The sequence below is a fragment of the Mauremys mutica genome, chromosome 2 (genome assembly GCF_020497125.1).
Source record: "Mauremys mutica isolate MM-2020 ecotype Southern chromosome 2, ASM2049712v1, whole genome shotgun sequence".
Classification (NCBI taxonomy): domain Eukaryota; kingdom Metazoa; phylum Chordata; order Testudines; family Geoemydidae; genus Mauremys; species Mauremys mutica.
Genome location: NC_059073.1, coordinates 150,846,719 through 150,990,897, shown reverse-complemented (window position 1 = coordinate 150,990,897; position 144,179 = coordinate 150,846,719).

Here is a 144,179-nt window from a genome sequence, read left to right as displayed (position 1 = left end):
CCCATATTGTGAAATACTCAGTTAGCAAACTATTGTGCATTTATATAGAACACAGAAAGTGCTCTTGAATACACTAAAGCAGTTTTGTATTCCTTGACTGTTCGTCAGTGAAAATAAGAGAAGATAAGGGATAATATGATGTGTGATGAACTGATTACAAATTCCAAATCTGGCAGTTTAATAGCACAGAACTCCCCCTCTCCACTAGGTCCTTCCTTTAGTGTCTTCTATACTTCCAGCTTCTTTAACTAATCTTCTAAATCTGTGTGTCCATTTCTTGTTTTGTTTTAAAAATAAACAACATTATTCCCCCCCAAACAAACTTTTAAATATATTTTTGTCGTAAAAAAGTGGGGAAAAAAACTAATTAAGACTTTCAAGCAGAAAAGTTGAGTTCCTGAGAGTCGTAGTTGTCAAGAGTAGAGGTTATCAGCAAAGCTAGGAACATTAGCTGTGATAGGAACATTACTAAGGAAATATGGCAGAACAATATAGAAGATATGCAATCTGGACCTAATGCAACAAAGCACATTCTTAATTGAAAGCATATGAGTAATCCCATTGATTTACATGAAGATCAGAAGGGGAATATATAACGATAACATGTGAGATATTTTCCTGTCTAGAAGAGAAATCAAAAGGGTGGAATTCCAGGGTAACACTGGAAAGTGTGGGACATTTCTAAATTATACATTCTCATTAGTGAAGGATAATTTATTTGTAGGATAAGAAAAGAATCTAAAAGACCTGGGTTAGCTTCCATGGCTATGATGCCTATTAGAAGATGTGTAATCATATAATCTAAATTGCAAAAATTATGGATGAGGGAACTAAGAGTGTTGAGACAACAAGCTAGACCAGGGGTCGGCAACCGGTGGCTCGCGGCTCGCCAGGGTAAGCACCCTGGCGGGCCGGCCCGGTTTGTTTATCTGCCGCGTCGACAAGTTCGGCCGATCGCGGCTCCCACTGGCCGCGGTTCGCAGTCCCAGGCCAATGCGGGAGGCAGGAAGCTGCGGCCAGATCATCCCTCGGCTCGCGCCGCTTCCTGCCTCCTGCATTGGCCTGGGACCGCGAACCGCGGCCAGTGGGAGCCACGATCGGCCGAACTTGCCGACGCGGCAGATAAACAAACCGGGCCGGCCCGCCAGGGTGCTTACCCTGGCGAGCCGCGAGCCACCGGTTGCCGACCCCTGAGCTAGACAAAAGACAGTACAGAGAAAATACTGAACTGAACCTTTGTCATTAAAATTTTATATAGTACTTTTTTTGTAACAGCCTTCATTATTGAACTCATTCAATTGACTGACTGTTCCCAAAATTTTGGAGTTTGCGGTAATAAATCCTTTAAAAAATCAGGGCCTTAATTTTTGGCATTGATGAGGACAATCATATTAAGGTTTTGTTGTTCAGTTTTCACAGTCTTTCATATTATTTGTATTTGTATGTACACTTTTGGATCATCTGAACTGATAAGCAGGTGAAACAGTGGAACTTGATTTTTTGGGGGGTGGGTGGGGAGGGTGTCCCCTCTGTCCTCCAATACATGATAAAATGAAATGAACAGAAGAAGTAGACATAAGTTTGGTGCATGTGCTTTGGAGGAATGGGTTTTTGGCCAGAGCTGAGAGACCTGAACCCAGGAAGGATGCCAGACTCTTCTATGCTATCCCCTTCACAGTTTGAATAGACTAATCTCATCTATCAGTTCTCCCTTCAGCACAGGACTCCAATTTCAGGACAGGACAGTAATCAGTGAATATTTATGTTTAACATTCTAATGAGACTACTCCAGGGAAAACTTTGTATGGTGTTTTATTTGTCTCAAGTCAAATTCAACACTAAGATTTTTTTGTTTGTTTGAGTGATTGAATTCAATATATTCTGTATTATTTTATCTCCAAAAAGGCATTAAAACATTATCAGCTATAGTCACGTAAGGGGAGACGTAGTTGACTAACTTCTAAAAGAAAAAGAATTAATTTTCATGCCCAGGGAACACCATACTGATTTTTGCTAAGAACCTATAACTATGTTTAATTATGTTGCCGCTTGTATCTTACTAAACACTTTCAATAAAGAAATAAAAAATATATATTTTAGGAGCAAGGGAAAGTATGCGACTGCAAAGGACAAATGGAGTACATAAAAATCAGCAAGCCGCTCACTTCCCTCCCACATGCAGACATAAATTAGGAGGAGCAGCTCCATTGCAATAAGCAGAGTTACACTGATATAAAATTGACGTAACTGAGATGAGATTCCTGCTTTAGAGCTTGAACCTGAACATCCCCAGCTCCGAGACAGTTTGATCTCTTGTTACAGTTTGGACAAATCTTGTAAATCGGCCCAAACCAGAATTTGGATTGGATCCAGAGTTCAAAAGAATGCAGTAGCGTCGTTCAGACCCATCTCTTCAGGGACAACAACATGTTGGCTGTTGGTCATTAGAAACCAAAACAAATCTGTTTTAAAGGTGACACATATTGAACACTAAATATTCAGATGTTCTTGCAAGTCTGGTAAAGGGTCATAATACTAATCTCCACTGATATCATCATGGGACAAGATGTGTCAACTATAGCAGTTTATCTACTGGGAAAAGTTGTCATTCATCTTTCTTTAAGGGAATTTTTAGTTTGCAGAAAATGACTACTTCTTTGATGTGATACCTCAGAAACTAGGCATTCTAATGAATGGTCTTGCATAGTTAATTTTCTGCTCAAAAGTCTGATAATCCCCTAAGAGACAAGCACTCTGGGAAAAAGGAATATTACACCAAATGCACATTTGATTCTATGCAACAAGATCGACATTCACATGCAGTATTTTTCTTTATGTAGTCTCTTTGCGGCACATATCCTAATTTGTGTATTACTACAATAAAAACTGACAGCAGGTGAAGTGCTGATACCCTCCAAAGTACCAGCCTTAAAACATTTGACCTTTTCTTCACTTTGGACCAAAAGTATTTTTGATATCTCTGCTGTAAGCTAGGGAAAGAGATGTTATTTTTATTCATCTCATATCTCTCCCTTCAGTTAGATGTCAGACTATGCAGATGAGGTCTGGGAAGTCTCACAACAGAAAAAATAAAAAAGGAACTTTTTATAGCCCAGCAGTGTATTCACTTTTTCTCTAATTTACATAGTTGGCTGACTGTTATTTTCAACATAGTCACACACTGTTCAGATAATGAAATGCCCAACTACTGACAGCAACAGCATGAGACTCACTTTTTTCCCTTTGGAAACTGAAATGAATGAACTCCCTCTCCAATTAGTGGGAATCCTTATTTTCAGTATTCACCCTGCCCTATTTAATCATCAGATACCTCGTTCTCACAAAACATTTTCTCATATTAGCCTAGACTTGGATGAACTGGTTCTCTTTCTATTGCCTTTCATGCTGACTAGATATCTTATTCACTTCCTTTCTCTTTTATTTTCTTGAAGTTACAATTCCTTTAAAAGGACATTTTTTTAATTTGAAAGCTTTACACAGCTCTGTCAGTCTATTGGGCTGTATTGCTATTTAATTCCCCTTATCTTCCAGGGAAACATATTGCTGAGTTTTCTTTTTCTTGTTGTCTGTCTCTTATTTACAACTGCACACAATTTCTCTTTTCCTTCCCTGCTTTAGGAACTGTGTTTTGCTTTTGGTAATGCATTCCATTACATTTATTGTATTTGCAACTATTATTGTATTTTAACACTCACCTTTCCTCAAATGAAAGTCCTTGACTTTAGAGAATGATTTAATTCTAGTTTCCTCCTATTAGTGCTAGCCTGTGCAACTTTTACTTATGTTGGTCACTTGCTCTCATGATTACTTGTGTAAATGTTCACCAACCTGAATAAGGACTCTACAATATAGACCATAATATTGCTTGTTGATTCTGGCTTTTCACTCTGCTGCCACTTTGTGCTAATTTCTCATTTGGGTCATTGCTGTAATGTGATCTGTCATTCTTTGGAGTTCAACGTCAATATATGTGCCTCCATTTGATTAGGCTACATACAAGCAAACAGCATGGAGTGGAATCATTATATCAGGATACAAGAAAACCAAACTGACACACAAATAGGCAGTCTTGAGTGCACAGAATATGGACGCTTTGTAATGTGTTAATTCCCAAATCAAATATATCAAGAGGAGGTGGTAAGCATGTGAAGGGTATTAGTCTTAACCGGCTCAGAATCCCCACCACAACAACTAAGGATCCTGTCCTGTACAATTAAAGTCAATGGGAGTTTTGTTATTGACTTCTATAGGGACAGTATCAAGCACCCAGTTTGTTAATCCATACATGTTGAAAGGTACTAACAAAGCCCCACTTTGGAGAGCGCAGGAGGACTATCTTAAAACAAACAAACAAAAATGCCTCAACCTTTTCCTGATCTGTCATTGCATACAGTTTGTTTCCAAATTCCTGTCTATCTTTTCTAGCACCACAGTGCAGCAAAGCACTTAGCCACAGGCTTAACTTTAAGCATGTGCTTAAATATTTCACTGAATTAAAGCCCAAGATGTAGAGCTCATCATAAGTTCTACAAAATTGTAATGTATGGTGAAACAACCTCTACATTAAAATTAACATGCAAGCGTGGGGCTGTACAAAACAAAAGAAGAACTAATAGAAGTTCATGATTAAGAATAACCAATGGAAGCAGATGAATCATCAACAAAGATGCCGGAGATCCTGTTTTTCATGCAAAAGTCTTTAAAAAAAAGAAATATATCCTCAAGAAAAGAAACATTTTTCTACATTTTAGTGCTAAGTGAAATATTAATGTTTCCACCTTTAAGATGTGGATGTATGCAGAGTGACCACCATTTGTCATTCATAATAGTTATGTATACTTCTGGTTCATTAAATTAAAAAAAACAAAAACCTTCATCCTGTAACCAGTCACACCAGTCAAAATATTTATGAATTATATATTGCTGTGGACAAATATTTTTGTTTGTTTATATAATAAAATTTTCATTACAGAAAAATTGCTTGTGCTAGAAATGACAAGCTTCAAGATTTTTTTTATTGAAAGAAGTGAGATAAAAGAGACACACCATCAACTTTGTAGTTCTCTTTAACTGAAAAGGGATATGCCTTTTTTAGACTCTGATCTCGCACTGGGAAACACCTGGGCAGATCCCTGTGGATTCCCAATAGGTCATGGGTCCTTGTATAAATTTCTTAGTAGAGGACTCAAGATTTTAAGTCTCAAAGAGGTCATTATGATAATCTAGTTTGACCTTCTGCATAACCTGAAATCCATGATTTGTAATTCTGTACACAATAAAGGGGAAAAAAAGTCATGGCCAGGCAACCGTCAGTGTTACATCGACTTGGCCTCACTCAGTTCAAAATGAAGATCAAATAAAACAAAGGTTTGTTTTTTTGGTTTTTTGTATGTTTTCCCTCTTTAAGATAAAATGTTCAGCTTCTCGGAATGGTATTATATATTTGCAGTAAACTATACTGATAAATATACAGATCAGCAAAATCTGCTCCATTAAAGATCTATTGAACTGATAAAATGTAAAACGAAAAGTTTCTCCTAATAGATATATTTACTCTGTCACTATCTTAATCCTTTCAGATGCTCAGTCAAGACTGAGATTCCATTTGCATAGCTCCTATAATTAATTACATAAAATATGATCAGTAATGATGCTACTGTGATAGACAGAGCAACTTCCTTCAATATCTTTGGGTATCATATTGTATTAAGTGTATGAATACTTTATGTATCATTGTGGATCAAGGACTGTATGAAGTCCATAGGGGGAGGGTTATCACAGCTCCTCCAGGAAATGCAAACAGTAAGAAATGATTAAGGCAAATTACTCAGGTTAGAACACCTCCAGAGAGTTAACACAACCTGGGGACTCTTGCATATTCTGGTTCAAAATGGATTCTCCAGAGAGCAATAGACAAAGAAAGGACTTTGGGATAAATAGCCTGAGTTTAAAATGACTTGGGCCCTTCTTCCTGGTTCCTAAGCTAAAGACTAATATGAATTTGTAACCACAGGGAAAATCCAGTTGTGGGGTTTGAATAACAGACACCTACCGGAGCCCAAGATTGGAGTTGGGGGTGGCCTCTGGTAAGTTTTATAGCATGTGTGTAAGTTCTTTTTATATGTTTGCTCTGTAATGCTTTTACCTTAAGAAGAAATGTGCTTGCTCAGAGGGAAATGTGTGTTACCTTTTAACTGCAGCAATATAGTGTTCACAGCCCTTGGAGAGAAAGCAAATCACCAGCGTTAGGCTAGAGCCTGAGTATGAGCCCGGGCTTACAGAGAAGACATACCCTTAGGCAGAAACACTAACTGTGATTATCAGTTAGTAAGTGTACATAAGGAAGTTATGAGGCCTTAAAAACCTTGATCAGAAGAGAGTGAAGTGTGAATCTCTGCCCAGGAGAGGTGACAGCTGGGACCTGGACACACTTAAGTGGGTGCCCTCAGGGGACCACAATGGCAGAAATACAGGTCTCACTATCCTGAAGCTGTGACAGTTGCAATGACTCTTCCTCTTAAAATATAGGATTTAAGATCACTATTATTCTTTCATATTTTTCTATTCCTGGCCAGAGAAACAAACACATATATCAAGTACATAAATTAATATATCTGCAGGCTACATGAAGGGAAGTCCACCCTAGTTCAGAGGGCAAGCAGAAGGTCTATATCACACTTAAGTACCACCATAATCCTTTTATATAAGCTCCAGAAGAGGGGTGGAATTCATACATGAAGTATATTTCCATTCACAATAATAAAGAGAATAATCCTTTTATCAGTAGGTGGTACCCAGTAAAGTAACAACAAGTGTTATGATATTTATATAAGGAGTATTAACAAATTTGGTTTGGGTCTGTAGGGTTTTATCTGTGTAACTGACAAAAGGGAGTCATATGTCAATATGCTTGGTACAGATAAGGCTGTGCATGGCTGCTATGCATAGGCATGAGTGTCAGAGAGGGCAAGAAACTTCACTTCTCTACTCTAGAACCCACCTAACTGTCCGATAGAACTCACACATGGCAACTTACCTCTGCCCTTCTCGACCCACACTTCTGCACACACTCTTTTGCCAAAATATCCTTTCCCAACATTATTAGTTGGAATGTTTGGTGCAATAGAGTGTTAGGTAGGGAGAAGGTAACTTGATAGTTGGTGCGAAGGGATGCTAGCACCTCAACATAGGTAGAGTCAAGGTTGCAGTGTATGATCTCTGGTGGGCAACAGTAGTCATAATGGTAAGGATAGTGGAAGGGAAGATATGTACTACCAAGTGGCCAAATTCTTCATTTCCTTGCTTTTGTGTGTTTAAGTCTAATATTATGTCCAGGTAGCAGCATCCCCAATTGCTCCAAAGTTTTTTGTATATTAATTCCATAGGGTTTTTAAAATGTTTAATTAGGTGTGGAAAATTTAAAAAAAGAGGGAGAGGGGGAACAAACCTTTGTATGCAGGTAGAAATGCAATTGCTAATAGAGAATATTTTATCTGCCAGCAGCTGGCACAAAAAAAACCTGTGTTGTAGGATAAAAATCTAACAAATAGTAGCTGTGGATGGAGTAGATTTTATCAGTTTTCCAATTTTTTTTTTAATTTGACAGCATTTTCTAAAAGACATCAGTCAACAATGAAAAGTCAGCTTGCCAAGGACAAATTTTGAAAGATTTCTTATTACATGTGTCATAGGTTTCACTCCCACTCTGAACTTTAGGGTACAGATGTGGGGACCTGCATGAAAACCCCTAAGCTTAATTATCAGTTTAGATTGGTATCTAAACCACCACCAAATCATTTAAACAACCATTTATGAGTCATTTGGAAACTCTGTCTTCCCCCCAAAATATCTCCCTCTCAAGTACTATATCCCTTCCCTGGGTAACCTTGAGAGACTTCTCCACCAATTTCCTGGTGAACACTGATCCAAACCCCTTGGATCTTAAAACAAGGAAAAATCAATCAGGTTCTTAAAAAGAAGACTTTTAATTACAGAAAAAGGGTAAAAGAAATACCTCTGAGAGATTAGCATGCAAACTACTCTCACAGACAACAGATTCAAAACACAGAGGATGTTCCCCTGGGCAAAAACCTGAGTTACACAAAAGAAAACCCAATTTGATTATCCCTCTAATGCAAAAAGACAAGTCACAAAAGAAAATAAACAAACTAATTTATTCCTTCTTTAATACTCACTACCCTGTTTGATTTTTGGGTCTTTTCACTCCGGCACAAAACTGAAACTAACACTGAGACAAAGGAAAACTTCCCTCCTTCCTCTTGAAACATCTTGTCCCCGCATTGGTTCCTCTGGTCAGGTGTCAGCTAGGCTAGGTGAACTTCTTAACCCTTTACAGGTAAAAGAGGCATTCACCCTTAACTGTCTGTTTATGACAACATATTTTTGAGAAGAAAAAATAATAACCACATAGAAATTTTAAGGGCATAAAGACTAATCCTGTGCTAAAAATTTCTCACCAATAGGCCACAAAGCTACAAATACCAACACTGATGCTCTATTTTAAACCCATTTTGTAATACAACCCTAACTATGGTATCATAATGGGCACCTCCTCAAGCTGCAACTAGTTTGGGGAAAGTCAGTGCAAAAAAGACAACATTAAAAAAAGAGTTCAAAGAGAAATAACATATTAAAGGCCAGGAGAAAATGATTTATGAGGAAAGTTTACATTGTCATCAGCTGAACAAAAGCAAAGATCTAATGTCTACAAGTAGTTGTAGGGCTTAAACACTAAGGGTTATATCAATACTGGAGCTGGAGGTGTAATTTCCAACTCGAGTAGATATACCCACACTAGTCTACACTTAAAACGCTACAGATGCACAGTTGCTGTGCTGCTGTCATCATCGTCAATCCCTCAAGGTCGAGGGTGATCTCTATCACAGGCTTTATTTTTCATGGGTCCTTTGGTGACTGAGGAGTCCAATCCTTGAGCCACCAGCTCATTGGCAGACGTAGCAGGTGGTGTTGGAAGACAGGGCTGGGCCACGATTGCTGCATGACAGTTGTCTTTCCTTTCTTTTCTGGCATTGCTGTACCCAGGACAAGTTGATTTTCCTCAAAAGTGGATGTTCCCTCTCTGACAAATCTTCACCAGTTATCCCTATTTTGGGGTGCTGTCTTTGAGTGTGAGCTGTCAATTCCAGATCTCTTGATGTTTATCTTGAGGGTGTCTTTGAAGCATTTCTTTTGGCCTCCCCATTTCCTTTCTCCTTTGGTGAGTTGGATATACAGCAGTTGTTCTGGTAAGTGTATATCAGGCATGTGCACACAGTGCCCACTCCACCTCAGCTGGTGCTGGATAATCAGGGCCTGAACAATCTTCCCACTTTATGTTGAGAATCTTTCAAGGAAAGTTCTGCTGCTAGCATTCCAAGTTTTTCAGGTGTTTTCTATAGGTCACCCAGCACTTCAGTGTAGACCAGGGATCAGCAACCTTTGGCACGCAGCTCGCCAGGGTAAGCACCCTGGAGGGCCGGGCCGGTTTGTTTACCTGCCGCATCCACAGGTTCAGCCGATCGCAGCTCCGACTGGCTGCAGTTTGCCATCCCAGGCCAATGGGGGCTGCGGGAAGCAGCGCAGGCTGAGGGATGTGCTGGCTGCCGCTTCCCACCGCCCCCATTGGTGCTTAGACTGGCGAGCCGCATGCCAAAGGTTGCCGATTCCTGGTGTAGACTCTACCTACAACAATGGGAGAATTTCTCCCATACGCAAAGGCAATCCACCTCTTCTTCTATGAACCTACTACTGTCTACAAAGGGATTTAGCTCAGCTTAACTAGTTGCTCAGAGGTGTGGATTTTTCACAACCCTGAGCAACATAGTTACACTGACCTAATTTCCTAGTGTAGACCAGGCCTATCTCAGATTGAACTGACAGGCTAAAAATCAAAGTGTAGCCAAGGCAAAGTGAGTGGAGGAGGGGCTAACTGCCCTGAGTACATGCCTAAAGTCCTGGGCAGGCACACACTCAGGGCAGCTAGCCCTTCCCACCATCGTAGCAACATTTCCATATGTGTCATGTTAGCTCAATGACACCGAGAATGGCTATGTTAACTCAAACTGGAAATTACACCTCCAGCTCTGGTCTAAAAATACCCTAATAAGGAAATTTGGCCATTGCTTTGGCTAGTCTGTGTATAATAGAAAGAAACTGAGCAAAGGAAAATGCAAACTGTATCATGACATTTTTTTAAAGAGTAAAGTCTATTAATCTGGGTAAATGTCTTCATCGGGAATACCTACAGGAACCTACAGGAAGTGGCAGAAGCCTCACCGTTTGAATCATTTGAAGTTGGAGCATACAAAATACCTAGCAATATCCTGCTGGGAACTATCCTGCATTGGCAAAGAGTTGCACTAGATGACCTGGGAGGTTTCTTCCCCCACCTCTAAACTCTTTGACTCTATGAATAAACATGAAGCTAATCAGAATAGGTATAGTGTTTATCTAAGCAATATCATTTAGCTAACTGGAGCAGAGAAGGGAATAGAGATCTCTTAGGCTGCTGATTAAACAAGATCATGGCTTTGAACTAGGCTTTGGAGTTTTAATTTGCAGACCTTTATATGCATTTATATTGTAATACCCTGCTTATAACCTTAGTTGCTTAAAATAGACACCTTTAGGCTATAATTCATAACTTCTGTTGGGTATGTGATTTGGAAAGACTAAGTCCTTTATTCAGCAAAGCATTTAAGGTTACACTTAACTGCAGGTACATGTTTAAGTGCTTTTTTGAACCAAGGCTTAAAGCAAGAGAAAGAAAAAAAATCACAGATAGAAGAAATAAATAAAATGCAAACTGAGTGGGTGAGGGTTAATTCCTGAGAAGTACCAATTGGGCTATTTTACAGGGTCCCCCCCCCACCCGCTTTATTCATAGCTGGCCAAACTTTTCTTTGCAAAGATATTTCAATCTATGGGTTGAGGTCATTTTACCATTTTCTTCAGCTTTCTCTTTGACCATTCCCAGTTCCTGGTCTGTGATAGGTGACCTAAATCCAACGTTTTGGTTCTGGTCCCTGATTCAGGTACTCAGGCTGTATAGCTACGGCAAGTAATTTTGTCATGGATAGGGTATGTTATCCTTGTTTACATATGAATGCAAGTATCAGCAGCATAGTCATCCCCTAAACATTGGTGTTAAAACAGGTTTCAGGAGCAAATGAGAGCATACTACTTGGGGAGTATGGTGCTCTTCTGGATGAGTACGGGTAGTAACTGGCCCTTGGAAGTTAAGAGATTTCAAGACACTTTTAATTAACTTAACAAAAAAATTAAAATTGCCTTTGGTGGGGGGATGAATAAAATCTTGATGCTCTCAAGAGAACTCTACTGCCTGCATCCACTGAAGCCCCCAAATTAATATACAAAAGTTACAAAACGTGCTTGTGTGGTGTTACTTTTTTTTGTTTAAAAACAAACAGTGACCCAATTGGCTGAGAATTCACATAGTAAAACAAATGATTTACTGGAATGTTATTTAAGTAGCCCATGGTTTTCTATTAACTTATCCACCAATATTGCTATTAACTGATTATAGTGAGGTGGCTGCCCCACTCCATGAGAAAAAGGGCTGGAACAGGCCAGAGAGGCTGTGCAGACCAGCAGCCAATCAGCAAGGGCCTGTGGGCAGTTAATCAGAAAGGCATAGAAGCAGCCAATCAGGGCCAGGCTGATCCCTATATAAAGGCTGCAGCAGAGAGGAGAAGGTAGTCTGTCCCTGACTAGCAAGGAAGGAGGACTGGCTCCTGAGGTAAGGAGGTAGCACCTTGGACAGAGCAGTGCTGGGCAGGCTCTGGGGAGCAGAGGAGAGCTCCAGCCCAATTACCTGCTAGGCTGCGGCCCCTGCTAAAAAGGGTTGAGAAGGTGCAAGGGGCCAAAAGGGAAGTGGCCCAGGGAAGATAATCGGACAAGGGGAGAGAAGGAGGGCAGAGAGAAGCTGCCACTAGGGAGTCCCTGGGTCGGAACCCAGAGTAGCGGGTGGCCCTGGGTCCCCCCTTGCACTGCACCTGGCTGTGGATGAGTGTGGCCGATACAGAATGCAACTTGCCCCTGAGGTGAGAGGCTAGACTTTGGGTTGTGGTTGGCCACTGAGGCAGGTACAAGCCGAAGGACTGCTATTATCCCCCACCCACCCACAGAAGGGGGTAAGAATGGAGTAGTGGGCACTGCTGAAGTGCAGCGTCCTGAAGAGGACGCCGCCGAGAGGGGAGCAACGCGGGTCCCAAACCAGCAGAGCAGACAACAGGTGAGACACCACATGCAGAGGGTGCTCCACAGCTGACGAGCTAATTCCTGGAGCAGCCAGCAGGAGGCACCACTGTGGTGAGTCCATGCTGTTACACTGATCTTTCCAGCTTAACCATGCCACTTGTTTTTTGTCCTGCTGATCCCCACTGTGATGGAGTATACAATCACCACACTGGCCCGCCAGGAAGCCCCACCCCTGCAGAGCATGCTCCCACTGGAGAAGGGGTTGAAAAGGGAGCAACCCAGCTCAAAAGGAAGGTGGCTGGGGAGGAGGATAGACCTACCCTGAAGGCTCCTGCTGAGACTATATACTGTGCCCAGTTGGGGCTGATGGCTTTGTTCCCTTTTCTATTCTCTTTCCCTCATCTGGGAGTGAAAGCCGGGAGAGAGAAGCAGCCGTAGGAAGTGACCCACGAAGGATAACTCCAAGGGTACATTTAGGGGGCAGATACTGTTGATCCTCCCAGGGCCCTGCAGTGGTCAGAGCCCAATGGAGTGGGCATATCCAGGCTCCCTACCACAGCCCCCATTACAGGAGGAACTCAAACCACCTGTATTCCTTACTGCACCTCTGAGTAAAGGAGGAGCAGGACTGAAGACTGACTCCCCAAGGAGGTGATGCAGGGAGAGAAGTAGGTGCAGTAACCACTAGGCCACCTAACCCACCAAGGACTCAATTACACTCACCTCCTCCAAGATCTCCTCTTCCACTTCTCCATTTCCCTTCTCCATCACCCCAAATCTCTCCTCTCCTCTCCTCAATATTCTTGCTTTCTTAAAAAAAAAAGTTCTCATGTAACCTTTATCCAATCACCTAAGTTCTACAAAAGAAATGGAGGGAGAGAGAAAGAAAGGAAATAAAATTAGAACTATAGTTAACAAGTTAGCCAGCAAAGTGCAAGGAAAACTTCCTACAAAACTCAGAGGCTTTCTGTGTGAAAGGGGTCACCAGTACAAAAGTTTGAGAACCACTGCTATATATAGCCTGAGAAAGCCCTAAAGAAAATTAAAAGATCCAGGGAATAGTGATGTTTGAAGACTGGCAAGTCATTTGATGGAAAGTTTTGGGGAAAAATAAATGTTTTGTTTCCTTTACTAGGAATATTTTTTCTTTAGTTGGAAAAGATATTTAATCCAAAAAAAAATCTGCAAAAATTTGTTTAATAAAAGTCATTTTTTCCATTTAACTTACTTTGTCCCAAATTGTAACCAGCTCTACTAAAGAAAGATGGGAACCGTCGCAGTCATCTCAACGGTCAGCCTAACAACTTAAGGTCCTGATTCTGCAAGCTTTCATGCTGCTGCATTGAGTCCCACTGAACACATTTTAGCAGAAACATCCCAACTAATGGGCTTATTCATCATTGTTAATATAGTGGCAGGTAATGGAGTAGTGATATTATCGTTTACTATCTTGTTATAAATACAAAGTTCCTGATGACACTACACAGTGCTTTACACAGGTAGTTATCCATGTATTCTGAAGGTGAATAAACATTATCTCCATTTTAGAGGTGTCATTCAGTCATGGGGAAGTTAAATGATTTGTCTGAGCTCACAGAGTGACTTGGTGGCAGAATCAGGAGAACCTAGTTCCTAGCCCCATACTCAGTCCACTACTTCTCAGACACTGTAAAGATACCCTGCTGATAACATGGTTTTGTACAAGCTCAGCGATATACACAACAATAAACATGCCTCCACCCTCCACTAATGAGTTTGGCTGTGTTGTTCCCAACTAGACTGAGGAAAAATATATGGACTACACAGTGTCTCCAGGTGGTCGAGAAATTCATGTTCTTTCAACCAATAGCAGGAGTCAATTCCATAACTGAAAGCTGTTCACTGAAAATGCCTTACGCCAGTCTCCAACTACACAAATCTAGGAACTGTGAGAAAACACCTTGGATGATTTCAGCTGTTTCACTTGTATATAGGAGTAGCACACAAGGAGATGAAATGAAAGGGATAGAAATACAGGCCACAGAACAGGGATTCAAGAGAGCTGGGTTCTGTTCCCATGTCTGCCACTGGCTCCCTCCGATCTAAGGAACTCACAATTTTCTGCCACAATGTCCTCCTTTGTAAACTAAAGACTAAGAAACCAGCACCTTAAGAACTAAAAAATCAATGTGTAACAGTTAATTATTGTTCAGAAATATTACCTTTCTTGTAGAGAAAGTCAGACACAGAAAAATGGAAAGGAAAGACAGAGCACCAAGAATAGACCTTATGAAGTATAAGTCTTATCTAATTGTTTTCTTACATTTTTCTGTGCTCTAATTCCAAGGTGGTGGTAGCAGTAGGAATAGTGAGATGAAGATGGAGCGCTGGGGGTCAGTTGGTCACTTGAGGTTCAAGTAGAGAAGTGTCTCCTCAGAGTGATCTAACACTCAGATTGAGGGCCTAGCTTTACTTCCTCCAGCTCGTTTGAGCACTAGGTAGAATCAGTAGCAAAAGTCATCTCTTTAGTGTATTCACAGCTGGCATATTTTAAGTACATAAATATTTTAAAATAATCAAGAAATATTCTGGAAACAAATGGCAAATTTTGAAAATTGTCCTGAAGAAATGTGATTGCTGAAATCTAATGATCTTGTATAATGTTACCAAGATTGTTCCAGAACACTTACCATTAGTTTTACTTTCATTTTTTAGTGAGTCATTTAGATAAACCAATTATGTGTCATCAAAAGTCAATTCAGCTTCTAATTTACTTAATGAATAAAGCTTGCCAAGTGAACAATAACTACATCAACTCCACTAAACTGCTTCTTTTGAGTCCTTACAAACTAATGGAATCTAATCAATGAACAATTAAAATACTTCAATTTCAATGACAGATCACAATGGAACCCCACTGCAGTTACGTTCATATTTATTTTTGGCACAGTTAACTATTATCAGCATGAGGTCTCATTATCTCTGATAAAGGGTCATAAGTATCTGCAATTCAAAGAACTGATTTGCATATAAGATTTTTTTTTTTACTTTAATTACAAATCAGTATCCTGGGGTACTATCTATACATGAACATTTTAAATGTATAAAGCAACAAAGAGTCCTGTGGCACCTTATAGACTAACAGATGTATTGTAGCATAAGCTTTCGTGGGTGAATACCCACTTCGTCAGACACATTTTAAATGTATGAATCCCAGGTACAAGTGTGGGGAGAAAGAATTCTTTCTTAAAACCATGGTATTTTTCATGTATATACCCATCTTCTCCAATTGAACTAATAATTTCCCATGTGGAACTGAATCAAATGCTTTACTGAAATCCAGGTAGATTTGATCTACTGCATTTCATTTGTCTAAATAAATCAGTTCTCTTCTCAAAGGAGATCAAGTGGGTCTGTCACGATCTACCATCTGTAAAACCATGTTATATTTTATTCCAACTACCATTCCCCTCTATGTCCTTATCTAGTCTTTGTTTCAAAATTTGTTCTAAGATTTTGCATACACTTGAGGGCCTTAGGTTTCTCAGATCACTTTTTCCCCATTTCTTAAATATAAGCACTATATTTGCAATTCTCCAACCAGAGGGTATGAGCCCCACATTTACAGATTAATTAAAAATCCTTGCTATTGGTCTTGCAATTTCTTGTGCCAATTTCCTTATTGTTCTTGAATGAAAATTATCTGGGCCCCCTGATTTGGTCCTGTTAAGCTGCTTGAGTTTGGCTTCCACCTCCAATGTATAATTTCTATTTCCATATCCTTGTTGCCATTAGCCACTCGGCCACTGCCACCAAGCTTCTCATTATTCTTATTTAAAACTGAGGCAAAGTATTCATTTACGTGATGGGCCACACCTAAATTATCTTGAAATTTCACCCCATCCTCAGTGCTTTTTGGTTATACTACTACTTTCCTTGTTGTTGTTGTTTTTATTTGAAAAACCTTTTACTAGGGTTTTAATTTTCTTTGCAAGAACCAACTCTGCTTTGCTTTCGGCAATGCTCCCTTTTTCCCCTATGCTTTCTGATTTCCAAGAAGTAGCTTGGAAATTCATTGTAGACTGTTTTCTCTTAATAACCTGCTTGAGATACTTGTTCACCCAGTTTGGTCTGAAACTCTTCACTACAAATTTGTTCCCCGTGTTTGTGATACAGGCTTCAGATACTTCAAGTCAAAGTTGCGGAAACTAATTTCAAGCCTCTTCCTCACTTAAATTCTTGAGCTGTTCAGTCCAGCCCACTTCCCTAATCAATTCCTTTAATTTTTTAAAGTCTTCCCTTTTGAAATCAAGAGCCTTAGCTGCCTACCTATTTTTGTTTATTCTTCCATTTAGTCTAAACTGAATTAACTCATGATCACGCAAACCAAGATTATCCTCTACAACCAGTTAGTGGCAAGAACCTCAGAGACTACCACTTATATCAGCAAACCTTTTGTTGCTCAGGTGTGTGAAATGTAGCGTACACAGCACTACTGCTGCTCATTGAGATGGTTATGTCGTCAGGAGAGCTCTCTGCCGTCAATGTAGAACAGTTACACGAGCGCTCTTATAGCGGCTACTGTATCAATTAACTTTTAATATACAATTGGGCTATACACAGCCAGCATTTGAATACCTGTAGTTAAAAGTTACATCCCCATTATGAAATACCATACACAGTAGGTTTATTTCCAAAGTAATGTTTAAATATTGGACTATTCACTAATTTCACCAGGGAAAATACATAGTCACATATTTTGTACAAATCTTTAATTTTGTACATGAAGATTTGTTAGTTAATTACATGAATATTAATAATTAATGAGTTTTCTATTAGAGTGCACAACATTTAAGACCACAAATGATTAGGTCCCCAAGGCTCAAAGTGCTAGTAGACAAGTCTTGCACCCCACCAAGCTTTCTACCCCTCCTGGGGCTCATTAGGCACACATCAGATTATGTAATAGTGATAATACCAGCTTAAAGTCTCTGTCTATACTACAGCTAGATTTTACTTTCCTTCCTTTCTGGAAAATGGTTCTCATCAAGTTCTTGAACATGGCACACAACAAGGAGGTAGCAGAAAATCTAACATTTGAGAAATCTCAGTTATTAGATATTACAGTCCATTCTGACAAGCTTAAAACAGTTAACTCTGGCGCTGTACAGAATATGCTTCACTATCTTCCACTACCAAAATGAAGGAGTTATCTTTGTCATGGCATTAAAGTCAAGTTGCACATATTGAACTAATACTTTGACTAGCCTAATTTTGAATTACATGACATTTCCCACTGTGCTTTGACATTTCATACTGTGGCTTAGATCAGTGGGTTCGCAGGACAAATTTTTTGGTGGCCTCAGTCTGGGCCACCAACTCTTGCTGGTGGCCACTCTCACACTTTTTCCTAAAATACTTTATTAGCTTTAGGAAAAACAAATAAATATGGACATATACACATCCAAATCATTTTAATGTATTGCTAGTTAGTAAGGCTGTTGTGAAAAGTGATATTAACAAAGATACAAGTATCACTTTTCACAGCAGACTTACTCAGCCCTAGCAAGCCTGGGGACAAATTAAGCCCTGGATGTGGCAGTCGGGGGAGGCAGTGGGGGCCAGGGAGGCAGCAGGGAGCTGGAGCCTAAAGCCCCACAGCCAGAGCCTGCGGCCCCGCCACTCCAGGGCTGAAGCCCAAAGCCTGAGCCTCATTACCTCTGGGACAGTGGGGAACTCACTGGCTGCCTACTCCTCCAGTGTTGTGCCCCAGGTGACTCCAGAGGATGGCATGGTCCAACTCCTGCTGGTGGCCCCAGCAACCAACACCAAGGCGGTGCATCCAGGAGCAACAGGGAGGGGGAGGGGCTGCTACTTTATTCCCCTCCCCCAATCACAGTCCAGGAGGCTATGGCTGCAAGAAAAATGCTGGCTCAGATGTTCTGCAAATGGCTTTAACATTTCAAATAAGCACAAGATTTTGTTATTGTGATAGGGTCAACAGGCCCCACACTGAACCAGGTTGGGAAGTAGAGCAATACTGGGCTAGTAAGGCCCTGTCCCTCATGGGTGCAAGGCATTTTCTCAGTGAAGGAACAATTTAAAATGACCCTGGTCACCCAGAAAAAAGGGACGAATGAGCTGCATGTAGCAACAGGAAGCAAAGGTGATACTGACAGCTGTGCAAGAAGTGGCAACAGCTCTGCAAACTCTGCTCTAGTGGCAGGGACATGGGTGCCCTTGCCCTCTTTGGGAGTTGAAAGTCCTGAGAGAGATTGACTAAATGAGCTGGAAACTAAGAAGAGTCTGTTAAATCTGTCACTCTGCCCCAAACCGAGGAGCTTCAGACTGGAGATAATATAATTTCGGGTACCTCAGAAACTGGGCTGGACACTGAGAGGTCACTAGGGCCTGGGTCAGGACTGGAAGAGTAGGTGGGTGTAGGTCTACATATTTTGCCCCCTTGCTCCTTTGCAGTGATGAGCTCTTGGAGAACAATCAGAGCACAAGTGGATGATTGAGGCTGGAGCAGGAGTTCACTCTGGGATGACTAGACTGGCAAAGCCTGCAAGGCCACAAGCTGACAACTAAGCCAGTTGCTCACCACACCATCTCACTACAGTTATATATTTTCATATTGCTGTCCATATTGCACTGCCCAATGAGTAACAGGGGTGGATCTAGACATTTCGCCACCCCAAGCACAGCAGCATGCCGCGGGAGGCGCTCTGCCGGTCACCGGTCCCGCGGCTCCGGTGGACCTCCTGCAGGCACGCCTGTGGGAGGTCCACTGGAGCTGCGGGACCAGCGGACCCTCCGCAGGCAAGCCGCCGAAGGCAGCCTGCCTGCCGCCCTCCCGGCGGCCAGCAGAGCGCCCCCTGCGGCATGCCGCCCCAAGCACGCGCTTGGCGTGCTGAGGCCTGGAGCCGCCCCTGATGAGTAACAGCAATTTCAGTCGTACAGCAACAAGAAGTTGCCTCAAAAATATGAATGGGATTATTTATTGTACACAATCCTTATAGCTTAGTAAACAACACTCCACCTCACAGCCAATTCATATTAGTAATGCTCATAAGCAAGTTTGGTTGGAAAACTTACTTGTATGGCTTAGTGGTTTAGGGAGACTCCTAGAATCCCCTATTCAAATCCTTGCAGGATCCTCATCGCCTTTTATCTTTCCATGGTGCTGCAGACAGTAAACAGTTCAGAGTGTGGATCTTTCACCTGAGGTCTTAAAAGCAGAGTTCAGCTTAGCATGCTGTACACAACAATCTCATGGCACTTTTTGTGTGTGGGTCTTGGTCAAGGAATCCCCAACTCCCTTGTAGTATGTTGATGTTCATTCTAGACATGGGTTTCAGTATTCTCATGTGTACTCCCCTTGTGTGTTTTTGTAAATTTAGACTTAAAACTGCCCAAATACATCATTAACATTCAGGCAACCAAATACAATACAAGCAAACAGACTTTTCCATTACAAACTCCATTTTTACTTTTAATGTACATGCTCAATTTGACATCAGATTTAATATATTAATCTAAACCTTAACATTCAAATTAGCTATACTAATAGACATTGTACGTTGTTAAGAGTCTAATCCAAAATTATCTGCAGCCTGAGCATGAGTGGTTGTACACTGGAAACATTAAAAAGTCATTTATTATGGTGGTGAGCAGTTAGTGTGTTTGGGTAATCTGATGTCTGTATGGAGAAGTACATGACCTGAAGTAACTGTTAGTGGTGCATTTGTTGGTGATTTTCTTTTCTTGTTTCATTGACAGCCAGTTGCAAGTACCATTTCTATTTTAGTAGTGCCTAAAGATGAGGTCCCCATTTTCCTAGGTAATACACCTACATATCAGCTGGATAGTTGCACTCAACCAAACGTATATTAAGTGGTGTATGAATTTCCTTATTTAAAGAACTGTTTGGGTGAGGGTTAGTATTGGTTACTGGATATTAAAAAAGCAGGGACACTTAACACTATTGCATAGGGGAAGCAGACAGGGCCAGGGCCGCCCAGAGGGGGGGCAAAGGGGGCAATTTGCCCCGGGCCCCGGGCTCCGCAGGGGCCCCCAAGAGAACAGCTGAGGCTCCCGCCTCCGCCCCTCTCCTGGAGCCTTAGCACATCAAGCGGCGTCCTCAGACAGCGCAGCAGCATGTCTCCGCCGGGGCCCCTGAGCCCCGCCCCGCTCCGAGCCGCGTGGTGAGGGGGCGGGGCTACGAGCTCCGGTCTGAGCTTAGCTGCCTCCGCTTGGCGTGGAGCTCACAGCCCTGCCCCCTCACCACGCAGCTCGGAGCGGACCGGAGCTCAGGCCCCGCCGGAGACACGTTGCGGCTGTTCAGCGAGGCGCTGAGACTCCAGGTGAGGAGGGAGCTGGGGGTAAGAGGCTGGGGCCGGGGGGTTGGCTAAGGGGCAGGGAGTCCTGGGGACAGTCAGGGCACAGGGAGGGGGCAGAGGTTGGGGGAGCGGTCAGGGGGCAGGGAATGGGGGGGGTTGGATTGTGGGTGTTCTGGGGGGGGTGGATAGGGTCAGGGCTGCCCAGAGGGGGCAGGGCAAGAGGGCGCAGGAGCTTCTTTGCTCCCGGTCTTCGCCAGCGGGGGGTCCTTCCGCTCCAGGGTGGAAGGACCCCCCACTGGCGAATTACCGCCGAAGCGGGACCCGCCACCAACGTGCAGCCCGGTCTTCGGCGGTAATTCGGCGGCGGGGGGCCCTTCTGTTCCGGGACCCGCTGCCGAAGTGCCCCAAAGACCCACGGCGGGGACACACACCCCCCCCGCCGCCGAATTACCGCCGAAGACTGGGCTGCACTTCGGCGGCGGGTCCCGCTTCGGCGGTAATTCGGTGGCGGGTCTTCGGGGCTCTTCGGCGGCGGGTCCCAGAACGGAAGGGCCCCCCGCTGCCGAAGACCCCGGGCCCCTGGAATCCTCTGGGCGGCCCTGGACAGGGCATCAGATATGGCTGTATTAGGCAAAGTCACCCGAGTTAATCATTTCCACCAATGTAAGGTCTAAAATAGAATCTGACCCCTACACAGCACCACCAAGACACATTACAGCACAGCTGTTATGGCAGAAGTTAGCAGATGGCACTGTAATACAGTCTTATGAGTTCCCTCAATTTGAAAGAAAGTTTTTAGTTCTCAAAGAAACAAGTTTATATTGTTTATATTGTTAGTTTTGTTATGTCATTAGAGAAGCTGTGGCAGATGGAGAAAGTAAAACAGGGAGAAAACTGCTATTTGGTAGAAGCTTATGGACTGTGGTGAGGATCTGTTCTTGATTCAAAGGTGGTAGTTCTACTGGCATTTTCTGCCCCTTTTTCAAATGGAAGAGGGATTGCAGACAACGGACAATGACTTGATAATGTTTCAAAGTCAAGCCCATTCACCCTTTGCTTTTGCTCTTGACAAATGTGTCTTTAAAGACTCAACTTGTAGCCTTGCTTTTTTCTCAGCTCCAACTGCCATGAGCATCTCCCACTGATCCTTGGATGATGTTTAAAGAGCTGAGGCCCCAGCACTTGAGCTGGCAGCAATCTGCACTGATGACTTGAAACAACACCAGTCCACATGAAATGACAGAGGGAGTGAGACCTCAGTCTCTAATGCTTCAATGGCCTTAGGCAATTCAGATATCTATTCTTATATAACTAGCTGCTGCTATGTTTCAGGCCCTACAATAGGCTCTGTGGGGACACTGTGGTATCAAGCTTGCTACAAAGCTAAAGATTCCAAAGCGTGTACACTAAGGAATACACTGCACAACTGGTGATCATGTAGGCATGAAAATCTCCGGTGGCACAACAACATTGCATATTCAATTTGTCCATCACTGGCAACCACACCACCAGCTTGCCAGAGAGAGTTCCAAGTGACTCTTGATTTGCAAGGAGGCCACATACCTTTGGGATATGCCATGATGATAATCAGGACAGATCAGCTTCCTAAGAAATAGGCACCGGTAGGTGGGGTGAGTTTTCTGGCACATGTGGATGACAGTGTGTGTATTCTCTGCAATGTCCTCTGTTCCAGGTCTGGTGTATGTAAAACGTTATGCTTAGAATATCCCCAAACAGTCCATCACTGGTCTCTCCTTGCATGCCAACTTGCAAGGCCCCAGCATTTTACTACCAATTGACAAAGAGGGAACATGGATGTCAGCATCAGGACACTCAATTTGTAAAATGAAGTGATGATGACACTGGTAAACCACATGGCAGCACTTGCCAAGGCTGTAGGCATTAGCTATGCACTGATAGATTCATAGCTGGAAACCAGACTACCTCACCAGTATTTTAGTATTGTTTAAGATAGTTGTTAGACTTGTAAGGATGTGTTCAGTGTTTAGACTCTAGAATCATAGAATCATAGAATATCAGGGTTGGAAGGGACCTCAGGAAGTCATCTAGTCCTACCTCCTGCTCAAAGCAGGACCAATTCCCAACTAAATCAAAATCTAAAATCTAAAATCCTTGTAAGTCACTACATGCGTTAATCTTATTTGTAATGTCTGTCTCCCATGCTATAAAGTAAAACAAAAGTTTTGCTTTATAATTGTAAAAAAAAAATGTCTGCTCCTAACTTTTGAAACCAGGGAGGAATGATTCCCCTGCCCATCAAGGACTGTCTAAACTAAATGGGCCATTGTGGAACATCATGATGCAAAGACTGGGTTAATGGTCCTTTCACACCCATGAAAGTATTACATGCAAGAAAGCCTGTCCCATGAGTTTAAGTGCTGGAAGAAAGGTATAAAACATACACAAAAGATTTTTTTTCTCTCTTTGCTGTTTGGACTCTCACAGGGCTGGAGCTAGGAAACAAAAGCAGAACCCCAGGGTCAACCCGGATAGCCCTAAAAGACATTCAGTGCTGACAGATTACTACACCTGTTACCTTTTGGAACCAGCTGTGTATATATATGTTGCCTGTTTTAACCTGTACATAATTCACTTATTTTTCCAAGTTAATATAATCCTTAGTTAGGCCTGGTCTACACTAAGCGTTTAAACCAGTTTTAGGAGCGTAAAACCGATTTAACACCACACCCGTCCACACTGAGAGGCCCTTTATATCGATATAAAGGGCTCTTTAAATCGATTTCTGTACTCCTCCCTAACGAGAGGAGTAGCGCTAGTATCGGAATTACCATATCGGATTAGGGTTAGTGTGGCTGCAGATCGACGGTATCGACCTCCGGGTGATATCCCACAGTGCACCACTGACCGCTCTGGACAGCAATCTGAAATCGGATGCAGTGGCCAGGTAGACAGGAAAAGCCCCGCGAACTTTTGAATATTTCCTGTTTGCCCAGTGTGGAGCTCCGATCAGCACGGGTGGCGATGCAGTTAAAAATCAAAATAAAGAAAGAGCTCCAGCATGGACCATGCGGATGTGATTGCTGTAAGGGCAGGCAAATCTGTTCTATCAGCGCTCCGTTACAGAAGACGAAATTCAAAATCATTTTAAAAAAATCTCCAGACAGACGCCATAGCAGGGACTCAGCACACTGCTGCGTGACAAGCGTAACGGAAAGCCAAAGAATCAAATGGACGCTCATGGACTGGAGGACTCAAGCTATCCCACAGTTCCTACAGTCTCCGAAAAGCATTTGCATTCTTGGCTGAGCTCCAAATGCTTCTAGGGTCAAACACCGTGTCCGCGGTGGGTCAGGGCGTAGCTCGGCAATTTACGCACCCCCCACCCACCCCCAGAAGTGAAAGGGAAAAGAATCCTCTCTTGACTCTTTTACATGTCACCCTATCTTTACTGAATGCTGCAGATAGACGGGATGCTGCAGCACTCAACACCAACATCCTTGCTCCCCCCCCCCGCCATGGGTGGCTGATGGTGCAATATGACTGATATCCATCGTCATCATCAGCCTATTGGCACATGGGGCAGTGCAAAAGGACTGGTAACCATGCCGACTACCATCAGTGAGGTCGATCAAGGGCGCCTGCTCCTAATTTTTCCTGGTAGATGGTGCAGTATGGCTGGTAACCGTCTTCATCATAGCAACAGGGGGCTGAGCTCCATCAGCCCCCACCCTTCATGTGTAAAGAAAAGATTCAATTGCCCCTGGACTAGCAGTGGGATGCTGGACTCCTCTTCTCCACTCTGCTTAATGTCCTGTCTGGACTATCATAGCAGCTGGAGGCTGCCTTCCACTCATTTCTCACTAACAAGTCACTGTGTCTTATTCCTGCATTCTTTATTACTTCATCACACAAGTGGGGGGACAATGCTACGGTAGCCCAGGAAGGCTGGGGGAAGAATGGAATCAACAGGTGGGGTTGTTGCAGGAGCACCCTCTGTGAATAGCATACAGCTCATAATTTCTGCAGGATCTGACACAGAGCAGCTGTGCTCTCTGGTTCTATGATACAGTGGTTCTCTAGTACACTTGCCCATATTCTAGGCAGGACTGATTCTATTTTTAGATACCAAAAAGGAGGGATTGACTCAGGGAGTCATTCCCAATTTTGGCTTTTGCGCCCCTGGCTGATCTCAGCCAGGGGCACTTACGACAGCAGCAAATGGTGCAGTGCAAAAGGACTGGTAACCATGATCATCTTATTACCAATTTATGGTATGGTAGATGGTACAGTATGGCTGGTAACCATCTCTGCTGTCATGCAAAAGCAAAAGCATGCTGCTGTGTAGCGCTGCTCAATCACCTCTGTCAGCGGCATCTACTACACATCCGGTGACAGTCACAAAAGGAAAAACAGGCTCCATGATTGCCATGCTATGGCATCTGCCAAGGCAATCCAGGGAAAAAAGGCGCAAAATGCTTGTCTGCCGTTGCTTTCCCAGAGGAAGGAGTGATTGATGACATTTACCCAGAACCACCCGCGACAATGATTTTTGCCCCATCAGGCACTGGGATCTCAACCCGGAAATTCCAAGGGCCGGGGGAGGCTGCGGGAACTATGGGATAGCTACGGGATAGCTACCCACAGTGCAATGCTCCAGAAATCGACGCTAGCCTCGGACCGTGGATGCACACCACCGATTTAATGTGTTTAGTGTGGCCGCGCACACTCGATTTTATACAATCTGTTTTGCTAAACTGGTTTATGTAAATTCGGAATAATCCCGTAGTGTAGACATACCCTTAGTTTACTACAGGATTGGCTACAAGCATCGTCTTTGATTGAGGTCAAAGGAACAAAGTGACCTCGGGTAAATGACTGGAATCTTTTGTGATCGTTGGTATATGGCAACCAACTGTCACTGAGTCCAGCTTGCCTGGTTGGTAAGATAGACGGGAGTGCTCAAGGGGACTGTCTGTGGCTCTATGGTAAGGTTGTTACAGTGCTTCAGGAATTCAACATTTGTTACTGGGTTGGTGAAATCTATCGAACTTACCACCCATCTGCTTTTTGACAATCTGCCCTCAGGTTGGCACTCACAGTCATGAACCACTCCAGATAGTGATAATAATGTCGTGTTGGTATGTGATGTAATAAAATATAAACTGAGCAGAAGCTTGCATATACACATTCCTGACCTGCATACTAAAAACCTTCATGTGTCTGCCTCAGAAAAAGACAAAAATAAGTAGGGCTAACATGGCAACCTTTCTTAGAAAATCAATTGCCGTGGAAGCCACCAGAAGGGCAGAAGTCTTTAAGTGATAAAATTAATGGAAGATTAAAACTATCTAGCTAGTGCCCAGGATAGTAGTATTCTCTAGAAATGTCCTGTGTATATATATACTGATTCAAACTATATTTTTATTTACAGTTTATAATACCCACTACCTTAGTATAGGGCAAAAATCATTTCCTGGAAATTAATGAGCAGCTGGAGTTAATGGCTCCATACTATTGAGTGCTCCCAGATGATCATTAGCCTCCAGGAAATGCCCTATACCAAAGTTGTCATGGCTTAAGGTATATTTTGATTCAGATTATAAGTGGTGTTTTTTGTGAAAAATTCAAACATTAAGTCAGTACGTATAGCAAATATGATGCATTCAGCATTATCAAAACAACAGTTCCATATAGCTATCAATAATGGTAATCACATTGAAAGTTCAAGTGACAAGAAATGGAAATGAAATTTTTCTGCATTACCAAATACTGCAATATCAGTTATATGGCGAAACCTAACTCCCTATTTTGGTGGATGAACATATGTAAAAAATATTTAAATTCTTTAAAGGTAAAAGAGTTAGGGGACAAATTTCTTTGGTTTCAAAGTCATACACACTACAGAAGTTGGGGGACGGGGGTGGGGAGGTAGGAAGTAGGGTATGGTAACATTGCCTTCAGTGAATATGCAGGCCGGCTTATAAAATATCATCTTTAAGTGATAGAAGAATCACAAGCAACTATGGTCTTGTTACTAAATATATAAAAACAGACAACCTAAACAGGAATGAAGTGAGGGTAAGAATTCTTTCTTGGGTGTCTGGCAAGTTTTTGTAGACATATACATTTTTCTGTCTTGTTTTAATTTAAGCATTCACTTAAACATATTAATAAATATTTTAATACTGAGTTATTTAAAATAAAAAACAAACATCAGTATCTCATTGTAGATCAGTCAATTCTATCTGTTCCCAAAGGTTAGAAGACTCAGTTCTGCAAGGTGCAGAACAATCTGGATCCAATTCAGTAATCCAGCCATGTGAAAAGCAGTCTCGTTAAAGTCAATAAGACCACTTGAATTGTCCGATTAGATTGGAGCTGCAGTGGTCAGCACCTTGCAAGATAGAGCCCACAAAGCACACCAATCTTGAACTAACTTTCATAATATGCATAACTATCATGTTTTAATTGGCTACCATTGAGAACAGACAGAAAAACATGTACTTGGAACAAATTGAAAGTACTTGTGACTGTCACACCTGACCACCACTTGTCAACAAGTTGTTTCAAAAGGAAGAGACTTCTTTCTCTGCTGACACCATTTCAAGTTTGCTAGCAACCTCTCTCAGTCTTCAAGATTCACCTGTGAATTGTAGACTGAACTTTTTTTGCTTCATCTATAGTGTAAGGATTCTGGTTACAACCCCTCACTATTTTTCATTTTAAAACCTTTCAGTTGTTTCCCCTGCTATTTAATATACACTTATAGTAAATCTGAATTCTCTCTACCTCATGCACATGTCACTGTCATATCGAAGCGATGTTTACATGAAGGTTCTCAACAAATTTTCCTCAAAAATGGGGCCTAGATTCTTCACCTCCTTTATCGTAGCTGTGAAAAATCCTGGCAGGGTCTCTTCTGTGGCCACCTTCCAGGAATGCCTCACAGGGTCTTTTATGAGCACTGTTGTGCTGCCCCTCACCAACAAAGGCATTGAGATCAAGCTTCTTCTGAACTCATATGGTAGGGAATGCCACTTCCCTGGGCCCTCTACCAAGAGGTCTCTTTCCTTCCCCCTCCCCCTTGCCCTTTCCCCACCCCCTGAGTGTTGCCCTCTACCTGGGACTGTCAGTAGCAATGAAGAAACTTATTTTATTGCAGGGCAATATTATTTTTCCAGCCAACATGTCCCAGTGTCCAGCAGCAACATGACATAGGATCAAGAAGAGCTAAAGTAGGATAACCAGGTGGGCTTCAGCAGAGTTAAGGTAGCTTGTTACATGAGTGCGACCTCTCAGCTCTGTGGAGTTAACTGTGAATGTTTAGAGCTACAATTGAATGTGGCCACTAGGGGGCACACAGAAAGGAGATAAGAGTCTATCTAAACAGGAAATAGAGACATTCTTGCATTAACCTGAACAAGAATGTCCTGGGACTCTAATCTGTACAATCTGAACAAGCTGTCATCAGCAATGCAAAGAGCTAATTTGTTTACCTAGCCGTCTAGAAGAACAGAGCCTAGTTGTAGTCCTCAGAGAAAAGGTAGCTATAAAAGGGAAAACATGGTGGTTACTCAAAAGGAAGGACCCCAGATTGTTTACCTACTCAGATGAATTTGGTGCCAAGTACAGAGAATCCCTGCTTGGACAGCTGTAGGAAATCCAGACATCAAGAGAAGCATGTGATCTTCCTGCTACACAATGCCTTCATGCTCTGTAAGAAGTCAGTCAAGCATTAGGATTTTTCACTACAGTAAACGCCTCAAATCTTCCCCTCCTTTCGTTTTCAAATTTCAAACAACAAAGCATTGATTAAATTGCTGTATCTCTCTATCTCTGTGGTATTTATGTCACTTATCTCTTTAACATCTGAGTGGCATGTCTACTGGAATTCCATGGTGAACAACACATTGCTTCAGCCATCTTCCAGTGAAATATACAACCATGGCAGCAGGTCTCCAGAGGCAGCCAAGGCACCATGCACTATACGCATCACTAATGCTTTAATCCATTAGTTTGTACAGTAATTTAAGGGTTCATAAATTAATAAAAATTGCCTGTAAAAGGCAACACACTCCAACATCTTTAGTGCTTTAAAGTTGGTGGGGAATGATTGGACACGGCTCCCAAAGGCAAATATTTCACTATCACATCTGCTATCTCATATGCTATGACCTAGACTTTGTGCTGTTTAAGTAAAAACAAGTCCCAGTTCAGGCAGCTTAAATGAGTAGTGATGCCTTGATTTAATGCTACTAATATGCTTTACGCACAGACCAGCAGGATGCCACTGAACCACTCTATAAAAGGCATGAGTTGAGAGGTTTGTGAATATTGAACTGTAGGGCTCTTAAATATTATTCTACAGGGAAAACTCACATCATACGTTTGTTTAGGAAGTGTTGAGAAGGGAAGAACTCCAGAAGTTTTAGGTGGCAGGCATGGAATATGCATTCAAGGAAAGGAGACCAGCTTTTGGGATATAGTTGATAGTTGTGTTTACTAGATGAAAAATAGTACAGTAGAAGAAGATGTTGAACATTTAGAGCTAAGGCCCTGAGCCAAATTTAGGTTCTAGATTTCAAAATTTTCATGAGTGAAGAGATGTGTGGATCCATGGTTTTCTCCAGTTCATTGGGGACACATTAGGTGCCAAATGTAAAATTTGGATCGAGATCTGAATTCTCACCATCTCCACCCCCAGTCCACCATATACACAAAGTTTAAGGGCTGTCAGATCTAGGTCATGGATTCAATCCCTTTTTCTAAAAGGGATAACTATTTCCATTGCACAATATTAGTTCTGGGAAACTAATGGAGCATCAAAGTGAATGTGCATCACTTGGAAGGGATATAATCTCTCAAGCTTTGTGGCATAAGCTAACTTCTAGCTATTGGGTGTCAGGAGACAAGCTTCCCTGGGGCAGATTATCCCATAACCACTTACTTCAAGATTTCTTCCCTACTGATAGCATCTACTTTCAGAAGCAAAATACTGAACTAGATGGGCCTATGACTATCTCTAAGTTTTCCCCTTTAATATGAGTCTGCTTTCAGAGTCAAGTCCAAACATTGCACACTTCTCCCCGTACATTGTAAACAATGGATCCATTTGTCCTGACACAAAATCAGAGCTTACATAGTTTCACCTCATGAAGGAAGTATGGTCCAACACATTCTACTATGTTTTCCAACCTGAGCTGTGCTGGCAGTAACTACCACAGAGTCAAAGCAAATGGTTTATGAAAAATGTGTAGGTTGAATGTCCAATGTCTAGGAATACATGATTCTTGATGTAAGAGAAGTAGTGAACATGGAAGAAAACTGTAGCCCTTTGGTTGGTCCTTAACAACTGGAAGCCTGCAAAGTCAATGTACTATACTGATTAAATTTGTAAAATTTGTTTTTAATTTGGCTTTGCATTCTAATGAGCACCATACTGCTACTTGGCAAAATCTTGATTCCTGGGAAATCAGGACAGATGAAGTCTCTATCAAGATGCACAAGAGACTATTTTTAACCTATAAAATGTCACTTTATTGTCACTAAATATTTTGAGAGACAGATAAATTGGTAGAATTGAGAAGTGAATGTTTAAATGGTTAACACTCTAATGCTAAGGGCCCTGGCTCGAGTGTCATGGCATTTTGGGTTTGCCAAGGATGTATTTTTAAATTGTTCTCATTCCATAGAACAGCTATACAAAGGAACTATATAATGCCACTAAATTGTGTGGCCTAGAGTTGCTACATGAGGCTGAAGGCAATGGAAAATAAGATTCTAGAGCAGGGATCAGCAACCTTTGTCATGCGGCCCGCCAGGGTGAGCACCCTGGCGGGCTGGGCCAGTTTGTTTACCTGCCGCATCCGCAGGTTTGGCCAATCACGGCTCCCACTGGTCGTGGTTCGCCGCTCCAGGCCAAAGGGGGCTGCGAGAAGCGGCAACCAGCACATCCCGCGGCCCACACCACTTTCCGCAGCCAGTGGGAGCCGCGATCGTCCGAGTCTGCAGATGCAGCAGGTAAAGAAACTGCTCTAGAGGCCTGGTTACTGGTAAATACTATGTTTGTGGGTACACACCAGTAATCAGGCCTACAAAGTATGCAGTTGCAGTCTCAAAGTTGTAAAAGCAGCAAAGAGTTCTGTGGCATCTTATAGACTAACAGATGTATTGGAGCATGAGCTTTTGCGGGTGAATACCCACTTCATCGGATGCAGATCCAGACTAACACGGCTACCCCTCTGATACTTGAGTCTCAAAGTTGGTAGTTACATAGATTGTCACCTGTATGGCTAGATATTTTTCTGCATCTGCAAGTAGCAGTACATTCTCCATGCATTTTATAAGGGCAGCTTAGGTAGATAAACTACCTAAATATTGTGCCTCAGAATTCTGTGCTATATGATCTTATGAAATATGGCAGAAGACAGGTTTTTAAAAGCAGGTTAATAATCCATATGCAAACTTGCTTGTAAAACTTTGCCAGAAAATTGGTAGTCCTAAACTCTGGATGGTTTAAATGACTTACACCTCTCCACAAAACAAGTATATCCAGACTAGTTGATGATTAAAATGTCTGAAAGTGTGAGAGAAGAGACCTGGTATCTTCAGTCTTAGTTAGTTGACAATTAAAAAAATCTCTTTAGAATGTATAACACCTAGTGCCAGCTTCACAAGTCAGTTTCTTGCCTGACTAATTTTTTTATAGGACAATATGGTTTTGTATTGGGAGATTTAGTTAACACATTTAAATGAATATCCTGCATTATAAAGTAAAATTAGTATTGCAGTGTTTGGTTTTTCTACAGATCAATTCTGACTTGAAAAAAGCTTCTATTAAACACTCTCAGGGAGTCATTTTATATCTCTATTTCTGCACATGCTTAATCCAATTATTCTGTCATTGTTCCCAAGTCACATTCACTTTCATGTTGCTAGTCACTCACTGTGTCTTCGTGAGACTTAGTACTGTTACAATTCGCTTACCATATCAGTTCATGTAAGTATTTATGCAGAACCAGCAAAATAGCTTAAATTCATTAACTGTGTTGGTTTTGTTTCTTCAGGAGTTAAATAAATAAAAGCAAACACACCTGTAAACATCCACAGATAAGCAACATAAAGGAATGTCTCCAGTGATGTGATGGAGGAATAGGATTCCTTTGCAACTCATTACTAGTGATGGGAAAGCTAAGAGCCTCACAGTTCATTGAAAACAGTTGTGCTTGTGATTTGAAGTGGGGCTTTTGAGAGCTCAAATTCTATTTTACCACCTGTTGCTATTAAATCCTCCTTCCTATTATCAGAGTAATTAATGCCACCTATCATTGTTAACAATTGCATAACCCATTCCCCTTGTTTCATTTTTCTATTAGAAACAGGTTTTTGGAGCTTGACTTTTTTCCCCCTTCACCAGCATTTCCACGTATATAATCATGTGTTATGGAGGTGATATCCATGTGATAAGATCTCATGCACCTTTGACCACTTCATTTGCTCTCTCCACATTAAGCCTCTCCAAGCCTTTAATACCTCACAACACTGCAAGATATCAAAGAAGGGCTTTTGACTGTTGGGAAGAGAAGATTAATCATTTTCTGATAAGACACGGGAGCACGTGCTTCTAGGCCTTCAAAGTCATGAGAATTTATTTAGTGAAAATAGCCTATTTTGCTGTAGGTCTTTTTTCACTGGTTGTGGAGGGTAGGGGCTCCCCTAATGCCCTCCAGACCCCACTTCAAGTTGTTTATAATATCCTTGTGACACCATGGCAATTTTTTGTAATATTTTGTATGAATAGTGTATGGCTCAGTTTCCCCTATATGCTGCATATAGGTGGTGATAAAAAGATTGTTTACTCTGTGCACAGACCCAGACGTACAGGGGTTATGGATGCCCACCAGTATCTCCCTGGACATGGGGTGCAGGCTCCATTCTGAGAAGATAATGGCTACTCCCCTTGCCCTGACATTTGGTACCTAGCTAGTAACAAGCAGGGCCCACCCCACCTCAGGAAGCCAGCCATGTTTGATCAGTTGGAGAACAAAGGGCTGATAACGTTTGTCCAGGGTCAAGAACAAGGACTGAGGAGGGACCAGGTAGGGGGTTGTTAAGAGTGGGCTGCTGGAAACTTGAGACTCTCCTGAACTGGGACAAGAGAGCAGTCAGAAGGCTCTGGGCTAACCAAGATGTATCATGGTGTAACTTTCTGTTCCCTATGCTAAATGAGGACTTTCACTGTTGTGTTCCAGACATCTAATGAACCCTACTGCTTTTACAATACTGGCTGAGTGTCACAGCAGATGCTGAAGGTGGGTGTGCATTGCTCCCTTTGGGCGTACAAGTTTTTCCTCTATGTCCAACTCAGATAGACTCACTGAAAGGCTCTCACAGTGTGAAGCAGGCGTGCTGAAGGCTCTGAGGTTCCGTCTAAGGAGATGGTGAAGTCAAGTGGCTTACCCTAGTGAATGAGTGAGACCTTAATGGGGGTTTGGCACACTGAAAGGGTCCTCCCAGGGATAGTTCTTCCACCAAGTTCATAGTGTATGAGGAGTTCTATAAGAAGGGTCCTTTCCTTTCTTTCCCTTCCCTTATGAAAGAGGAGAATCCAAGTGAAAGCAAAGAAAGGCAAAGGTGGCCTGGCTCTCAGGGAATCTTTCTGGGTTCAGACTTTGGGACTGGCCTATAAGCAAGTCTATTGTCTTATTAGGGTCTACCTCTAGCCATTCTTCTTGCAGCATCCAGAGCAGTGAGTCTTGCAACTATCTCCCTCTTGGCTGATCACTTGCTGTGGCCAGCAGTCTGAGATAGCGCAGCCCTCCTCTTTTTTGCCACCCCTTCCTGTCACAGGTTTTCCCTTTTTAAACTCTCCTCCACACACCCCCTTCCAGGCAGAGAAAGTCTTACAGGTGCTCATAATTAGTGCTGAACAGCCCAGAAGGGTTTGTTAGTCTTCTCTCCACCAGAGTGAGGGCATGCCCCTCCACACAGGTTTTTATGGTTGCCTCAGACCTGTACAATTGACTCATACCTAGGTGCACAAGATACAAAAAAAAGCTACTAATTTTAAACCTTCCAAAGCATTTCTAAATTTTTGTCTTTAATTTACTGTGCATGTCAAGTTCAGCATGTATGTTATGAAAAATACTAATTTGGTATAATGGGGACCATCCACTCATGGATTAGTAGCCATCAAAACTCATTCCAGTAAAATTTCTATCAAGTCACGTGATCACATACTTAAGCTACAACAGTGCCACCTCTCATTGATAGAATCAAAATTTGGCATTCACACATTATAGAATGCATGTCCCTAACTGTGGCAAATAATCATCCTAGTGCACTATTCCTGTAGTGCAGAGTCCCTAAATATATGCTATCACCTCCCTACTCCATGACACACTTTACACTATTCAGTACAAAATTATATTTCTTCCTCTCCTATACATTCTATTGACACTTTTTATTTTAATATTCCAAGGAGCACCTGTCAGTGGAGCTGCTGTGGAGTCCATCCAGAACTTAAAACTGCCCTCATCTCTAGAACCTCTAGGGGACAGCAGCAGTGCTTCTCGCTTCATCTTCCCCAGGGCACAGATACTCTCATAAGCACAGAAGGTGAAATTTGCATCCACATGCACTCAGGAATGCATCTGGTCCAGAGTCTGTATAGCACCATATAAGTGATAGATCACATTTTCTGGTTACCATCACCTTACTTCTTTTGACTTGGTTCTCCAAGTGTTTCCATGCCAATTTCTTTCTGTCTTTGTCCAGTTCTTCCCATCATAATATCATACTAGCAGCAGCATCCAGACAAGCTCTGTCCTTTCTCCAACAAGGGGAAGAAAATCAGGAGGGGCTGCTACACTCTTCTGTTAACTCTTGCCACCAGACAGCAAGTCTGCCCCCCAGTCCTGTTCCCCAAGTACACCAGTAGCAGAGCTTTCACACAATTGTGGTATCACCACTGTCTTTTCCAGTGCCAGAAGTACCATTGCCATGGCAGCCATAGGAACTGCAGAGGGCCACAGCTAGACGGCATCACAGACTGAGCATCATGTGACAGATGTTATCTTAACTCTCCATTTCCTGGTTTTCAGAAGTTTAGATTTTGATTTTTCTGCCCTAAAAGGGGCAGAGTCAAGGATGTGTGGTGTGGAAGGCATTACCCTAGCAGCTGTGCTTTGTTTTGTTGTGCTTGTTTCCTGGTTCTGTGATTTACAGCCTTCTGATACTGATTTCCAAATTTTGGAAAAGTATGAGGACACTAGCGTGTAACCATAACCTCTTTAACACAGACGTCTGGTAGGGAATACTCCTGGAATCATGTATAAGGCTAATCCCTCCCTCGGCAACTGCCTCCAAACAAGAAGATAGTCACATTTTTCCTTCATGAATGGAAGCTCATCTGCCAGCAAAAACAACAGTATTTATAATATTATTTACAGAGACACCATGCCTTATCTGCACCATCAAGACCTTGGTTAGTCTTCTCTTCAACCCCTATTCTTGTACAGCTAGGGTCAGGCTACTTAATACTCCATAAACCAAGAAACAGTCCAGGTGAAGGCAAAAAAGGAGAGGAAGTGGAATAGCAGGCCTGTTTACTTTCAATCTCAGACAGAGGACAATCTATCTAAGAATCAGAGCTTCAAATACCTCCATATGTTCTGTGATGTATGCAAGAGACACACATGTTTTCCAGATGGAACCCAGTGGACTTATTTGAGGAATTAATGGACCTATTGCTATGGTTCTGCAATATCCCATACTCATTGTTCTTGGCAACTTCAGTGTACATGTCTGCAGTGGTCAGAATACATGTAGGACTGGTGATCAGATCTTACTGGAAGCAATGGATTTTTCCACAATCTATGTCTGGACCCACTGAACTAGATACAAGCTGGATACAATCTTCAGCTTAAGAGTGAAACTTGGTCACAATTAACATTCCACTCTTCTTGTCTGACGACTACCTCATCCAGACAGTGATCAGCAGGACCTTTACTCTATCCCATAAGGGAAGCTGAAGAGATGCTTCCAAAAACCTTAGCTTTTCATTATGTTAGGAAGGCAAAGCACCAAACTACTGGGATAAGGTAAAACAAACTAGAAGACAAACTTAATTTCAACCATTGATTATTTGAACTCAAGCCAACCCCTCTACTTACCACAAACATAACCATGGTTCACTATCAAACTAACAGACAGAAAACAACCTGTTGAACAAAACTCATTCCAAATCCACCTGCCAAAGCATGAAGGCTTCCAGCAGGACTAAAGCCACCACAATAAGGGAAACAAAGAACTTCTCCACCATTATAGCCAGCAGAGCTTTTTTCACCTTGTGAGCCACCTAATCAAGTTGGACAGCATGATCCAAGCCCCAGTCACAAATATTGACTGAAGCAAAGCAGCCAAATAGGACAAGAACTTGCCAAGCCAGAAATCTGATCTGGACTGCTTAGCACTGACCTCACTACCCCGATGAAGTCAGCCCTACCTCAGCTCTGGAAGTCAAGCCGCCACTTGCAAAACAGTTCTATGCTCCTTTCAGCAGGTAAAAGTGAATAAACCATGCCCAATGGCAACAACTTAAATAATAAATATAATAATAATTAACTTATCAATGCTTCCTTCAGAGAAGTGAGACTACCTGTTTCCCTGACAGATACAATCATCTGTCCAATCTTCAAAAGGCCAGCACTATGCAAAAAGCTTATCCAGCTATCACTCTGTCTCCATCTTCCCATTCCCAAATGGAAGATTTGTGGAAGTAGTGACAACTAAGCTCCAACACTATCAACATTTTTTGACCTTGGGCTTTTTTTTTTTTTAAGATTTTTTGCCATTGGGCTTTTGATTTGGGGACAGCATAAACCCCTGATGACACAAGAAGTTAACCTCACCATGAAGTGGAGAGAGCCCTGTATCTCCTTGCTTGTAACTCAACAACTTCTGTTTTTCAGACTGAACTCTATGGGGCATGCAAATTGCTATGTCATGTACAGCCCCAGCACAGGGTGACATTAGTCTTGATTCGGACCTCTACCCCTATAAATATCTGCAGCTTTTGACAGTAACCTGCAAAGTGCAGCTGACTTCCTTCTATGATATAACTAGAGTAGGTGCCACACCAGGGGACCTTCAGTCATTCTCCAGAAAGAGCCAATGAGTGGCAATAAATAAGTGCTCCAATTCCCCCAAGTGACTCACCTGTCAGGAAAATCACTGTAGGCTGCACTGCCAGGGATGACATAACACTCAACTCAGTAATAAGGATGTCTCGATACCTACATGAAAATGAGCATCTGGAGGAACAGCTGGTTCAGGCTGTACCCAGGAAAGACCAGGTGATAGTCTCTGGACTGAGGAAATGCTTCTAAGAACTAGTCAGGACAATCTCCTTCTTCCCCCTCACCTTACTGGAAGCAATGGATTTTTCCACAATCTATGTCTGGATCCACTGAACTGTCTCCCCCCCCCCATGTGATGCAAAGTCTTGGGTCCTATTTAACTCTTTATTAGGCCTAGATGATGTAGTGTCAGAGGTAAACATAATGCCTTCTTCCACCTTCAACTTGCTAGAAAGTTCCTAGTCGCCTTCCTCCTACACTAGAACGTGGATACAATGCTGCACACATTTCTCAGCTCCAGAATTGATTATTGTAACTCACTATATATGAAGCTAAAAGGGAAAAAAAAGCAATGAAAAGGCACCATCGTATCAAAAATGAGGCAGCCACCCCCTCAAGGGGACAGGATGCCATAAGCATGACATTCTATGCTTCATTCCCTCTACTGGCTCTCTGCCCATTTTTCTTCCCAGTTCAAGGCACTGGTCATGACCAAAGCTGTGCAAATACTCTCTCAGCTGGTTGAGTGAATCAAAACAAAATTCACTGTGATCTAAAGCAAAAAAAAAAAAACTTGTTCCACCGCTTCTGCAGGGAAAGCCCCAGCAAGCCAGGCTGGTTTGTGTACCTACCGCGTCCGTGGGTTCGGCCAATCGCGGCTCCCAGTGGCCGCGGTTCACTGCTCCAGGCCAATAGGAGCTGTGGGAAGTGGCGCGGGCCAAGGGACATACTGGACTTCTTTGTATGGTTCAGTGTTGCCATTATGCAATATTATTGTTTGTCTCATGATATTTCGAGTCTATGTTCCATGAACTTTTCCTTGGGGCTTTAAGAAGTCTGCATACTCTAAAGAGAATTCTAAAGAGAACCATTTGAAATACAGAAAAACCATGACAGCCATATACATTGTCATTCTCCTAGCTTTATATTTCCTTTTTAACGTCTCTTAAGAATGCTAACTGTGGTATTTTTTTTTAATTGCAACATCACTGAATTTCCTAGTTTTCAGACATTAGGATTTCGCCAACTAGAACATAAAGGTTTTCCCCTTCAATTAGAGAGATACCTATTTATAACTTAACTCTAGCTTAATGAAATATTGTGTCAGGGAAAATATATATAAAAGCACTTTTCCCTCTGCACGAAGTATTTATAACTGAATAGAACAGCACTGCGTTTTCATAGTCCCCTAGTTTTTGTGCATACTTAGCCTGTAGTGTTTTCTTTATGTTAAACCTAAAAATAGTCTTGCTGGTGATTCCCACCCCCAACCCCTTACATTTGCTTGCTTTCTTAGTTAAGGGAACAGTGCTTTTAGGTGAAAGAAACAGCCTCCTATAATTGCTCTTGATACAAAAAAATTTAAATTGTACTTTTAACTTTTTTCAAGTGAGTTAGCTAAGAAAAACAAACATGTTAAGAGGCTTATGGGTTGTTAAAAAAATAAGTGCTTTATTCTCCCCCTTCAAATATTTTATAATATGTGTTTTGCTATGGCTCATCCGTTATAATGAAGATGCATCAGTCATGTTTAATGAAATGCAAAGTCAGTAATGAAACTTGGCAAGATATTTCAGCCAGAAAATTTAAATACAACAGGACCAAATGTGTTTGTGCTGATGTAAATCTCAAGAAACTACATTGGCTTAAAGCAAAAACCAAACCAAAAAAACCCTGCACCCCAATACACACTCAAAGCTTAAGTTCTTACCCCACACACTTTTTTGAACAATCAGTTAAAGGACTTGTGACAGTATAGGTAATAAGCAAGTCAGATACTTACAATGCCTCTATTGTTGCTAGTATGTATACAAACAAGTGCACTTCCAAATTGTGTTTCTGGATATCTTTAGGTCAGGGGCCTCTGGAAGAGTATCTAACATTCTAAGGATATGTGGATATGTCTATACTACCCGCCGGATTGGCGAGCAGCGAACAATCCATTGCGGGTTGATTTATTGTGTCTAGTCCAGACGTGATAAATCGACCCCCGAGCACTCTCCCATCGACTCCTGTACTCCACCAGCACGAGAGGCGCAGGCAGAGTTGATGAGGGAGCATCAGCAGTCTACTCACCACAGTGAAGACACCGCGGTGAGTACATCTAAGTACGTATAACTTAGATCGATCTCTCCTCCCTCGCCTCCCCCGCCCCATTGTAGACCAGGCCTAAGTAGAGTTTATGGATTTCTCACACTGTATAGTAAAGGTAAAAAGGAATAAGTATGTGGAATAGTTGTATAAGATTATAGCTGCAGAAGAGTGTCAACATACTATGTTTTATGTATATACATAGTGTGTGTATATAAACACAAACAATTATACAGCTTATTTTTTATGTTTGCTATGCAACATACCCGACAAAGCCATAAAAGCAAGGTGTTTGCTATTTTACAGTATATACTCTCTACTTCACCAGAGACAGACACCTCACAATTACCAAAATTGAGCAGCACAGACTACATCCCACAACTTTAACTCTGCCCAAAATCCAAATAGATATCTCTCCTTCCTTGAAGTTTGGCACAATTGTAAGCAACTGAAAATAAGGTCTTAATAAAAAGGAAGTGTCAGGCAATGTTAACCAGATGCAGAACTACCTCTTCCACACCCTTTAGTGTAGACACAAGTGTATTTTAACCTATTAGTTTTCTTTTTAATTCTTTGTCTTTCTTTGTCTTATCTCATACCACTGTGCAGGTTGACCTCAATATTGATTTTAAAAACCCATTAAATTATATAGCACTCTCATTTTATGTCATTTTTTTTACTGAATTAAGAGATACTTTCAATTATTTTACACACAATGTTTGTAGGATATGCTCACATGCTTATGTAATGAATCAAAATTTTCAAACTAATTAAGTAAATTCCTAGAAATTCTCTGATTTCAGTCAACCAGTGACAAGCACCAAAATTGCTAGATGACTATATCTCTTCAGCGATAAAATACTTCTGGATGAATAAATGGCAGCTCTGGAAAACAACTCAACAACAACAAAATGCTAAACAAACGAAAAATTTCAGAGTTTAGAGCAAATTGAAAAAGTTGACAAGTGTTGTTTTGAGTCAAATGTCTTTTGTTCGATCCTAAACAAAACCTTTGTTTCCAGGCATTTAAAGCTTTATATTTATGAAAAAGGGCTATTACCAAGATAGGGAAGTCCTTCCAATACACCCACTTGGTTAGGACAGTCAGCTGGGATGTAGAAGACCTGATTTTGAATTTCCATTCTGGAGCAGGGGGTCTTGAACCAAGGTTTCTCCAAATTTCAGGCATGTGTCCTAACCACCAGGCTAGACAGTCACTCTCTTTTTTTCCTTTGGCCCCAATAAATATTTATGTATTTTATAAGAAGTAGCGCACCAACAGGAAAGACACAAACCTACCCCAGAATAGCCAGCATCCTGATGGTTAGGCCAGTCATCTAGGAGACCTGGGTTTCCAATGGATTCTAAACTAGGGCTTCCACATCATAGGCAAATGTCCTAGCTATTGGGTATAAGACACACCCACTCCTTCCAGTTTTGTGAATCGCACCAAGTCTTATGAATCTGGCTCTCCCCTCCGCACCCCAAAAAATCCATGTATAGTTTGGTAAATTCATGTAAAAATTGGTAAATTTGGGTCAAATTCATGTATTTTTCAGCTAATAAGCTATTCATCTGAAAAATGTCACCTAGCTCTAGCATAAAACCATATTTATTACCTCCAAGTGTGGATACACAGACTCTGCAATACAGGTTTATAACTTTTATCAAGTTTTAACATTCTGTATCTCTGAGAATATGTTTTGAATGTTGTGTTTAAGTGTAAGTTAGTGTGATTTGTTTCTGGTCTTGATTGCTTGATGGGAGTCTAATTGCGAGTTGTAGATTTGCTGCAAATTTAAGAACTATTGGCTAGAGCAGGGATCAGCAACCTTTGGCACACAGCCCACCAGGGTAAGCACCCGGCGGGCTAGGCCGGTTTGTTTACCTGCCACGTATACTGGTCCGGCCAATCGCGGCTCCCATTGGCAGTGGTTCACCGTCCAGGCCAATGGGGGCTGTGGGAAGCGGTGGCCAGCACATCTCTCAGCCCGCGCCACTTCCCGCAACCCCCATTGGCCAGGAGCGGCGAACCGTGGCCAGTGGGAAAAGTTGCCGGTCCCTGGGCTAGAGCGTAAACCACCACGAGTATCTTCTCAGAGAATAGGATATCTTCCCCATTGTACAAGACACTAGCCTAGTACAGACATGATCTTTAACTCAAGAAAAAAACTTCTCAGGATATTTATGTTTTAGAAAGAGACCTGGTTGTGTGAAAGAGTAAGAATATTCTTTATTCAGGATATTCCAGAGAGGAGTGGTACTTACGGTGTTATCAGAGCAATAAACTAAGTTATATAACTGAGCCCAAATCAAAAGCAGAATTCTTTACCATTCCTTTTTGCAAAGAAAAAGGCCTTTAGTTTTAAAGCTGCACAAAAGGTTTCTAGGAATATCCTTATTGAATCTCATTGCTTTAAACTGAGAACATTTATGTTTGGAAAATGTCTCAAAAGATATTTGTTACTTCTAATCTGTAACTTTTTTCTTGAAGAGGAAACCATTTGTTTTCCCTCAAAAGTTTAAAAATGGCATAAACTTCTTCTTGCAGGTGTTTTAGAGTGTCCTTCCTACATTAACTGCCTGCTGCTATTAATTCTTGATGCATATGAGATAGATGTTTGATGTACAAATAGGGAATCAAATGACATGCTAATAAGTAGTCACTGAGTATCAATATTTATATTAATTGGGGAGTTAGTTATCTGGCAAGGCTTAAGCAACTGCTTACCAAACCCAGAAAAAGACATGGACCATTTCTCCAAGGTGTGACAATCAGGGGAGAACAGAGGTTTAAACCCGCAAAATGAACAGCCAAACCAACTGACTGCATTCCGCCTCATTGTACTGTAAAAGTATACTGAGTAAGATCTTATATGAAAGCTTGTAATGTGCTAAGCATACAAGTCATTATGAGGTATGTATACAGACTGTGGTTATGAATGTATCTATTTGTGTGTCTAGAACACTGTGCTTATAATTTGTGTGCAGCTTCAGCTCCACCTCACACCAGGGGCTCCTTAATATCTACACTTGATCCAGGGGTTTCTTCTGGATTTTTCCCACTCTTTTCCAGGTAGCATGCATCTGTCAGAACTTTTACCACCCAGAATCTCCCTCATTCCAGAGGATCTCTGACCCACATCACATAGCAGCCCTTCATAGTTCCCCTGCTCACAGCAGCACTCTGGACCACAGCATTGCCTAACTGTACCACTGTCTCATCTCACCCAGCAGGCCTCCCTACTCCCAGTGGAGTCCTGGCCCACAGCCTTTCTTACCTGTACCAGACTGTCACCATACCTAGCAGATTCTGGGCTGCAGCATGGTCTAGCTGTGCCTCAGTTTCCCTACTGCGCGGTGTAGCTGAATACTGCAGCACTAATTATGAGTAGAGATTTCTAGACACACAAATACATAAATGCATAACCACAGTCTGTACACATCTCCCATGGTAATCATTAAGTTTAGAAGATTACAAGCTTTCAGAAGAGAACTTACTCAATATACTTTTATAGCATGATAATACAGTATGCATTATCAGTTGACTCAGCTGCTCAATTTTGGGGGTTTAAACCTTCTGTTCTTCCCTTGGGGTGGCTGGATCCTGATTGTCACACAAATATTGTCGAGTAAGTAGACCATAAATACTTTGATATCCACTTAAGATAAAGAATCATTCAAAGAAAGAATAATCCAGAAGGCTATTTTTAGAACTCAAAGACTTTTCTTTGGGGACTCATTTTAAACAGAATATCCACTCCTATTAAACCTTGACTGAACTAATAGGGATAGCTCAGAAATTGCAGTGAATAAAAGAAAAAGTTTATCAAGGTTCCCTTCCCACTCTGAACTCTGAGGTACAGATGTGGGGACCTGCATGAAAGACCCCCACCCCCCCAAAAAAAGCTTATTTCTACCAGCTTAGGTTAAAAACTTTCCCTTTGCACAAATTCTTTCCTTGTCCTTGGACGGTATTGCTGCCACCACCGAGTGATTTAGACAAAAAATCAGGAAAAGAGTCACTTGGAGTCACTAGTTCCCCAAAATATTCCCTGAAGCCCCTTCACCCCCTTTCCTGGCGAGGCTTGAGAATACTGTGAGTTCCAACCAGACCCTTTGTCTCTAGGACACTGAAAATCAATCAGGTTCTTAAAGGAAGAAGTTTATTTAAAGAAAAGTAAAAGAATCACACCTGCAAAAATCAGGATGGAAGGTAGCTTTACATGGTAATTAAAAGATTTAAAACACAGAGGATTCCCCTCTAGGCTCAGCTGCAAAGATACAAAAAACAGGAATAATACTCCCCCATAGCCTAGGGAAAAATCACAAGCGAAAACAAAAGATAATCTAATGCATTTTCTTGCCCTTATCTACAATTTTTGTAATCTTAGATGGTTCATTTCAGGTATGTTTTCAGGAGATGTTTTTTCATGCCTGGTCTCTCTGTCCATCCAGAGAGGGAACAAACAAAGAGATCACAAACAAAACCTCCCCAACCTCTCCGAGATTTTTCAGTATCTTCTTTCCTCATTGGTCCTTTTGGTCAGGTGCCAACTAGGTTATTTGAACTTCTTAACCCCTTACAGGTAAAGATTCAGTACAGCTGCTCAGGAGGGATTTTATGCTACCCGTAGCTGCATGTTTATGACACACACCCCAAATCACAGACACTGCTGGACAGCCTGTTCCGCACCGGCTGTGATTTCTTCCTGGAGCTCTAGGAGAAAACAGAGTTAATAAGACACATGCACCTCTAGATATACTACTGATTATATAAAAACTAACAATATTTCTCACATTACAAGGGCAATTTTAACTCATCGATTCTGGGAAACTTTCACAGGAGAGTGCATCAGCCACTTTGTTAGAAGCTCCTGAAATGTGTTGTATTTCAACATTAAAATCTTGGAGAGCTAAACTCCACTGAAGAAGTTTTTTGTTATTTTCCTTGATGATATGAAGCCACTTCAGTGCAGCATATTCGGTTTGCAGGTGGAAACGACGTACCCAAATGTGGCTTTCCCTCTCAGACAGTTTTTTGCTGAGAAACATCACAGGATGGAATTCTTGATCCGGTTCTTCCTGCATTAAGACTGCTCCCACACCACGATCGGATGGATCTGTGGTTACTAGGAAAGGTTTGTTAAAGTCTTGTGCCCTTAGCACAGGGTCAGACATGAGTGTTGCTTTAAGCTGGTTAAAGGCCTTCTGACACTCTTCAGTTCACTGAACTGCATTTGGCTGTTCTTTTTGGTCAGGTTGTCAGTGAGGCAGCGATTTGGCTGTAGTACGGTACAAATCGCCTGTAATATTTGGCCAAGCCTAAGAAAGATTGGACCTATTTCTTTGACTTTGGGACAGGCCACTTTTGGATAGCCTCCACCTTGGCCTGTAGGGGGTTGATAGTTCCTTGACCCTCCTGGTGTTCAAGATACATTACTCTGTTTAGGCCTATTTGACACTTTTTAGCCTTAACAGTTAGTCCTGCCTCCCTTATGCACTCGAAGAATTTTCGTAGATGCTCCAGATGTTATGCCCATGAATCAGAAAATATGGCCCCATCATCAAGATAGGTGACTGCAGATTATCCCAATCCTGCTAGGAGACTATCTACAAGTTTCTGGAACATGGGGGGTGCATTTTGCCACCCGAAAGGGAGCACATTAAATTCATACAGCCCCTTATAGGTGATGAAGGCTGACCTTTCCTTAGTGGATTCATCTAGCAGTACTTGCCAGTATCCCTTGGTTAAGTCTAAGGTAGAGATGAACTAGGCACGTCCCAATTTCTCCAATAGCTCATCTGTGCTTGGCATTGGATAGTTGTCTGGGTGAGTTACAGCATTTAGCTTATTTCCCCATCTGGTTTGGGAACTAGAACTGCTGGAGATGCCCAGGCACTTTCAGAGGGGCAGATTACACCCATCTGTAGCATGTACTGAATCTCCCATTCTATAGCAGTTTTGGCTTGGGGAGCCACCCAGTAAGGTTGGGCTCTAATTGAGTGAGCATTACCTGTGTCAATGGAGTGGTATGCTCGTTTGGTCCATCCTGGGGTGGCTGAGAACATTGGCGCGAAGCTAGTGCACAGCTCCTTAATCTGTTGTCGCTGCATATGTCTGAGGGTCATGGAGAGGTTCACCTCTTCCACGCCACCATCACTTTTTTTTTATAGTACACACTTTTAGGCCACTCAGCATCATCTCCTCCCTGGGCTAAAACTGACAAATTCTCTGGAATAAAAGGGCTTTAGAAAATTAACATGGTACACTGAGACACCCTCACACATTTGCTCAGAAATTTACTCTTGGATTCTTATTCTTATGCACACTTGTTTATGTTCTCTCTTAGAGCTTGGCTACACTTACAGTTTGCAGCGCTGGTAGTTTGCAGCGCTGGTCATCCAGCTGTGTAGGAGCAGCGCTGGTGTGTGGCCACACTCACAGCTACCAGCGCTGGTGTGTGGCCACATTTGCAGCATTTCCAGCGCTGTTGGGAGTGATGCATTATGGGCAGCTATCCCAGCATTCAAGTGGCCGCAACGTGCTTTTCAAAAGAGGGGGGTGGAGTGGGGTCTAGTGTGACAGGGAGCGGGGGGAAAGAGAGAGTGGATTTTTGGAGCCAACACTGTGTGTTAGCTTCCTGACTTGAAAAATCAGAACATTTTTCCGACCCCTTAGTCTTAACTCTTAATTGCAAACAGCATGCAGGCAACACGACTCCCCGGTGTTTCCCTGCCTGCCTCTCATTTGATTGTTTACAGCCAGGTACAGATGATCACAGCAAACAGGAGCTTTGTTTGTTTTTTAGATAGCAGCAGCGGCAACGGAGGAGCTCCACAGAGCTCGTTCACAACAGGGAGGAGGATCTCATTTGATTGTTCACAGATTGATCACAGCAAACAGGAGCTGATAAGCAGCTCCGGTAGAAACGGAGCGAAACGGAGCTCCTCCGGAGGTTCACAACAAAACAAAGAGAGGCTGCATAACAAAACAAAGGGAGTAATTTAGTTAAAAGCATTCTGGGATATCTCCTTATTCCCTGGAGGCCAATAAAAGCGCTGGTGTGTGTCCACACTTGATGAGCAGCGCTGGATCACCAGCGCTGCAATCGCTACACCCCAACCCGGCCAGGTGTACAGCCAGCGCTGCAGCCAGGGAGTTGCAGCGCTGGATGTGCCTTGCAGGTGTGGACGGTTACTAATTGCAGCGCTGGAAAGCCTCTACCAGCGCTGCAACTTGCAAGTGTAGCCAAGCCCTTACACTTATATTCCCAGCTCAGGCTGTTCATCTCATCACACCTTCAAGTTGACACCTCTACAAGCAAGCAAACAGCAGTGGCAACAAAATTAATAAAAAGAACAAAGAAGTCACAATATAACATCAAGAAGCAGCAATCTGCCAACCCAAGCACAATTTCTGCAACGTGACATCACCAAGACTTAAACACTGTAGATGATATGCAAAAGCATTGCCGGATAGTGGATTTAAAAATTTTGTTGAAATTATTTTAATGGGATATTGAAATGTTGTTTTAATATAAAAAGGTACTAACAGAAACTGTTAAATACCAGTTGGTTTAGATTAGGGCTGTCAAGCAATTAAAAATGTATCTCAATTAATCACGCTGTTAAACAATAATATACTACCATTTATTTAAATATTTTTGGATGTTTTCTACATTTCCAAATATATTGATTTCAATTACAACACAGAATACAAAGTGTATAGTGTTCATTTTATATTAATTATTGTATTACAAATATTTTGTAAAAAACAAAATAGATAGTATTTTTCAATTCACCTAATACAAGTACTGTAGTGCAATCTCTTTATCGTGAAAGTTAAACATACAAATGTAGAATTATGTACAAAAAAACCTGCATTCTAAAACAATGTAAAACTTTAGAGCCTGCAAGTCCACTCAGTTCTACTTCAGCCAATCGCTCAGACAGACAGGTCTGGTTATAATTTGCCGGAGATAATGTTGCCCATTTCTTGTTTACAAAGTCAACTGAAAGTGAGAACAGGAGTTCACATGGCACTGTCATAGCCAGCATCACAAGATATTTACGTGCCAGATGCACTAAAGATTCATATATCCCTTCATGCTTCAACACCATTCCAGAGGACATGTATCCATGCTGATGATGGGTTCTGCTCAATAATAATCCAAAGCAGAGTGGACCAATGCATGTTCATTTTCATCATCTGAGTCAGATGCCATCAACAGAAGGTTGATTTTCTTTTTTGATAGTTCAGGTTCTGTAGTTTCTGCATCTGAGTGTACTCTTTTAAGACTTCTGAAAAAATGCTCCACACCTCATCCCACTCAGATTTTGGATGGCACTTCAGATTCTTAAACCTTGGGTTGAGTGCTGTAGCTATTTTTAGCAATCTCACATTGGTACCTGCTTTGCATTTTGTCAAATCTGCTGTTAAAATGTTCTTAAAATGATCATGTGCTGGGTCATCATCTGGGACTGCTATAACATGAAATATATGGCAGAATGCAGGTAAAACAGAACAGGAGACATACAATTCTCCCCTAAGGAGTTCAGTCACAAATTTAATTAATGTATTATTTTTTTAACAAGCATCATCATCAGGGAAGCATGTCCTCTGGAATGGTGGCTGAAGCATGAAGAACCATACAAATATTTAGTATACCTTGCAACGACAGCTACAAAAGTGCCATGTGAATTCCTGTTCTCACTTTCAGGTGACATTGTAAATAGAAAACGGACAGCATTATCTCCTGTAAATGTAAACAAACTTGTTTGTCTTAGCGGTTGGCTAAACAAGAAGGAGGACTGAGTGGACTTGTAGGCTCTAAAGTTTTACATTATTCTGTTTTTGAGTCAAGTTATATAACAAAAAAAATCTATACTTGTAAATTGCACTTTCACGATAAAGAGATTGCACTACAGTACTTTTATTAGGTGAGTTGAAAAATACTAGCTTTTATCGCTATTGCAGCACAAATATTTGTAATAAAATAATACTGTAAAGTGAGCACTGTACACTTTGTATTCTATGTTGTAATAGAAATCAATATATTTGAAAATGTAGAAAAACATCAAAAATATTTAATAAATTTCAATTGGTATTTTATTGTTTAACAGTGTGATTAATCATGATTAATTTTTTAATCACAATTAATTTTTTTTTAGTTAATCACGTAAGTTAACTGTGATTAATTGACAGGCCTAGTTTAGACATTGTATTCTAGGGAGAAGACAAGCTAACACTGGTAAACAGAGAAAGTTAGTGGGATTGAATGCAAGATTAATCATTTTCTAATCTGAAGACTAGATTCTTTGAATGGCTTATTTTAAGTAATCTATTTAAATACTCTCAATTTTTATATGACTTAGTTAAGATCACTTACCTATCTCCATTTATAAATTGAGTTCCCATGATAACCCAAACAGGATTTGCCAACACTTAAAAGAAATTCCATAGTCCTTCTATAAGCCATTTTTGTTACTTGTTATTACAATAAGACAAGACTCACTACTGATCTTTGGATTAATATATTTTAGTTGTATTTTACCTAGGTAAATCTCCCTAGTGGACCTAATCCTAAAGTGTAGTCACTGTTAAAAGCTCTCCACAGAGAAACAAACAGAGGTGACTGTGACCGAAGGGCAATTTTTACTATTTGTTTGTGTTCTGTTTTGGCTTTCTTTTTTTTCTTTTAGTAATAAAATACTACTAATAAATTGTAAGTACTTAGCCTGCCTTTAATTATGGTGTTGCCAAAGGTATGGTAAAGAACCTCATGCAATTACAATAATGGGAGAGGCTTATGCATGGAGTGGTGTAGGCGTGTGCTGTTGGGGTCGCTCCTCTCTGGGGTGGCTGGGAGCCAGGCCGCCTCACTACCCAAGTCCGGTGAGTTGGCGAATTAGCTCGGTGGGGCAGGGGTCAAGGGCTCGGGTCAAGGGCTCAGGCCCTCTGGCAGGGGCTGAGCAAATCGTTCAGTAACAAGCCCAGGCCCTGGGTCAGGGCGGGGCAGCAAACAAACAGTTCAAGAGCAAAGCCCAGGCTCCTGGTCCTGAGTGTCGGGGAGAGGGGGAGACTGCCACACGTGAGTGGGGTGGCAGGGGGGGACGCAGGCCCACCCACTCCTCTGCGTCTCAGCCCGGGGCCCTGACAGCGGCAGGCAACCTGCTGCTGTGTCAGTGGGGATCCTGGCCGCAACACATTGACATCAGCTCTGGGTGTGCCAAAGCCAGACTAGAGTCGGCTGCCCCCGGGCTACTTCCGACCTCCCCCTCTAGCAGTACCTGCGTCTGGTCGGCATCTTCCACGGCATCGAGCACCATGGGCTCCTCGGGGTACTCCGTGAACGGTAAGCTGGGCAGCTCCTCTGGGTCTCTTCTCACCGGTAAGCTTACTGGCTTCTCCGGCGTCTGGTCGGCGTCTGGCCTCAACAGGTATGGCCAGTCCTTGGGGCAGTCACAGGCAGCAGGAGTCTCCCCAGCAGGAGCTAGGGCACCAGTGTCCGGCCTCTCCGGCGGCCAGGCCGCTTCTGAGCCCTGAGGTTGGGCTTTTATAAATAAATAAATAAATAATTGGAGATATACCAATCTCCTAGACCTGGAAGGGACCTCGAAAGGTCATCAAGTCCAGCCCCCTGCCTTCACTAGCAGGACCAATTTTTTTGCCCCAGATCCCTAAGTGGCCTCCTCAAGGATTGAACTGACAATCCTGGGTTTAGCAGGCCGATGCTCAAACCACTGAGCTATCCCTCCCCCACACTTCCTGTCCTGTACCTTGACCTCTGGGGGGGCGGGCGAAGGCTCCAGTGGCTCTGTCCACTTTGGCATCTGGAGGGGCTCGTCCCTCTCTGGGGCAGCTGGGAGCCAGGCCTCCTCACTACAAGTGGCATTAACAGAGAGAAGATTTCATCTGCCACTTCGTTTCTAGTAGATTATACATTTTTAGTAATTTGGGGAACTAAATTACTTGGTGCTCAACACCCCTAAGAATCTCTTCAGTCTTACTAGTTACATTTGTTGATCTTTGACCCCGACCTGATATTGGGAGGTCCCTACTTAAGGTCAAACTATAAACTAAGATGCATAAGCAAGTGATAATAAAAACAAAGATATAATGAAAGTAGGGGGATAATAAGATTTGAAATTGGCTTTGGAATAAACTTGAGGCCTAACACGATCTAACAGTTAGTATAACTTAGCCCAAGTGTTTGACCTAGGGTTATAAGATTTAGCAATATACATTTTAGGATAAATATACACTTCAAAATAACAGTTTGAAAATGAATTAGTGGATTTTTAAAGGGTTTTTTCTATATGTAACCATGGAGCAACTGGATTTATGCATTGAAAGCACTGCATAATGTATCAATTCAAGAGGATTATGCTAGCAGTCAGAATCCTAATTATGGTCCCTTAGAACTAGAACCAGGGGCAAGAGGCCAAAAACTAATCAACTATGGTCCTGGCAGTGTGTGGATATAAGGAAAAGGGGTTTTAAAAGATTGTCAGACCAATTCCTAGCCTTTGAAGGAGACAGAGGACTGCATCCAGACTGGTAGCTCAGGGAAGCCAGACTTTAGTCCAGTTTTGCTCCGGAGCGCAAGTCAGTGTGTTTCAATGGGATACATGCTGACCCACTGGAGGAACCTTTTGTCACTGTTAGGGCCCTGGGCTGAGAACAGGTGAAGTAGGGGATCCCAGATTGACCTACCCCCAACCTCACCCCTGAGGTGATAGCTGACTCCCCTTGGCTGGAAGGCCTGTGCTGTGTTTTGTCTGGGGAGCCCCAGATTGTGTGTTTGCTGGCTGCCTTAGCCAGGGAGACTTAGGCTAAAGCCTGCTCCCTGCTCTGCCCCACCCAGAGGGCCAGAGCCTTAGACTGGTGATTTCTATCCATCCTAGCTGGGAGGCTCAGGGTAAAACGCTGCTCAGTTCTCAACCCCACCCGGAGCCAGAGCTCTAGATTGCTAACAATTGTTTTGCCCCAACCAGGAGGCTCTGAGCTATAGCCTGCTTGTCGCTTGCCCCACCACCAGCATCTCCCAGGGGGCCTGAGCCTGACTATTGTTGCCTGGCTTTGAGATGGAGTGGCCTTCCTCCCCACTTGAGGAGCACTTGAGAGCAAGGGACAACTACAGGCATATATAGTACCAATCTATAAAAGAGAGAATAAAGACAACCCAGAGAACTACAGCTGGTAAACTTAACTTCAGTCCCCAGAAAGATTATGGAGCAAATAACCAGGCAATCAATTTGAAGACACCTAGAAGATAATAAGGTGATAAGTAACAGTCAGCATGGATTCGTCAAGAACTAATCATGTCAATGTCAAACCAAACTAATAGCTTTCTTTCACAGGGTAACAAGGCTTGTGAATAGAGGGGGGAAGTGGTAGATGTGGTATATATTTACTTTAGTAAGGCTTCTGATAATATCTCACATGACTTTCTCATAAACAAAGTAGGGAAATACAACCTAGATGGAGCTACTTAAGATGAATGCATAACTGACTGGAAAACCAATCCCAGAAAGTAGGTATCAGCAGTTCACCGTCAAGCTGGAAGGGCATATCTAGTGAGATCACGCAGGGATCAGTTCTGGGTCAAGTTCTCTTCAGTATCTTCATTAATAATTTAGATAATGGCATAGAAAGTACACTTGTAAAGTTTGTGAATGATAGCAATCTGGGACGGGTTGCAAGTGCTTTGGAAGAATGGATTAAAATTCAAAAAGATCTGGAAAAACTGAAGAAATGGTCTGAAGTAAACAGGATGAAATTCAGTGAGGATAAATGCAAAGTACTCCCCTTAGGAAGGACCAATCAGTTGCACACATACAAAATGGGAAAGGACTGCCAAGGAAATAGTACTGGGGAAAGGGATCTAGTGGACCACAAACTAAATATGATTCAACAGTGTAAAACTGTTGCAAAAACAGAAAACATCATTCTGAGCTCTATTAGCAGGAGGGTTGTAAGCAAGACGAGAAGTAATTTTTCCATTCTACTCCACACTGATTAGGCCTCAACTGGAGTATTGTGTCCAGTTCTGGGAACCACATTTCAGGAAAGATGTGGAAAAATTGGATAAAGTCCAGAGAAGAGCAACGTGAATGATTAAAGGTCTAGAAAACATGCCCTATGAGGGAAGTTTGAAAAAAATGTTATTTTAGTCTGGAGATGAGAAGACATAACAGTTTTCAAATACATAAAAGATTATTATAAGGAGAAGAGAAGGAAAAAAATTCTCTTTAAATTCTGAGATTGGACAAGAAACAATGAGCTTAAATTGCAGCAAGGGCAGTTTAGGTTAGACATTAGGAAAATCTTCCTGAGTGTCAGGGTGGCTAAGCAATGGAATAAATTACCTAGGGAGGTTGTGGAATCTCTGTGATTGGAGATTTTTAAGAGCAGGTTAGACAAACACCTGTCAGGGATGGTCTAGATAATACTTATGGCAGGACTAAGTGCAAGGGACTAGACTAGATGACCTCTCAAAGTCCCTTCCAGTCCTGTGATTCTATAATCTTATTAGTGATTTGTGCATTTAACACCCTAAATCAAAGGTTACCTGATACACAATATTGTACATATTATTGTTTCCAAAATGATTTGAATTGGCATAAGGATGTCATTGTTTGGTAGGATGGCCTCTACATATTAAGTGCATAGGAAGTTATGATGGTAGATTTTACTGAGCAATGCTTTCTACTCATTTTAATGGGTAATTACGTCAAACATATAAATCCTGACTTAAGTGTTCACAGTTCCTGTGCAATAAAAGTGTCTTAACTAAATTTTACAGTGTTTAAGGAAGGAAATTTGTCAGTTGGCATATTTAATTTCAAGAAAGTCTAGCCCTTATTGCAAGAAGAAAGTTTTCAGTTTAATACGATGTCCTATAAATCAACAATTTATAGCTGACAAAACACTAAAGGTTATTGTAGTATTTTATTCTGTGAGTTAATAAATTCCAAGCATTCAGATTACAAACTAATAAAGAAAGAAGTCTATATTGATAACTAAAATTTGAAAAAGTAGTAAATGCTTCAAGGAAGTAGAAGCTTATAAATTAAAGTAGGCATATTTTGCATGTCACACCAAAAAAAGCAAAACACTAACAGTATAAAGGGTACAATTATAATATTTCAACATAAAGGACATTTCCTTACATAAGCCGGTTGGTTAACATTAATAAAAGCATTGATCAATTCTTGAATATTGGATGTTTTAACACAAATCAAGCTACAAGCAAATATAGTATGATTATTTTACATTTGCAGATACCTAATAAGGAAAAGAAAATTTGGATTGAAATGAGTGGCTTACCACAGATTTTGCTTTGCTTATGGAATTTCTAACAAAGGAAACTTTTCAGAAGAAGTTCTGTCTAGAATTTGTAATAGGCAGTGATACCTTAAAACACAGATTTTTAGTTTTTTAGCCCACTTCATTTTTTGGAACCAGCAAAGTCACTTTTGCACTAGTTGGTTACCTAGAATGGATCTTCTGTACTGATGGTCCAGACCAAAATTCTTTCCCAGATGGTTTGGGCTGTAACTAGACCAATTATTTCTGACTACCCTGCACTTTGTACCATCAGGGAGCAGCCATACTGCCAAACTTCACACATCTGGTGGAATCAATGGTTCAGTTGGAGACAACCCACATATAAGATCACTAAAACATGAAACAACATTACTAATAGTTAGATTTGATATAACCCTTTGTTCCAGAGGACAGACACCTTTAAACATAGATGGAAGGAGAAATGTGTTAGACACACAGGCTGTGTCTTAACACTTGCTTTACTGGTGTCAGTTACCTATGCAGTGGTGCTCCTTTTTCCATAATTGTCCCAGATACTTACCCCTCAACGCAAGGTCAGAGCCCTTCTACAACTTTGGGGAAGGCAGAAGTTAAAATGTGTGAAAATATTCCAAAACAATTGTAAGACTCATAATACCATAGAAAGAACCTAGCATTATTATTAAACAATTCATTACAGTCAGCATTAGCAACCAGTCCAAACTGATCCTGTAGCCTCAGTCATAGATTAAGGGATTATTCTTCCCTTTGGGGAGGGGACAGATTCTAGTATGCAGTGTGACCTTATAATTTCCATGTACACTGTTGCTCCCAGCACCTACCTTTCATCTACAAACTCAGGCTGTTTGTCCTACTGCATCTTTACAACAGGAACATGTGTTCCCTCTCTTAGGATACCATCTCCATCCTCCAGTGTGAAGTCAGCTGGTAGAATGAAGCCAGGGGTGGAATTTCCTGCCTGCACTAATCCATCAGCACTCTGGGTGAGCAGAGTGGTCAATTCTTTCTCCCTGTCCATCATCTAACCAACTGGAGCTAAGAGGCAGGGCTCATTCCTTTACAGACTCACCACTCACATACCAATGTGCCACATCCAGTTTAGGAAGTTGATAATCAGATTTGCCACTCTCTGATTTTATTAGAAGCTACCATTGATTCAGCATCCACTGCTTGCTGAAATAAACTCCAAACTGGTAAATTAGCCTCTTATTTTTCATTTCTTAGAGCACAGCAAGTTGGGGACTGTCTTTCCAGATAGCCCATTATGCCTCTTTAGTTAGTTAGAACATACCTAGACTGGCCAATAGAATATATTGTTTTGTCACATGAACTGGGCCCCTATTGCGATCTAGAACAGTTGATAGAAAAGCTGCTTACATTTTCTTGGGACCTACTTGGGGGAAGTATATAGTCTCATTCAGCATGTGAAAATATATTATATTAACTTGCCTTGTTAGCACTATTGGAACAATAGTGTCTTTCAGCAAAGTAAGGATAAACCCAAGGTCTGTGTACCAAAATGAGTACAATAAAGCCATACGTGCTGTCATAGGCTTTTTATTTTTAATAGAGATAGTCAGAGATAATTTGGTGGCATGATGTGCTCCTCTTGTCTTTTCAGGGAGGTGGAGCAAATACCACTGTGACCTTAAATGGTGTTCCCTCATTAGATACAGCATCAAGATGAACCAAGCAGCTGAAGGAAGCTAAACTGAGAGTGAAGGGAGGCCTTATGTGATGGTTCCTAAGATTTGTTGATCATCAGCTGTTAGGTGCCAGGCTAAGCTCTATGCATAAGCTCTATGAATAAGAATTTCATTGATATTGGTGGCCTACATCATGATTTCAGTTCCAACCATTCAGAGTTATGCAAAAGACACTGACTTTAGTATGTACAAAGGCAACAGCTGACATTCCATTGAGAATATAGATGAAGACCCTGTGCTTACATCAATTTTTGTGTGTTCTTTTGGCAATTGGAAGCAAAATGGTTCATCCTTACTGCCTAACTGGGGAGACTTTGGGGTATGCCCAGCTCAGTTTGAAGCAAAACCTTCCTGAAAACATAAACATACAATGATTATGGTGCACAGAAGCACTTGCTTTCAAGATAATTTGTGAAGGTTTTCAAACATCTTAAAGAAACTGTCAGCCAGACTGATCAATTACATAGCTACTTTGAAATTAAATTTGGTTTAGAGCTTGCTTCATGACATGAAGGATTTAAAGATCTTCTTACAGGCGCTTGCATAATTAGCTGAGAGCAAGCAAGAAGCAAGATAATAAATAAATGAGATGCTGCCAGATGAGGAAGCAAAATAAGTGATGTTGCATTGTTCTGATGGTAAGACTGACACCACAGTGATTTGTATTCAAATAGATCCATTCAGGATGTGAACGTGCTTCCACTTCCACATAATTATATGTTTACAGAAGCAAAAGTGTTTCACTCAGATTCTGATGCTGTATTGTTTCATCCAAGTTGCTTGGGTTGAGGCACTTATGTAATTTGGTGAACATAGCTAGATATACTGATTTTAGGAAGCATAATGTAATCTCAGTGAGGTTGCACTTATTTACACAAGTAGCTTTTAGCAACTATCTACATATTTCAGTTAAACTTAGCTCCAATGTGATATATGCCATCATGTGCCGGCAATACCATGTACATTGGCCAAACCGGACCGTCTCTATGTAAAAGAATAAATGGACACAAATCAGATGTCAAGAATTATAACATTAAAAAACCAGTTGGAGAACACTTCAATCTCTCTGGCCACTCGATTACAGACCTAAAAGTCACAATATTACAACAAAAAAACTTCAAAAACAGACTCCAACAAGAGACTGCTGAATTGGAATTAACTTGCAAATTGGACACCATCAAACTAGGCTTGAATAAAGACTGGGAGTGGATGGGCCATTACACAAAGTAAAACTATTTCCCCATGCTTATCCCCACCCACCCCAGTTCCTTACATCTCCTTGTCAATTTCTGGAAATGGGCAATTTTCATTACCACTACAAACAGTTCTTTTTCTCTCCTGCTGATAATAGCTCACCTTAACTGATCACTCTCCTTATAGTGTGTATGGTAGCATCCATTGTTTCATGTTCTCTCTCTGTGTGTATGTATGTATTCCTACTGTATTTGCTAGTACATGCATCCAATGATCCAATGAAGTGGGCTGTAGCCCACAAAAGCTTACGCTCAAATAAATTTGTTAGTCTCTAAGGTGTCACAAATACTCCTGTTCTTTTTATTTAAATAATGGAAATTTATTAGCTCCAGAAATACATGCATCAGTACCTGGAAAACTATGTTGTCTTTAACATGCATTCATTTTAGTAAGTGTGCATCATATTTGCCCAGGAGCACTGTCTGCTGTGCCAGCGTATCTCAGTATTTTCTCTTTAAAATAATTTTTGCTACGCTTTGTATTACAAACATATGTTGGTATTGCTAAGCTGCTAATAGGACTAGGATAAGAGTTCTGCTTTGAATGAAAGTCACTTCTGATCGCTATTAAGTCATATAGGCACATCTTGGTGTCCAGCACTCTAAGTTTCCTATCCTATAGCACGGCTAAACTGCTTAACTTCCAGTACTAGGCTTTATTGGACTAAAAAAATTACATTGTAGTAATAGTGTTTCATTTTTAAAGTTGTACAATTAATATCTAAATCATAAGGAAATAAAAGAATTAAGATTCTGACATTACTTCTTTCTTATCCATATTGTGTTTCCTGTATGTTCAAAACCATGTTTAAAATATCCTCAGTCGTGCATTCAGGGTTATGCTTAAGAAGGAAAGCAGGAATAAAAAAATTCTACATATCTGTTCAAATCAGATGGCGGAGTTATTCACATCCTTACACGGTACCATAAACATGCATTGTTTACAGATAGTGTGAAAATATTTAGAGGCAGAGATAAGGCAGAAAACTGGCATTTTATCTAAAGCACCATGTAGACCCTTAACTATGCAGAGTTCTATTGAAGTGATCAGAATCCCCATGCATGTCTTACAATATAATGCTGCTGTAAACATCTTGACTTTTCTATTTTAACTGAACCTCAATGTTGCATTGACATTTCACTTTCTTTCCCCTCACCCACCAAAAGAATATACATTCTTTTTGACTTGTTGATTTTGAGCTTATAAAGCATTGTTTTTCTGAGTTGCAGGAGCCACAATTTTCTCAAACTATCTCAAAATCTTGGTTGCTCATTCTTAAAGTCATGCTGAGGATCAAAGTGATCATTTTTCTCTCAGACACTGCCCTTGCGAAGGTTAAGATGTTGATATTTCAAGCATGTGCAGCTCTTGAGATGCATGTGGATGTGCATTAGGGGATGCATTTTCAAAAAGTTTCAAAGAATCTGAGCTATGTAACTATTGATTTTAATCAAAGCCGTGCAACAAAATCATGCACAGGGCTTTGAATAATTTCGTTAAGTGGGCATTTACAAATTTGGAGGACAAATTCTGGTCCCATCCAAGTCATTTAGAGAACTCCCCAATTAGAGAATAAAGTCCTCTGTTAAAGTTTCTACCATGTGTGCTAAATAAAGCATTTTCAGGTAGTCATTAGAGTGAAATAACTGTAGTAAACACTGCTTTGACTTACGCCCATGTAAGCCAATTGGAATCCATAGCACCGCACAAGATGTAAGAAAGGACACAGTGTGGTTTGTTTCAACAAACCCACATTTATATTCTAGATATTCCAGTAACTACATCTCATCGACTATAGTATTATTACAAAACTGGCAGCTCAGAACTATGTGTCCTACTGTGGAAAAGTGCCTTACCTCTGTGTCAGGTGCAAGTCCTCCCCCATCTTTTCTCTGACTGTGTCCTGGTTTTCCACTCACAGGCAGGGCGATGTGTCTTTACAGCCATACTGAAAGGTGTCTTTCCCCACTAGGACACACAAGCAGAGAACAAAATAAACTGCCTTGTGACTTTTCGCAATCTAGTCCAAGAAAAGGAAAAGAGAATGGCTTGGCTCCAGCCAGTCCCCTCCAGAGAAACACAAATCAGCCTAACTCACTGACCACCTCTTGTGCTTGGCTTAACCATTTACAGGATCCTATAGCTCTGTAATCTTGAGTCCTCTCCTTGGGGCTCTGAGGAGGCAGTCACTTCTCTCCACTCAGAGTTTTGTCTGAAAGCCAAATCTCTACAGTGGTCATAATTGACCTTAGCTGGTCCTCATCCTCTCTCTTCATGGCCTGCATTAACACCTCACCTGTATGGGGTTTCTGCACTGCCCCACAACTACTGAAGAGGTATACATTTACTAAATTATATACAATAAAATACTGTAATTAAACTGCTATGTTCATTACAATACTGCATGCAGAATGTTTAAATGCTGACAAGACTTTAACATGCTCACTCAAGAACTCATCACTCCTGCTGATGAAAAATGCTTTAGAAGACAGAGCAACAATTACAAAATTCATGTGGCAGGTAATCTGTTTGCAGATTTGTATTATGCATAGCTTTCTCTCTTTATTCTGCAAGGTCACTTGAATGCCTTCAGAATTTCCCAGTTGTTTGTTCATAGGTCTTATAATTACTGATAGTTTGTGATTATTTGGATGTCTGTTTGTGTCACTTGTGTTATTTTGAAAACACTGTTTTACTCTTCATATTTAAAAATTGATGTTTGCAGATTTCCAGACAAGTTCATACATTTCAGAAAGACAAATTTTGACATTTACAGCAACGAATACAGACTTTTGTGCAGGAAAGAGATAGTTTATAACTTGTTTTGATCTGGAGTTTTATCAGTCAATTGCTGTTGGTGGAAAATTATTTAACTAAAAATTGCCTTGTTTATAAAGGAAAGAAACCTTTGTCTCCAAAAAAACTAAACTAAACTAAAATCCCACTCTTCATTTTTTGCGGAGACTAAATCTTTGCACATTCCTCACATAACTCATGGTCATATGACCAGGCCATAAGATTGACTGTACTCAGTTGGAACTTAGGCCATAAGACTTTCAGTGTTTGTTATATTTGTTTTATATGGGATATAAATGCTTTATGTGATAACCAATATAACACCTGAAAATTACTTTTTAGCCAGATTAAGAAACCTAATAGATAATGTTATGAATGATTTTGTAAGGACTCTGAGCTAAAATCAAATTTAGGTGAATCAGTCCCTCAAATTGGGGACAACCTCCAACTTTCCTGAGGTATAAAAAACTTCCTTTGATGATTTCTGAAAATGTTGCATACCCTTGCACTTTCTCAGTGCCACAGAAACAGGGTTGTCTGTGAACCTATATTTTTTATGGAGTTTGTGTTACTATTAACATGGGGTCCAAGCCATTTTGCCCTCCCTATTGGCCTGAAATTTCTCTACCTTTTATTTCTGTATAACACAGCAGGAAACCTCGTGCTAGAAAGATTCTTACTACAGAACCCAAGGGTGAACTGAGAATGCAGAGGTTATCCCTTTAAAAAAACAAAAACAAAAGTGGATGGAATCCAAGCTATAGACCTTTTCTCACTCAACGGGTCAGTTGGATAATGAAATGTTTGATGACGGTAGAATAAAAGCTCTGACATCCTCTGCAATACACACACACACCTTCCAACTGTCAAGTCAAGATGGGGGTGAAATACACGTTATTTATAAACAACATTTTACTAATGCTGCATTGTCACCAGAATTGCTGTGCATTAAATGTAATGCCTTACATTGAAAGAATCAATGTGAACTTCTAATAGTTCTAAAAATAGTTAAGAAACCAATAAGCCTGATGTCTTCTGCAAAGGGGACACAGGCAACTGTGGAAGAAAAACCTTGAGCTCTTCTCTATTTGGAAGGCTAAAAATGTCTTAATTCAGAATGTAACATAAAGTCTGGGGTGAAGTTGTGTATGGAACCACATTGCCTTCTACATGGGCTAAAGCTGTACAGGAGAACGCAAACTTCTCCTCACACGGCTGGAGGATGAATTCTTCTGTGGGCATGGGGAGATGGTTTGCTTCCCAGATAAAAGAGTGGGTTTATCCTCCAAAACCAATCAGTCAATCTTATAGGCTCCATGGAGGCCAATCTGTCTGCATTGGATTATGCCCCAAAGCAGCATGATTTCTGGCCACTATTGGAAGACAGGATACTGGGCTGGATGGACCTCTGGTCTGACCAGTATGACCGTTCTTATGTTCCTGCTGGAGAGGTTTTCCTCCCTGACACTTCCTCCAGAAATCCTCCTCAGGAGAGGGGAGTTTAGGGTGGAGATAATTCAGTGGACAGTGTTTATCCCTCTCCAAATCTCACCTACTTCCACATCTGCTTAATCCTGGTCTACATCTTAATATCTAACCTCTCCTAGACACTGCCAGAGTGTAGGCCTACAGACTACTGCAAGCCATGGGAGAAGGTGAATGATGTGGCAGAGGGAGCACTCTCATGTTATGTCCATTCACCTGGATCCAAAGCATTTTCATCCACCCATTACGGCAGAGTGAACAATGTGGCCCTAACTGAAGAATAGCATAATAAAGCCGGTCAGAGGGGTAGGTCTTATCTCATGTGACTACAGATCAGCAATAACGTCATCAGGAAAAATAAATGAAACAAACAGATTTCTATGATTTGATAGGAACTCTGACAAATCCATCTCTCCTGAGTGAAAAGATATGAAACATTCTAAACAAAATCATGAGGCTAAAGAAAAAAATGGCCATAATAGCACATATATAAGGGGTCTCACTTCTAGTCTGCACAGTATTAATCCTCCACTGTACTCTTTCCACATGCATTTGTGGGTCTGGGATCACCACCACCAGGGGTTCATCTGCTGCACTTCCAATTCTACACCCACAACAAATTCCTCTTACGACAGAAGTACAACTAGTGTGTTACATTTTCACAAAAATCCAAAAATATATACACTAGCTCTTCTGCCCTCCTTTCAGAACAGGACAGCCAAATACATTGGTGACACATAAGATGTCTTCCTGAACCCATTATAATAGAGACTCTTCCGATTCCAGCTAAGTGCTAAAAATCCTTCAATTTCAACAGCTCATTCTTCCAGATGAATTCTGACTATTCAGTCTGTACCATATGCTTGTTCTGAAAGTAGATGTCATGAGCAGGGCAGTAATACCAGGAAGGGCGTTGTCCTAATGGATCATGTTTCATATCTTAAAACTCTTCATGATAGTTTTTACAATGCTGAATAATCATCCTTAAACTCCTTACATCCATACACTTGTTGAGAAAGAAAACTGGGCAAGGTGTGGGAAGACAGACACAATAGAAATAATATTTAAAAAAATCAGACGTGTCATACACTGAAGACAGATAGAAGACCTTTAAACCCAACATTAAGTACCCACAGACCCAAGTTAGTGTGTTTAAACATTATTTAGTCAGAAACTTTGCACTGTGCAAATACTAAGCAAGAATATTTGCACTGGGTAAATACTAAGTTGTAAGGGAACTCTAATGACAAGGGCTTCTTCTGACCAATCAGTGTGCAAATCTAGATGTGACTGAAAGGAGAAGCCATTTTGCTGAAGAGTGCTATTTAAGGGCGGAAGAAAAGTGAATCTCTGTAAGGAAAAACATCTTGGTAACCGCCACTGCCCTAAAATCCTCTACTGTGTCCTAATGGATTAAACATAAGGGAAATAAGAATTTGAATAGACTAGAGCAGAGAAACTGACCACTAGGGTTCAAAGAGAGGCTTTGGGCTCAGCTAGCCCCTCCTTGTAAGATTAATGCATGCAGCAACTTACAAGCATTTTATAGAGTCTAAGCACTAAAGACTAACACCTGTCTTGAACACTACTAATATATAGTGAGCTGGTATCATTTCCAGCTATGAATTTGTCAGTGTTCAGCTGACACCTCTTACAGTCTTGAGAAGAACTGGCACCTGGTTTACCAGCATCACAATCATGTCCATGTGAGGAGCTACAAATGACATTTTATTTGCAAGACCATAGCACTCAGGGTGATTTCTTCTGGCACAAGCAAGCAAGAACATTCTTACAACAGCCTCCAAACATAAATTAAGCATCCTTCTAAAAGGCTTACAACAGCCTCGTTGACATGACAAGAACATTTTTTCCCCCAAAATAAACAACTCTTGGAATTAACTGTTCAGATGTATAGTAGGTCTGAATAGCTCTTCACACTTAGATATTGATTAGGAAACCTGTCCACACATGAGAAAGCTATTCATTCCCATTGTGATTTAATTATCTGACTACAGTTTCAATGGGTGGATGTAAATAGTAGAAAGACAAAAAAGTGGTGTATCAGAATATGGAAGAAGTGTTTTTTAATTGATAAAGTAGTATCCAGTTCTCCTTGACTCGTGGGAAGACGGATTTTGTTTGATAGTCTTGTTGGAAAACCCCATCCCTACAACAAGTGCAGCTGTCTATAGCACAATTTTCTAATATGAGAAGGAAAAGATTCTGTCTACAATGATCAGGGAAACAGTGCTAGCAATAATCATTTAAACACGATGCACGCTAGCATGGTTTTAATTTCAACATGAATGGTCTTGTGATCACATTTGCTCATTTATCCAAGTGTGGTCAATGCTTAAAGAAACTTAGTAGTAGCATATGGTGCTTTACTTCTCTGCTGGCCCTTTGAGGGTGTTACTGAAGAAAAAAAGTTTAATCTAGAGAAAACAGCAGTGCCTCTATTTCAATTATGTATCATCTCTAATCCTGCATGGTTTTGTCTGCATCTTTCTTCTTATGGTGTCATAAGAAGAAATGTGTCACAGAAGCAAGGATCAGAAAGATTATCTATTCTAATATGTAGTCTTGGCTTTTTTCCATGGCTAGAGGCTTTTAATCAGTGGTATGACAGACATTTTTGAAGTAAATACAGTGCTCATTAAAGTTGTTGGATTGACAGTCCTGGAGATAGAAGTCCTTTATCTATAGAATAGGTAGAGTATAGCATTGGACAGTAGCAAAGCTAACTTTCCTGCACCAATCCACCAGCCTCAACCCTGTTCTAGGTCAGTCACCTTGAAGGAATGAGGAGGTAGTTTACCCTCAGTAAAATCCAGAATTTCATTTCTACCCCAGCCATTTGGATGGCATAAAGTGATCAGATTCTGGTAATAGTTTGACAAGAGAGAATTCCTATGGCATTAAGGGAATCAGCTGTTTGCATAAAAACAGCAGAACCAATTTCAGTGCTAGCTTGGTCCCAGTGGAACTCTACTCTACCACATGGTCCCTCATTAGCATGTGGTCTCTTAAGGACCTTACACAAGTGGTATAAATTATAGCAGCTATTAAGATGCTCTAACCCAGTGCTTCTCAAAGCCGGTCCGCCACTTGTTCAGGGATAGCCCCTGGCCAGTTTGTTTACCTGCTGCATCTGCAGGTTCAGCCGATCATGGCTCCCACTGTCCACGGTTCTCCTCTCCAGGCCAATGGGGGCAGTGGGAAGCAGCGGCCAGCACATCCCTCGGTCCATGCCGCTTCCCACAGACCCCAGTGGCCTGGTGCAGAGAACCACAGCCAGTGGGAGCCGCGATCGGCCAAACCTGCAGATGCGGCAGGTAAACAAACTGGCCTGGACCACCAGGGGCTTTCCCTGAACAAGCGGAGGACCATCTTTGAGAAGCACTGCTCTAACCCATGTCTCCACAAAAAAATCCCTAAAAAAAATAATAGAAATGTTCAGTAGGAAATTAACTTTTCATTGGGGAAAAAGAAGCTTTTAGGGCTCTCTTAAGTCTCTTCAGATGGGGGATCCAGAAAAAATCATAAACCCCAACATATTTGGGGATAATCTCTCCCTGTAGCCACAACAAAAGGGTGGGCAAGTATACAGTACCACCATTGATCCACCACCAACATAGTGGGATCTGGGGAAATTGCTCTGGCTTGGGCATCTGAGTCAGGCTCAGTCTGTCCATCTTAACCTGCGAATCTGCTGTATTCTCCTCAGGGTCAGGATGAAGATATCCTGGATGGGAGAACCTTCCATAGTTTCACGAGTCCGTCCTGCAGTCAGCTGGTTGGACCAGTCCAACTCCATTATCCCCAACTGCAGCTTTCCCCCTTTTTAAAAACTTCCTCCAATAATACATGATTGACAGGGCCAGAGAGGTGAGGCTTTCCCTTTCAGCCGGGCCTCTCTGACACCTACCTCCTCTGTGTGGAAGCTGTACAGCCAGTCACACTCCACAAGACGGACGAAGCAACTCAGGTTAACCTGGGACTAGTTAACTAATTGAGTTAATGGGAGGCAGTTAATTAGGCAGGAAGCACCAAGCAAGATAAAAAGGAAGCTAAGCCCAGTAGGTGTGGGCTAAGAAAATCCTGGGAAGAACAGTCATCAGGACACAGAAAGAGAAAGCTCACCAGGGGAGGGCTTCTCAGGAAGAATATGGTACATCTAAATATAAGTGGGGTTAATAGACAAAGGTTACTCAGCTCCTTCCCAATTAAATTAATAGACAGCAGGTTTAAAACAATCCAAAGTCAACACACAACATAGTCACACAACACAGTCAACTTGTGGAATTCATTGCCAGGGGATGTTGAAAGTCAAAAGTATAATGGAGTTAAAAAAAAGATTTAGATAAGTTCATGGAGGACAGGTCCATCAATGGCTATTAGGCAAGAAGACCAGGGATGCAACCCCATGCTCTGGGTATCCCTAAGCATCTGACTGACAGAAGTTGGGAGGGCATGACTGGGGATGCATCACTCCATAATTGCCCTCTTCTCTTCTTTTTCCTCTGAAGCATCTGGCATTGGCCACTGTCAGAAGACAAGATACTGAGATAGATAGACCCATGGTCTGACCCAGTATGGCTGTTATGTTCTTAAAATTGCCTAATGGTGCTCTTTAAAAAGGCAAAGGATTTCAATATGGCTCACTGAGAAGGAAAGAACAAAGTTCTGACTGGTATCATTGTACATGATGGACCAGAGCTGCTGCTGGCAAAATCAGGTAAAATCCCATTAATTTCAAGGGAATGTGACCCAAATATCAATGTTGAAGTTGGACTAATGTGTTCGTTTTCTCATAGTTTCAAGTTAAATACCTTCAGTCATTAATCAAATATATATGTATCCAAACTGTATGTCTTAAATGAGCTCTTACATAGAAGGCTTTTTTTAGCTGGGTTTTGGTATGGTACCCAAAAGCTTTTTAGAGTAATTAAAGAACGGACTGTTTCCTAAATAGACACCACTTAATTGACAGTGATAGCTGAACAAAACATTAACTAAAATTTGCCCTAATTTACATTAGATACACTTCAAGAAATTCAATGGGATTGTACCATGTGTAAGTCAGAGAATGATGTACCATGTGTTGAGTGTCACCAGAAGACACCAGAAGTGAGGATGGTATTAGAATTCTTGATGAATTTGGCCACACTGTTCCCATACTGTGAAGTTAGGAAGCTACAGATAATATGGAGTTATCTCACCTAAACAAGACTATCTAGCTGCTTTTGTATGCAATGATGTTGTAGCCATGTTGGTCCAGCATGTTAGAGAGACAAGGTGGGTGAGGTAATATATTTTATTGGACCAACTTATTTTGGTGAGAGAGACAGGCTTTTGAGCTTACTTCAGGAGCTGAAGTAGAACTCTGTGTAAGCTCGAAACTTTGTCTTTCTCACCAACAGAAGTTGGTCCTGTCTCTGCCAGCAGGTATATGGGATCTTGGGGAGCAATTACCACATGGGTGGGGTGCAAAATAACCTTTATTAAGAAAATGCAAAAACAGGGAAAATTCAATAGTGAGGGGTATGGGGTTTGTTAAGGTAGACAATTGGGGAGGGGTTTCTTTTGGTGAACAGTATAGGGGGTTTCAATAGTGGGGTACAATGCAGTTGGTAAACAATTAACACTGAAGTATAAAAGCAACAGGTAGCTAACAATTTCTATGTAAAAAGGTGTGTCACAGCAGCATATAACCAACTAACAGTTATGGAAAAATATGTTAAATAACATCAATTTTAGAGGTAGGAATGTGTCACAGTGGGGTAAATGTAGAATGTGTGGTGTATCAGAGAGAAAAAGGTAACCAATGGGGTTTTAAGCAAGATTGGGATGGGGGAAGAGAAGCACGTGGTGGAGCAGAGGGAGATTTAAACTTAGAGAGACACAGAGAACAGAGAGACTGTAAGGAGTCAGAGGGACACAGAGAAGCTTGGGGGGGGGTTGCAGTGGGAAGACAGACTTAACCACAATTATACAAAACACAGCAAAATCTTATCTATGATCTAACTTAACCAAGACTACACAAATTAGCAAGTAACAAAACACAATGCAACAATTCTCTAAGCCTAACTTACAGAGTATAATGCTAAACCTAACTTAACCTAATGAGTGCACCTTATACTAGGGGTGGTTCTCCAAGGGTGTGGCTGCAGCAGTGGAGCAACTGCAAGTGGGCTGCCCAGGATAGAATCCAGGGAGGCACAGGGTTATTTCTAGCAGCAAAGGAGCTGCAGAACCAGAAACAGATTACAGATGCAGACCAAGGAGTTAACTTGGGTCTGTCTGTTGGGGAAAGAAAGCCAGCAGCTAGAACGGGGGGGGGTCTGCAAGAGAGAGTTCTTACCAATCCCCAGGACAACAGCAAAGGCAGAAGCAGGCACAGCAGCAGCATCAGAGGACGCAGAGAGGACTCAATTTGCTCACAATAATCAGGAGATCTCCAGGCAAAATTCGTTGTTCGTGGGAGGGGAGTTTAAAAACGGGGGTACGCTCAAAAATAAAATGAGAGCGGAGAAAGGACCCCCCAGAACTCCTGGCTGATCAGACCAGGCAGCAATGCAGGAATCCCTTTCTAAAATCTGTTCAGAAAATGTCTGGTTATATATGCAAACTTAGGCAGTTTCCCGCCAGTGACTCTGATTGGTTCCCCTTGTTAGAGGGGAGGAGAGAAAGCAGGGAAAAGTCTTCAGGTGTGCACAGACGTGTCTGGGCTAGTTCTAAGTCACAGGCATGACTCATATGCTCAGCTATGTGGCCATATAAGGTCTTGCACTCCTGGGCAGCACCCCCTACACGGAGCCCAGGTCTGAACAAAGGAGGCAGAGGCCCACCCCCACCTGAGCAGAGCAATGGCTCCGGTTAGTCTGCAAAGGCCATTCCAATGAGCAGGGCCAGGCTATGACTTTTGCTAGCCCATGGCCGGGAGGGGCGGACACACAGAGAGGAAAACAAAAAAGGAATGCAGCAGAGAGACAGTTGTAACAGACAGGTCCAATAAAAGATATTACTTCACCCATCTTGTCTCTCTAGCTCCTTTTGAGCATTCTCTGCTGCACTTTGAATCAATGTGCTGTATAGCGCACAGCCATATAAGAAATGCTTTGTCATGATGGTGGTAGTGACAGAAGTGATTAGTATTAAACGCAGAACAAAACATTCACTGCTTTATAGATGTGTACTGAATTCAGAGCATCTCTTCTGAGGGAAGGAGGAGAACCCAAATCCTAGTCCCAGGAAAATGCCTTACATACTTCAATAAGATTAGGATTTGCCCCCAAGCAAGAGGGACAGAGTTAATATTCAAGATGTAATAATATATCAAAGGGATAGAAATAGACTGAATAACTTGAAGAAGCCCATCCTTCAAGGTGGCAAGCATTATCATCTCACTGACTTCAATGAGAACTGAACACATTCTTGTGGGAGGGGCTCCACAACTTGCAAGAAAAGGGTTTTTATGCATATTACCCCAGTATGCTCCAAGGCCAAGATATTAAAAAAAAAACCCTAAATTAAGGGTTCTAAAATGCAACTAAAGTTTTCTCAAGTGTCAGTCTGCATACACATAGCTGTAGACCATGGATCAAGTAAGGTCATCCTGTATCACATCTAACCAGGAACAAAAGCAGGAGAGGCCACAAGAGAAGCATCTTAAATAGCTCACATAAAGTGTTTTTTTGTAAATACACCTAAAGCAGTGCAAAAGAAACCTGGAAAGTTGGCAGTAATGGTGCCAACAGAAGGTGGAGTTTCCCCACCAATGAGAGACTGCAGCTGCAGACAGCACAGACCTTGCTACTGAATTCACTTTCTACAAAGCAGGGGCAGTGCTTGGTAAAGAGTCAAGTATCTGAGCAGAGGCCACCTGGGATGCCTGAGCCACAGGTCAGAAGCAGGAGGTATAATCATTTAAATGCTGAAAGGGATTTGACATAGCAGACCAGTAGGAGACTATTTTTTCCAAAGTACTGAAACTGTGCCTGTGAAAATGCACCAGTTCTTCTCTCCTCCCAGCTGGAGGTCTTGCTTCCCTGACACACCTGCCCACAGGAAAAGTGTCACTTGGGAAAGAGGGGCTATGAGTTTAGACCCGTGGGCACTGCCTAGAGAAGCAACTCAGGCTCTGCTATCAGCAGAACCAACAAGCCTTGGTCCTCCAGCAGCTAGAAGGTCCATGAGGAGGCAGTACCCACTCAGGATCCACCAGTTGAGATAAGAAGGTTTGTCTGCTTATCCTAAAGAGGAGTGTTGGGTGTAACTGGGGCAGGAGGAGTGCCCAAGAATGCCAAAACCTGGGTCAGGGCCTCACAACACTGCTGTACATTTGATAGAAGTTTGCAACAAACTGTTTATTTTGTTGTGGAGTTAAAAGCCCAGCTGGCCATTTTAAAGTTGAACTTCAACTAACTGTTACAGGACTAGTAAGGGGCACAAGACACCTTGGTCTGGCGAGCTGTGACAGTACCCCTCCTAACATGGCTCTGACAGTTTGCAGACTACTGGAGGAAAACCCAAACCCAAGCCCAAGTCTCTGAGAATAAGGGAAATAAAACCATAAACCCTTAAAGAGATGGCAGGCCTTGAAGGGTATTTTGGATACTAAACCTCAGCAGGAGGTTCTTTACACCCACCATTTGCTTTTCTTTTTTCGGGGCAAGGGGACAGGTTGGGTACAAAGCAGATTTATGTTTGAACACATCTATTGTCTCTTCCAAGGGGCTTCATCTCGGAACTAACTGTACACCTTGTTTAACTAGGACTTTGTAACTAGGGTACCTGCAGCCTTTGACTTCTGCAAGTCCTACCAGTCCATTGATATTAGACATGACTATTTAATGGAGCAAAAGTGATAAAACTTTCAAAGTGTACCAACTGAAGCACATAACATGCTTAGCTCCTAGTCTGTAGTATACCTAGCATGTGACCTGACACTTGAAATGAATTGAAACACCGGCTCCCTAATGATAACCCCACCATGGGGCAGAGAAAAAAGAGTGACAGCTAAATGATATCCAGTATTTATAGCTGCATGGAATACTTCATAAGCCTCAAACAATGAAAGAAACACAGGTGGCTATGGATTTTAAGTAGTAATTGTCTGTCACAAAATCAAAAACTAATTATTCTTGTTTGGGTCTTCACTAACTCAGTATGCCCATGCTAAGTAAGGTCAAAAGAATGTGGAAGAGAAATACTGAAGGTGGAAAACAAATTGCTGTTTGCTGCATGCTGAAGAGTAGTCTACGTATTATAAATACAGTTGAAAAATATTTGAAATATAGTTCCTCTATGTGAAAGAACAATTGCTGAAATATTGTTAAGGTCACTGAGATCGAAGGTGATCTGCTGCATGAGTGAAATGAAGGCCACAAAAGTGATTCCCTGAACAAGCTTTGGAGGCTATAAGAGAATTTTTTACATTTGTACAGTTTTTTTCAAGTGATGCTAAATCTAGAGAGCTACATAGGGCACTGGAATAAGGCCCTTGCCCTGAAAGCTTATTTTGTCACTTTGGTCTAATAGTAGAGATGTGCTAGCAGCCTCAAAAGCCTCTTTCCTCATCAATCCACAGGAGATGGGAAATGCACACATTTCATGGGCAATTATCTACTTGTACCTGCTTTTAACCCCAAAGTGGTATTTCTTTCCATTTGTAATATAACGTGACATGTTCATTGAGTTGTGCTGGGTCATGCTGCATCACGTTGAGGATACTGTTATCCATCATGTCTTGCTGCATCAGTTATAAACGGGCATGTTGCACCGCAGGCAGTACTTAAAGGAATATTAAGTTTGGTACAGAGGGTAAGTCTACCACTGCAGTTAGATACCCAGAGATGGCCCATGCCAGTTGACTCTGGCTTGCAGGGCTTGGACTAGAAGGGGAAGGAGAGGACTGGAAAACCTTTAAGCATGACATTGCCTAACAGTAAAGTAGATTTTGTTAGATGTTTGTTTTATCTGTGTGCACTGAACACTTCAAGGAGAGCTATTTCTGCTAGAGTGAGAAGAAGAAAATGGTGTCTTCCCTGTTTGGGGGAAGATGCCTGACCCTGACACAGGCAGTTTGGTACCTTCATATTAGGAGGTCCTCAAATATTTAGGGTTAAATTTTACCATTAGGTTCATGCCAAAGGGTTCCAGTAACTTAAACAGGGCATACATCTGAGGGCAGAATTTAGTCATATAGCAGCATTATTTCTCTGATTCACTGAGAACAATTCTGTTTCTGAAAAGAAAAATAAACTCAATACTTTATTAATCTTGTCATGCTTTTTGCCACCATGCATTTATCAACTTTTTAAAAAGTGTTTTAGATAAAATACAATGTTGACATAAATGAAAATTTGGGCTTGATGATCAAAAACATGAACTGAAGACTACAGAGCTGACAGTACTATGGCTTAAATTACTATGTTTAAATTCAAATTTCTCCTTTGACATATTTGTATTTTATTTTACAATATAAAACACTGATTCATGAATGCAAATACTTGGAAAATTGAGCACAGTTGAGTAAGCATCAGCCCACAGTGTTTTCTAAAAAGCCATGTATTCAGAAAATGAGCATTGTAATCTATAAAATGCTTTTTTTATACAATGTCTTCCCATAACAAATTTCTTTGTGTTTCTGTTGTAGACTTGTTACTGTCATGCCCTGTCATGTTAAGCAGAAGAAAATACACATAAATAGATTCAGACTAATATGAAAAAGTTAGTTGTCACGATGATCCTGTGACCCGCCCTTGCTAAATTGTTCTCAGTGAATCATAGAAATAATGCTGTTAGACAGCATCATTATATAAAACTGCTTGGATTTAAATCTTAATTCTTGTTTTTCTTATCCCACGCATGAATGTGCTTTTTAATTTAGCAATGCATTTGTCTTTTGTTTTGGCATTTATTTTTCACTCATTTAGAAGAAGGCAGATTAGTCATAAGAAATGTTAATTAAGTAACTGTCTGTGTTAGCATGCAATATTAATAACAAATATTATTTGGACATTCATATTGTAGTAGCAAATGAAGTGCCACAACTAGGTTGGACTAGGTGCTATACAAACACAAGAACAGACCTTGCCCTGAAGAATATACAATTCTAAAAGACAAGATATAAAAATCTGAATCAAGATATCTGGAGAAGATATTGAAACCTGGGAGTTTATCAAGTGTGTGGCAACCAGATATAATATAGACAGAGGCCTCTATAAGAACCTGAACAGAGAACAGAGCAAAGGAATTCAGTATCTAAGCATGGTAAAGGAATGATATTTTAGGGTGATATTCGCTCATGTGCACAGGGCCAGAATAAGGAGTATGGGACTTAACTGGGACTTAAGTGTGGCATAGGTCTTGTGCCAGAGTCAGTTTCACTCTTAAGTGTTACAATACATGATAGGGTGACCAGACGTCCCGATAAAATTGGGACCGTCCCAATATTGAGGTGTTTGTCCCGCATCCCGGCCAATCCTTGGTTGGGACGCAATTTCGGTCCACCGGCAACACTCGGCTTTTTTCTTTTTTTTTTTTTTTTTGCTCCGCAGGCAGCATTCGGCTTTTTTTTTTTTTTCTCTGCCGGTGGACACCCCCAACATGTGTCCCGATATTTTCCTCCTCTCATCTGGTCACCCGAATACATGATTATGAATCTTTTATATAGTTAAATATTTGTTTCAAGACATATGCAAGTCTACCATCTCTAATTACAAAAGCAAAATATATACTTTTACAGCTCATTTGGAAATTGTGGAATAACTTTCAAGCATTTAGGTATCAATCCTGCTAGATGCTGACCATTCTGGCTCCAATCAAACAAAGTTCTTGGGCCCAGTTTTTTTTAAAGTTATTTAGACATAGCTGTAGTCAGAGTTGCAATGTGTATTGGATTTGGAAGCCTAAATCTCATTTTCAAAAATTATGTAGGCACTTATGTAAATCCCATTGACTTTCAATGAGACTTAGGGGTTGAAATGCTAAGTGGAGCAATGGCTAAATACTTCTTTTAAAATAAAATCTAAATTAAGCATGTGAACAGTACTACTCATATGCTGAAAGTCAATCATATACTTATGTATTTTGCTGCATTAGGATCAGGGGGCTTATTACCTTGCAGGATCAAGCCTTTCATCCAGTTATAAGGTTCTAAAAAATCATAGTAACACAGGGCTGCAAAGGATCTTGAGGCCATGTAGTCCATACTGCTGTGCTGATGCAGGACTCAGTATATCTAAAACCATCTCTAACAGGTGTGTTTGTCTAACCAGTTCTTCAAAACCTCCAATCACAGTGTCAAGCTTTCTGGAGCGGCTAACAACCATGAGTGCCAACCTAGGGCATACTTAGATTTCTTCAACCAAGTATCAAGGGTGAACTCCTCAAGCACCATAGCAGCCTAACCATGGAGTCACAGACAGTTCCCTTGGGTACTCCGGTCTATCTTGCCACACAGATAAACTTGCCATCATGATAGAGGGTCCCTTTCACCAAAAATCACAACAATATTCCAGTTACTCCCAGTCCCAAAGGACCATTTACTTACTCTAAGTCAATTGTACCTCAGATTTCAAACCAAAGACAACACATATAGCCAAGCTAAATGTTTATTAACTAGGAAAAAAGAAATGAGAGTTATTTACAAAAGGTAAAGCAGGTAAACATACACACAAATGAGTTATCATCTTTGGTTCCAAACTGTAATAGAAACTGCTGTGATATGCAAACTTTCTATGTCTATAAAGCTAATCCAAGTCAAACTTGGGGATCCCTTGCTTACGCTTAGAAATATTGTCCTCTACAAATCCCAAGCCCCATAGTGATACAGATCCTTCTAATCAGGGATTTATTTCCTTCCCCAAGAATTTAACTGTGATGGGACAAAGGTTTGTTTAGATCCCCTCTTCATGGGTGTGGCGGGAGCAATCAAAGTCTTTTGTCCACTGACGTTCCACAATTTTTTGTCCACTGTCTGTGGGTCTTCTTGTGTTGGGCAGGAGATAACACCTCTTGAGGTAAACTAGTATTTTATACTTGGTAATGCTTCTCTCCTTAGTGTAAGGGTTTCCAGTTTCATAGCAAACGCTTTTATAGTTACAAAGTAAACACATATTACCTTAGAACATAGGATACAGATCTTATAAGTGAGATTAATTCATGCAGCAAGTCACAAGCATTTCAGAAAGTCTAAACACTGAACATCTCTATACCTATTTTAACAATACTAACAATCTGAGCCAGACTGTGTTTGTCAGGGTTCAGTGAGGCCTAGCAGTCTTGGCATGAGCTGGCACTTGGTCTGCCCGCATCTTACATGGGGATTCCACAACCTCCCCTGGTAACCTATTCCAGTGCTTAATTATCCTTAAGGTTAGAAAGGATTTCCTAATAACTAACCTAAGTCTCTTCTGCTTCAAATTAAGCTTCTTGTCCTCCCCTTGGTGAGCAGGGAGAACAACTGATCACTTTCCTCTTTCTGAGAAACTTTATTATGTCCCCCATTCAAAGATATAAGTCTTCTCTAGACTACAGAGTCACAAGTTTTTCTACATTTCCTCAGAGGTTGTGTTTTCTAAACCTCTAATTTTTATTTTTTTTCCTCTGGACTCTCTTCAGTTTATCCACATGTTTCTTAAAGGGTGGTGCCCCAACCTGAATACAAGTATCAGAGCAGTAGCTGTGTTAGTCTGGATCTGTAAAAGCACCAAAGAGTCCTGTGGCACCTTATAGACTAACAGACGTATTGGAGCTTGAGCTTTCGTTGGTGAATACCCACTTCGTTGCATGCATCCGACGAAGTGCGTATTCACCCATGAAAGCTCATGCTCCAATATGTCTGTTAGTCTATAAGGTGCCACAGGACTCTTTGCTGCAACCTGAATACAGTACTCCAGGTCAGGCCTCACCAATTCCTGGTACAGTGGAATATTTATCTTCCATGTCTTACATGTGACACTCTTAATATATCCTAGATTGTTGCAAAAAAGGCAAATATCAAACACATTGTTAATTCAATTTGTGACCCACTACAACTCCCCCATCCATTTCTGTGGATCTGTACATTTAAATGAAATACTTTGCACTTGTCTTTATTTAATTTAATCTTGCTGATTTCAGACCAATTCTCCCATTATCTGGGTCCTTTTCAATTCTAATCCTGTCTTCCAAAGTGCTAGCAAACCTGATCCGATTTGGTGTGATCCATAGATTTTATAAGCATAGTCTCCATTATCTAAGTTATTAATGAAAATATTGAATAGAACCAGACCCAGGACTGACTCCATGGGACCTCACTTGAAATGCCCTCCTTGTTGACAGTCAATCATTGATCCTACTCTTTAATTAGTCTTTCAGGCAGTTGTGCACCCACTTTATACTAATTTCATCTAGACCACATTTCCCTAGTTTACTTATAAGAATGTCACATAGGACTACGTCAAAAGCCTTACTAAAGTCCAGATATATCATGTCTATTGCTTTTTCCCCCTCTTATTAGGCCAGTAACTCTGTCAGAGAAGGAAATGGTGCTGGTTTGGCATGATTTGTTCTTGACAAATCCATGTTGACTATTCCTTATAACCTTATTATCCTCTAGGTGTTTACTAGAACAAGTTATTAAACCATCACTTTGTAAGGGTCGCCTAGGGAGTCACGGGAGAGGACAAAAGGGGTGTGGCTGAGCCAGATTTGAGTGAGAGGCATTGGAACCAGGTACATGGGGTCACAGCATGACAGAAGTTTGGTACATACCACCAATAGTGCAGGGAGTGACCAGCCTGCCCCACCTGAGCCAAGATCCAACTCCCACTATTGCTGCCACCAGTGCATCATCGCACCAAGGTGAGCTGGCAGGCCAAGAGTCTGGAGATAGGAACAGTCAGGTGGAGGGGGAACTAGGAGCAACTCCATCAACCACACTGAGGGGAGACATGCTCCCGTCCCCCATCCTTACAGGAGGGAGAGTGAACCTTCAGGGATGGGCCCTCTCTGAACCAATGTCCCCTCCCCACTTCTTAAACTTTCATCTCCCTGATACTTTTTGGAAGGTGGGGACTCTGTTTCAGAATGTGCCCTGGTCCCCGGAAAACATCTGTGAGCCCCTGATTCCAGTGTCTTGCCTGGTATCCAAGTTAGGCTGCCTGATCTATAATTTCCCAGGTCCTCCACCCCGCCCCCCGCCTTTTTATAGTTTAAAAGAGAGAAATAAACAGTCAGTGTATCCTGTATCTTTGTGATACAGTACTATGATTTCAGAATGACTCCAGAATTGCTTATGTTCTGTAAATGAAAGTGATATTAGAAAGATTTTTGCCAACAGTTTTGAAGAAGTGAGCAGGAGAAAGTCTGCTTGCAATATGAAAAAAGTTGAATTTAACCTAAATGCTTTTTTGTACAAGAGGCTTCTTAATCCTTTTTCATATGAGTATGTCCATACTGCTCCACAGTTCTGAGTAACGGGGTGTGGATAGCTATGCATGCTAAAGTGATGTGCTCCAACCTCTCCTCTTTCAAAATGTGGACACTTCAGCTGTGAAATTGAAGATTCTAGTTCACACTAACATAGGCCTGTTCAAAGAGGACTACATTAACTCAAACTAGGGACCTTGAAGTTTGTGTCAGCTGAGTCCACATGGGGGAGTTGGAGCACAGCATTTGAATATGCACAGCTACTGACATCCCCTTACTCATAGCTATGGGGCAGTGCAGACATGCCCCATTGTAATAATATGGGGAAGATCCCACGTGTGTTGGTGTTGTGTGTGAATAGCCCATGTTTATCTTTGAAGTTCTTGGATGGCATCAGTGAAATAAGAAAGGAGTTTGCTACTATCCTGCAGCTGTTTTTTATTATTAATTATTATTTTCTTATGATTAATTAAGGAGTGGTGCTGACCAATTGTTTCAATGGAAAAACTTTGTCCAAAATGAGGTTTCAATGACTGACATTTAGAGATCTCTCCCCCCCGACCAATTTGACATTTTTAAACAAAGAAAATTGGAAACAAGTTTTCAAAAAAATCTTCGAACTGTTTGACTTTTTAAAAATAAACTTTTATTTTTACACCAGTAGGAAAAAAAATAAAAATGGGAAAGTGGGTTTTGCCTCACTTTTTAAATATATCTTTTCCTACAAAAAATGGAGTAATAAAAGGGGGGGGGAAGGTGGAATAGAAAATTATAAATGATTTTTTTTACTGAAAAGTTAGTTTCACTTTGAAGCGTCAGTTTAATCGTTGATTTTATTCCTACCAAATGATTTTAAATTAAAAATAAAACTTCTTTTTAAAAATCCCAGTTTTTACCAGTTCTATTTGATTGTCCTTATCACCACTAAAAAACAACAACAAGAACAAACAACCCCACTGAGACATCACTATCAGGAACAAGAACGCAGGAAAACGGTGGAGGAAAGAAAGAACAGGTGGTGGAGGAAATACAAGACCCAGTTGGCTACCTGTCAGTATATCTAGTACATGAAAAGACTAGACTCTGTATTCCTGCAACCTTCCATACACTGAAGTGAGACAGAAGCTCCCTGTAGGGGAAAAACAGATCCTAATACAGAGGAGGAAGGAGAATGGTAGTTAAAGGAAAAAACTGAGCCACATACTAAAAAAGTAGAAACTCCAATATCATTTAAATGCAGCTGAATAGATCTAAGTTGGTTGTGGTCAAGTGTTTGTTGCCTCAGTGGAGATAATTAGAATTAAAAAAAAAAAAAAAAGTTACCCAAAGGCAGCTATTACCAGACACAATTTGGTGAGAATACAGAGCAGTCAAGGTGCTATACTGAGTATTTTGTAGCTACAAGTGTCCTACTAGAGAAGCTGTCCCCACTCTGGTATGAGTAAAAATGAGTAAATCTTTCACCCTATTATGCAGTCAGATGGAATAGGAACAAAACAAAACAAAACAAAAAAACTACATAATGATTGTGCAAGTGATCATACATATTTTGTTCTGAAGCTGCTGGTGATTGTAGAGAGATTTAGGATTCATCAAAGAATCCAAAAAGAGGGGGAAACTGGTTCACTATTTCTGACAGTCTTCAAGAGGATCACTGAACATTGCAAATTGCATGCTGTGTTAAATGACATCTTTCATGACAGGTCTCCCTGTAGCCTGCATGAGACAATAGACATGCTCCCTAATGCTAAGCATAGTTTCACTTATCAGAAAGCTGTGGGAGAGAAAAAACCCATTTCCTATTGAAAGAGCATAGTCCCAGATGCTGAATGTGTCTATGAAAACGCATAAGATAACACACACATTTTCAAGCACAATGTCATGTATTTAGGGATGTTAAGAATGCAGCAAGACAGGTTATTCAGGAGGAATGTGCTGGTTCAAAGACTTGATATGCAAGCAGTGTGCTGAAAGGGACACATTAAGAAAACACCTACAGGCAGAAGAAAATGTCAACAGGAAAAACCAGCACAAGTAAATAGAAATAAAAACTAATGAGGCATAGCAAGGAAAAAAGTCTTGCACTCTTTAGAGCAGGACCGGGAAGAACAGAGAGCAACTCAAGAGAAATAACCTTGCATATCCTCACTGTGGCGGGGCCTACACATTAATAGTGGATGAGTCCACTCTTGTATGGACTTCCACACTGGTGGAACTGAGTACAGAGGCTGCAGTAAGGCTGGTGGGAAGTCTGCTGTATCATACAAAACTCTATACAGATACCAGTGAGACACCAACTGGGATCATACTGACACAAGCCTTATTCCAGAAGGCTACAGATCAGATATTGAATGAATGGTTTGCCAGGGTCACAATGCTATTTACAGGATAGAGTATTGACCCTGCGAGGAAGGAAGTGGTAGAGAAATAGGAACATTTATGTGAAAATGTTCATGAAATGTGTCCCTTTTTTGCTGAAAGTTTCAAATTTTTTGACCAGCTCTCATGTAAAATTGCTTTTGGTCCTCTGGATTGGATCACAACATTGAAGACAAGGCAAATGTTAGTTCCACATGTCAATATAAGAGAATATAGAATCAGAAGATTAGGGTTGGAAGAGACCTCAGGAGGTCATCTAGTCCAATCCCCTGCTCAAAGCAGGACCAACACCAACTAAATCATAGTGGAACTGGAATCTGTATCCATGGGCATAGCTGGGATGGGAACCTTGCTTATGGTTATCAAGTTGTTTGTTTTTCTTCCTTCAGTTCAGTGGAGGTTGGATTATATGATGAAGGATGTGGGTTTTCTCTTCTAAATTTTGAATTCTCATTTTGATTTTACTATTTTAAGTTATGTTCCCATATTCACTTTTCTCTTTATTTACTCTCTTTCTTTCTCTTCTTTTCCTGATTTCAAGAAAGAAATCTGAAACCTGCCAACAAACTCCAGCTTTGTGTTTTTTAAAAAAGTGAACAGTGGATACTTCACAATAAAACAGAGCAGGTCAGGTTGCCTCTGAGGCAAAGGCAATGATATGCCATAGTTCAGCTTTCATCCTCTTTGATGTTCAGTTTGTCTGGGGGCTGGGGGCTCTCCTGATTTTTACAGATATTCAGGGTACAATACATTTTAATATCATTTAGCATTAAAATATGTGAAATTTAGCATGTTACAGTACTATCAAACCTCAACACAGGCCTTTTGCCAAGGATGTGATGGTGTTAAGCTTTACTGAATCACTATAATCACATTAAATTATTCTGCTTTGCAACTCTCCAGTTGCAAACAGTCTGTTGCCAAATTTACTCTCCAACTAAAATCCACATCCACAACCCAGTTTAGTGTCAAAGCAATTGAGACCAGTTCCAAATTATATTATCTCCTTTAGTACCTATGGTTTAAATTTAAAAGTTCATTATTTTGACAACAAAAGTATGTGTGGGTGGCACAAAGTGATTTGTTACTGCTGGCTTCCTGTTAGCCATGATGCAAAAGTGAAGAATGATTATAGGTCTGTGAGTCATCCACATAGCGATGTTAGTTAAATTTGTGTTTGAAGATGAGGTTAGTCAGAGATAAGTTCTAGACACAGAAGGAGGGAGACCAAGAACAGATCCCTAGGGAATCATTACACAAAGCTGGAGGGTGCATTGGGGGATTCTCTGTAAGACACACTGATGAATCAGTTATAGATGTAGGAGGAGAACCAGGAGAGGAGAGAATCACCGATTTAAAACAGAGCATGTTCAAAGGTGTTGAAGATGGCTGACAAGTCAAGGAGGATATTTGTATTTATATATTGTTTTTAGTAAGGATTTTTACACACCCTACATGCCATTCTCATAAGCAAACTAGGAAAATGTGGTCTAAATAAAATTTCTATAAGGTGAGTGAGACAACTGGTTGAAAGACCATACTCAGCATAGTTATCAATGGTTTCCTGTCAAACTGGGAGGATGTATCTAGTGGGGTCCCTCATGGTCAGTTCTGTGTCTGGTGCTATTAAATATTTTCATTAATGACATTGATAACGGAGTGGAGGGTATGCTTTTGAAATTTGTGGATGATGCCAAGCTGGCTGCAAGCACTTTGAAGGACAGGATTAGAATTCAAAGTAACTGACAAATTGGAGAACTGGTCTGACATTAGTAAGATGAAATTAAATAAAGACACATGAAAAGTACTCTATCTAGGAAGGGAAAAAATCAAATGAGCATCTACAAAATGGGGAATAACTGGCAGGCAGAAGTATTGCTAAAAAAGGATCTGGGGGCTATAGTGGATTACAAAATGAATATGAGCTAACTATGTGATGCAGTTGCAACAAATGAGTAATATCATTCCAGGGTGCATTAAGAGGAATGTTGCACGCCGGACATAGGAGGCAATTGTTCCTGTTTATTCAAAACTGGTGAGATCTGAGCTGGAGTATTTTGTCCAATTCTGGGCACCCCACTTCAGGAAAGATGTGGACAAACTGGATAGAAACCAGAGGAGAGCAACAAAAATGATGAGGTTAAAAAATGACCTGACCCACGAGGAAAGGTTAAAAAACTGAAAATATTTAGTCTTGGGAAAAGAAGACTGAGAGGGGACCCATTAACAGTCTTAAAATATGTTCAGGTTGTTATAAAGAAGACAGTTATCAATTGTTGTCGATGTCTGTTGAAGGTAGGACAAGAAGCAATCAGCTTAATCTGCAGCAAAGGAGACTTAGGTTAGATATTAGGAAAAGTTTTCTAACACTAAGGGTAGTTAAGCACCAAAACAGGCTTCCGAGAGAGGTTGTGGCATCCCTGTCATTGTCCAACCTCTTCTTAAAAATTTTCAAATACCTGTCAGGGAGGGTCTAGGTACATTTGGTCCTGCCTGAGTGAGGGGATGAGGAAATTGGACTAGATGACCTCTCAAGGTCCATTCAAGCCCAATATTTCTGTGATTCTATAAGATGGAGTACTGTTTGACATATGGCCAGGAAGAAGTCATTAGAAACTTTGGCAAGAGTGGTTTCAATGGAGTGCAAGGGGCAGAAGCCAGATTGGAGAGACTCTATGATGCAAGTGTAGCTTTAATCAACATTTGTAAACAGTGCCTTCTAAGAGCTTAGCGATGAAAGGGAGATGGGGCAATAGTTGGGGAAGTGAGTGAGGTCAAGGTAGTTTAAAAACAATAGGAGTGACTAACGCATGCTTGTATTGTGAGGTAAAAGAGCCAGAAAACAGGGAGAGGAAAAGAGTGGGTATGAGGAAGATGAGGAGATGGGATGGGATGAGATGAGGGTCACTGGTGTAAGCAGAGGGGATAAGGGAGAAGACCAGAACAGATACTTGTGTCTATGACATGGGAGAATGAAAGAGTTGTAGGACAGAGAAGGGGATAGGAAGACAAGCTGAGGGGATTTTGTAGTTTGTCAATTTTCTCATGGAAAAAATTTGCAAGATCCTATGCAGAAAGAAATAGAAGAGAAGATGAGAGGATGGGAGTGTTTGATAAATAATCAGAGGTTGTAAAAAGGTGGCTGTGACTGACACGAGACTTAGTTAAATTGGAGGTAGAATTGTTTAGCTAGGAAGATGGCAGAATTGAAGGAGCAAAGAACCAATTTGTAATGGAAGAAATCAGCCTGGTCATGGAGTTGTCCCCCTTCCTGAACCAATGTATGCCTTATATATACACTAAAGGCATTCCAATAACTTGCACATAAGTTTTACGCTCTTATAGCTTACATTGCCATTATTCACACTGAATCCTTTTAGAATTCCCTCACTTACTGGGCGTCATGTTTCAGCTTTTCCAGACCTGCTTCCAAGGAACTATTCCTTTTGGCTTTTTCTTTTCATCCCAGTTGTCCATAACTGTTGACACTCCTAGCCTCTCTTATCGTCGTCTTTCCAGAAACTACTTATTTTAGTCCTCTCTTCCGGGTCTTATTGCTCTCACCGCTGTGTTCCTCATCAGGTATGTCTCTTCTCCCCATCTCACTGCCCCAGAAATCTCTGCTGGTCCTCAACTCTTAACCTCACAAGTAAAGTTTATGGATGCTTCTGCTAGCTAGTAAGACTTTCCATTATTGTCTATTATCTTTCTCTGGCCTCACATTGCATGCAGCTAGCCTCACATTGCATGCAGTCTACTAAGGTTCTCTCACACTCTCCTCCCTGACCCCCCAATATTACACATAGTCTATGAAACTACAGAAGCACTTATGCTTAAAAGAAAATAAATCATTAAGTCTGACCTTTGACTAGACCTGCAAACATTGCATATATCCCTCTTCCTCTGTGGTCTCACATCTCTTGAACACTCCTACTGTCACTGAATTTTGTTTCCTCCCAATACCACTCATGATCTCAGCATTATAAACCTTGCGTGTATGTTTGGAGAGAGAGATGGCAATAAAAGAGTGAGTCTTTTAGAAACTCTGGATCCAATCTTTACTCATGTACTCTTAGGCATCATGGACGGGTAATGCATCTACTGTCATTTACTACTAGACTGTTGAAATGATAAGCAGCCTTTGGAATGTATGATTTTGTAATTCAGTCTAAGGTGCTAAATCCAGTCCCACTGGCAGAAGATTTGAACACCATAGCAACAGCTTTATGTACCTGTGATTTTTTATCCTCTGCTCTCCTGACACTTTCATGAAATAATCAACTTTCTATTGGTGGTCACTTTCCCCACTTCATTATGGCATACTGTAAGATATATACCAGTGCTTGCCTGCTATTGGCAGAGGATTTCTAGCTAGATTTGTTGATTTAGCTCTAATTTTCTTGCAAAACACTGCCAGATAAAGTAAGAATAACCAGGTGTGTATTTCACTGAGTCTATTTTGATTAACTTCTTAACTCAATAATCTACAAAAGACAAAAATCTTAATTGTGCAATTTAAAACAAGTAAGAAAGAATTGTCTTTCAGCTAAAGCACAGGACTGAGTATGATAAAAATCTATATTTTATTCCTTGCTCTACAAGGAACAGACAGAATGTGACCTTGGAGAAATCATCTAGGCCAGAACTTTCAAACATAGTTATGAATAGTTTTAACCTATTGTCTATTTCACTGTCATAGATCCAGAAATTTTAGGTGAAGAGTGAGAGCCTGCATCCCCTTCTCTAGAGCAAGAGAGGCTGCTGATGGATGAGGAAATAGGGAAGGAGAACAGCAAACTGTTCTCAGACTGGACCATTCCCTGCAGCTATAATCTTTCAACCCTCTAGGCCAATCTCTGCACTAGACATCCCAACTAGCCTCTGGTGGAGTGTTTTGGACTTCAGAGCCATGTCCAAAGAGACACGAGAGACCCAAGAGATGCTTCTAGCACAATTATCTACCTTGGTATGTTGTTGTAAGTTTGAATTCTGCTATTTTTGGCCTCCCACTTTAGCTTCTGAAATGTTACATTAGAAATTAATACCCTTACCATGTCAGAACCAAAGAAGTTTACTTGAAAAGGCACAGTAGGTTTTCAAATTAAGTTATTTTGAACATTATGAATTTAAGCAACTGTATTCTGAAAGTTTACAGATTCTCTAACACCAAACTTCATTAAGCCCTTCATCTCCTTCCCTCATCCCCAAAACTTTTAGGTGGCATGTTTGTCCAGTACTAGCAACTACTTGACAAATATTTAGGATTTTTTTAAAATATATTAGTTGCCCTTTTATCCAACACCAGCATCCCATTCTGCGCCAGTGTTGCCTTCCGGCCAAGCAGTACCATTTGTCCAGGAAATTGTGGGTCAACTTCTCGGTGGGTATGATTAATTTTAATTTATTTTATTTACACACACAGCCCATAGTCCTGGAACAGAAGGGGTCTTATATCATACAGGCAATCCCATCTTTCAAGAATCTCAGACCAAGAACAATACTTGGTTCCCAGTCAGCCACTCTGCTTTTTGTCAAAAACTTACTCAAATCAGAGACGAAGACAATATATATATATATATATATATATATATATATTACTGCTTACACAGCCCCCTCTCCAAAGATCATTGCTTCTACTTAGAACCTGGCATAAAAAAAAATACTACAGCATGTCTGCCCAAGACTGAATGTGGCTTGCATGCTATGAAAGAACTTGGAAGACTATAGATAGTAGCACCCTCTGGTGTCACCTGCCATAATATTAAAGCAATTTAGTTTAGAATGTGGACTCGCTTTTTCAAATTCCATTTAATTTTTTTAAGACATTCTGATATTAACATCAGAAAAGAGTTAGAGAGCCTTTTTCATTAGAGATTTGCTCCAGTTTCATGCTAAGTTCATTGGAGTTAATCCAGTTTTACACAAGCATAATATTGAAATTGGTGCAAACAGGAACAGTAGTGATGACAAATCATTTCTTAGAGTATTTTTTTTAAAGCTAGCCAAATAAATTATTTTTTCCAGACTGAAGCAAAATGTATTGCTGAATTGAAATTAGGGATTTTACTGTAAAAAGGAAATGCTTGCACAGCCTTAACTACACCAAAAAGCACTATTTGAAACAGGAAAGATAAAGGGATTTTCTTTGTCTAGTAGTGCTCAGCCCCATCTTTGAATGCTGCTAAACCATCCCTGCCAAGAGTGACTCTTATCCCTGGCTAAAGGTACTTCTGAAAAGCAGATAGTTTGCCTTTGGAATGCAACAGAGTAAATAAAAAAACATGTATTATCAAAAGATTCCCCAGCCCTTCCCTCCCTGCCAACACCTTGAAATGTATTCCATTTGGACACTGTCAACAAGAATGTAATGCTAATCACAAGATATTAAATATCACAGCATGTTACAGAGCAATGACTGTGTGTGTGCACACATGTGCCTTGTGTGATTATAGCTCACTGCTTTAAGAATTAAGGCAGATTCATATATCTTGAAACTTATTCAGATTAAAACAATTTGCTAAAAAAATGGACCCCAATTCATCTGTGGTTTAACTCCATTGAAATCAAAGTACTTTAGGGATAAATTGGGCCCTTTGTCTTGACTATTTTGTTGAACAATACTGTATTAAGATCATCAGTATTTTCAGATGTAACTGCCTACAATTAGGCATCTAATTCAGTGGTCTTTCTGCTCACACACACAATCAAGCATGCTTCACCTTTCTGAGGTTCAGGCTGCTTAACCTGGTGACTAATTTAGGCACACATATGTGGAAAGTTTTGGCCTAAATCTTTATATCTGATGCTGCAAGTTAAGGAGCACCTCCTGTGTGGTGTCAAGTATCAGAGGGGTAGCCGTGTTAGTCTTGTTCTGTAAAAGCAGCAAAGAGTCTTGTGGCACCTTATAGACTAACAGACGTTTTGGAGCATGAGCTTTCGTGGGTGCATCCGACGAAGTGGGTATTCACCCACGAAAGCTCATGCTCCAAAACGTCTGTTAGTCTATAAGGTGCCACAAGACTCTTTGCTGCTCCTGTGTGGTGTGGATCTCAGATCTGACTCCTCCCAAAATTCTTAGAAGTTGATACCATACTGTTTATATGTACTAGATTAATTTAATTTATCTAAATTGATCACATTATTGCCACAGATTTCTTGGCACCAACTCTGCAAAGCAGTGGATCTTTATTTAAAACAATGTAGCAGTAATATTAACAAAATTGTCTCTCTTTTATGTGTAAGAATTAAGAGAGCTCTTAGTGGTAAACAAGAGACAGTCCATTTCTCCATTTGTTTTATTTATTTCCCCCCACACACTTTATTTTGAATGTATTCTCTCTTGGGCTTGTTATTCCTGCTAGCAGTAAATCAGGCAGTGGAGCAAAAGAATGCCTGAAAGGCTCACTGCGCCAGTCAGGCTTAAACAGCTCCATCATACCAGTGCAAAAAGGTCAGCTCCACTGTAATGAACACAGTGGTTAGGACATCAAAACTTGTCTTGTGCTTTTCCACCAAAAAATGTTGGGCTAATGTGTCTGATTTTATTAATCCCAGTGTGGTTTAGTGCTCAGACCAAGACAATTATAGCACTCATGAAAAAAATCACTGAAAATTATATTCAACTTTTCAGGATTTCGATCATGTTTCCTATCAGCACAAATACATCTGAAAATAAGCTAATAGTGTTGCTGTTTTCATATGCATGTTACCTCATTTAAACCTCACATTACAGAAAGAAGCCTTCAATTTTCACCTGCCTAATTGCATGAATTGAAATTCACCCTGTGCAGAGAGTTAGCACAAAGATATGCATCCCTAAGACAGATTTAAACCTTCAGGATAGGAAGCAATGTAAAGGTCTTGTGCCGGTCCTCTCAACAGCAGTGAATTTCTCCCTAGGAAAATGGCCCTATATGCTCTCAAGGCATGTGATGTATAGTATATGACATGTAGTCCTATAAAGGAGGCTTGGATTGTGCATTTTATATGAAACACTAGACCTGTCCTTCGAGTCAGTGAGACCATCACTGCTTTTCATATCCATCCACTCTCATTGTAGTACAAAAGTAATGAAACCTGGAATGCTAGCTGTACAGCTGGTGCAATTCCTTCTGTACCTTTCCTCTGATCTTGCAGTTACCTGAAATTTAGGCCAACACAAAACTGAGGAAGATCCCAGATGGAGAGGTGAAGAATTCACAGCACAAACAATGAATAAAAACATTCAGTGCCATGAGTCACCAATGTACACTAAGGACAATATTTACAGATCAATCCATGGAACAGAAGTGGTAGGATTTATTAGGAGTTCATATACTGCAACACAAAATGACCATGCTGGAACCGGGCCAGAGTTCACTGCTGGTAAAATAATGGGATATAAAATGTAGATAATGCAATAAATTAGGTTAAACATATAATGATTGTAGAAGCAGAGGAAATAATCTGAAAATGCAATAGCAAATGGTTTTAAAAATATTACCTTTGGTTGTGACTTGACATTTGCTAATACAGTATTTCATACATATGCCTGTCACGCTCAGTTGGGGCAAAAAGCCAGTTGTCATTTTGTGGAATAGTGATGTTCAGCTAATGGGTATTCTGAGACATCTTGTAAAATCTCCACTTATATTTGTCTGATTTTCTTTTAGATGTAAGCTATCTATATTATTTTAAAAGCCCTCATTGTGTTATGACTGAATGATATTGATTACTATACACAAAGGGCCAAGTTTTCATGTCCAGGGCATAAGTCTTCTGCTGGCTAAATTTTCATGACTGCCATTATGAGCCCAATTTATCTGCATCAATTAATACTAAGCATGTTTATTAGAGTAGTGCCTAATGGCCAATGGGGCCCCAATGTGTTAGGCACTGCACAAGTTGATTTAAGATTGGAATGATCACCATTGATTTCAAGAGTTTACTCCCATTACCACCATTTGTGGGGTGTAGGGAAGGTTCATGCCCACAATTTGTAAACCACCTACTAGCTCCTTATTCAGATGCCTGGCAACTTCTAATAAGAAAGATGGTGGAACTGGTCATTTCTCTCTCAGACATTTTGTATTAACATTTAGAAGGGTAATATGGATTTACTGTAAGAGTCTTAACACAGTTATTATCCAATAGTCACTATTTTACCCAGAGGGCAACACTCAATGGCTTCAAATATAGTACACTAAGAGCTAAATACACAAGAGGTGCCCTCCTGTCTATTGGAATTCACAACTCCAGCTTAGGCACCCAGTCTCCCTGTCCATTGTATTAGGAGAATTAGGTACCCAAGAAGGAATTCACAGTAGCCAGCTCAATGAGCAGGGAGCTGCCTAAGCTATCCAGGAAATGCTGAGGAGAGGGGTAAGGCTTAGGGCCAGCCTCTCAAGGGGAGTTAGGCGCCTCTCTGGATTCAGGATCCAGAACTGTGATCCCTCCCATGTAGTTAGGAACCTAAACCAGGACAGTCCTTTCTCCAAAAAACAAACTAACAAACACACAATGAGGTGAAAAACTCAATATTTCAGTGGTTAACGCACTCACCCACAACATGAAAGAAACAGGTACAAATCCCTGGTTTGCCTGAATCAGAGTATACATGTGAATGCAGGACTCATCTTTCAAGTGAGTGCCCTAAGCAGTAGACTAGTAAGTCAGTCACATCCCCTTGAATGAACATTTTGTATAAAGTAGAACAGCTTCGAGAGGAGACTCTGAGACATATAATCCAGAGGCTAAGTCACTCAGGTGGGAAACTTGGGTTCAAGTCTTTGCTCTGAATCAGGCAGTGTGAGGATTTTAACTTAGGTGAGTGCTCTAACCAGTGGGCAGGTGGGCATAAGGGGAGTAGCTTCTTGCTGCCCTTTGTGCAGGTTAATTGTGTTCAGAGCACACCTAACAGATCAGGTCTTACTGGGGTAATAGGCAGGCAAACCTCTACTTTGTGAATCTCCCCATTATATAGATCAGGGGTTCCCAAACTTGGTTCGTGACTTGTACAGGGTAAGCCCCTGGTGGGCCGTGAGATGCTTTGTTTACTTGAGTATCCACAGGTACAGCCGCTCGTAGCTCCCAGTGGCCATGGTTCACTGTTCTCGGCCAACGGGAGCTGCGGGAAGCAGTGTGGGCTGAGCCGCCGCTTCTCTCAGCTCCCATTGGCCAGGAACAGCAAACCACAGCCACTGGGAGTTGCGAGTGGCTGTACCTGCAGATGCTCAGGTAAACAAAGCGTCTTGCGGTTGCCCGGGGCTTACCCTAAACAAGCCATGAACCAAATGTGGGAACCCCTGATATAGACAGATGAGACAAGGATTGGGGTTAGTTTCAAGGGCTTTTCCTTCTCCATTGTAGTCTACGTGCTAGAGCTACCCAGAGTCAAAATCCCTTTCCTCTCCCCATACAAAAGTTTGACTACATAAATATTAAGACTGCCATATCAATCTGGATCAAATATAAACTGATCTGAACTTCTGCTACAAATGATAGTCGGGCCCACTCCAAAAGACTTTAACTAAGCCAGATGTACATTTTCCAAGATAAAATCGCTCTTCTCCTAAAACATGATATGAGCAAAACATTTAAGCTTCAAATGACAGTTTAAAACTGTTTTCAGTTTCACATGTATGGAAATTATACAGCTAAGAACCTATAATCACTCATTGTAGTGAGTCTGCATGTCCCTACCCACCACAGAAGTGAGTCTAAAGACCAGAAATGTTTCTTAAAAACTAAGCTACTTATTATACCAACAGACTAATAGTTTATAGACAATCCCCAGGTCCCCAGAGGGATCAAATATTGTTCCTCAATATCTTCTTCCATATACTAGTAACAGGCTTATTCAAATAGAAAAGCCCTTCTAGGTTCCTACTGTTAATGGAGGGTGGTGATAAATTAAACTGTAATAAGTCAACAGGACCAGATGGTATTCACCCAGGAGTTCTGAAGGAACTCAGACGTGAAATGGCAGAACTGCTAACTGTAGTATGTAACCTATCATTTAAATCAGCATCTGTACCAGATGACTGGAGGACAGCTAATGTGACACCATTTTTTTTTAAAAAGCTCCAGAGGTGATCCTAGAAATTACACGCTAGTAGGCCTAACTTTAGTACTGGGCAAGTTGGTTGAAACTATAGTAAAGAACAGAATTATCAGACACTATTAATTGGGGAAGAGTCAACATGGTTTATGTAAAGGGAAATCATACCTCACCAATCTACCATAATTCTTTGAGGAGGTCAGCAAGCATGTTGACAAGGGGGATCCAGTGGATATAGTGTATCTAGATTTTCAGAAAGCCTTTGACAAGGTCCCTCACCAAAGGCTCTTAAGCAAAGTAAGCTATCATGGGATAAGAGAGAAGGTCCTCTCCTAGATCAGGAACTGGTTAAAAGATGGAAAACAAAGGGCAGGAATAAATAATTAGTTTTCAGAATGGAGAGAGAGATATAGTGGTGCCCCCAATGGTCTGTACTGGGATCAGTGCTGTTCAACATATTCATAAATGATCTGGAAAGAAGGGCAAACAGTGAGGTGGTAAAATTTGCAGATGATACAAAATTGTTCAGGATAGTTAAGTCCAAAGCTGACTGCTAAGAGTTACAAAGCAATCTCACAAAACAGGGTGGCTGGACAACAAAGTGGCAGATGAAATTCAATGTTGATAAATGCAAAGTAATGCATATGGGAAAACATAATCCCAGCTATATATATAAAATAATGGGATCTAAATTACCTGTTACCACTCAAGAAAGAGTGCTAAGAGTCACTGTGGATAGTTCTCTGAAAACATCCATTTAATGTGCAGCAGTTGGGAATAATTCAGAAAGGGATAGGTAATAAGAAAGAAAATATCATATTGCCTCTATATAAATAAATGGTATGCCCACATCTTGAATACTGCATGCAGCTCTGGTCACCCCAATCTCAAAAAAAACAACAACCAACCACCAACAAAAAACATTGGAATTGGAAAAGGTACAGAAAAGGACAACAAAAATGATTAGGGGTATGGAACATCTTCCATATGAGGAGAGATGAATAAGACTGGGACTTTTCAGTTTGGAAAAGAGATGACTAAGGAGGGATATGCTAGAGGTCTATAAAATCCTGATGGGTGTGGAGAAAGTAAATAAAGAAGTGTTATTTACTCCTTCTCATACCCCAAGAACTAGGGGTCACCAAATGAAATGAATAGTAGGTTTAAAACAAACAAAAGGAAGTATTTCTTCACATAATGCAAAGTCAACCTGTGGAACTCCTTGCCAGAGGATGTTGTGAAGGCCAAGACTATAACAGGGTCCAAAAATGAACTAGACAAGTTCATGGAGCTTAGGTCCATCAATAGTTATTAGCCAGGATGAGCCAGGATGGTGTCCCTAACCTCTGTTGCCAGAAGCTGGGAATAGGCAAGAGGGGATGGATCACTTGATTATTATCTGCTCTGTTCAGTCCCTCTGGGACACCTGGCATTGGCCACTGTTAGGAGACAGGATACTGGGCAAGATGGACATTTGGTCTGACCCAGCATGGTAATTCTTTGTTATGTTCTCATGTTTGACTCCTCAATTTGTTACCCTGAAAACAGAATGTAGGTACCCCCAGAATAGCTTATCTATTGCCTGCTCCTGGGTTTGCCAAGGGTTCTCTAAAAGCAGCCCACTTGTCTTAGATGTTATAACCAATCTGTTCTGCTCAATTGTGGGTCTCCAGGGTGACTATGGAGTATCTTAGAAGATGGAGATACAGCCTCTGATAAATGATTGACACAGTGGTTGGTAACAGTTCTTAGATGTTTTCTCTCTGGTTTCTCCTACTCTTGATCTTCTCCCTCTTTTAATGGAACAGATGGATGGACAGTTTGGGCAAGATGGAAACATACAGACCCTGATGTCTTCTATGTCTCTCCTTATATTCTCTTCTGACAGACTGGACTGACATGTTGTTTTGCTTGCTTTTGATAATATCTTTCTGTTAAAACTCTCCAGACTCTATACAACTTGCAACATTTGTTTCCAACATATCTAGCTTCTTGATCAACAATTACCTCATTACTAGCCATTTTGTAACATAATTTATAATGAAACCAGTCATTGCTGGTGTTCTCAGACCACTTTGCAACATTGTCTCTAATGTTCCTAGCATGTGGCAAGCCTCATATTCAATAATTAACTCATCACTGCTTTCCCTGCCAATTTCAGTATTATGTTACCTAGAGTTTTCATCTAATGGTGGAGTCACTCTTGCTTATTCAAAATGGAGGCCAGCGATACAAGATGGAGTCGAGGACTTCAAAAAGGGGGTCCTATGGCATCTCTACTTCTAGCTCCACATCAGTTTCTTCACCTAAAGCTCTGTAGACATTGCCTCCTATCCCAACATTATCCTTCTAAACACTGAGACATGAAGAGCCTGCATTAAATAGAGCCAGACTCCACTCTTACCTAACATGCTATATAAAAAGTTGAACAAGCTGGCTTCCTTATTCTCACTCTCCAGCGGAACAAGCCAATACCAGCTTCTATGCCCATCTACCAGGTGAGGACAAAACATTTAAAAATCTAATTTCCATTTTCTTTTTCTGAAAGCCAGGCTATCCTATTTAGGGAGCACTGGAGAAAAATGGGGAACCTTGCTTTACTTTTTCCTGAGTCTTCGAACTTCAAAGAAGCAAACATGAAAAATAACTCAAGCTTGTTACAAGCCATGGCCTTTTTCTCCCTGGTCCTCTTTCTTGATCCCCAGGGACATCTTGTTCTGTCACTATACCAGATACGTATCCCAGTGTGAGCATGCTGATGCTGGTCATCCCATTTAGTTTAAAGAGGATTAAAAAAGGCAGAAATATCAATTAGTATTATACATTATTTTTTAAATCACAGCATGACTTCTTGCTAATGGACTTCAGGAGCTGGCTGAGAGTGACTAACTCATTAACCTGTTATCAGCTGGAGAGAGACAGAGTCCTATCTTGTTTGGTAAATGATGCATGTATTTTAACTGTGGCTGGATAAAAAAGTCAAATAAAATGAGAAATACTCAAAGGTAGGAGTCCACACGCATTCATATTCAAGGTGTTCAGATGCTGCTGTAATGATGGCAGGATATATACATGTAAAAAAGATCTGTATGTGCTGTTATTGCAATGTGTTTGTACTAATTTGCCTCTTTTACACTACTTAATACCTATCCCCACCATCAATCCCTAAATAATTATTAGAATTAGGCTTCATCATCCAGCTGCAGAATATTTGAATATTACTTCAGATTGATCTGTTTACTTGCTTATCTTTGTCCCTATTTTATCTACATATAATTCCATGTGTCTATTCAGTATGTCCTGTAATCAGTTAAATTGAAACTCTCTGAACTATTACACTGACTCATTTTTTGTATTTGTAGACATAACTAAAGTGAACACTTAGCCCCAAGCAAGAATAAACCCTTATTTCATCCCTTCCCTTACATTTTCTAAGATTCATCCATTCTAAAAAAAATAATAATCAGACTTTGACATTTCCCACTCTATGCTCCAATTCAGCATAGCACTGAAACTAGACATGTACTCTGAATTGGGACCTTAAAGCCTTTAGGCTTAAGCCTTAGCTATTGGAGAATATCACAAACTCTTTATAGCAGCAGCTTGTTGTGGTTCTTTGTCTTTGTGAAGGGGTCCCCTCACCACTAGGGGCACCTCCTTCTGGACACATCTGGGGATTAGCTCTGCCCAGGTCTGACAACTTCTTCCTGACATTGTGGCCCCTTTCTTTCTCCAGGACTCAGGGTGCTTTTCTTTTTCGTGACTCAGCCCTCCAAAAAAATCACTACAGTTGTCCCCACCTCAGGTAACAAAGTCTTTTCAGACCAGTTGATGTCACAAATGCTCTGGTGCTACTTTCCAGCACCAGCACTGGTAGGGGCACGCAGGCCTGCCTTTGACATTGGGTTCCAGCTCAGGGACCCTATAACAAGCAGTCAGCATCTGCACTGTCCTACCACTTACTGCTGTTTCCCTGGGCTTCATCCTACTCAGCCGTCTCAGGCTTCTTTTCGCCACAACACTGCTGGGGTTGATTCATCTTCTAGTGTTAGAACCCCAGGGCGTAGTCTCCCTCCTGGGTTTTCCCCTCCATCCCAGAGAGTGACTGCTGACTCGCTTTCTACCTACTACCTACTTCTACTGCAATCTTCTTGGCTTTATATCCCAGCTAGTTTGACTCATCTATGACTCAGCTGAGCCTCTTATTTACGTAAGCCTGGGTCTACCTCCAGGTGCAGCCACGCACCCTAACTGGCCCCTCCAGCCCACATTAACCCCTTCAGGGCCTGTGTGCAGTACACACCCCATCACAGTCTTCCTAACTTTAAAATTCTCCTGAGTTTTAATTAGATTAAAAACCTGGGGGAACTAGACAACCTTTTTTTAAAAACAAACAAACAAACAAAAAACCCAGCAGGTTCTTTCATCATGGTTTGAGGTTTTGCCCAACTCTGTCTAAAAGATATTAAAACATAACAATGGCTACACTGGATCAGACCAATGGGCCATCTAGTCCAGTGTGCTGTCTTCCAACAGTGACAAGTACCAGATGCTTCATAGAGAATAAACAGAACAGGGCATTTATGGGGTGATCTATCCCCTCTTGTCCAATTAGTTTCTGATAGTCAAAGGTATAGGGATACCCAGGGCATGAGGTTGCATCCCTGAGCACTTTGGCTAATAGCCATTGATGGACCTATCCTCCGTTAAATTATCTAATTCCTTTTTTAATTCAGGCTTTGGCTACACTTACACTTCAAAGCGCTGCCGCGGCAGCGCTCCCGCGGCAGCGCTTTGAAGCGCTAAGTGTAGTCAAAGCGCCAGCGCTGGGAGAGAGCTCTCCCAGCGCTGTCCGTACTCCACCTCCCTGTGGGGAATAATGGACAGCGCTGGGAGCCGCGCTCCCAGCGCTGGGGCTTTGACCACACTGGCGCTTTGCACCGCCGCAATTTGCAGCGCTGGAGAGGGTGTGTTTTCACACCCTGCTGCAGCGCTGCAAATTTGTAAGTGTAGCCAAGCCCTCAGTTATACTTTTGGACTTCACAGCATCCCTTGGCAACAACTTCCACAGGCTGACTGTGTGTTGTGTGAAAGAGTACTTCCTTTTGTTTATCTTAAACCATCTGTCTATTAATTTCTTTCGGTGGCCCCTGGTTTTTGTGTTATGTGAAAGGGTAAAATAGCACTTCCCTATTCACTTTCTCCACGCCATTCATGATTTTAGAGACCACTATCATATCCTCTTAATCATCTCTTTTCTAAAGCTGAAAAGTCTCATTTTTTTTAAATCGCTCCTCATATGGAAGCTGTTCCATAGCCCAAATCATTTCTGTTGCCCTTCTTTGTACCTTTTCCAAATCTAATGTATCTTCCTTGAGATGTGGTGACCAGAACTCCATTCAGTTTTCACAGTGTGGCTGTACCATGGGTTTATATTGTGGCATTATGATATTATCTGTCTTGTTATTTATCCTTTTTCTAATGGTTCCCAACATTCTGGTGTTTTTTTTCAATTAGATTAGAAATTCCATGCTTGAATAATAGAGTGTAGCAGTAGGTATATGCCACGGACTACCTGACCATGATGGTGATTGTGAAATGCTATGGGAGATTAGAGAGGATACAAAAACAGAAAACTCAATAAAAATGGGGGGTATTTAAATTATTCCCATATTGACTGGGACAAGATGCAGAGATAAAAAGTCTAGACACCATACATGGTTGCTTCTTGGAGCAGCTAGTCCTGGAACCTACAAAGGGAGAGGCAATTCTTGATTTAGTCATAAGTGGAGTACAGGATCTAGTACAAGAGGTAAATATAGCTGAACTGCTCGGTAACAGCTACCATACTGCAATTAAATTTAACATCATTGTAAGGGGACACATGCCAAAGAAACCCACTACTGCAGCATTTAACTTTAAAAAGAGGAACTGCACAAAAATGAGGAAGCTAGTTAAATGAAATTTAAAAGAAAGTCATAAGAGTGAAATGCCTGCAAGCTTCATGGAAGGTATTTTAAAACACCATTATAAAGCTCAAACTCAATAGATGCCACAAATTAAAACAAAACAAACAAACAAACAGGATGAATAAAATGCCACCTAAACTGCAAAGTAAAAGAGACAAGGCATCTTTTGAAAATTTGAAGTCAAATCTACTAATGAAAATAGAAAGGATCATAAACTCTGGCAAGTCTAGTGTAAAAGTGTAATTAGGCAGGCCAAAAAAAGAATTAGAAGAGCAACTAGCAAAAGACACAAAAAAAAACAAACTTTTTTTTCAAGTACATCATAAGCAGGAAGCCTATCAGCTGGGCTACTGGACAGTCAGCATGCTAAAGGAGCTTTCAAGGAATGCAAGGCCATTGCAGAGAAACTAAATGAATTCCTTGCATCAGTCTTCAAGGATATGAAGGAGATTCCCACACGAGAGACATTGTTTTTAGGTGACAAATATGGGAATCTATCCCAGATTGAGGTGTCAACAGAGGAGGTTTTGGAACAGATTAATACCTTAAACAGTAATAAGTCATCAGGACCAGATGGTATGCACACAAGAGTTTTCAAGGAGCTAAAATATGAATTGCAGAACTACTAACTGGGATGTGAGCTACCGCTTACATTAGTCTCTGTACCAGATGACTGGAGGATAGCTAATATAATTCTGTAAAAGCAGCAAAGAATCCTGTGGCACCTTATAGACTAATAGACGTTTTGCAGCATGCGCTTTCATGGGTGAATACCCACTTCGTCGGATGCATGGGTATTGGGTATTCACCCACGAAAGCTCATGCTGCAAAACGTCTGTTAGTCTATAAGGTGCCACAGGATTCTTTGCTGCTTTTACAGAACCAGACTAACACGGCTACCCCTCTGATACTTAATATAATTCTGATTTTTAAAAATGGCTCAAGAGGTGATCCTGGCAATAACAGGCTAATAACCCTGACTTCTGTAACAAGCAAATTGGTAATAAAGAACAGAATTGTCAGACACACAAATGAACACAATATGTTGGGGAAGAGTCAATATGGCATGGATAAAGGGAAATCATGCATTACCAATCTATAACAATTTGTTGTATGTCCACAAGCATGTGGATTACGGTGATCCAGTTGATCGTACTTGGACTTTCAAAATGCCTTTGACAAGGCCCCACATCATAGTTTCTTAAGCAAAGTAAGCAGTCATGGAATAAGAGGGAAGGTCCTCTAATGGCTGAAAGATAGGAAACAAGGGTTAGGACTAAATGGTCGGTTAACACAATGGAGAAAGATCCCCCAAGAATCTACTAGAACTGACACTATTTAAAATATTTATAAATGATCTGGAAAGTGGAGTAAACAGGGAGGTGCCAAAGTTTGCAGATGACACAAAATTACTCAAAATAGTTAAATCTAAAGCTGATTGCTAAGAGTTACAAAGTAATGTCACAAAACTGGATGATAGACAACAAAATGGCAGATTATATTCAATGATGTTAAGTGCAAAGTGTTCCATATTGGAAAAAATAATCCCAAATATACATATAAATGATGGGTTCTAAATTAGCTATTACTACTCAAGAAAAATATTTTGGAAGCATTGTGGATAGTTCTCTGAAAACTTCTCCTCAGTGCACAGCAGCAATCGAAAAAAGTGAACAGAATGTTGGGAACCATTAGGAAAAGAATAAATAATAAGACAGATAATATCATAATGTCACAATATAAACTCATGGTACACCCACACCTTGAAAACTGAATGCAGTTCTGTTCACCACATCTCAAGGAAGATACATTAGATTTGGAAAAGGTACAGAGAAGGGCAACAAAAATGATTTGGGCTATGGAACAGCTTCCATATGAGGAGCGATTAAAAAAAAAGAGACTTTTCAGCTTAGAAAAGGGACGGCTAAGAGGATCCTCAGGGAGGAAAAGGCCATGGCTTGTAACAAGCTTGAGTTATTTTTCATGTTTGCTGGGATAGGAGGTGATGTGCCACATGTGGCCCACGGGTTGCCCAGCACTGACCTGGAGTATCCCTTTTAATAAATCCTGAGCTTAGGGGATGTCTCTGTCCGAACCAAGTGGCTTTTCCTCAGACCCTAGTTTAAAAACTCCTCTACACCCTTTTCAGTTTTATATACCAGCAATCCAGTTCCATTATTGTTTAGGTGGAACCTTTTCAATATAGGCTCCCCCTTTGCAAAAAGGGTCCCCATTTCCTAATAAATGTAAATACCTCCTCAGAACATCATCTTCTTATCCAATAAGACCCTGCAGTGTGCATAGACTAACAGCCTAATAGGCTGCTTAGCTCAGCACACAAGATGCCAAACAGAGCATACTATAAACTTCAAGGAAGCAAGCACAAAGCAAACAACCAATCGTGCAACAAACAGACAACAAATTCACCCCAAGAGTCACATAGTCACTCCTTCACCTGGACCACTCTCTCACAAAACTCCTGTATTTGCTGCTCCTGTTCACTAGGTCATTCACTAAAAGCCCTGGGTACAAAGCATGGCATCAGAAAGAGTATCTGCATTAACAGCCCATTCCTGCCCTAGTTCCATGGCTGCAGTGAGACCCCCAGCAGTAGAACTAGTGGAGTTCTGCTGTGAAACATAGAGTAGGAATTGGGAAGGTACACAGGAGGTGCACACCAGGGCAAAATTCACTCCTGTGCAGAGGGCCAGCACAAGCCTAAGGCAACATTTAAGTCCCATTTACATCTTCAGTACAGGGTTTAAAAATTAGTTAAGTGTAGCATAAGCTGTGCTGACCCCCTATACTCAGACCCCGAGTATTGTGAAGGCTCTTGGTCCTGGAGATCAGACAAGCTAGGGGTGAGGACAGAGGCTCTGAAGCTGCTCCAAAGGGAGCTAGTGAACACAAAAGACTTAACTGGCTTCAAGACTGAGTTTGATAAGTTTATGGAGGGGATGGCCTGATGAAACTGCCTACAATAGCATGTAGCCAATCTGCAAATGCTAGTAGCAAATATCTGTAATTGCCCGTAGTGAGACACTAGATGCAGAGGTCTTGGATTTGCTATAGAGAATTCCTTCCCAGGTGCCTTGCTGGTGGGTCTTGCCCACATGCTCAGGTCTAACTGATCGCCATATTTGGGGTTGGAAAGGAATTTTCCCCCAAGTCAGATTGGTGGAGTCTCTGGGTTGTGTTGTTTTTTGTTTGTTTGTTTGTTTTTCCCTCCCTCTTCACAGGTCATGGGTCACCTGCAGGTTTAGACTATCACAAATGGTGGATTCTCTGTAAATTGAAGTCTTTAAATCATGCTCTAAGGACTTCAGTAACTCAGCCAGAGGTTATGGGTCTATTACAGAAGTGGGTGGGCAAGGTCCTGTGGCCTACAATATGTAGGAGGTCAAACTAGATGATCACGATGGTGCCTTCTGACCTTAAAGTTCATGAGTCTATGCAAACTCCTCCATTTCCCCCATCATACTCCAGTGCAGGTTGGTGCGTTAAGGGTACAGAATAGTAGCAGCAGTGGCAGATAGCTGCCTAGCTTGTGGAGGAAGGATACATTTCCTCAGACTTCAGCACCTATGAGGGTTTGCCTCTAAAATATCTAATCTAAATAGGTAATGATGATCTATCTTCAAATACCTCTTGACTGAGGCCATTTTTCAAACATAGGAGCCTAAGGTTAGGTATTTAAATATTAGGCATCTGGATGCTAATTTAGATACCCCAAAATGGATTTGTCAAATGATCTCTCCTTGATTTTTCCTTATAGACAGTTTGAAATTTAGGCCCTAAATGATTGCATGCAACATGGACTGAAAGAATAAAGTCTCCAAATTATGAATGTAGTCCATTAGAAATCAAAGCCACTTTGAGAAATCAAGCCCGGAAAACAAGCTAGCTGAAAGATATACTCAATCTGTAAAGAAACTGTTTATTGTTATTGTGTTCTGTGCCTCACAGTTTTATGCTATTTAATTTGTATTCTTGCAGCATTTTTCATGCAGTCTATAATGATTTTGTTACATATTTGGCTGCTAAAACATTGCATTATGCTTTCAATTATTTATGTTTTGTAAGCAAATAGCACTGTCTTTTCAATTCCTGTGAACTAACCACATCAGTTGAATTGAACTGCTTACAAAAGGGTTTTTGTTAATAAATGCATGAGGGTTATCAGGGCTGCCCGTATCATCAAGGAAATGGAAAGGAGAGAAGGCTAGTATTGTAGCTACAGAGCCTGTTTAGCTTCAGAAAGGACACTTGTGAAGTTTCCCAAAACACAAAAACTAAAAGTCTCAAAAAATCATATTCAAAGTAAAACAACACAATTTTTCAAATTTAGCTAAATCTCTATCAGATAAGATTATACTAGATAACATGTTGGATCAGTTATGTATAATATATAAACATGTAAGGCCTGATCCTAGAACTCTGCATTTTGAACATGCATGGAAGTCAGAGGGAGTTCTGCTTGTAGAGCACTTGCAGGATTAGGCCTGTTACAAAATTGCTCTTGTTTTCCTAAGCCCTTACTTACTGTGTTAAATTCTGTAGTAAAAGACTTTCTGCACCACTGACACTCTATATTGAGGTTGTACAGGGGAACCACAGGCAGATTCTGCTCCATATTGAGTCATGCAGTGGTTGAAAGCACTGTAGTGTCCTTAATAACTGATGCATGTCTATATGCCCATGAATTGTCTGGAGCAGCAACACTATGTCAGGAGTACTGTAGACCCAGACCCTGATCCCAGTTCACGTGGTAGATTCCACCTCTCCAGTCCACCCTAACATTTCTTGCATAAAGCCTGATTATTCAGAGATCACAGAGGGAGGCATACTTCACCCTGTCATTGGTAGTAACATCAATACTTGAAAGGGGGGTGGGGGGATACCGAAGGGACTATCCCCTCCTCTCCCCAATAGATGTATTTCTCCAGATGTTGCTGGGAGTGGCAGGTTCACTGAAGGTAGAACAGAGCAGTACTAAAATGTAGAGTGTTCAAGTAGCTACAGTTAATAATGTTTGAGCAATTCCAGTCTAAGAAGCCTTTTCTCTTCTCCCTATATGTACACAACTCTCATTGACATTAATAGGAGATACATGTATGTATGCAGTAGAGAACAGAATTTCTGCTGAGTTAAAGTCAAATATGAAAATATGCTCTGGCCTGACACTTGGTATTCAAATAGGAATGGCAAACCCAAACCCCGAAGAAGAATAAAAGAGCTGTTTTAGTAAAGGGTTAGTCACTTAAATAGCTATGCTAAACAAGATACAACCAAGACTGCAATTATTATGGTTCCTTTCTGGGCTAAACCCACATCTGGGAGTTTTCCAGGGAAGCAGCATTGCCTACGGGTGACTTTCAACTTGGCCATTTGAGTAGCTGGAAATTTTCTGTTTAAAAACATTTTATTTTAATCAAAGCAAGGGGTTGTACAGAGTGAGCATAAATCCTTATGCATCAAGGGAGGATTCACTCATATAGAGCTCAACAGAAAATTGTGAAGAGCATACTTTGCAAACAGGGGCGGCTCTAGACATTTCGCCGCCCCAAGCAGCAGGGGTGGCTCTAGGAATCCCGCTGCCCCAAGCAGGGCGGTGCGCTGCGGGGCGCGCTCTGGCGGTTGCCGGTCCCGCGGCTCCGGGGGACCTCTTGCAGACGTGCCTGCGGAGGTTCCGCTGGTCCCGCGGCTCCGGTGGAGCATCCGCTGGCATGCCTGCGGGAGGTCCACCGAAGCCGCGGGACCAGCGAACCCTCCGCAGTCATGCCTGCGGGAGGTGCACCGAAGCCGCGGTACTAGCGGACCCTCCGCAGTCATGCCTGCGGGAGGTCCACCGAAACTGCGGTACCAGCGGCCCCTCCGCAGTCATGCCTGCGGGAGGTCCACTGAAGCTGCGGTACCAGCAGACCCTCCGCAGTCATGCCTGCGGGAGGTCCACTGGTCCCGCGGCTCCGGTGGACCTCCCACAGGCATGACTGCGGAAGGTCCGCCGGAGCCGCCTGCCGCCCTGCCGGCAAAATGCTGCCCCAAGCGCGCGCTTGGCGCGCTGGGGTCTGGAGCCGGCCCTGCCAAGCAGGGCGGCATGCCGCGGGAGGCGCTCTGCTGGTCGCTGGTCCCGCGGCTCCGGTGGACCTTCTGCAGGCGTGCCTGCGGAGGGTCCGCTGGTCCTGCAGCTCCACCGAAGCTGCGCGGGCAGAGCGCCCCCTGCGGCATGCCACCCCAAACACGCGCTTGGCGTGCTGGAGTCTGGAGCCGCCCCTGTTTGCAAAGTATCCATTATTGATTTATTTAAAATTTATGGCAATTTAACGTAACAAGGAAGAAAGTGCCAGTCATATGCATTTGTAATACCAGGAACTATATTATATTTTAACATTAACTTACCATACAATAAAATGTTCCTGACTTAGGAACATCACCCTTATTTCCATATAGTCAATGAAATGAGCATTAACAGATAATTAGCCTGAAGAGTCAGCAGAACTTCAGAGAGAAGAATTCATGCTTGTTGTCAGATGCTTCCGGAGGTACTCAAGCTTGGGTATCGATGAAATTTCATCAGCAACAGAAAAAAGAAGCTGGTCCACCTAATGCCAGAAACCTAAGGTGAAATCCAGATTCCATTGAAGTCTATTGTACAGCTCACATTCACTTTAGTGGGATGATGGTTTCACCCCTAGTGTTTGTACTCATAGCTCTGCAAGAGAAGGGGACCTAAAGTGTAGGAAATACATTTTCACACTATGGGCCTAATGCCAGAGTTCTTGGTCATTAAAAATTCTGATCTCTTTCAACTAGATTCTCTAGTATGGTCTGACTACTTCATGCCACTCAGACAGCACAAAGTAGCCCACTGCCGGCTGTAAATGGCTAGTGGAGAGTCACTCATGCCTAAGGGAACTCATTGCTGGTGTAAACATGGTGGAGGCAGCTCCTGTGTCAAGGGGGCATTCCAGGCAAGGGGTTTGTGACAGTCATGAGATCATGGCAAAAGTGACGCCAGAGCCAGGTTCGCACAGGATTGGGAAAGCAGTTCTCATCTCTCTCTTGCATCCAGTGAAATTGTACATAGGTGAGAAATATACCTACCAGTTTAGGGCCTGATCCTGTGATCAATATTCAAGCAAAGCTCCTATAGTGTTCAATAGAAATTTTGTTTGAGTAAAGCCTTCAGCATTGTACTCAGGGTCCCCATGTCTGTCTGTCTTTTTTGTCAGACCACATTCATATCCCTTGCCTTTATGGTAGTGCTACCCAAGCTTTACTTTATTTTATGGATAAAAATAAACAGACAAAAGAGTAAGCAGATGTATCAAATTAAGTAAGGGTGAAATCCATTCTTGTGTATACAAGAGAGTCTAGCTCAGATACCGGTTTTTCCCTTAGATAAACAACATTGGTAATAATACTCAATGTAACAAATTAAGAAAGAAATTATGCCTGATAAACTACATCTCAGTTTATTTCTGTCTTTATTTATGCATTCAATAGACTCATTAAAGTCTATGGTAGAAGCTTATGTACATCAAGCAAAGAATTTACTTCTGTTTTTTCATAGCACTTTGAAAATGTATACTTAGTGTAGCTGCTTAAATATGACTGGATCCAATTTTCTAACTTAAGTGCATTAAAGATACTGGAGAGAGTAAGGGTAAATTTTTCAAAATGCCTAGGTGACATGGGTGACATTTTCAAAAGCACCTAATATCTGAATTTAGACAACTAAATACCCATTAAGGCAACTAGGTGCTGATTTAGCATTTTAAAATTGCATCAGTGTAACTGAAAGGAGAATTTGGCATGCCCTATTGTAGCCATACAGGGACTGCAGTATGTGTTCTGAATGCATGAAATAGCTTCATATTAATGATAATATTTATGATTTCACCTGCTTATATGATTGCCAACACCATAGCATCTGGACACACTTAAATTTGGGTCAATGAACAGTTTCATAAAAGAGGAGCAGTTATAACATTACTCCTGCAGCACACACCTTTAAAGCAGAGCAAATGGATGGGCAGCTGTATTCCCAGACTTTCACATTAATTTGAAGGTCAGTCTGGGCAATGAAAGCACATCTACCAGTTCTATGTGAATGTGGTTTGAGCTGTGATACATTATTGCTCTGTGCAGTATAATAAGAAAAACAGAAAGGAACGTTACTACTGATTGAAATAGAACAGCATTAATTCCTTTGTTCTTGTGATTTCATCTCTCTGATAGTTATTTAAATGACTTGTGGTGAAACTGAATTATTCTAATTCACTTCAAATCACACTCAACAGCAGCTCAACAAATGTATTGACTACATTATAGTTTAGCATTTTGCCATGAGGAATTTTTTGGCTAGAGAAACATTGTGGCTTTTGCCTAAATCTAAAACAATAGAGTTTTACAGATTAGTCCCACTTCTGAAAAGAGGGAGAAAAGTTTTCTTTAATCTTCCTGCAACGAAACTTCTCATGACAGTTGACAGGTCTATATTTCTCCAGATCAAAAATATAGAGAGGGGAAAGTATCTGTATATAATGAGTTACCATCCAGGGGAGCTTGCAATACCTCTATCCTGCAATTAACACCCAAAGCAAATGCTTTCCTGAAGGTTTAAAGCTTCACGAAATATAATTATTGTGATCTCATTTTCAGCACAGAAGAGAATGTTGGTTAAAAATTGCATGTAATGACTTGGGGGATGATGGGAGAATTACAGAGCCACCAAAACTGTTAACTTGAAGACATTTTATGATTTCAATAACTTGTTGTTTGATTTGAACGATATCAGTAAAGAATAGTTTCATGTTTAAAAAGGGATACGGATGTATAGAGACATCCATTACTTTAGGTTGCTTCAGGCTGAAGGACACTATAATTGTATATTACAGAAATTAAAGATGGAAAAACCTGTTTGATTATTTAGTGCCTGATCCTGTGAGGCACTGAGATGTGCTGAAAACTGCCATTGCTCAGGCTGAAGGTGGACCCTAAATAATATAGTTATCATAATCACATTTGATAAGCTTCTTTTTACTTCTTAGATTTCCTGCAAATGAAGAACACAAGGGGGTGCCTGAGTGTAGCTTCACCTGGCTCAATATTTACCTCTTGGCTCAACAAATCTTGATGTTTCACCTCTTCCAAAGTCAATAACTACTTAATATTCTGTTAACAGACTGTGGAAATCACTCTGTGTTGCTGCCATAGCATTGTAATTAACGGAAGATGGTGCGCCTGATTCTTCTTTCACTTATGCCAGCATAAGATAGGAGTAATATACTGCTGGCAGGGGAGTTACAGCTTTATAACATCTGTGTGATAAGAGAATTGGACACTTAAAACTTATTCTTAAGATTTCAGAGCAGAAATACAAACCTTTGCTCAAATTTTAGTTTAATATTGTAGTTCAACTCTCTGGGCCAATTTTGAAAGGATTGTCAGCTGGCAGAGCTGGCTCCTAGCATGGCCTGCCTACTGGTTTAGGGACAATGATGAAGATAGTAAGAGGACTATGTGGACAGGGCCGGTGCTACCATTTAGGCGGACTAGGCGGTTGCCTAGGGTGGCGCCGACAAATTTTTTTCTAAGTGTTTAAGCGGCCGCTGCCCTGGGAGGGAGAGGGAGTCTGAGCTGCCGCCGGCAGCCCAGGGGTTCCCCTGGGTCAGCGCGCCGCCGCCGGCAGCCCAGGGGTTCCACTGCGCAGTTGCTGCTTCGCTTCTCCCGCCTTCCAGGCTTGCAGCGCCAATCAGCTGTTTGGCGCTGCAAGCCTGGGAGGAGAATTAGAGCAGGACAGCATGCTTGGAGAGGACGCGGAGCAGAGGTGAGCTAGGGTGGGGAGGTACTGCAGGGCTCCCTGGGCCAGAGGGTGGGGAGCTGCTGCAGGGCTGGGGAAGCGCAAGGTGGAAGTTTCGCCTAGGGCGCGAAACTTCCTTGCACCGGCCCTGTATGTGGAGCTCTGCTATGCAGATTAACAGTCACTGTATGATTCCTTAAGAAACCCAAATTCTCAAAATGGCCTTCAATCTGTGTAAATCAGTTGACTTAAGTAACCATAACCACCTGCCATAAATTAGAGAAGCCTGGGGCTGCTTTAACTTACATCAGGGTCAGGCCTAGACCAGTTTGAGAATCAGGGTCCATAACCAGCACTTGGACAGGCCCTTCACAGAGCAAGAATCTGACACTATTTTTAAACCACTTTCACTCAGAATCCTCTCAGACATAGCTGTAATACCACAGAGGAATAAGACTTTCAAATTATCCACTTTATTAGTGACTAGATTCTCTCACCCTGCAATACTGTTCACTTTACTAAACAGAGTGTGTAATTGGTGAATCCAGGAGCAGTGGGGACACGTGTGCCACTCCCCTTTTACCCTAGGTTGGTGGGGGGAGAGGGGAATGGAGGAAACTCAGCTCCTGTTGATCCCCTGTTGACATAGGCCCTTGGCATGACATTGCGCAGTAAGGGGTATGCCTCCAAGTGTCAAACACCATGGGGCTCCCTTCATCTCACCTCTCCAGCATGGATGACAGGATTTGGATGCAATTTGGCTTCCTGCCGGATCCCTGGTCAGGTCTGGCATGTAGAGAGGGTGTTACCCTTACACCCATGCTCAGGTTTGTAGAATCCAAGGCTGTTGGTGCCCAGTTGAAAGCCACACCCGAACAACCCTGCCACATACCTCAGGGAGTGGTGATAAATTAACAGAGTTGCAGCCTCTGCATTAAACTGTTCTCTGGTGTGCATGTCTTATTGTTTCTGTGTCTGCATCAATCAGCTGTGGCTACTAAAAATACCAATTGAGAGAGTCAGAAAAAAAAGAACCCCCCAACAAGATCCAAACACCCTGACTCTTGGAGACTTTCAAAAGTCAAGATCCAGCTCTAAATTTCATACATGTCCCCAAACTTTCTAATGGTCCTAATTAAAAGATTTGATACAAATAATACTGAACTGTATGGACCAGATCCTAAACTGGTATTAATCAGCATAACTCTATTTACTAAAATAGAACTGCTAATTTACAAATTTACACCATCTGAGGATCTGGGCTGCATTGAAATACTTAGAATTTGCAGACCATTTGCTATGGATACAGATTGTCCCAGTCTACTTAATTTTTAAAATAAGCAAAGGAATATCAAGGCACTGTATAAAGAATAAACACTGCCTGTGTTATATGTCAATAATCATAATTTCTAATGCAAGACTGGCCTAGATGGTGTGAAGAAAATAAAATGGCAGTATTTTTAATTAGTGTTTAAGTGATAATACCTTAGTGCCTATATCTATACCCGGAGACTCTTTTCTTCACATTGTGACTCCAACCATAGCATCACTAACATATTTGCTATGGGCATGAGCACAGTGGTTAAGTTAAAGTTAAGGCCAATGTTAAATTGGACATGTGGAAAGTCTGAGATTGGAGGTAAGATTTACTTTACAGGGTTAAATGAATACAAAGTGTGACTTCTGTTTCTTCTTGATGGAAGTGCAGAGGACGTCAGAGTTGTTTATGCAATGTTGTGACCATGTGGGTACACTGCTAAACTTTCTCTTGACACATATTGCCTTTAAAGGGTTTGTCAGTGAATCTTCCATGCAGGCAACTACCTGTATGTTTGTAACACAGATGGCTCAATACTGATATCCTGTATACATGACTACCTTTCACAATTGAAACAACATTGTTCCTATGTAATTACCTTTCATTTGTACAAGTACGAGAGCAGATGCAGGATCACAATTTATTGTAACAAAGAATTTAAGTTGGCATTTTGCCTGGTCTTCATCTAAGTCTGAACACTTTTCCTCTAGAGTCTGTAAAGTAAAGGAAAAGAGGGGGGAGGGAAAGTCACTTAGCCAGTGCCCTCATTGCCTATAGCATTCTTTTTATTGCAGAGGTTGCTGAAGTCATCAATAATATTTTTAAAAAAAAAATTTTTCTTTAAAAAGGGGATGGGGGAGACCAAAACAATAAAATAGTCAAAAGCTATAGAAGAATCCATTTTAAGGGGTTCTTTTTGATCCATTTAATAAGAATTCCTAATTAATAACAAGCACAATTTTAATAACATTTGTTATCCAGAGATCTGCAGGGCCTATTGTGTTAGTGGAGAAGCCTATGAATTTGGCAGGAACTCTTATCTGCACTAGGCTAGGGATAGAGTGTGCAGCTTGCCAAGTTCCATCTGCCGAGGTAGTGGCAATGTACCAGGCCTGGTGACACACATTATGGAGATGCAGTTAAGGGGAAAGCAAACAGCCAGTTGCAGGCAGTGGTGTAACAAATGAGACTTCATGTGAGTATGGCAGTTGATGAGGCTAAGGAAACTGTCATTAGGATACTTAACAGAACCAACATGAGACCTAGACACACAAAAGCTAAGCTAAATCGCCTGAATCCCCTTTAAGTGGAATTACCATTTTTATTAAGTTGCAGTTATTGCTACTAAGTATCACTGGTTTAAATCTGTTCCCTGGGAGATGTCCCAATTAAATAGATTTCCAGAGTAAGTATGTCTCAATTAAGTATAAAAGACTTTTAGAAGCAACTTTAAGAGGCTATTTAAAAAAAAAAGTATGCAGCAATTTAGACACATAAAGCCCATTGGCAATAAATCTGGCAGTGGGTCAATGATTACTTTTAACATCTTAGAATAGTAACAGCATTTATGTATGAATAATATTTAAATATATTCACAAGGTCCAGCTCCATACCTTAGTGTGACATATTAGTCTTCCCTGATTTTGATTACCCACCTATTTCTCAAAGTTTCCTTTTGGACTGGAACTTATTGCATGTGCAACCTGACCTCAGCTGATCTTTTGCAAAAGAATCATACAGAGCTCCAAATGGCTTGAGTTGTTATTGGTACCCACCTCTACTTGATTTCTGTTCATGTTCAAGCTGAGAGCTGCTTTGGAGTCCAGCCAAGTAGAATCTGCTTTGAACTGCAATCCTGTTACATGTATTTCCAAGAAGAACCTGCTGTCATGCCGCCTGGTGTGGAATACAGCTAAGAGTGCCAATCTTGGGTCAGACTGCCACAGTACAGGGCATGTACCCCAACCTGGTGGGTAAACTCTATCATAAGACTTTACTAAGCTAGTAACAAATGTGTGCTTCCAAAATACTATGCTAGTTATTATGAATCCACAGACCGGCCCCTTAAGGCCCTCTAGTCCCTCATGCATCACCCAGACAAACCAGACTTCTGTGATAAGTGATTAATAAAACCAAAAATCAATATATTAAGTTCTTACAGTTCAAAAAAAACCAAAAAACAAACCACTGACCCCAGGTCAAAGTATAATTCAGATCTTACCCAAAAACCACACTGATAGCCAATCCTTTAGTAAATTAAAAACTAAAGGTTTATTAATATATAAAAAAGGGAGCGTTATTAAACGGTTAAAATGAATCATATACATTACAGCTGATTTCAGAGTCTATTGATGAGGATAATAGCAGTGATGTGAAATCTGCCTTTTTGTAGTAAGCCTCTCTGGTTGATCCCAAATATTGGGGTCTTCAATCCATTGTTCAAAGCTCTCCTTTTGTTAGAAATCACTGTCCAGAGATGTGGAGCAGGAAAAAGACAAGGATATGATGCCACCATATCCAGGGGCGGCTCTAGCAATTTCGCCGCCCCAAGCACGGGGGCGCTCTGGCGGTCGCCGGTCCTGCGGCTCCGGTGGACCTCCTGCAGACGTGCCTGCGGAGGGTCCGCTGGTCCCACGGCTCCGGTGGAGCATCCGCAGGCACGCCTGCGGGAGGTCCACCGAAGCCGCGAGACCAGCGGACCCTCCACAGGCACGCCTGTGGGAGGTCCACCAGAGCCACCTGCCGCCCTCCCAGCGACCGGCAGAGTGCCCCCCGCGGCATGCCGCCCCAAGCATGCTCTTGGCGTGCTGGGGCCTGGAGCTGGCCCTGACCGTATCCAGCTTATACCCCCCAGTCCATGAGCATGGAAAGTTACTGTCTCAAACATGGAGTCAGGGATCACATGTTCTATGTGCCCTGCTGAGTCATGAGGCCTCCATTGTCTGGGCTCTCTGAGGCATCCTTGGGAGAGGCCAATTGGAAGAGTTGATTCTCCTTAATGGCTTGTCAACCATGGCTGTCTAGTTTTGATGCAAATCTGTCTTGTGGGTGTTACCCAGGCACACAGTGTATTTGAGATACAAACACATAGCAAAGATTCATAACTTCATATACAATGATAATACATGAAAATAAACAGGATAGCATTATTCAACAGATAACTTTTCCAATGATACCTTACAAGGCATACTTTGCATAAGATTTATCACGATTGTGCAACAGTGGTGATAAATCAATGGTGATACGTTAGTGTAAACATGGTCATCTTTCTTCTTCTACAGCATCACTTCTGCTCCCATATTTGGCTATTGGAGAGCATAAAATAATTTCCCCCAACTTCATTTTCATGTGATTGCCATATGGGACAGCAGAACTGAGCAATCTGTGACAAAAAGGTTGGTAGCTTTTGGCAGTCAGGGCATTCCATGGCTTCTGTTAAAGTGGAAACAAGTTACCTGCTATCTGAGAAACACTAGGGTACCCCCTTAACATAACAACAAAGATACACACCTTGAACATTAAGCATGGTCTAGCTTTTAACATCTTCTCTATGTTGCAAGTAAGATCTCATTGAGTCATATATTTAAGCTAGGCACTTTAGAACAGTTCTATCAGATCTGGCTAAGGTGAACTGCTATGTGCCATTTCTTCTATGAGTTTCACTTACAACTCTTAAACAGTTGGCTGCTGTTTTTTGTTTCTCAGTTCATCGGGAGTATCCACTGAAGCAGCCATTCCTGGCCCACCCAATGAAATAAGGTACAATCACCATCACACTGAATCTGTCAACAAATGCTGGTTTTCCTTCCTGACTGAGCTTTTTTGTTTATCAAATAACCATTTCCCATAATAAGGGAGCAGAGTGTACATACTCTTCACTAATTTGCCTATGTTTGAACATCTGATTCTTTACCAAAATGAATGAGGAATGCTGATGAGCTCTGTGACTGCACAGTTTGGTTCCAATTAAATTTTTAATGAAACAGAAGCCAAACCCAACTGTGACTGGTGGCACAGTTTTGATTCAGTAGTGCCCCTCTTATGTCACCTCCTTTGGCTAGGTTTCTGTCACTGAGCAGCAGAACTGATAACTGACAAGATATCACCACATTGGGGAGGAAGGGGGCGTGAGCAGAGCAGATTGCTTTCCAGAACCATTGCTTGATTTTTTTATATTTTATTTTTAAGGTGCTGTTGACAGCTTGACAATCAATCTCATCTTGAATTTTCAAGTTCATATAATCTATTGTAATAATGGATATCCCAGGGTGATTGTATGGCAAGGGAAGGAAGGTGTGCTTGCACCACTGAACACAATGCTTGATACTGATAGAAAATGTTTGAAGACATTTAACTTCTCTGTGGGAGCAAACAAGAGTCTGTTGTTTCCTGCCTCTAGTAGATGCCATGGCAGACAGTTGCACTAAAAACACCCACTAAAAACCATGCTCACTGATTAAAAAGGAACACAACAGAGGGAGGAAACCCTAATCTTAGAAACACTTGTAACAATGTTACGATTGTAGTACTAATGATGCTGGTTACTGACACAGAATGACTGCCCGGATGTAATTGGCAAGCTGATTGCCACATTAGAAACCATGTTTTTTACTCCTCCCTCCCGAAGAAACAACTATGGTGATCCAACCCAAGGTTACTAACCTGTGTGGCCAGTGAAATCAGATGAGGGATAATATCCCCAAAGTCCAGGAGTTGCTCTGTTTAGTCCTTGTTCAGTGACAGTTTGAAAAAGTTGGAAAGTTAGCAAGCCATCAGAGCTGGAAAAACATGCTTTAAACCAATGAAAGGCTACAGAACAGAGTCTCAAAAGTAGGGGCCAGGGTCCTCAGCTGGTGTAAACTGTTGACTTCATTAGTTTTACCCCACTCTACACCAGCTGAGAATCTGGCTGTAGGTGCCTAAAATTAGACTCCTAAATTAATACTAAAGCACCTAAATAGTGGTCTAATTGTTCAAAAGGTTCTGAGCACCGAGTGAACCAAAGGAACCTGCTGAGTGCATTTGAAAATCAGGCCATTAATTTGGCAGCTTAATTTTAGTCACTTAGTGTGGAAAATAATGGCCTGGATTCCATGGTTCAGCATTTGTGTGGATCTCAGAGAGTTCAAAAGATGCCAGACGTTAAGATCACAACATCCTAATGTATAGAAAAGCTAATTTACTTTGAGATAGCCTTTTAAAGTTTTTTCTGTTATTTCAGACACTCATAGGATGGAACATGGTAACTAAAGAACCTGTGTTTGAAGGAGGGAGGATATAAAATCAATATCTACAAACACGTTTAAAGTTCGAAAAAATGTCCTGAAAACTTTTCCTTATAAAATGTGGCATAAACAAGTTCTGTGATAGGGTGGGGTGGTTTAATGGTTTTATTGATGCTCACTAGCAGCACAGCTCTCTCAAACTCATGCCAATATCATCCATCAGATAAGCAAAAAAGTTGGAAACTGAAAACACTTTTTAGATCATCCAGTCCATCTCCCTCCAAATGTAGTATTTCTTAATGGTACATTTTCCTAGTGTTTTCTGCCACAATTGAGCTCAAAATAGCCCTGCAAATTCCCTGGGAGAATATTCCACATTCCAGTACATCTCCCTGCTAGTACATTTGACAATTTTCCTCATAGTCATCCTATATGTCTCCTTATTAATTTAATCCTATTATTCCTAGCTATTCCTCCAACTACCTCCCTCAGGGAACTGATAGGCAGGATCCCCTGGGAGAATAACATGAGGGGGAAAGGAGTCCAGGAGAGCTGGCTGTATTTTAAAGAATCCTTATTGAAGTTGCAGGAACAAACCATCCTGATGTGTAGAAAGCATAGTAAATATGGCAGGCGACCAGCTTGGCTTAACAGTGAAATCCTTGCTGATCTAAAACACAAAAGAAAGAAGCTTACAAGAAGTGGAAGATTGGACAAATGACCAGGGAGGAGTATAAAAATATTGCTCAGGCATGCAGGAGTGAAATCAGAAAGGGCAAATCACACTTGGAGTTGCAGCTAGTAAGAAATGTTAAGAATAACAAGAAAGGTTTCTTCAGGTATGTTAGCAACAGGAAGGTCAAGGAAAGTGTTGGCCCCTTACTGAATGAGGGAGGCAACCTAGTGACAGAGGATGTGGAAAAAGCTAATGTACTCAATGGTTTTTTTTGCTTCTGTCTTCACGAACAAGGTCAGGTCACAGACTGCTGCACTGGACAGCACAGCATGAGGAGGAGGTGACCAGCCCTCTGTGGAAAAAGAAGTGGTTCAGGACTATTTAGAAAAGCTGGCCAAGCACAAGTCCACGGGGCTGGATGCGCAGCATCCGAGGGTACTAAAGGAGTTGGTGGATGTGATTGTAGAGCCATTGGCAATTATCTTTGAAAACTCATGACGATCGGGGGAGGTCTCAGATGACTAGAAAAAGGCTAATGTAGTGCCCGTCTTTAAAAAAAGAGAAGAAGGAGGATCCAGCAAACTACAGGCCAGTCAGCCTCACCTTAGTCCCTGAAAAAATCATGGAGCGGGTCCTCAAGGAATCGATTCTAAAGCACTTAGAGGAGAGGAAAGTGATTAGGAACAGTCAGCATGGATTCACCAAGGGCAAGTCATGTCTGACTAACCTAATTTCCTTCTATGACAAGATAACTGGCTCTGTGGATGAGGGGAAAGCAGTGAACGTGTTATTCCTTGACTTTAGCAAAGCTTTTGATACGATCTCCCACAGTATTCTTGCTGGCAAGCTAAAGAAGTATGGGCTGGATGAATGGACTATAAAGTGGATAGAAAGCTGGCTAGATTGTCAGGCTCAGCGGGTAGTGATCAATTGCTTTGGGCCAAAAGAAACCTGATGAGGTTCAACAAGGACAAGTGCAGAATCCTGCACTTAGGACCGAAGAATTCCATGCACTGCTACAGATTAGGGACCAAATGGCTAGGCAGCAGTTCTGCAGAAAAGGACTTAGAGGTTACAGTGGATGAGAAGCTGGATATGAGTTGACAGTGTGCCCTTGTCGCCAAGAAAGCTAACATCATTTTGAGGGGCACTGCCAGCAGATCGAGGGACGTGATCATTCCCCTCTATTCAACATTGTTGAGGCCTCATCTGGAGTACTGTGTCCAATTTTGGGCCCCACACTACAAGAAGGATGTGGAAAATTGGAAAGAGTCCAGCGGAGGGCAACAAAAATGATTAGGGGGCTGGAGCACATGACTTATGAGGAGAGGCTGAGGGAACTGGGATTGTTTAGTCTGCAGAAGAGAAGAATGAGGGGGGATTTAATAGCTGCTTTCAACTACCTGAAAGGGGGTTCCAAAGAGGATGGATCTAGACTGTTCTCAGTGGTAGCAGATGACAGAACAAGGAGCAATGGTCTCAAGTTGCAGTGGGGGAGATTTAGGTTGGATATTAGGAAAAAGTTTTTCACTAGGAGGGTGGTGAAGCACTGGAATGGGTTACCTAGGGAGGTGGTGGAATCTCCTTCCTTAGAGGTTTTTAAGGTCAGGCTTGACAAAGCCCTGGCTGGGATGATTTAGTTGGGGATTGGTCCTGCTTTGAGCAGGGGATTGGACTAGATGACCTCCTGAGGTCCCATCCAACCCTGATATTCTATGATTCTAAATAATTCCCTTAATTCCTTGGAGTTAACGCCTTCAACTATGTGAAAAGAATTGTTATATTCCCCCTTAGTTATTGCATAGCCACAGTATTCTCTTATAAAACCTTTCTTCAAAAACCGATCCTTCCAACTCTCTGATGGTTTTTTTTGCTACCTATAATCTTTAATATACACCTGGACAGGTCGTGCCCAGAACTGATCACAATTACATCAGAAATAATGCACCAGTGTACAAGCCTCGGTTTTCCCCCTCTCCCTACCTTACATAATACAGTTACTTTCAGTGAGTCAACTTATGGGCTAAGGCACTACACAGCATGGAACAATGTTTCCTTAGCTCTTGTCCACTCATGCCCCTTCTCTACCTACACTACATTGATGACATATACAGCATGAGTAAGTGTAGCAGAGTCGGGGACAAAAAGAGGGATTTCCCTATTCTTCTTCTCTTGCAAGCTGCCTATAGCCTATAGGACCTCTCAGACAGGATTCATTCCATATAACAGTGTTCTTAGCCAAGCCAATATGAATTTTTCAAGTAAGACTTTGTGAGACATAGCACCAAATGCTAAACTAAAATACAGATATTACATCTACTGCATTCCTTTCTTCCACTAATCTTGAAACAGAATCAAATTTGGCTGGGAATGTCCATAATCATTCCCATGTCAAACCCTACCTCATCACAGCTGCATTGTCACTCCTATGGCAGTAATATGATGGCCATCTTTACAATGGCCTTCCCCATTCTAAGTTGAATACGACTTTTTAACATTCTTCAGCCATTTTTACCTGACCTTTGATCTGCCCCTTATGAAACAGCATCAGCTGCTTCTTTCTTAAACTTCCTTCCATTGCACCTTGCTGGCCAGATTTTAATTGACCCTTAATGTGCCCCTGAAATCTATTACCCTTATACTGCTTTGAACAGATACTTACTAGGTTGAATTAAAACAATTTGTAGTCACCTATTCCAGATTACCATGTTATGCTCATAGTCTCCAACAATTTCTTGCAATCATAATAAATGTACTTGAGATGGCTTTGCCTCAGGTTGGAGTCCCTTCTCTCTGGATCATAGAGTTACCTTTTATGATATTCAGAAACCTGTTTGATATTGCCTCTTTTTTCATTCTTTGTACTTGTGAGAGATTTTATCTTTCCATGTAGCTACTGTGTAATAATGTCCTGGAGAACTTTGGTATCCTGCCTTCCAATCACATTCTCTAATAACTTGACACTGTGCTCCCCTAAAAGGAGCTGACAGGAGGGTGAAAAAAAGAGAAAATAAGAAAAAAGTCACACCTTCACCCTCTCCAGCAACCAGGACAGAGGGAAGGAGAAGAAAGTGTCCTTTCAGCAGCCAGGAAGGATATGCTAGGTTTGACCAGCTCACCTTCCCAAAAGCTCATAGAGTGAAGACTCAGAGGGAAAAGTCTCTCTCTCTGTCAGGTGGGGAGAGATAATACCAGTGATATCTGACACTATGTTGTGACACTGCATAAACGTGTGATGACTTGAAATAATGTCACACCACCATTGTCATAACTGATTCTCAAGATGTAATGACATAATGGTCCGATCAGCTCCCTGGAATCTGAGCATTGATTTAAATGTTTCCCTTTGCCTAAGCAGGTAGGGAAGTGCACTGCTGCCTCAACATGCCATCCACAATCATCCCACATAGGCCACTCAATGGGTGCCCTGCACAGAACTGGCTCTGCAAGTAGTTGGAGGCAGGGCTGGAGCACAAAATGTTGGCTCCTTCTTTCTACACAATCCCCTGCAGAGCCCATGTATGGTCAGGCAGACATCCAAGTAAGAGTTAGTGCTGCGCTAAGAAGCCTTAAGTATCAGAGGGGTAGCCGTGTTAGTCTTGATCTGTAAAAGCAGCAAAGAGTCCTGTGGCAGCTTATAGACTAACAGATGTTTTGGAGCATGAGCTTTCGTAGGTGAATACCCACTTGCATCCGACAAAGTGGGTATTCACCCACGAAAGCTCATGCTCCAAAACATCTGTTAGTCTATAAGCTGCCACAGGACTCTTTGCTGCTTAAGAAGCCTTACTTTCCCTTTCTGCAAGGAGACCAAGCCAATGAAAATGTGGATCATGTTGGAGCCAGGTTGCTGGAGTGGATCTGAGTCAAGAGACATCTATGCATATAGAGTTTGGATCCATCACTTCCTACACTCTCTGCAAGTCCCAAACTCCCACTTCTTTAGGGGACAATTTTCAGGGAAGACTATGAAGGAAATAAAAGAGAATTCCTGCTCTCCTGGCCCCCTCCCACAGATTTCTCTTTAGAGGGATCAATATGGTCTAAGATTTTTTTCCCGTCTTTCTGACTTCAGTAGCAACTGTTGAAAGCTGAGAACAACTGGACCCTAGAGGCGAGAGCAAAGGACTAACTAATAATTGTACTTGGCTCTAATCAAAGATCATTTCTGTCCATGTAACCTTGAGCAACTTACACAACTTCTTTGTTCCTCCTCCTGCTCAAATATAAAATTAAGTCAAAGCAGTACCTCAGTGGAAAACAGATGCTGCTGCTGAGTTGAATTTTCCTGGGTAAATAAATTATAAAATAAAATAATAATTACTAGCAGTTGGTGCATAGTAATTAGGAAGTTATACCTATTATTACTGGATATAAACAAAATCAATTTTCATTAAGGATGTTCATGCCATCAAGTAACAGTAGCAAAGTCTTGGCAGTGACTAAATGAGGCTCTGTGCATTATTTCCCAAATTAAGCAGAGACTTTTTTTTCATTCTTCATTTTCATGTGTGTTGTGGACCAATCAAATCCCATTGTGAAAAAGATGCAATCTGGAGCTTAAAACCAGTTCTGAAAATGTACCCTTACAGTCACTGTTTCCAATGGATATGCAGTGGGAAATATTTTCTGAGCAATGAATACTCAGGGGAAGATTTTTGGTGTCAATTGCATTGTTGTAAATTCAGAATAACTCCATTGAGCTCAATGGAGCTAACTGCATCATTAGAGTAACTTGATTTACACCATGATAATTTGTATTAGGATTTTTTTGTTGCTGTGGTGAGGGATTTTTGATTTGGCATAAATGCTGATTTTTCATCATTATGAAAAGACCGTGATTGATAGAAATGCATGTTTCCATTCTTATAAAGTACAGCAATAATAAATCAACAAAACATACACTAAAATAACTTGGCTCTAATTCTGATTGTTTTTTTCTTGCTTGAAAATTGCAGAAAGCTTTGGCATTCCAAACACATCAATGTTTTTGGAAGTATGCTGTCATACCTGGTACTGAAAATATTTTTTGAGGCTGCTTAAAACATGCATCCAGTCTGAACAGACACTACTACAATGGATGTTCTAGAAACACCAAGGCTAGGGAGACGGATAGTGGCCATGAGCTATGATCAGCTCTATCTAATGTTTTGCTATTATGCAGCATTTCCTTTGTTTGCATTGACAAGTCCATTGTTCTTGCTTTCATAACATTAACTATATTGCTTTAGTGTCAGTCATGATTCTTGTAAAGGCTTCCACTGTATCTTGACCTTTACGTGATAGAAGAGAATGGAACTAGTTTTCTATCTGGGTCATGAGGCAATTATATAGAGAATCCCAATTGTTGTCATTACACCACAGAGCTCAATCAACATCCTGCTTAAAAGTCATTACCTTTTCTATTAATCTTTGTGCTATGCTCCATACTCTTCAGCATCCCCAGTGCCTTTTGTTTCACTAAAGGGTTTTCCTTCTAAGACCACAGATTGATTCTTTCTAGCTGCATTTCAATTGCTTTAGCTGTAAGGAAGGGAGGATGGGAGTTAAAGTGTATGACTGCTAAGCCATGAGACAAAGACATGGCATCACAGGGCTCAAAATGTAGGATTAGCTCATTTTAATGCAGCTTATTCACTGTATTGTAATTGTATAATGAGGTACAATGATACAAAGCAATGTAACAAGTTGTCTACTTGATTCCAAATCCAAAATAGCACTAACAGAAAAAAAAACATAAGAGAAATGAAACATTAGAAATGTGAACATTTGGCTGCTATTCAGATGAATCTGGGTCTTGAAACTTTGGTGTATATGGGGTGTAGCCAGCTTGGCTACATCTCATCAACCAACTTGTTGACTAGCTGGTACATCTCTAAACCTTTCTGGAAACAGGATTGGAAGACTATGGCAATTAGAGTCAGGAGCCTAAAGGCTCTTAAAAATGCCACTATCTACATCTTTAGGTGCTTAAATACATTTAAATATCTGGTCCCTTGTGTGCAGAGTGCATTTTATCCCTCATCCGAGAGGACATGTATGGGAACTAGAGAAGCCAGGAAATGTCTGGATTCCTTTCTCCAGCACTTAGAGAGGACAAGGGGTCATTGCATTGGAAGGTAGCATCCAGGGGCGGCAGGTTTGTATGATTTTGGTGGTGCCCAGAACAGGTCCAACCCCTCTCCCTCCCCTCGCCCCCCACCCCTGCCTTGTAAGCCGATATATATATTTTAAATAATGTAAAAATGGACTGGAAACAATAAGTATTTAACAGTTTCCCTATATTGCACAATATCACTATCGTAAGAAATAATTATTTAACTAAGAATATCAACTTTATTAACACTCTTTTGAATATGGAAACAACCAAACACTCTTGGATTAATAACCCTCAGAAGCAAATACTTTCTAAAATGTGATGTTCTTCAACTAATTATATACTTTAAAGAGTATAAAATAATCAAGTATTGTGCTAAATACGATCATACCCCAAACTGACTGCCAAATTTAAGTTGCGTGTTTTTTCCCTCAGGCACTCATATAGTATACAGCAGTGTTCTCTCTAATTTTTCCCACTCCTGTCTGGAATGAATCTTGTTATGTGCACCAATATGGAGGTGATGTGTGACAAATCACCTCCATATTGGTACACATAACAAAATTAATGGGGTGGAGCTGAGGGATTTAGACTGTGGTGGGGGGCTCAGGACTGGGGTGCAGAGGGGTGAGGGCTTGGGCTGGGGATGAGGGGTTTGGGGTATAGGAGGGGGACTCAGGGCTAGGGTAAAGGGTTGGGGTGTGGGAGGATGAGGGCTCTGGCTGGAGATGAGGGGTTTGAGGTGTGGGAGGGGCTCATGACTAGGACAGAGGGTTGGGGTGTGGGCTCTGGCTGGGGTTGTGAGCTCTGAGGTGGGGCGAGGCTGGGGATGAGGAGTTTGGGGTGAAGGCAGGCTGCCCTGGGGCTGAGGCCAGAGAGAAGGACTCCACAGTCCCTCCAGCCCTCTCCCCGCTGGAAGCACACTGACCCGGCACGGCATGTGCTCGTAGGGGCCAGGCCCCTCTCAAGTCCAGGAAGTCCCCTCGCCTCCCCTGTGGTAGGTGCTGGGGGGTAGAAGGGCTGCTATCATGTGTGACCCTCCTCCCTCCGCAGGTGGTGGCTGTGCCACTGCTTCAGCCTGCCACCAACACCCAGGGCCTGTGCAAGGATGTTTTGCACCCTAGGCGAAACTTCCACCTTGTGGCCTCCCTACCCCTGCCCTGAGGCGCCCCTCCCCCGTGGCAGCTCCCCCCCTCCACCCTGAGGCGCCCCCCCTTGCGGCAGCTCCCCACCCTGAGGCATCCGCCCCGCCGCAGCTCAGTCCTGCTTCATGCACGAGCACCCCAAGCATGCCGTCGCTGCTTCACTTCTCCCGCCTCCCAGGCTTGCGGTGCCAATCAGCTTAGGCACCGCAAGCCTGGGAGGCGGGAGAAGTGAAGCAGCCACAGCGTGCTCGGGGAGGAGGTGGGGCAGGGGTGAGCTGTAGCGGGGAGTTCCCCTGCGTGCTGCCCCCCTCTCCCCTTACTTGCTGCAGGTGGCTCTCCCCGCACCCCCATGCCCCAGCTCCCTCCACCTAAAGATCCGGCCGCCACGGTCGCTGCCAAAGAAAATGGTGCCCCCCAAATCCCAGTGCCCTAAGCGACCGCCTAGGTCGCCTAAATGGTTGCACCGGCCCTGCCAGCACCGCTCCCTTTTGTAGCCGTCAGTGTTGGGTAAGGAAGCACAGCGCAGAGCGGCAGGGCAGCCACCCACTGCCCAGGGCATAGGCAGGGATGCTCTGGAGGACGCAGCAAGGGAGGCGCGCAGGGCAGCAGGCAGGCCTGGGGTAGAGACCCAGCCCCAAACATTGGTGGAGCTGGGCCCCCAAGCCCTGAATTTACTGGAGCACAGACACCACTGGACCATATAACTCACTGCCCCTAGTAGCATCTCCTTCCAGCCTCTTCATAGATCAAAGATTACTGGGTTTATAGGAGGATAATTTCCTTCCATTGTTTTTAGGGGATAGGGAGAAGAGACCAGTGGAATGAGAAGCCAGGCCTTATGGCCTAATATTCATCATGTTAGGCAAAATAGTCATCTCTCTCAATTCTAATAAACCCCATGGACTTTTTATGTGATCTTTGCTACTTTTGGTATTGTATATTTGGGTAATGAAATTTTGGGCCCTTGGTCTTTCAGCATAAACTTAATTTTCTCTCAGATAATACTGTTCCCAAACAGATAATAATTTACCTAATTACCTTGTCAGCAGTAGCTTTTCTGTGTTTAGAAGCCAGAAATGAGTAAATTGCAAGAAGCAAGTAGGCCATATGCCAGATGAACACAGAGGTATTTTGAGAGATCTCAGCCCCTTCCACTGTCAAATCAACACAGGCAAAGCCATGCTTGTTACAAAGCCATGCTCATGGTAGGGTTTGCCATGAGTTTTTCTGCCATGTTTGCCTTTGGATGTTTGTACTTACTTCAAAAGGTACAAATGTTGAGCCTATGAACAAAAATACCCACAACTCTTTTAACAAAGGGGAAAAGTTATTTATCAGAAAGCAGTTTAATGTGTAATACCTGGGGAGGTGAGACATGGGGGACAGTGAAAAATGCAAGAAATATTATACAAAATACACTAAAATAAAAAGAAACAAAAAACCTAATTCATGGATAAAAATTGTGGAAGTGAAGTTTTGGGAACACCAGAATCAGAGTACTGACTGTCACTTTCAGAAAGCTGACTCTTGTTTTTCATCATTTAACTGAAAGAGTAAAAGATTTAGTGTTGTCAGAAAGATGTAAATGTTTTAAGTATGTGGCAGGTCAGCACAGAGGGAGCCACAGCTAACCAAGTGAGAAGTAATGGAAATATACACTGATTCAACAGAGGATGTGATACAGCTCAAGATATTTTTAAAATGCTAATCTCTGGTTTAAAGAACCTGATTCATATGTATTTCAAAAGAGTGTGCTGAGCCCAATGTGATTTCATGATTGTGAGGCTGAAAGGAACAATTATTTGGATAGATTGTTGTTGGTGAAAATGTAAGTTACTACTGCAGGGGACCACTGTATAGTAATTCAAATTTGTCAGCTTTCAGCATCAAGAAGTTTGAAATCTTCAAACCTGTTGCAAACAACTATATAGAACTGAGAGACAGAGAAGAATGCAGTATCACTACCAAATAGCAGAAGATAGTTTTTGAAGCTATGGGCCAGAGTCTCAACTGTGTCCAGATACCACTAGGTGGAGCTAAGAATGAGGGACCAAAAGAGAGCTGCTTGTAGCTCCCTCATTCTGGAGCTGATCCTGTGCTGTCTCTGACATCAGTGTATATTAGAGCAGCCTGGGAACTGCTCTTTGCTGCACCAGCTGGCTGTGGCCAGATGGCCAGAGTACAGTGTGCTTTGGCCACTCTCCCTTCCTCCTCGATACACCTCTGAGTGCCAACTGACAAGGAATTACAGAAATCTCATGAGTCTGGTGTGTACATTCTGGTTCACCAAAGGATGTCATGTGAGGTCTCAAATGAAAGCCTGGTCATTAATATCACTGTGAAATATATGTACAGATACTACGTATGAATTATGTATATATATTGAAAATATGTTTCTAAAGTCTAAATCAAGGTGTTAGTCACCAGCAAAGATGAAAAACAGGTTTCTTTCATACAGGAGATAAGAAATGTATATATCTATGTTAGGATGTAGGCTAACACAGCCCCCATTTATATACAAAGTCAAATGTTAATGAAGAAATGTAAAGTCAACAAGGAAGCAGCACACACGAAAAACAAGCCATGGATGGTTATCCTGTTTACCAGCAAAGACAATGAGTTTTGCAGGTATATCTAGGAGGCAAAGAAGACACCACCTCATCCAGCACATAGGAAATAAACATACAGCATATTTGCATTAATGAAAACAGGATCACAGCCAAACTTAGTGGACAATGCTGCAGAGGTCTTTGGGTAAGATGAACTTCTTTAGACAGGAGGTTAACCTGTTAGTTACTTTTAGTTTCTAGAAAGTGTGTTATGATTTCATTTTACATGTAACCAATATTCTTACTCACTATCACTATAATATTAAATCTTTGATAAGAAACTTATTCTTGTTTTCACTCTAAATCAGGGACCAGTAACCTTTGGCACGCGGCCAGTTTGTTTACCTGCTGTGTCTGCAGGTTCAGCCGATCGTGGCTCCCACTGGCCACGGTTCACTGCTCCAGGCCAATGGGGGCTGCGGGAAACGGCGTGGGCCGAAGGATGTGCTGGCCGCTGCTTCCCACAACCCCCATTGTCCTGAAGTGGTGAACCGCAGCCAGTGGGAGCCGCAATCGGCCAAACCTGCAGACACGGCAGGTAAACAAACTGGCCCGGCCTGCCAGGGTACTTACCCTGGCGGGCCACGGGCCAAAGTTGCTGATACCTGCTCTAAATATATCTAAGTGCCATGATTTTAAGCTAAATGCTGATCTTGAGTTAAGTCTTAGGGTATGGCTACACTTACGGTTTGCAGCGCTGGTAGTTTGCAGCGCTGGTCATCCAGCTGTGCAGGGCCAGCGCTGGTGTGTGGCCACATTTGCAGCATTTACAGCGCTGTTGGGAGTGATGCATTATGGGCAGCTATCCCAGCATTCAAGTGGCCGCAACGTGCTTTTCAAAAGAGGGGGGTGGAGTGGGGTCTAGTGTGACAGGGAGCGGGGGGAGAGAGAGAGAGTGGATTTTTGGAGCCAACACTGTGTGTTTAGCTTCCTGCCTTGAAAAATCAGAACATTTTTCCAACCCCTTAGTCTTAACTCTTAATTGCAAACAGCCTGCAGCCAACACGACTCCCCGCTGTTTCATTCGCTCCCTGCCTGCCTCTCATTTGATTGTTTACAGCCCGGTACAGATTGATCACAGCAAACAGGAGCTCTGTTTGTTTTTTAGATAAGCAGCAACGGCAACGGAGCTCCACGGAGCTCGTTCACAACAAAACAAAGAGAGGCTGCATAACAAAACAAAGAGAGTAATTTATAAAAGCATTCTGGGATACACCTTATACCCTGGAGGCCAATCACAGCGCTGGTGTGTGGCCACACTTGATGACCAGCGCTGCAGCACCAGCGCTGGAATCCTTATTCCCCATGCTGAGTGAGGTGTATGGCCAGCGCTGCAGCCAGGGAGTTGCAGCGCTGGAAGTGCCCTGCAGGTGTGGCCACTTACTAATTGCAGCGCTGGTGGAGGCTTTCCAGCGCTGCAAATTGCCAGTGTAGCCATACCCTTACAAGCCTGCATTTTTTGTTCCTTTGGCAACAGCAGAGCTGGTTGTTCTGTGAGTAGCTAGTGTCAGAGACTGGATATTACATATCACAGGGGAATGCTTCAAAGGGACTCAGGAACTGGCTATTGTTAACCTGCAAGGCAAAGACAGGATTAGCATAGCCTAAAGGAGAGTGCTTTTGTCCCTAGCAGGCTGATGGTGTTAGGAAGCTGACACCCAGCTAAGTACAAGAGAGCCTCCCTCACACTGGAGGCAAGAGGTAATAAGGTGACTAGGCAACCTGAGAACCATGACATACACGAGGAACTCCAAAGGGTGGTGCAGGATTTAGCAATTCACGAGTGGGGCAAAGGAAATGGAGTAGGCCAAAGTATCTCTTTCTATGAGAGACATGAGATATGGCATATACAACAACTATAGGGACACACAACAACACACAGTGAGGTGAAACATCCCAGAACTGTGTTTGATGAGATAAATCATTGATACAATATGCTACCTACAGTATGAGCAATGGTAACCAATGTTAACAAATGTCCAATAAGAGAAGGACACAAAGGTTGAACCTTTGATGTTAATGCAAACTTGTTTGAGGTCTGTTTCTATGAACCAGACATAAGCCAGAATTTTACTGATTGCATAAATTAAGTTCCCAAATTCCCCTGAAGCAGAGAGGTGTTGACAACTATATTTTCAGTTCCTTAGATAAAAATGAAAGACTACAAATTGTATCACAAAGTAAATGTCTTCTCTCTAGGCTGGATTAGTTGAAGGATTTCTGCTTATAAGTAGTATTGTAAACATCCCTTAGGAGAGAACTGGTGACAATCCAAGTTCATTTAAACAGATAAATATACTCCTGATTGGTTAGATAAATGATCCTATCAACCTCAGCACAACAACCAGGCAGAGAAATCAAAGGGACTCTCCACTACATTAAATTATGTTGTGTGCAGCTAAGTTGTGGTGGGGATTCTAAGCTCCTTTATGCTGTTCTAAATTTTGCTGGCTGGAAGAATCGCACAGGAACCATTTTGCTAGTTGAGAGTAAGTCAAAGCACCTGACACTCCATCATGACCTACATTGGCAATAGGGAATCATTGGCTGTTTCTTTGAGACTTGAGCAGTGTCAAGAGGGACTTGGGCAGGGCCAAGGATTTGGACCAAAATATCTTGAGCATCAGAAAGCATGGTTGCTACATTATAAACAAGTACTTAAAGAGACACAAATCAAGTTGTCCTGAGTAAATGACATCCTTACGAAGTTCACCCAGGCACAAATATCACTATTAATATGCAACATTTTATTCATGCATTTATGTTAAGATAGAATTTTTAGATGCAAGAGCAATCACTGTGCCTTTGGAAATGCACACTATGAAGGCACAAATACTACATTTTCCATATGCAATTTGCATGCACAAATGCAGGATTCAGCATGGCACATGTTGCTCATTCATGGCTGCACAGGCAACTTATTGTGCCTATGTCTCCATTTTTGGTCCATAGGGACAAATTCTCTCCCCAACTGAGCACAGTGCCAATGAAATTAAAGGGAACTTTATGCATTCATAAACAGGCAGAATTTAACAGTTACTTGGAAGACGCTACCAGAGTTTTCTAGTACAGGTCTGGTGAGTTTGCTACTACACAAACTCTGAAATTACTAGTGATACCATCTTAGTCTTGTGATGGGGAGTATATCTGTCATGCATATATATATATGCATATATATATAATGAAAAATGTTATAGAGAAGTTAAACATGTTTATAAATAATGAAATATGTGTATAAGAGTCAACATTAAATGTACTACATAGTCAGCCAGCCAGCAGGTATTCTCAGCACCACAGAGGTTTCCAGGACCAGCTTGTTCTAAACTGAATGAATCAGAACGCAGGCACGGATACTTTGCTGTTACATAGTAATTCAATGCTTTACATTACACACCAGTCATAGGAGTGAAATTAGCTCTTATTTCTGAAAATTGCTTCATTATGGGGGGTGCTCGAACAGGAACAAGGCTCCCAGCAGAGATGGGAATCTTACAGGAGCATGAAAATTCACACAATTTGCTCTTGCTGTTTTTTTTCCTCAAGAACCAACAAAATTATGCTGTGATTAAGCCTCCTGAAAATTTCATCTGGAAATTGTTCACTTCTCTTGGAAGTGGAAAGCTGTCTCATACCTGTATCTAAATATTTTGACAAATCTTATGTTAATTTATTTTAGTTGTATTATATGTTCTGAACATAAATGGATTCCTCTGTTTGGGGACTTTAAAAGGTAAATACCAGAGACAAAATTGTTTGAAAAAGGTTTCTGGCTGGGAACTCTTGAAGAACTCTGATGGTGGCGGTATTTATACAGGCCTCAGTGCAGCAAAGCACTGTGCTTAAATGCTTTGCTGAATCAAAAATACAATTACTATCTTGGCCATAAGAAAATGTCTTTCCTTTTAAGACAGCTCCCTCCCCACCAACACATGCACATACACCCTTATCTCCTGGAGATAGCCTCGCCCGACCTGTTAAATGGGATCAGGGTCTCCTTACTGCAGCTTTTCTGTTTTTGGATTGAAGCCCAGTTTTTCCTCAGTTTTTCTCTATCATGACTGTTTTATTGTTGTTTTCCTTACCATGATGTTTTTCCTGCACTCGGACCCCTAGATGTTCCTTTCCCTCTTTCTCTCCCTCAGTTCAAATCTGGCAGCACAGTCTGCTGGGGGATGGGGTGGGGAGATAGGGAGACGGTCTGAAGGTTCCCAGTAATTGTGGTAAAGAAAAGAAAGTCTTTCCCTCACTATAGAGGAGTTTTGCTTTTACTCCTCTCTCTGGTGGTCAGATCCTGTCATTTTTGACACCATGTCATGCTATGGTGCAGGAAGGAATAGGAATCCATATTGTTAGAGAGGAAAATGCCTTATTACTAACCAGGAAGTGACAAAGATAGTTAACACTACTTCCAACCATATTAACTATTCAAGCACATCCACCTCCTTCTGAAATGATTCCACAATCTGATATTGTGCTGCCAGGAATGAAGATTCTCCACTGGTTAGGGCAGCAGACTGGGATTCCTGCTCTGCCACTGACCTCCTGTGAAGCCTTGGGCAGGTCACTTAGTCTTTCTCTCCTCAGTTTTTCATCTGTAAAATTAATATAGTGGCACTTCCCTAGCTCCTGGGTCTGTTGTGAGGATAAAAATAACTGAGGCCTACAAGTACCTTAAATGGGAAGTTTTCCCTTATGCTAAACTTAAATTTTTCCTTTTCTTATATAACCAATGTTTGTTACACTTAAATAATATTCTATCTGTAGTCACACACAAACCATATAGAGAGACAATGGGACTGACTGTGATTGCAGACCAGTTTGGATCTGGGGTAACCCTACTCACTTTAGTGCAGTTACCCCGATCTATACCAGTGTGAGATCAGAACCACATACACTATGTCTATTTCTAGCTATAATAAATGGCACTGTTCATCAAAGATTTCAAGTCTAGCAAAAAGACCTCTGAAACCCAAGGTCATTTGTCTGTTGGACTTGTGATGAAGAACATGTCGTATAAAGCACCAGTAATTCTCCATGCTGTCACAGAATATCAAATTGCTCCAAGATCAAGAGCCAAAAGAGAGCCTGAAATCATAAAATAATGTTTAGAAAGGAATCAGTCTTGTCACTCTCTCTGAACAGGGAGAGGTTTTGTCTGAGTAGTTTGTTTATCTTGTGTACAAGCCCACAAAATAAATGTAAGAGGTAAGAGAGACCAAGGAAAGGAGAGAAAAGAGGATTTGGATAGACCTTGAAATGGTCCTAAGTGGGGCTACTTTTCCTCTATATTATTAGTTAACTAATATTCAATTAATGTCAATTAAGCTTTTCTCTTCTTTGCAAGGGAGCATTTTTTTTGCAAGTTACTGCCATGTATTTCATACCTGTTATAATTATGGATCAAATTGCAACAAGCTTGCTCACGCTGAAAGAACATACTCAAAGAGTAGTTATCAATGGTTCACTGTCAAACTGAGAGAGTGCATCTAGAGGGGTTCATCAGGGGTCACTCCTTGGTCTGATAATATTCAATATCTTCATTAATGACTTGGACAATGGAATGGAGAGTATGCTTATAAAATGTGCAGGTGACACCAAGTTGAGAGGGGTTGCAAACATTTTGGAGGACAGGATTAGAATTCAAAACAACCTCAACGAATTGGAGAACTGGTCTGAATTCAATAAGATGAAAATCAGTAAAGAAAAGTGCAAAGTACTTCATTTGGGAAGGGAAAAATCAAAAGCACAACTACAAAATAAGGAATAACTGTCTAGGTGGTAATACTGATGAAAAGGATCTGGGGTTTTCAGTGAACAATTCAACAAATTGAATATGAGTCAATAACGTGATGTGGTTGCAAAACAGGGTCATTTCATTCTGGGGTGTATTACTAGATGTGTTTTATGTAAGACAATGGAGATAACTGTCCGCTCTACTTGACACTGGTAAGGCCTCAGCTGGAGTAATGTATCCAATTCCGGGTGCCAGAAGAGAGCAACCAAAATGACTAAAAGTTTAAGAAAACCTGACCTATAAGGAGGGCATTAAAAACTGGGCATTTTTAATCTTGAGAAAAGAAGATTAAGGGAGGGACCTGATCGCAGTCCTTAATATGTTAAAGGCTGTTATAAACAGGATTGTGATCAGTTGTTCTCCATGTCCACAGTAGGACAAGCAGTAATGGACTTTATCTGCAGCAAGCAAGGGTTAGGTTAGATATTAGGAAAAACTTTCTAACTATAAGAATAGTTAAGTTCTGGAACAGGCTCCCAAGGGAGACTGTGGAATCCCCATCACTGTAGATTTTTAAGAACAGGCTGGACAAGCACCTGTCAGGGATGGTCTAGATTTACTAGGTCCTGCCTCAGCATATGGGGGCTGGACTTGATGACTTCTCAAGTTCCCTTCTAGCGCTACATTTTTATGAGTCCATATGACCTGAACCTTAGTCCAGGAGTAATTCCATTGACTTTAATGTGACTGCTCCAAGAAAGACATTATTTATTAAGTGCTGGCATTATTCAGAAAGTCATTAATCAGTGTTAGCCCATTTACTTTAAGTATTCACTAATATAATTATCAGTGTTGAAAATATGAAGAAACTCTGTTAAAAATAATTAGTGGTCAGTTGCTCATAAACTTTTCTGGAATAGTAGATAATTCAGCAACAAAAACTCACTTCCAGTTTTCCCTCTGTTCAGTTTACTGAATATTCAAATAATAAGTTAACATTTCCATCTCTCCCTCCCTCTCCCATTCAGTTCACCAGCTGAGCAGAGACAGTGTGGGGGGTGTTGTAACTTGCTGCAGGAACGGGCCAGCACCAAATTAGTATCTCCGGAGGAAAGGGCAAGCAGGATAAGGAATTTTGTCTCAGGAGTGGCTGAGGCAGAATGCCTCCTAGAACTACAACTGGGGTTGTGCAATTTATGTACCACCCCTTACTCAGGGCTATGATGAAAGGCCAAATCTAGCTTGAAGTCAGTGGAAGTTTAGCAGTTGCTTTCAGTGGGAGCAGAATGGTTCAGGGGTGTCCTATTTCATTTTCATCTTTTGTTTTTGTTTTTTGTTTTTTTGTAGCAACGAAGATTTTTATGGAACTTACATATAACATATTAATAGATATTAATAGAATATCTGTATCACATAACACTTCACAATACATAAAATAGCTAAAATACAAAGCCCAGTAATATGCTTTTTAAAGTTATTTAAAGAATTTCAGCTATAAAGAAATGGAACAATCCAATTTTATGGGCATGCAATATATCCTTTTAAAGGTATAAATCTCAAGGACAGAGGGATTTCATTGATTTGCATGTAATTGGAAACAATCATTTCAATAATGAAGGATACTTTTAATTGCTTTTAATAAGATAATTATAAATGTTTTCATGTCAACATTAATTTTATTTGTTCTGCTTATTGATCTATAAATTAATAAAGGCATGTTCAATATTTATTTCTGTCATGATCCTCCTGCCAAACTATTCCTGCTTTTGCATTTATTTACTATGTGTATTGTGGTGCTGCTTAGACGTCCCAAATGGGATACATTTTTCTGGGCAGTATACAAATGCAGAGGAAGATGCTGTCTGTCATCCAAAGATCTTAGTATATATCTTGAAAGGATAATGTGTGAGATTTCATAAATGAGAAATTTTAAAACATTTTTTTTTTAACTCCGGTACATGACTCCTTTTCACTAAGTTTCAGAGTGGTAGCTGTGTTAGTCTGTATCAGCAAAAAGAATGAGGAGTACTTGCGGCAGCTTATGCCCAAATAAATTTGTTAGTCTCTATGGTGCCACAAGTACTCCTCGTTCTTTTCACTAAGGTGTACTTTCTCCCTCCCTTCTCCAACTTGTGTATAGAAATACACAAGTTCCAACAGATGAATTGTTACAAAAATGTCTGTTTATATAGGATATAGTTAATGCATAAAAGGGAACTTTAAGAGAAGATAACTGAGATACATATTAGTAGGATATTATTCTGTATCCCCAAAAAGTACGTGTAAATCAATTCCTTTATAGTGACTCATTTCAATTTAGATTGTTCACATTTCACACTTAACTAGTTTCAGCTATAGTTTTTGATGATCACATATGAAGCAGAGAACTTAGGGTTTTGAATCAGGCAATTAAAGAACATTATAACACAATAATTCAAGTCCATACTGTTGAAAAATATCCATGTATGGGAATGTGTACTTATAGGGAAAGACAAACTTGGCTTGATTTACTTTTGAATCTTCTTGATCTAGGATTTTAAAAATCAGTCTCAACTTGAATGTCATCTCTTTCAATCTACATTTCTATAAACAAGTACAAGAAATGATGGAAATAAAGATCAAAATTTTCAAAAGCTCTTACGTTTCATTTTCAAAAAGGGCTTACACATTCAATGAGACTTAGGCTTCTAGGTGACTTTGGTGTTTTCGAAAAGTTACCACAAATCTTAATTTAAAAAAATCCACTAGTTGTCAACTGGTTTGCACCACTGGGGCAGCACCAACCACTCAAACAATATCAAACATTTTGTCCATTATATATATCTCATATAAAATATCTGCCTGTAGCAAGTCACCTGCTGCATGCATAGCTGGGGTGGCCAGGAGGGTTCTATGCCTAATACACATAATGGACTTCCTTTTAATTAGAAAAAGTGTGTGTGTGTGTGGTTTTTTTTTTTTTACACTGAATGATTCTTTACAGAGTCTTATGTGTTTAATTTAGGTTGGGAGGCACTCATCCTCATAGTCTCTCTCTTCCCCCCTTAGGGCTTGGTTCTGAATTCCTGATGCCAACAACTCTCCTGTTGACTTCAACAGGAAATTTTCTTATAAAGACTGTACAGGTCCTATGTGTCCTCAGCTTGACTAGAAGACTGACTGCCTTTTCCCTTGGTGTCTAGCACTACACACAAGGCCTACACAAGACATTATAAAAATATACAAAGCAACCAAACTTGAACAATTTAACTTACTGCACCATTTTGAGATGGATTGCTTCCCTCTCTGTTTAGGCCACACATCAGCAGCATATTTATCTCTTATAACAGAGTCCCCTCTTCCCAAGTACTCCCACCATCTAAACTCTTTTGTATTGACACATCAGTATCTAGCAAATCTCAACCCTTATACAGTATTCACTATACAACTATTAAAACCGTATCTTCCTGTTATATTAATTGGAAACTTCCCTTGAAATTCCATCCTGAATTTAGCATTCCTATTTCACTTTTGTTTTCAGTTGCCACAGAAAAGATATTTAACAAAATATTTCACACAATTTGATCAATAAATGGGCAGCTGTCCAGGGTCCATTTAGCCCAGAGTGAGACTTCTAAACAGAAAAGAAAAGAAAATATGTAATTCCTTGACTATCAAAGATATATGTCAATACCTTACTTGTAGGTGTCATTGTTTCCTTTAAAATGCAGCAGAAACAACATTTCTTTGGTATTAAAATGTCTGAATATAGAAAGTTGTGCAAGTATAATGAAGAGAAAAGTGAGGTTTAGATACCACACTCGTTCATTTATGTTTTATATCACCAGGGTTAGGAAAGACAATTGGGGGGGGGTATGATTCTCTTAGTTTTGTGGTCCAAAGGAGAAGAAAAGAGTAGGCATCAAGTAACAAATATGCCTTCAATCCAGATAAAGGAGGAAATGGAGCAAGTGTGATGCATTCTCCTCTATGGCTGTGCTTATTCCACTTGTTTAAGGATTTGAGGGTGGAGCCATGCCTGGGGGAGAGCAGTGTATGAAAACGGCCACTCTGTGTAGCTTATTATTCTTAGATCCTCCCAGATTTCAGAGAATAAATCCATGCAAGGGCTAGAGGTAACTAGCTCTCACAATTCCAGCTGTGGCTTCTGCTCTGTATTTGGGGGTGGAGGATATAAAACTGCAATATAGCTCCGAAAGGAGCAGTAATAACACAGGGGAACAAAGATTGTAAAGTTAGCATTTTGGGGGAGATCCTTAATGCAGAAGCTCTGATATATGTAGGAACGGTCTTGGATTTCCCAGTTGTTACATATGTTCCATACAATTTGGGGATACTCCCCTCCCCCCCAGCCAACAGCTTCTTTGAGGGTAATTAACCACTTTCCCCACAGCGTAAAATAAATCCAGTTATCTGTGGTTGCAAAGTTGCAGATATTTTAAAGTTAAGTCTAATTTACAAAGGTACTGAGCACTTGCAGCTCCCGTTGACTTCAAATGAAGATTGATATGCATAAGCACCTTAGAAAAACAGGCCCATACAGTTTATTCTGCTCCCCCCCCCGTACCCCCCCACACTGTTGGATTTTATTGCCTGAAAGAGGACAGAATAGGCCCTAACAAGGCAGTTATCTGCAGCTTGTATTTGAAAAATATTGGCCACAAACACTGCCAAGGAGAAGCTGGGAATGTTTTGGTAAAGCCACTCCTGCCACATTACTCATTGTTCCAACCAAAATGGAAACATGTCCATCTCTAATTTGTGGAAATGAGATCTCCACAATAGATTGTTACAATCTGTGACTCTTCATTTACAGTGGTGAGAGACTAACCTTTATGCAGCTGAGGCCTTCATTGGTGGCAGATTACCCTACATGTGCCCACTGTGGTGTTTCTTGCACCTTCCTCTGAAGCCTCTAGTGCTGGCCACTGTCAGAGGCAAGTTACTGGATGAGGTTGACCATGGATCTGACCCAGCATGTTCCTAGAATCTTCAATCCAAATATCTCCAAAGCTTTAAGGAAATACAGAGCTAGCCTTAGATATAATTTTTTTTGGCATGGGCTGATCTCTAGCAAAAAGTTTGGGCTCACCATGCATTTTCCTCCTTAGAGCAATTCAAAGATCTACTCTTTAGAAAACCTGGCATATTTCTCTTCCACAATTTTTCCAGTTCTATAAAAATGCAGACTTTCAATCTAAGAGTTGTGCTGTTAATATTGTACATATTTATCTCAGACTGGAATAAGCACCCGTCTGTGAATGGAATGACTGCCCAGTCCTGATCCTCGAAGCCATGTACCTATCCCCATACAAGTCTTTGCTAACAAAGATGCTCACAAAAAACAGTCTCAAGGTTTAAAGTTAATCTTTTGTCTGAGCTTCCCAGTGCACTCTGTTTTATCCATTTTGTCTTTCAGATTGTATGCTTTACAGGGCAGGGACTGTCTTCTTTGTGTCTTGCATACTACTGAGTGCTTGGTCATGCTTAATACGTGAATACTTAGTGCTAGTTATTTTCTGTACATGTTATTATAGGATCATATGCCTTAATTTTACCATTGTTTGGTTTGGGTTTTTTTTTAAACTTTTTGATTCATACCCTCTGCTGCAGCATAACTGATTTGTGCCACACCACCAACAGTCTTTTACCTGTATAACTCCTACTGTAGGACCACTTTGATGTCAAAGAACAGTTTAGTAGTTCCTACACTGTGATCCCCCTGCTGCTAACACTGGAGCCACTGTCAGACAGTATATCTAAATACAAACAAACATTCTAAATGTTGTGCTCTTAAGCGTCTCACTTGAGGCCAGATCCTATCTTGAAGACACTATACAATTCCTTTTGTCATCTCCTTTCAAGTAAGACCTAACGTGAATAGTTATGGACCAAAGAAGGTCCACAAAAGTAGTCACAGAGTTTGCCTACATGGGGAAGTTAATGCACAGTAAGCTAGGGTGTGAATTTAAAGATCCATGTGCACTTGGGCAGTTTAACCTATTGTGCTTCCAAAGTTCAAAAGACAATTTTCCCTGTCTACACAAGCCCACAGAAGGAGGATTTTATGAGACATTTATGTAGAGTAATTGCATAAAATTGATTTTATTATAATATTTTAAGATTATTCATTTTAAAAATAAAGTCTAGAGGACAGCCAGAGTACGTAAACTAATGCATGGCATAGAGGCGACCATTTGGGTATTACTTTCATAATCCATTTTGAGGCAAGAACAGGATGGCCAATTAATAACATTTAAAAGACAATCTCTTTTAAACAGAAAAGAAGGAATATTTTTCAAAAACTTTAAATTGAACTTAGGTTTTCCTTGGAAGTCTCTGTCCAAGCCTAATCCTGCTAAGTTTATGTGATCTGATAAGCCCAAAGTAGTATAGCTGCAGGGGCAACCTTTGTACTGGCTTCTTTGTCTCCTTTCTTCCTCCACAAAAGTGCACATTAAAAAACAAAACAAAAAACTTTATCAACTGAAAGGGAAATTTAACACTGAGGGTGTTTTTGTGTTTCTAAAATACATTCTGTCCTTCAGGGTTAGCCTTGTTTACTATGATTTTTCCAACTGGTGGGCTTACTTTGGGAAGCATTATATTGTCATCATCAGTTATACAACAGTAAAGCTATTGCAGCCTGCTTGCAGATGAATTATGGCTTTCACTTTGAGGTATTGGAGGGGATTTCTGAAGTGGGTGTAAGAAATCGGGAGATTTAAAATCGAAAGTGCAAAAGAACCACCTTCTTATAGTTCAGTATTGTGTACGTGGTCAAGTAGAATTGGTCAGATTTTTACACAGGCAGACCCTGACATGCACCGGAATAAACTCCACAGAGCTGAACAGGGAGGAATTTACTTCTCTGCAGCCCTCAACCAATTAGTATCACATGGAAAGATATGATCTGGCCAAAAATGTTATATGAGATAAATTGTGGTTTTATTCTTACTACACATGTACAAGGAATTATAACTCTTCTTTCTGACACGAAACACCATGAAGACTAATACTGTACACTTTTTGGTACCATCATATCAGGATATGATGAGTTTTGCGTGTGAATTTTCATACCTTTATACTTGTTCATAAGTAGTATCAACTACTGTTTGGTATGAATGTCAATTCATCTTTTCTGTACAGTGTAACCTTGAAGTGATACAGATGAGGCAACAAAACTTACTACAATGTATTATGGAGCTAGGAGATACAGAAGGTGCCTGTAAACCTCACTCTTAGGTGATCAGTTCATTTTTCCAGTCTTAGGAGGCAATTAATGCACTAATGATTCAGGCCCTTTCCTTTTAATACAATATGAACAGAAGCAAACAAACAGAGCTGTAAGACTAAAGAGAAACCAGATGCCAACAGTTAGCCTAATACCTGAGACTTTTCTCCGGGGTTTGACATATACTTCCACTATTATGGCAATTCCTTTTGACCTTGTCCAATTGCTCTCTATGGGTGGCATTGTAATATGATGTTCATCTAAGGCATGTTACTTGGGATCATTCTGTTCCTGTACAGTGGAAATAACTGATGTGCTGTACTTCTGCAGTTTTATGGTGTGTCTCCCTGCAGGCTACCCTGAAACAGTGCAGATTACCTCCATATTTCCAAAAAGTACCTCAGTGCTGGACAATACTTTCCAGTAGTCTCCACTAGGCTATTCATTGGGCATGCTGAGAAAAATCAATCCTACTATTGACATTGTCCTTTTTCACTACCCTGAAAGGAAAAATATATATATAATATAGTTACATGTTGAAAGGTAAAAGCTGAACGGGAAAAGGTAACATGCTGAAATGGAAATCGTCTATCACTGAATCACTTTGGATGTTAGGAAGGGAAAAGGGATAGCAGATGGGGAGACTTGTCCTGAAATCAGCATTTATTTATACGTTGGCATTGAGCCTAAAGCCACTTCCCGTTGATTTACAGGCACACATCTGAGGCATAAAGCTGGGTGAAGAGCACAAAAATGTACTAGTAGATTGTTTGCTGAATCCAACTTGAGATGTGATCGTACCGTGTTCAAAACATTCAGATGACCACTTTGGGCACACAACCATTTGGGGTAGGAGATTTTATTCATGTACATGTGTATGAGAAAAAAACATACCTGTGTACAAAACAGGACATTCATTATTTACTCATTTATTTCTACTGTGGCTTTGAGCAGGGTCTCATGTAAGACTAACACACACACACAATATGAAAGTGACAGTCCCTATCCAGGAAAGCTTACATTCTGAACACTGGAAGTGATTGTCTGGCTACCCCTGTGTTTATCAGCTTTGTGTATGTGGGAGTGAGGGAAACAAGAATAGGACAGGAGAATGACATGGTCAAGGATTTTTCCAAAGCAATCCAAAGCAATGGTGGTTGACTTTCTTACCAACATATCTTAGGTGCTTATGTGGCCCTTATGACCATAGTATCTGAGTATATCACACTATTTAATGTATTTATAGTCACAACCCCCGTGTGGCAGGGCAGTGTTATTATCCCCATTTTACAGATGGCAACTGTGGCAGAGTGAGACTAAAGGCTTGTCTACACAGGGACACTCAAGAAAATTAATCTGAATTAAACCACATTAAATCCTCATGTGGATGCTGTTATTCAAAATTTAAGTGCCCTCAATTTGGTTTTGTTTAATTCACTTTGGAAGAGAATTAAGCTAAACTGAGGGTATGTACTACAGCAGGTACAGCAGCACAGCTACAGTCCTGCAGCTTTGCTTCTCCAGCACCATAGTACATAGACTGAAGGGATTTTTCTGTTGCTGTAGATAATCCCCTTCTCCAAGAGAAGATAGCTAGGTTAATGAAGAATTCTTTCATCAATCTAGTGGCATCTACAATAGGGGTTAAGCTGACCTATGTTGCTGACCTAACTATGTGCAAAATATTTCACAGCCTTGAGTGATATAACTACATCAATCACATTCTTAGGTGTAGACTAGGCCTGCATTAAGGCAACTTTAATATTGAATTAGAGTGTTCACCGGGAAGCTTGATGTTCCCATGTGGATAAGCCCTAAACCCAGGTTTGTAAAGCTATTTAGCCATTGCCTTGTTCAGTTTTGCAACACCTAACTAATTTAGGAGCCTAAAACTCATTTTCTAAAGAAATTTAAGCACTCGTGTCTAAATTCCATTGACAGATTCCTAAATGGTAGTGAGATTTAGGCTCCTAAATTGGTTAGGTGTTACAAAACTCAGTGCAGCAATGCCTAAATGACTTTCAAAATCCAGATCTAACTGACTTGCCCAAAATCACACAGAGAGTCTGTGATTAAGCTGTGAATTAAACCCAGGTCTCCCACGTGGCAGTCTAGGACCCTAACCACAGGATCATCCATCCTCTCTGCTCTACTTCCTCTTTGTTTGGCATGAAAAGCAGTGAGAAGGGTAAAGAGACAGCGTAGAGATCACACTGGCACCCTCTTTTGCCCCCCATTATCACATATAGCACTGCAGGTGAGGCCCTGCCTCAATTTCCTTTCACCCAGGGTATAAAAAAGTCCAAAAGCAGGTATTTCTAGTATTAAAGGGCACCCTCTTTGGAGGCTCTCATTTATTTAACAGAAAAATGACAACTGTTAGGGTTCCCCAGAGGTCTTTTCATTTGGTTCCCCAATGATTTAGTTACTTCAGTGTTTTTATTTGGCATACAACAACGCTATGCTGAGTTGATTAGCCTTAAATGAAGAGGTGGATGCAGGATACATCACAGATCCTAAGTTACAGTCACACTTATTCATATACATATACATATACACACACACACATACACATATATACACACACACACACACAGACACACACAAACCACTGTATTTACTATACATTGCATTAGACATTTTGGAACTGGCTTGGTTACTTTGTAGGAACTAATTCCTGTACAGCATGCTCTATCCACGCACTGTCCATGTACGACTTACTCTTTACCTCATCTTTACATTCCTGATTAGTTTATCTATTACTATCTTGTCCATTGTAAATGATTCCCTGGGTGTTCCCTCTTTTCTTAGCTAGTACAGACATTCTGTATCTTAGCTTACTGAGCCATTTACATATTTTAGCCCAGACACTCTGTTCCTAGCCTGCTGATTCATTTTCCTCCCTAATCTTGTCTCCCAAGAAATAAGGCTCCACTCATGTTTAGTTACTCATGTCAAGCCAGGTCTACAAAACAAAAACATAAATAAAAGATTCAGCCACCTACTCAGCTGGAAAGTCTCTGCCCCCAAGACTGATGTCTTGTCCCTCTAGCTACAGAACACTCTCAGGCCTGGTCTACACTAGGCGTTTAAATCGGTTTTAGGAGCGTAAAACCGATTTAACGCCAAAACCGTCCACACTAGGAGGCACCTTATATCGATTTTAATGGCTCTTTAAACCGGTTTCTGTACTCCTCCCTAACGAGAGGAGTAACGCTAGTATCGGTATTAACATATCGGATTAGGGTTAGTGTGGACGCTGATCGACGGTATTGGCCTCCGGGAGCTATCCCACAGTGCACCAGTGACTGCTCTGGACCGCAATCTGAACTCGGATGCAGTGGTCAGGTAAACAGGAAAAGCCCCGCGAACTTTTGAATATTTCCTGTTTGCCCAGCGTGGAGCTCCGATCAGCACGGGTGGCGATGCAGTCCGAAATCAAAATTAAAAAAAGAGCTCCCGCATGGACCATGCGGATGTGATCGCTGTAAGGGCAGGCAAATCCGTTCTATCCATTCTATCAGCGCTCCGTTACAGAAGATGAAATTCAGAATCCTTTTTTAAAAATCTCCAGACAGACGCCATAGCAGGGACTCAGCGCACTGCAGCGTGACAAGCGTAACGGAAAGCCAAAGAATCAAATGGATGCGCATGGACTGGAGGACTGAAGCTATCCCACAGTTCCTGCAGCCTCCTAAAATTATTTGCATTCTTGGCTGAGCTCCAAATGCTTCTAGGGTCAAACACAGTGCCCGCGGGTCAGGGCATAGCTTGGCAATCTACTCACCCACCCCCCACCCACCCCCAGAAGCGAAAGGTAAAACAATCCTCTGACTCTTTTACATGTCACCCTATCTTTACTGAATGCTGCAGATAGACGCGATAGTGCAGCACTCAACACCAACATCCTTGCTCCCCCCCCGTCATGGGCAGCTGATGGTACAAAAGGATGGAAATCCATCCTCATCATCAGCATAAGCTGATTGTGCAAAAAGATGGAAATCCATCCTCATCATCAGCCTCAGCTGATGGTACAAAAGGACTGGTAACCGTCCTCGTCATCAGCCTATTGGCCCTAATTTTTTCTGGTGGATGGATGGTGCAATATGGCTGGTAACCATCCTCATCATAGCAACAGGGGGCTGAGCTCCATCAGCCCCCACCCTTCATGTGTAAAGAAAAGATTCAGTTGCCCCTGGACTAGCAGTGGGATGCTGGGCTTCTCTCCTACACACTGCTTAATGTCCTGTCTGGACTATCATAGCAGCTGGAGGCTGCCTTCCACTCATTTCTCACTAACAAGTCAGTGTGTCTTATTCCTGCATTCTTTATTAATTCATCACACAAGTGGGGGGACAATGCTACGGTAGCCAAGAAAGGCTGGGGGAAGAACGGAATCAACAGGTGGGGTTGTTACAGGAGCACCCCCTGTGAATAGCATACAGATAATAATTTCTGCGGGCTCTGACACAGAGCAGGTGGTTCTCTAGCACACTTGCCTATATTAGGCAGCACTGATTCTATTTTTAGATACCAAAAAGGAGGGATTGACTCAGGGAGTCATTCCCAATTTTTGCTTTGCGCCCCTGGCTGATTGGCCAGGGGCACTTATGACAGCAGCCAATGGTACAAAACGATGGAAGGTACAATATGGCTAGTAACCACTCTTGGCTTTTGCGCCCCTGGCTGATTGACCAGGGGCACTAGCAGCAAATGGTACAAAAGGACTGGTAGCCATGATCATCCTCAGTTCCAATTTATGGAAGGATTTGGATGGTGCAATATGGCTAGTAACCATCTCTGCTGTCATGCAAAAGCAAAAGCATGCTTCTGTGTAGCGCTGCTGAATCGCCTGTGTGAGCGGCATCTAGTACACATACGGTGAGAGTCACAAACGGCAAAAAAAGCTCCATGATTGCCATGCTATGGCATCTGCCAGGGCAATCCAGGGGAAAAAGGCGCGAAATGCTTGTCTGCCGTTGCTTTCCCAGACGAAGGAGTGACTGACGACATTTACCCAGAACCACCCGCGACAATGATTTTTGCCCCATCAGGCACTGGGATCTCAACCCGGAAGTTCCAAGGGGCGGGGGAGGCTGCGGGAACTATGGGATAGCTAGGGAATAGCTACCCACAGTGCAACGCTCCAGAAATCGACGCTAGCCTCGGACCATGGACGCACACCACCGATTTAATGTGTTTAGTGTGGCCGCGCGCACTCGATTTTATAAAATCTGTTTTACAAAACCGGTTTATGCAAATTCGGAATAGTCCCGTAGTGTAGACGTACCCTCAGGCTGAACTCCCTGCTTGGAGCGTAGGCCTCTTCTGGGCATTTGACGGGATGTCACTCGTATCCCAACAGTGGGTCACTCTTTGCTGACTTAGTCTCTAGTAGCTTGCCAGGAGATCCCATACCCAGATCATTCTTCTGGACTGCTCCAGTCCCTTGCCTGGGAGCACTTTCTCTCTGGACCTGTTCCTTCTCTTGGTGAGCCTCTGTTCTCCAGGGATACACCACTGGGAATAACTTCCTAACTAGTTATGCTGAAGACCCTCTCCCCTCTTGAGTTTCCTCTGTTCTGGGGATACCTGACTGAGCTCTTATAAGACATTATTAGGCCCAGTACTCCTTATCTAATTAACTGCCACCCAGCTACTTAGGCAATTAACTATGCACAAGTGGATCTGGATTGGCTCATTCTCCTGAATGGCTTTTCTCACAGATAGGCTGGGCACTTGACCCTCTCAGGGAACAGCACTCACAAGGAGTAATGAGGAAAAACAGTTTCACAGATTTTGTAGCAGTATGAAGAATCTCGACTGAAATGTAGCCTCTGCCTTTGTAGCCAGAAAAGAATGGATCTGAGCTAGACCCCGAGCCTGTCCCTTTGACATCTCATGGATGTCTAGCCATCAGCACAAGTTCAACATGACTAAAACAGAGCTCTTAATCTCTCCATACACACACACACGCTCCTTCTCCAGTAACTGATTTCTGGATCACTGTAGACAGGGAGCTTGGAAGCCCTGGGATCCCTGACTCCAAAAGTAATCTGCAGGGTAGGGTTGCCTCAGAGCTGAGACCCCTGGAAGTCCTGGGGTTCCTGGCATTAAACTCCCCAGCAACCTCCCAGGTGAACTGGAAGGAAACCAAGCAGATTTCTGACAAAAACCTTCCTGTGTTTTGTCAGAAGTTCGTTGAAACTGATGTTGCTATGAAACATTTCTATGAATCAACATTTTCTGATGAAAACCTGCTTCACTAGAAAAGTCCCAGTCAGTTTCTGTTAGAAGAAGGAATTAATTTGGTAAAATTCCATTTTAAGGGGAGGGTCTGTATTTTAGGATCCCCTTGCTTTAATGACCCAAAAGTTGGACTACTAACCCTAATCTGCATGCCCAGGAAGCACAGAAAATTTCAAGAGAAACTGAATCAGCATGCAGATTTTTAGAACAGAAAAAAAGCTCAATCTTTATGACAGCAGTGCACCAGCTCTGCTATAATATTTACTCTGAAAAAATATTTTTGAGGAAAAAACAATCTGAGCAAAACTGCTGATGGCTTGTGAATTCAGTTCAGATTCAAATGTAAATTTGTTTGTGCTTTGAGACAAGCAGTTAACGCAGCACTATTGGTAAGGCATATTTTGAGATTAAATCAGCTCTTGTAGATGTATTGTTCTGAAGGGAAGAAAGTGTAAGGAATCTATGTTAACGACTGTAGAAATTATCTTTTAATTATTTCTAAGAGACAGCAAAAAAAAAGGTGGACTTTTCACATAGAAATTGACTTGCTCATTTTGTATCTTTTCTTAAAAAGCTTTTTCAAATATGTTTTTAAATGGCCAAACCTATCATTGTTCCTTAGTAATTAGCTGCCACTCAGACAGGGGCGGCTCTAGAAATTACGCCGCCCCAAGCAGGGCGGCGCGCTGCGCCACTCTCGCCGCCCTTCCCCGGGGCAGAAGTGTCTGCGGACGGTCCCGTGGTCCCGCGGCTCCGGTGGAGCATCCGCAGGCATGCCTGCGGGAGCTCCGTCCGAGCCGCGGGACCAGCGCACCTGCCGCAGTCATGCCTGCAGGAGCTCAAGCGGAGTCACGGGAAGAGGGGACCCTCCGCAGGCATGACTGCGGAAGGTCCGCCGGAGCCAAATGCCGCCCTGCCACGAAATGCCGCCCCATGCGCCTGCTTGGCGCGCTGGGGTCTGGAGCCGGCCCTGCACTCAGATAATGGTAAGCAGCCAACATCATATTGAATAATGCTTTCTATACATCTATTTGTAGTTTGCCGAGTATAAATTTTTATGGTCCTGTGCCATTTGTGGTACTCAAAGAGCTTTTTAAAATTAGTGCCATGTCATTCTAGTGTAACTTTAGCGCCCTCATAGCCAAGATGGAGTCTGCTCTGCAGGCAGCTCTGGCCAAGAGACAACGCGCGCAGGAATGCAGCAGGAGAAATCCCTTCCACCCCAGGGGCACCTGTTCCAAACCCCCCAGAGTGAACACACACACCCACAGGAAAAGTACAATGGACATAACAAAGGGAGATATTTATTTACAGAGGGCTGGGAGGAGAAAAACAACAACGAGAAATATAGGGGGAGCAGTAAAACAGGGCTGCATTCAAACCAGGGCCCCACGGACCCAGTGGTAGCACAGTCTGACAGGGCAGACACCAAGCAATGTGTCTGTGAACAGAGTTCAGGAGGCCTGAGCAAAGTTCCAGTCCGGTGGTGAGTCTTTGGTGCTCCTGGTCGTCTTCGGCGCCAGTGAACTCTCCCCAGCAAACCCCTCCGGTGCCCTCTTCTGCCGCTCTCTGCAAAGCCACACAGAGCGACCACCTCCCCACTTAACTATCTAACAGCCTCCCTTCTTATTCCCAGTGCAGAGTCACAAGCCCCAGTACTCACAGCCCCAGGCAGCTCCGGGCAGCCGTGATACTGGGTCCAGCTCCGGCCTGTCCTTCTCGGGTGATTCCCCCCGGCACAGGGCTCCTCCTGGCTCCTGTCCTGGGCTGTCCCCGATTGGGCCTGTCCTCCTCAGGCCTCCGGCAGGTTCTCTCTGCTTCCTTCTCCAGGGCCAGCTGTGCTGCTTCTCCTCTCTCTCCCTCCAGCTCCAGCCCTGCCCCCTGGAGTTTCCCTCCTTTTTCTTACTCACCCCCTCCCCCTTGGGAAAAAGATTTAAAGGGGCCATGCTCTCTAGACCCCAAAGGGGTTACACTATTTTTGGAACATGAATTACTGAAAATATGTGTGTTCTTAAGAGAATTTTGCTTTAAGATTATTTTTGGGTCCGAACTCGGCAAAGCACTTACGGAAGTGCTTAAATTTCATTAATGTAAATAAGATGGAACACAGGCTTAGGTGTTTGCTAAATACAGATGAAATTTGGTTGATACACAGAACCTAAGGTCTTCCCTAGCATTCAGCATCTTGGGATGCATATAGGAGAAGAAAACTAGAAACATGAGAACAAAGCATAGAATAAAGCTGATTATTTATTGAGAAGAGGAAACTTCCCCCCTCCCCCCTCCCCCCCGTGGCTTGTCTCTTTCTCTCAAACAGATCAGGCCTATAAAAGTCAGTGTTCTTTTTTATTTTCTTTTTTTAGGGGATTTCTCATTGTGCAGTGCTTGCAGAGATAAGGACAGCTAATCCATCTAGCTGTCTCCCTATTGACTTTCCTCCTTAGATATAAATCAAAGAGGAAAGATGCACTAAACTTTCGTAATTGAGCACCCACTGAAGTCAATATATTTTGCTATTGACTTCAGTGGGTGCTGGACCGAACACCTCGCATGTCACAATACAACAGCAGCTCTTAATATAAACTAATTATGCACTGGCCAACTTCAGTGCTTAAATATGTTGAAGATTGTATAGCTATGTAAGGGATGTGTTGCCTCACACCTGCAGACTTCTCCTTGAGGCTATTTCCTT